Consider the following 144179-nt stretch of genomic DNA (forward strand, 5'->3'; position numbering starts at 1 on the left):
CTCTCCCTCCATTCCATCCATCAAAATAATTGTTTGGGTCCTAATAACCAACATTCTCGACACACCTTTCCTTCCTCCCTCCCTCCCTCTCTCCCTCCATTCCATCCATCAAAATAATTGTTTGGGTCCTAATAACCAACATTCTCGACACACCTTTCCTTCCTCCCTCCCTCCCTCTCTCCCTCCATTCCATCCATCAAAATAATTGTTTGGGTCCTAATAACCAACATTCTCGACACACCTTTCCTTCCTCCCTCCCTCCCTCTCTCCCTCCATCAAAAAATATTTTAATCCCCAAAATTCTTGACCCACCCACCCTTCCTTCCTTCCTTCCTTCTTCCCTCCCTCTCTCCCTCCATTCCATTCATCAAAAGAATTGTTTGGGTCCTAATAACAAACATTCTTGACACACCTTTCCTTCCTTCCTCCCTCCCTCCATTCCTCCATTCCATCCCTCAAAAAATATTTTAATCCCCAAAATTCTTGACCCACCCACCCACCCTTCCTTCCTTCCTTCCTTCCTTCCTTCCTTCTCTCCTTCTTCCTTCCTCCCTCCCTCCTTCCCTCTCTCCCTCCATTGCATCCATCAAAAGAATTGTTTGTGTCCTAATAACCAAAATTCTTGACACACCTTTCCTTCCTTTCTCCCTCCCTCCCTCCATTCCATCAAAAAAATATTTTAATCCCCAAAATTCTTGACCCACCCTTCCTTCCATCCATCCTTCCTCCCTCCCTCCATTCCATCCATCAAAAGAATTGTTTGGGTCTTAATAACCAAAATTCTTGACACACCTTTTCTTCCTTCCTTCCTTCCTTCCTTCCTTCCATTCTTCCATCCTTCCTCCCTCCATTCCATCCATCAAAAGAATTGTTTGGGTCCTAATAACCAACATTCCTGACACACCTTTCCTTCCTTCCTTCTTTCCTGTCCTGTCCTGTCCTTTCCCTCCCTTCCTTTTTTTTCTCTTTCTCAATCTGATGGCCTCATTTCAAAACCAAGCCCTGAGCTATGCTTTTTTAAAATTATTATTTGCACAGAATAGCACACGGGTCTGTGTCCAGAGAGCCATTATTGGAAATAAAGTTGGGCCCCAAAATCAGGGGGCTACAGAGGAAGAGGGTAGCAGCCCCCACCCCACCCTCGCACAACATCAGCCGCCAGGTCCTTAAGGGCCTTTTCAGTTATCATCACAGCCTATTTTATTGGTTTTTTTCGGTTGCAAACATCAACCGAGGTATCCCTTGCAGGGCTGCATACCTCTTTTTAAACCCTCCACCCTTCCCCTTTCTGCTTAGGATATAACATATGTCGATTTTGTATTTTATTTTAGTAATTAGGGGAAAACAACAGCAAAAAAAAAGGGGGGGGGGAATCAGCTTTTCCCTTCCACCCCTGCAGCGACTGCAGCTCTCTCTTTTTCTCCCCCCAAGCTGCTCCTTCCTCACCGGTAATTAAAACATGCCGGAGATTGAAGAAGGGAGGCTGGGGGTGGATGTTGAATGCCTTTAAAAAAAAAAAAAAACCTCTTTTTCTCTGCCTTCTCCACAAGAGGGAATCCCTGATTTATCAAGTGACGGGGAGGGGAAGGAAGGGGAAGCTTCAGAAGAACACTAATAATGGTCGTTTTTAGAGGGAGGGGAGGGGGGATCTTTCCCTTCCCCACCTCCCTTCCTTCGTCCTCCTCCACCATTTCTTCTTCACACTCCAGTGGCAAGTTTTAAATTGAATCCATAGGGGAGAGCGCTTCAACCCACCACCCCCACGCCCCACACCCCCAAGCCCATCCACTCCTCTCTTTCCCAAGCCAGAGAGGCAGCCCCCACCGCCCCCACCTTTACCCCTCCCTCCTCGCCCTTGCAAAAAGGCTCGCTCTCCCTGCGTCTGCCTTGCCTTGCCTTGCCTGCCTGCCTGCCTGCCTTTATGTGCAACCATCTTTAAAAAAAAAAAAAACCAGCAAGCCAGGCCTCTGGCTGCAAAGGCGCCTTTGGCGGGGTGGAGGAAAAAAGCCCTTTTAAACATGTCTGTCTGAAAAGCACTCTGGCAGGATCGGCCCCTCCCCGCGTGGCAGCACCCTGGCCTCTTGCCCAAAAGCTACTACCAGCAGCAGCAGGTCTGTTTGCATGTGGGGGTTGATGGAAGAGGTTGCATGCGAGGGTTTGGGGAAGCGGGGATCCTCAGGCGCTCTCGGGGCTCTCTTTGCAAAGGTACCATATTGCCCATCTCTCGTCTCTTCACTACTCGCCTCCGTCCACCCTCGCCGGGGCCTGGCTCTTTGCAGAGCCTACTACACACAGGGCTGGGTAGTGTGGTGGGGTGGGGGAGAGAGAGAGAGAGAGAGAGGCACACATCTTCCTTCTCCAGCCAGATTCCCTTTTCCCGGCTAATGGCTCATCGCCGAGCCCCGCAAAGGAACAACGAGGAGGAGCCGCCGCCGCGGTCGCCACTCGCTCCGCTCCGGGCCCGCCAGCTTTAGAGCCTTCCTCGCTGGACTCCAAGCGCCAGCGGCCTCCACAGGGGGAGAGGAAGAGAAGAAAAAAAAAAAGGACCGGGAAGCAGCTTGGGAAAAAGCCAGGCCAGGCCCTGTTGGTGCTCTCGCCGGCCGGAGGGAAAAAGCCAGCCCGGTTTGCAAGGCGGCGAAGATTAGGCCGGAGGCGCGGGCGGAGGCGCTGTGCCAGTTTTATTCAGAGGCGACTTCGGGCGGAGGACCGGCGACCCTGGGAGGCCTGGGGCTGCTGGAGCGTTTGGCTTGAGGGGTTTTTATTTTATTTTATGTTTTTGAACGCGCCCGCCTGGAAAGAGCCGTAAAGAGCTGGTTCGCAGCCGCAGAAATGGCTTGACTGAGCAAGGCCTCGGTTGGCGGCGCCTGGCAAAGAGGCGCCCAGCTCTTGCACACCGGACGGCCCGCTTCCCTTCTTCCCCGCAAAGCAGCAGTTGTTTTTTTTGGTCTGTTTTGTCTGCAAAGCCCAGCAGGGCCACCGGGAGCTTAAGGCATTGCTGGCAAGGGGGTATCCATGGGGGGACTTGTTCAGGCCCTCATCCTGCCCTCCCTAAGAGCGTCAGCCAAGCCTGGGCCCATTTCCTGGAGGCTCCAGTAAATTCACTGAGGATTTCTCTCAGGTAACGCTGGGTAGCTTTTTTGTTTTTTTGTGCCGGCCCTCTCAAGCCATCTTGGGAAGACATGAAGGTGGGAAGAGAGAGGATCAGGCAATATGGAGTTGGAGGGGGCTGCAGATGTGGAAGGCTTTACTCAACATGCAGGGAAAGCGGATGGTTTATGAGCGTAGTCTTAAACATTTCCCCCAAAATGGAGAACCCACATAGTACTCTATAGGTCGACCATAGAGGTGATCATTAAAGACGTTTTCCCCTGTATTTAAATCTAGATATAGCTACACCTTAACTTCCATTATTTCTGGCTGCGGTTCCTGGCCATCTGCCCTGTAAAACAGGGATTGTTTGTCAACCAAATAAGCTTTTATTTATTTATTTATTTAAAACATTGATATAGATGTTGGAAGTACATTTTGGACCTAAGGCAGGTAGGCCCCGAAATCAGATCTGGAAGAACACATGGAAGAGGTCACATCGTCTTTACATTGTTATATGCCCCACCGAACATGTCTATTATTTTTCACAAGACTTCTAGAAGGTGTCAGGTTGGGGAGTCATACTATCTCCCCCCAATGACAAAGCATGAACAAAGAGATACCATGATCTGGGTGCTTAGGGAATTGGGTGGTCTTGACCCATTTATTAGTTGCTTGGTGAATGTTATATGGTTGGTACTTGTTTCTGCGTATATAGAGATGCTTTTCTACCCCATTTTTGCTACTTGATTAACTTTTTATTTCCAAATATTGTTAACCACAGGACTGGAAACAGAAGTATTAAGATTCTAGGCGTGTGGCTTTGAATCATCTGAATTCTGAAATTAACATTTTTGGGTGGATAGAGCCTCACTCTTGACACGGAATGATTGAGATTGAAATCCACTTAGGTAGAAGAGTTTGAGCCAATCCTTATTTGTCACTGCCTGTTTCAGTTATTGAAGGGAAACTGTCTCTGTAGACATGAGTCCTTGGTTAGGAATATGAGATAACAAGGTAGTAAGTGGGTGTTGCCAGAGCCTCATTTCCAAGTGGTTATGGCTGCACGATGCAGAGATGGTGAATGCAGGTGCCAATGACAACATTGTTTTCCATGCTGTAATAGGGATGTAACAATAATGTGAGAGCCACGTATTTCACATAACTCCTAAGTCGGGTGTTTTTTCCTTTGATTACTACCGCCAACATAGACGGGTTGCTCTGCAAACAGCAGCTGAATATTTGCAAATATTCAAATAATTTCATTATTCCAGTCCAGCCAGCTTTTCAGTATGTTCACCAAGCCCTTCTTAAACTGATGGCTAACGTCCTCTAATTTCAATTCCCATGGAGGACACTAGTTCAGGAAACTTCATCTGCTCTGATCGTCAATGATCTCCCAGTTATTACAACAATGGTCTTTGCCATCATGTAACAGGAGATAACAGAGACTGAAACTGGTCCTTTTGCTTGTCTTCCACTACTCTATTTCCAATCATTGGTTATAGTTATCCAGCATAACAATGTCTATATAATTGTGAGGTGGGATATTTGAAAGGGGACAGAAGGACAGTGGTACATAAAAGGGTGCACCTTGTTGAAAAAATGATAATGGTAGAGAAAATATAATGGAGAAATGTATGTCTGATGTCACAGTTTGATGGAATCATTGCCATTGCAGAATTGTTCTTCTATGGTTGATACCCATTGTGCAGCAGAATCTACTTGTGAAGGAGTTGGTTGAATCCAAATGTAGAGTCAGAAGAAGATTAGCATGAGGTGAATCTGGGCTTTCTTGTGAAACAGATATCTGTATTATATTTAAGAATAGCCTGTAGATCCGGCCCAGGCCTCTCTAGCCATCATTCCATTTGTTGTAGTAGTTTATCAAATGATCTAAGAAGAGATGGGAGATCAGTGGAGCCCTCCTCTCCCATTGTTGGTGACCTGAACCTAATACTTAAAAGTTGCCGTATGCCCATTTATCAGAGCCAGAGAACATTGACTGAACTGTCCTTTAAAAGTATGTCTAATCTCCAATTGTGAAGCACATAAAATAATGGCCAGCATCAGATCTTGTAATAGTTTTGTCATGTTGATTACATGCTACATGAATAAATATTTCCTTTTATTGCTTTCAAATCTATTAATTTCCTTCATTGGGTGGCCTCTAGTTCTAGTACTGTGAGAGATGGAAAACTCCCCCAGGTTAGTCTTTCTTTACCATATATAATTTTTAAAAACTTAATTATAATTTTTGTATTTCTTTTTTCTCAATCATTCTATCTTGTCTTCAAGGCCCCTGATCAACTTGAGTGTCCTTTTTTGTATCGTCTTCAGTTCCATAATACCTTTCTTGAGATGTGGAGCCCAGAACGGTATACGAGATGTGACACACAATAGGAAAGGAAGGGTCCATTGAGGTCCTATTTGTGGGCTTCCTGAATGTATCTGGTGGACCACCATGTGAGGTGGAGTGCTATATATTTGATTGATGTACTGTTGAAGCCAACCACTAGGAGTTGCATTGGCATTCTTCTTACAGAGGCAGCCAGCAAATCAGCCCTGCCATTATAATATGACTGAGAAGTGAAGGGTAAGAGTTTACGGTAATTTATGCTTAAATTCTTATAGGGTGCATTTGTGTAATGATGACAGAGACTACTGGATAGCAACAGGCAGTTTTATCAAAATGGCGGCTTCTGTTCTTGTTTTGAATGGCGGTGATTGTCAGGGATTGGGAAACTCTGGCTTGTCAGATGTTAAAGTACAATAAACAACAGTCCCATCGGCATGATTAGTGGTGAGAGAAGTTGGGAGCTATATTTTTCAATATCCACTGGTCCAACATTCCCATAACAACCAGTAAATGACTGGAAAGCTGCCCAGAATGATTATGTGTAATCTGTAATTCTTGGAGGAGACAAACAGAATAAAGCTCTGTTTTCTAGCTTAGAATCTGCTGTTAAGGTTTTGAATGGTGGAACTAGGAGGTTTTAGTCTATGGAAATTATGGAATCTCACTGTTGTTGCTGCTGTATTTGGAAACCATTTTGGTAAGGAGAAGGAAGGAAGATATCTGAATGAAAATAGCAGTAAGTTAAAAGATGCAGGGCAGAGATAAAGAATTCCTTCCACAAGGAAGGAATTGTGATGAGGACTGGGGATTTTGAAAACTGCTGTTCCAACACATAAAAAACACCAATTTGGAAAATGGTGCCTTAGGAGCATCAGTATTTTAATATTGCAGAAGGATGAGTCAACTTCTCATGCCACCTTGCTTCAAGTTGCAGAAAAATAACATTTGCTGACACTTATCCAATGTTATAAGAGTAGAGATGAACTTCAGTGAGGGATATGGAACTTCTGCATGGCAGGGTGGGCATCTTGTGAGGAAGAGGTCTTGCTTAGGTGAAGAGAAGGCCTTGTAATTGTAACAACTATTGCTACGGTACGTGTATGTTACTAGTGACTTGGAAGTGAATAGGCAAGGTTGGCCATAAACCCTTTGTGAAGAGCAAGGACTCTTTTACAACCACTCCAAAGGTTCTACAGATGTGGGGTCTGAGAAGATGGAAATCCTGCTTGTAAATGCCCCAACATTTGAGAGCGCATAGGAAAGTATGTCACTCAACAGAAGCATCTCCCTCTCTTGGGGAACAGAAGTGGAAGTGGGGGGGTTTGCTTGCTCTTGTGGCCGAGTATCCTTCATGCAGCAAAGGAGATCCTGTGAGCATTTTTTTAAAAAAAAAAACCACCAACAACAACTGCGGTCTTTCTTTGTTAGCTTCAAGACATACACAGCTTTTCAGCCAGGTTTTGGGAGGTAAGTTGTGGACGGCAAAGGAAAAAAGCTAAAATGTCAAATGTTTCTGTCTCTATCTCTGTCTCTCTCTCTCTCAGTGCAAGGGGCTGTGATTGAAATTGCAGGGGGTGGGCTGGGGTGGTGGGGGGAGAGAAACCAGAACAAAATTACCTTCACACCAGAGAAGAAAACAACTGGACCACTCTGGTTTTCAGGATTTGTTGGCAACTCAGCGAGGGTTGCCATAGCTTTCTACGTAGGGTGACCAGAACCGGCTGAAACTGGTTTGAGGCAGTTCAGCTTCTGAACACAATGCAGTTATTGAGATGGCTTCCTCCCGCCCTCCCTTCATGGCACCAAAAGCAGAGGATCTTGCAGAACAGATACCGTCCCCTAACAATATGTGAATGCACACTTTAGACACACAGCTCTGGTATGTGGCTAATGTAACAGTCATAAAGGTTTCTGTGTATGTTATGTGCCTATTTGCAATGGCTGATAACTTTGGCTGGTTCATGCCTTTAGAAAATAATGATAATAATGGTAATGCTATAAAAGAATGGACCACAGCTGAAGTTTATCACCCTTTATTAAGAAGAAAGAAAGAAAATTGTTTCCTTTGCTAGGTGGGACACTGATATATCTTGGTGCTTGTTTTGTTTTTAAACAGCAAAATAAAATGGGTTGGCTTGCATTTCCCTTTTATGCATGTGGCTCAGGATTGCTACTTTGCGCTCTCTCTATCTCTCTCTTTCTCTTTTTAACTCTGGTTGTATTGTGGATTTCTTTTCAGGTGGAGGGGGGGGGAAACCTGAAACCTGTGTCTGTGTGTATCTGTGCAAAAGGCCAAAAAAACAGTGTTGTTGTAAAATTGCGCATGAAAGCCTTTGCAAAATAAGCTTTAAGAGGCATGCTCTTGTTTTCCTTTCAGGCCTATTGATTAGGGCTGCCTTTAACTCTTTCAGGTTTGCTGTGCTTGTGCAACGTTCCTCGGCATCATTGGCATTTAAAATATTGTCACAAGGCAAAATACACAAGGTGAGCTGCAGTGCTTGTTAAGGGTGTAACAATCTGAGCATGGGCATTACATGGTAACAAAGCCTGAACACAATGTGTGATTGCATACCGAGACACACTAGAGAATAACTGGTAATCTGAGTTAAGAGAGGAAATGCTATTTAACTGATTTCAGATGACCTAGGATTAGAACTACCTATTGTTTTATAAAGACTTAACCATAATTCGTCTTCGTTTGGTACACCTTACAGGAAGACATTTCCTTGCTACTGTTAAATCATAAAAGAAGAGGGCCCCATATGATAGTCATAAATTGGGGTCCATATGGCAGGAAGCTGTTTTGAATTACTTGCTCATTAATCTTTTAACATTTTTTCCTCCATCATATCAACACGATGACTTCTTATCCCTTCTCTTTCTCTCTGTCTCTCTCCGTCTCTCTGTCTCTCTCTTGTTGGCTCAAATGAGATAACCTCGCTTTGATCTGGAAGTCAAAGACATTTTTAAGACAGACTGTACGTTTTATACAAATTAGCATATGTACGTCGTCTTGTCCTTCTGTGAATTTTCTGGTAATTAAATAATTTTGCGCCGAACATTTTAGCAATCCAGAGGAGGGGATCTGTTTCAAAAAGGTTTGCAGAACTCCAGTGGATTACTAGTAGGCTACATTGTAATACCCTCACATTAATGACATTCAAATAGGAACCGGATGGACAGTGCATCAGCTGGTAAGCAATGTCTCCTCCTGACTCAAAAGCTTCACAGCCTTAGATTTTGGATAATAATTCGCTTTCCTTCTCTTAAAAAAAGATAGAGAAATGTATACCTAGATAAAGAGCAGACATTTTGCATCTTATGCTGAAGCTGGAAGCTCCAGGGAAAGGGAGTGGGGAAGTAAGATGAAGCAGTAATGAAATGGCAAAGGGAAGAACAAAGGCTCTTAAAGAAGGTACTGGAAGACTTTTATTTTTGTTTGCATTGGTGGCTATTTTGCTTGAAACAGTGACTTCCTAAAACAGGAAATCATCAGTAACCCTGGAATTTTATGTGCATTGTGAAGTTACAGCAATCCACCCTGTCGTGGCTGACAATTGGCATTATGAATGTACAGCCCTGGAAAATAATAACTAAGGATAGAAGGATAAAGAGTTGAAGGAAAGAAAAATGTGTTCTGATGGAGTTTAATATTTAGGGTGTCTGTTGTATTCAAGCGGAATAAAGTAGACAATCTTAAAAGCCCTGGGAGTCTTTTGATTGGGCAAGTTCCATGGAGGCTGATGACAGGCAGGACTCGCTACTTTAGAGGGTGACACAAGCATTAAGGAACCTCTTTATTTCCTGATTGTGCAGCAGATGACATAAGGTATTTAAGGAATAAATTGTAGTCTATTGAAAAATTGCATGTGATCTATTAAGCCTGAAAATATTTGGTCTGGTGTTTTAATGTACTGTGCTTCTCCATTCTGACAGGGCATTGAATAGCTTGCATGAAGGAGCCCAGGGTGCTGTGATACCATCTTTGTGTTAGTGTTTAATAATACCAATATACAATAGCTCTGTATTTAACTGTGGATGTCGGTCTTACAAACCACCAGTCCCTCTTACATGATGGGGGGGAAATAGAGGACTGTTCTGCACTGAGGCTTTTTCTAAGGGTCAGCTCCAATCCATGGGGTGGGAGCTGATGCTGACCTATATATATATATAGATAGATAGATAATTTTGGAGGCTTTTGCAAAATTGTGAGTAACAATGCTTTGTCTTGTGACAATTTCCTTCAGACAGCTTAGGTTTGGAAGCAGTATTGCACCATACATGCTTCGGGTTGTTTGCATGTTGCCTTCATTTGATCTTTCTTGCTGCAAATGTTTTTTTTCCTCCCCCTTTCATTCAAACATTATGCTGGAAATTCTTTCCTATCACAGTAGAAAACTGAACAGATACTGCTTATGTTTCTTTGGCTGTTTCTATTTAAATTGTACAAACATTGTAGAGAAGAAATTTAAGGGAGGGTGGGTTTTTTTTTACAGCCATGTAGGCCATTCTTTTAAGCAGAAAATGCAGATTAATGTCTAAGGACTGGCCTTTTGCCTTCTCCCAGTAGCTGATTCTGAGCAAGGCACAATAATTTAATGACAGCGTGGGGAGAATCTGGCCTGCAGGCCCAATTTAGGCAGGTTTTATGTCTTTTTCTGAAATGAAATAGTTTTGCTTCCTTTTCACTAAATACATTCATCAAAGGTAGAAGATTGGCACGTATGTTTCTTTGTCTTAGCAGGTTTGAATGTATTCATCAAAATTATACGGCCTACATCTTTATATATTTCAGGATTTTTGGGATGGGGGGTGAGGTAGTTACCAGGACTTGCCTTCTTATAGAAAACATTGTCTATGGCATTTGCTCTGTTTTGCTTTAGCAGAGAAAATAAACCAAAAGGAAACCACAACAGAATATTTCTTGGTTTGTCTTGTGTTCTTAACTAAAGATCTAAATCATTTCAAAGCACTCAGGGTGATATTAAGTACACTTACGGCATTGCAGGCCATTCCAGAACATTCCCTGCGTTTCAAGGTGTGGCTGACTAAGCTAGAAAGGACTCTGTGCCAAACCAAGTTTGGCAAATAGGCAAAATAGGAGACAACATCTAACTGACACCAACTGATCTAGCAATCTAAGCAGCTCAGCCTTGGCTAGTACTTGGAAGGGGAACCAATAGGACTGTACCGTAGTTAGACTGGAAAGTCGAGAAAACATCGTAAAAGAAAGCAATGGAAAAATCACTTGTGGTATTCTGCCAAGGTGACTTTCTGTATATTTTTAAAGGCAAAAAAAAAAAAAAATAGCTGCAATTTCTGCTCAGGACTTTGAACAGCTGATCCAAGAATGCCTGCCTGTATGATATAAGAGGCCATAACTTGATTGTACAAAACATTTGTTTCTCTCTTATCATAGATTACTGTTTCCATAGGAGAAAAAAAAATCCCAAATGCACATTAAAGCAATATACGTAGGTCAAGTGGAAGAGTTAAACAAGGACAAAATCCAAAGCAGTACCATAGAACTATACGATTTTGGTAATACAGATCATTTATTTATGATCTTACTTCTTTCCTTTCCCTGCCCACTTTGTATGCATTTATTTAGCTACCAGATTCTCAGAGCTACTTATTATTCCTTAATTTTAGTGTTTCACTTAGGCTGTGAGTAAAGACTGAGGCGATTCTGCATTCAACAGTAGTTTATTCAGTAACAACACAGTTACAACAGAACAGTAACGCTCGGGTTGACAGCTATTTATATGGTAGCTGACAACCCGTTAACCAATTAGAACCTTGCCATTCTCCTGCCAGAACGCCTCCGTGCGGGAACCAATAACAATAACCTGCTGGCTTGATAGACAGCGGCTGGTCATAACTCGAGTACACAACACCTCTTTCCCCTGAGTTCACGCAAGCATAGTTGGAGAGATAGGCGGGTCGGCGCCTAATCCTTCCTGAATGTTGCAGTTCTTGCGCCGGCGCTATCGGACAAGGAAGAAGTGTGGGTTTCCCTTCTGCAGTGGTATGTTGGTCATCGGATGGTCCTCGAGACCCCCCCCCCCCCGGGCTGCTGCCGTAGCTCCACAGGTAAGTCAGCCGGCGAGAGCGTGTCGGGAGTGCTTTGGGAAAGAAGGGTGCCGCAGGATGGTTTGGCCGGCAGGCGGCGGTGGTGCTTTCATTGTCAGGCTGGTTCTCCCCGTCGACCCGGTCTTCCGAAGTGTTGCGGCTGTGCAGATGATCAATGTGGCACCGCCACATACGGCCGTCATTCAAAAGGACCCTGTAAGAATAGGGTCCTGTCATTTCAGTTATGGTGCCTGGAACCCATTTAGGTGTTCCAGCAAAGTTGTGTGCAAAAACACGGTCACCCCTCTTTAATATCCTAGTGTTGGGAGACCCTAATGGACCTTGGGAAATGCCATACTTTGGATGGAGTCTGTCTAATGTGATCCGGAGCTTCCTGCCCATTAATAACTTGGCAGGGCTCCGATTGATTATTGGGCAGGGGGTAGAATGCTGGAACAGCAAATACGAGTTATCTTGTCTTGCAAAGTCCCTGAGCCCATTTTTCCCAGGGCCTACTTGGCCGAGCGGACGGCCCGTTATGTTAGGCCATTACTCGCAAGGTGGTAGGGGGCTGTTAGAGCCTGGTGGATACCCAAAGCAGCGAGCAATGTTTGGAAAATGGCCGCTGTCCACTGCGGGCCGTTGTCCGACACATCTACATCAGGCAAGCCATGGCAAGCAAATAATCTCTGCAGGGCTCTAATGGAGGCCTCAGCAGTGGTGGTTGCCATGGGTATAAATTCAACCCATTTAGAAAAGGCGTCCACCACAATCACAATGTAAGTCTCCTGCATAGGCCCAGCAAAATCGAGGAGCAACCTCGACCAAGGAGCCGATGGTTTGTCCCATTCCCTAGGTAATGCTGTGGGTGGGGCTGGTCTAGACGATTGACAAGCTTCACATTGTCCCACCCATTGTTTGATAGCCTCATCCAACCCCGACCATCAAACGCAGCTGCGCCCAAGGGCCTTCATGTGGCATATGCCTAGATGGCCCTCATGCAACCTTTGCAATATCTGATAATGGAGAGCTGTAGGAACCACGACTCGACTGCCCCACAGCACACAACCATGTACAGCAGACATGTTCTCCGCCGGTTATAGGGCACAAAATCCTCTGATAGTGGCCCCACCGGCCACCCCCTAAGAGCCCATTCTAAGACTTGGAGGGTACCTTATCCTTGCGTGTGTGTATTGCTATATCAGCGGCATTGAGTGGCAACTCCAAATCCTCTACCGAGGGTCATTGAAGTACTTGGAGATTTATCTGTGTCCTCAGGGTCACCTGAGTAGTGCTTAATGGTTCCTATAGTCTGCAGTTTTTCTGGAAATCTGCTCATACTCCCACACCATTTGAAGGGTGTTCATCCCAACTTGCATAGCTAAAAGTCTGTAGAAATTCTCAGTCATCCAGGTCATGGTTGTCCCAAAGGTGCTTTTTCAGGAGGCAACTGGAGTTTCTTGTTTTTTCTTTGAAGACGTTTTGCTTCTTTCAAATGATCAGCTGTCTGCAAGGAATATAAATCCTTCCATTCCCCACCATCCAGTCAGAATTGAAGAAGCTTCTTGGATGAGAAGCAAAACATCTTCAAAGAAAAAACAAGGAAGTCCAGTTGCCTCCTGAAAATTGGGACAACCATGTCCTGGATGACTGAGAATCTCTGTAGACTTTTCTATTGAAGGTTGCATTCAGCGGAGATCCCCTATTTTTGCCAATAAATAGTAACAATGCTATTGGTCTACCATCTAATTCCGAATTTGGTTGATATTATATCCTGCCAGCTCCTAAGGGAAGGTTAGAAGCCTACTCTTAAGGCAAGCCTGGTACCCAATCTCAACTCAGATTGTACTATTGTAATCATAAATTAGCATATCAAAATAAAATAAAACTAAAAAGATAAAAGTAGAATTCTTGATATGACTCCGCCCTGGCAGATGTTTTCATATTTGCAGCCATAAAAATACTTGTTTATTGAGTTGATCTGCCCTTTATCTAGGATGCTTTTTTAAAGTGGCAAGAGGACCTTCTAATTCTCTTGGCAAGAGAACAGAAGTACTTTCCTTATTTTTATTTTCCCAGTCTCTCTTGCATACCTGGGTAGGTATGTCCAGTGTTCTTCCATCTAGCTACACCCAACCCAATTCTGCCTACCTTCCAAACCAGGAGAAAGTCTTATGGCATTGCCATCTGCTGAGACATTCCATCACGTTAAAAAAAAACAGCTTTGAATATTGAAGATGTATTTGAGTGGCCTTGCTAATAATCACTATAAACCTGGCTGCATGTAGCTAACGTCTCAGCTTTTCAAGGCATCCAACCTATGGCTGCTGCTATGATATAACCCTTCGTTTCTCCATCATGATTGTATTTTATTTCTATCTATATCCAGCTGTTTATTACAACTGAGTTAGGGGACCTATGATGATTGTGACTTTCTTCTGCTTGTGGTTAAAATGGTAGGATTGATGATAGAATGTGCATTTAACAGGCCGCAGACTGCTATTGGTTTCCGGTTCCGGGGGTTGGGAACTCCTCCTGTAAATATAGTGGCCAGTAAGGTTAGCATTGTGGAAAACTCCGTGAGTATTATGCACATCCTGGAGGATTTAAAACACCCTTCCCCTGTTGGATGTCCTCTAGATTTAGAGGCAAGAATTCTGGGGATTATTATTATTACAACACGTAAATAGATTATGGAAAAACTAGAATGACAATCTCAAAATTGAACTAAATTTAAATTTAAATTGAGCTAAACCCTAAATTTTATTTTGTGAATTTATTTTGTTAACGCAAAACATTTATATTACTGCCTCTTGCAGTGCCTTTCCAAGCAACGTACAGAATTAAATAATACATTTAAACTCAACACCTAAAATAGAGTAAAAATGTGTGCACATCAGGAGGTAAGTAAGCACCCCTGGTGGGGTAACAAGCAACTCAGAGGAGGATCATGATTTTTGTTTTAAAAGAACTTAATTAGATTTGTGAAAGGAAGTGGAAACATTGTCAAAATTCACTCTGGGCTTTTCTTCCTGTTCTGTCTGTTCATGTTTACAGCAGGCAGTTGCAGGCCTGCAAAATTTAATATAAAAATTAAAATATAATCATTAAACATAAGTGGTGAATTTATTTGTAACCCCAGTGAAAGCATGTTTATTCGGTGAGGGGGGGATGTCTCACATTCATTTATCAGCTGCCCCATCATGAAATGCTGAACTGAATAAAATCATTTCCAGTCTGTGTCTAGTTTAATAGCAAAATTGTGCATGCTATTTCTAGGGGGAAAGCATTCTAATCAATGGGAATTGCATTGAGAAGCCATTATTTATAAATGCATTAAATGCCTGCATTTTATTTTTAGAAATGCAAAGGATAGTCAGTGATCAACACTGTTGCTATGGGTGGGGAAAAACAACTGGTTTGCCTTCAAACAGTTGGAAATAGGATGCAGAAAGGTATGATGTGAAGGGAGAAGCAGATGAGGAAGGAGACCGTAGCTACAAGCACAGACTGGAGATCAATACAGCAGAAAAAGGAAAGGAAGCCAAATATTAATCAGATGTAATACGTAATATTGTGATTAGTTTGGTGTTTGCTTAACAATAGTGTGTGGATCTGGCCAATATACTTGTAAACCACAGCATATAGCTTAGAGGTACCTGCGAATTAATTAATAAGGCAAGGTTAAACAAATTATGGTTTAATTTAATGTTCGTTGTGCAGCTTGGTGTATGAGTAAAAAGGTAAAAGTTTCCCTGTCCATTAATGTCTGACTCTAGGGCATGGTGCTCATCTCTGTTTCCTGGACGAGAGAGCCAGCATTGTCCGAAGACATTTTCCTTGGTCATGTAGCCAAGATGAGATAACCTTTCTTGTCATTCTTTTACTGCGGACACACTGGCACACATTAAAAAATGAAATTCTGTTGCCTGGTCTCAAAAATGTACACATACATAACATACATATAGACATGCCCTAAACCCTGACTGCTTTTTAGAAGGCCAGATCCTGAAGCTGAAACTCAAGTACTTTGGCCACCTAATGAGAAGGAAGGACTCACTGGAGAAGAGCCTGATGCTGGGAAAGATTGAGGGCAAAAGAAGAAGGGGACGACAGAGAATGAGGTGGCTGGATGGAGTCATCGAAGCAGTAGGCATGAGTTTAAATGGACTCCAGAGGATGGTAGAGGACAGGAAGGCCTGGAGGAACGTTGTCCATGGGGTCGTGAAGTGTCGGACATGACTTCGCAACTAACAACGTATGTATATACCTGCATCCTAATATATAAATACATATAAATATTAATCACCCTCCATCTTGAATAAATAGAGGAAAGAAGAAGCTTGAGAGTTCACAAGGTTGATACTATATGGAACAAAACGGTGACTGAATCTGGATGTTCTGCTTCGGATACCACCAAGCTGACACGCTCAGTATCTTTCACCACTGAGCCATTACTTCCCTTCATGTATGAGTACCAATAGTGAAATTCAATGTGGAGTCTTCTCCGATCTATGGTTTGCCTCTACAGGTAGTCCTCGACTTACAACCACAATTGATCCCAAAATTTCTGTTGCTAGCAAGACAATTGTTAAGGGAGTTCTGGTCCCATTTTACGACCTTTTTCGACACAGTTATGGGAATCGCTGCAGTTGATAAGTTACCAACATGGTTGTTAAGTGAATTCGGCTTCCCTATTGACTTTGCTTGTCAGAAGGTTGCAAAAAGTGATCGCATGACCCCAGGACACTGCAACCGTCATAAATATGAGCCAGTTGCCAAGTCTTCAAATTTTAATCACATGACCATGGGGATGCTGCAATGGTCATAAGTTAGAAAACAGTCATATGTCACTGCCATTGTAACTTTTAATGGTCACTAAAAGAATGGTAGTAAATTGAGGACTATCGGTATACAATTGAAAACGGTATTTTGATTGAATAACACACGGCCCCTTTTAAGACTCCTTGCCTTAGTATTCAACAACTTTGCCTACAGGGCTTATTGGTAAACTGAGTTACCTAATCACAACCCTTGAATAAATGTTTTATGAGCTCCAGGAACTGGGGAGAAGACACTGAAGAAGAAAGGGGGAAATGCTAGTTAGACTGCCTTTTATCTTTTTCATTAAGTATGCATTTGTTTAGTTGCAACTTCTGCTGGTTTGTGCTTTGATCAGTAATAATGTTATGATGAGTGTTCTTGATATTTTCTCCCCCCCCCCCTCAAAACTATTCATTGGGTTGAAGTCAGGAAGCAAAATGAAGCCATCCTGTTTCATTTGTTGGGCAAATGAAAGGTAAATAAGATGTGGGTAAATAATCTGTCAAATTCAAGATTGGTCTTTGCCAACACACACAAAAATCACATCACTTAGCTCTTCATGGACTCAGTAACATCTGCATATGAGGTGAAATAGATCAATCAATAAGCAGTGAATTCCGATTTAACAGATTAGCATAGTTGGAAGGGACCTTATAGGTCATCTAGTCCAACCCCCTGCTCAAGCAGGAGACCCTACACCATTTCTGACAGATGGCAGTCCAATCTCTTCTTGAAGGTCTCAAGTGATGAAGCTCCCACAACTTCTGAGGGAAAGCTGTTCTATTGGTTGATTGTTCTACTGTCAGAAAGTTCCTCTTTATTTCTAGGTTGAAACTCCTTGGTTAGTTTGCATCCATTATTCCTTGTCTGGTCTTCAGGTGCTTTGAAAAATGGCAGTTGGTCTTACCTGAACTGCTATTTTCGGGAGGCTCACGCCCATTCGGCCATGAGACTGGGATGAAGCTGAAGACACGCCTCTGTGCTCCACCCTTTCTTCTCCAGTTCATCGAAGTGAGCTCCCCCCAGACCTGAAAACAAGGCACAAAGGAGAACTCCCACCACCCCAGCTAGCCTACTACCTAGGGCGGAAACTGGAGCCTCCTGGAGCCCCAAAAATAGCAGTTCAGGTAAGACCAGCTGCCATTTTCCGGAGCGAGGGACAGGAGGCGCCAGTGGATGGGACCTACCAAAGCTAAGTCCCATGGGCGGGGAACTCATGCTCTGCAATAACCTGCTGTAGCACCCTGCACCCAAATGTCGCATCAGCCGATGCGAAAGCATCCAACCTGTAATGTCGGATAAACAGCAATGGGGATGCCCATGTAGCCGCTCTGCAAATGTCGTCTATCGGGGCCTGGGAGGCCCAAGCCGCCAAGGTGGCAGCACTCCTCGTCAAGTGTGCCGTGATGTCAGCTGGCACCGGCAACCTCTGGGATTCGTATGCTAGGGAGATGGCTAAACAGATCCACCAGCTAATGGTGGAAGACATTACCCTCTTACCCAGAAACGAAGGTTGGAAGGATAGGAAGAGTGCCTCTGACCTCCAGAAGGAGGCCATCCGCTTCAAGTAAATATGCAGGGCCCATCGAACGTCCAACCGGTACCACTGCTGTTCCCGTTCCCTAGCCGGATTAGGGTAGAAATAGGAGAAAACAAGTTCCTGGGAACTGTGGAATATGGAATTCACCTTAGGAAGGAAGGCTGGGTCTAACCTCAACACGACCCTGTTATTGTGAAACATGCACAAGTCCTCCCTGGAGGAAAGTGCTCCTAGCTGATGTGATAGCAACTAGGAATACCACCTTAAGGGTTAGGTGCTTCAAGCTAACTGTTCTCAGCGGCTCAAAGTGCAGGTTGGAGACCCCCCGAAGGAACCTCTTCACAACGGGTAGTTGGGTGAGAGGGACCAGGCCCTCGCCCGGGAGGATCGTGCAAGGGCAGCTAGTTGCCTGCGCACAGTACCCCGGGCGAGACCCTTGTCTAGGCTGTCCTGGATGAATTCCAGGACTTGCGGGACTGAGGCCCTGGTGGGCTCAACCCGTTTTGCCTGACACCAGGAAACGAAGGCAACCCATGTAGAGTCATAGATCCTTGAGGTGGAATTTCTGCGAGGCCCCTATGGTTCTAATCACCCGAAGAGAAAATTGAGCTCCTTTTAGGCGCTCCTGCTCAATCTCCACATGGCTAGTTGCAGCCAGTGTGGTTCCGGGTGCATTAGCTTCCCTTGGTGTAGCTCTATTTCCCCATCCGGAATCTGCCATGGAGGCCAGTAAGGAGCCACCAGGATCAGCTCTGGCTGCTCCCTGACTAGCTTCTGAACCACTCCGGGAAGGAGGGGAGGAAAGACGTACAGTAGCCCCCTTGGCCATCTTGTGCAAGGGCGTCGACCCCTTCCGTTCCCCTAGCTGGGAACAGAGAGAAGAACCGTGGAAGCTGGGTAATTGAGTAATGAAGAGGTCCACTACTGGCCGTCCGAACCTGCGGCAGATGTTCTGGAACAGCTCCTGGGACAGGCTCCACTCTCCATTGTCCACCGTCTCTCGACTGAGCCAGTCGGCCTGATGGTTGTCGATCCCTGTGATGTGCTCCGCCCGGATTGACCGCAGGTATCTCTCTGCCCAGCTGCCCAGCGACATCACTTCGGTGTGCAGTGCCCTGGAACGTGTGCTGTCCTGCCGATTGATGTGGGCCTTGGCCACCACGGCGGTGAGGACCAGGACATGATGATCCTCGACAGCGGTCCGGAAATGTCAAAGCGCCAGATGGATCACCTGGAGCTCCAGCCAGTTGATGTTGTGTCAGAGCTCCTGCCAGGACCACTGGTCCTGCGCCAACTGGAACCCCAGGGTCGCCTCCCAGCCGAACAGGCTGGCGTCTGTGGTGAGAACGAGGTGCTCCTGGTCCCTGATCTCGCACCCCTTGAGCAAGGCTGGGGACAGCCACCACTTGAGGGAAATCAGTACCTGAGGGGTGGCCTCGACCTTGGCCGGCGAGCTGCTGGTGTTGGCCTTCTGGAACGGTAGGAGTTGCCATTGCAGAGTCCTGGCGTGCAACCGTGCCCACGGCACTACCTCGATGCAGGATATGAGTTTCCCCAACAAGCTGGATAGAAGGGCTATGGGAACATAACGGTCCCCACGGGCCTGCTTAACCATCTTAACCAAACTGGCCCTGCGGTCCAGGGAGAGAAAAATCTTCCCTGCACGGGAGTCTATAACCGCCCCTAAATGGAGAATTCTAGTTGACGGGGTGAGGGAACTCTTTTCAAAGTTGACGGAGAACCTGGTTCTTTTGCGGCAATGTCAAACAGATGCTTAATGGCCTGACGCATCCACCTGTGCTTATCTAGGTTTTGCGCCAGGGGAAATGTGTGAAAGTGGTTAGGGGGAATGGAGAGGAACTCTAGCCGAAGCCCGTGTGAAAATATTTTGACCCTCTCCTCTCTGGCAGTCCCTCAAATATTGGAACACTGCTATTATGTCTCCTCTGGTCCTTCTCTTCACTAGATTAATCATGCCCAGTTCCTGTAACCGTTTTAGTCTCCAGTCCTCTAATCATCCTGGTTGATCTCCTCTGCACTTTTTCTAGAGTCTCCACATCTTTTTTTATAGTGTGGTGACCAAAACTGGATGCAGTATTCTAGGTGTGGCCTTATTAGGGCTTTATTGAGTGGTATTAACACTTCACGTGATCTTGATTCTATCGCTCTGTTTAGGCAGCCTAGAACTGTGTTGGCTTTTTTTGGTAGCTGCTGCACACTGCCTTGTGACTCACTACATTATTGTTTATGATAAAAAATTTGTTCGGTACTCATTGTTTTAGGTACTCATCATGCCTTCTGAATCCAGTTAACTATGAGTACCAAAGTACCACTGTATTCTTGAAATCTGCAGTCTCTGGTAGATATCTGTTTCATTACTTAAGATTTTTAAAGTGAAGAATTTAATTTGGAATCCTTCCACTGACTAAATTTTAATTTTACCATTCAATATCTTGACCTGTGGAGTTGGGAACATCACTGAGGGACCACTAATGAAAGAGATATTGAAAACATAACAGATAAAGTGGTGTGTTAGACAGAGGACATGGATCAGACGACTGAAGGGGAAATAGAAATGTTTCATCTCCTATCGATAATATGGAGAGACCAAGGATAGAAAGGAAGAAGATGAAATGCACAAATATGGCCATGCTCAGCTTCTTCAGGCCAGTACTTCTAGATGTTCCAAATTTACAGAACTGCCATAGTCCCATACCAAAATTATGGATGTAGAGACATAACAACTTTATCAGGATTGGGGAGAATGAACTAAGGATACAAATCCTCCACAGTGAGAAAAACACTTGGCTTATGCTACCATTGCACTTTTTGAAACAGACATCCACAGGGTCCAATGTGTTGATCAAAATGACAAAAGCAGTGTGATATCATTGTCATATGAGCTTCGCCCCTTTCGTACATGCTTGTGATGTTATGATGGCTGTAGAAAAGGAGTGTGGCCTGCATCCAGATGGTGAAAATGGTGCTGCTGTCATTTGACAGCCCCTCCTGCAAGTGCTGAAAAAATACAATTATAATACTACAATAACAGAGTTGAAGAGAGCTTGGAGGTCTTCTAGTCCAACCCACGCCTTCTGGAGGCAAGTCATTCCACTGATTAATTGTTCTAACTGTCAGGAAATTTCTCCTTGGTTCTAGATTAGTTTTCTCCTTGATTAGTTTCCATCTATCGCTTCTTGTCCTACCTTCAGGTGCTTTGGATAATAGGTTGACCCCCCTGTTCTTTGGGCAGTCCCTTAGATATTAGAACACTGCTTTCATGTCTCTGCTATCTTATCAATAGATCCTGGCTTGTTTTGATTAGATCCATAACCCAGTTAGGAAGTTCAGATACCTGAAGAAATTAGATTAACATTTCAAAAAGGTGGATTTAAGTATTGTTTTGACATCACTGTTGCAGGAACCTATCGGGCTTAGAACCATTTCATATCTTATGTCCAGCCATCTTCAATTTCTTGGTGTGTTGGAACTCTTAATTCTTAGAACAGGTGAATATGCTGAAGCAGAAACCAAGGTAGGAGGTATGCCTACCCTTAGTATCTCAAGGAATTTGGCAAATAGAAATAGTCTTTGACTTACACAATTGGGATCAAAACTTCCTATTGCTAAGTAATGTGGTCGTTAAGTGAGTTGTACCCTTTTAATCTGGTCATTAAGTGAGTCATGTAGTTAAGCTTAATCTGCCTTCCCCCTTTACTTAGTTTGTTGGAAATATGCCAATGGTGATCACATGACCCCAGGACACCGCAATCATGAATACATGGCAGTTGTCAAATTTTGATCACATGACTGTGGGGGGTACTGAATTTTGATCACATGACTGTGGGGGGTACTGTCATAAGTGCAAGAACCAGTTGTAAGTCACTTTGAAGAATTGTTAATCAAATGTTTAGAAGTTAGGACTACCTTTATTTTGAATACCCCTCTATTCTGTGTCAAATTCTGCCTCAAGAAGTATATTAAGATTTGATAGATCCTTACAGTTTAAGAAAGATTCAGAGAAACTGGAACAAATAGAAGATCAATGAAGATGATAAGGGAGAAATTGAGGGAAACAGGCTTGAAGAAAGACTGGGAAGCAGACTTATAAATCACTTTTCAAGAACCCGAAGAAGTGTTGCATAGAAGAAAATTTTCTTTACTTAAAAAAAAACCTTTCTATTGTTATATACTGCAAGAAACAGATTCAGTTAGAACATGGTTTGCCAATGTTGGTGATTTTAAGATGTTCCCCATGGCTTGCTGGGGAATTCTGGGAGTTGAAGTCCACACATCTTAAAATCACCAACATTGGGAAAGCCTAAGTTAGAGGAGGAGATTCATTTAGTTAAATGTTAAGAAAAACTTTTGGAAATGGGAAGAGCAGGTTGACAGTGGAACTAATTGTTGTGGGAGTTGATCGGCTTCTTTCTATGGGGACATGTTTTTAAAGCAGGAACTGGATAGCCATCTGTCACAGATGCTTTCATTTGAATTTCTCCCTGAACAGAAGGGTGACTCCTTCCAATATTATGATTCTAGTGTTCAAACTTAAACCTCATGGTTATTGCTTAAGATTTGTATTGCAAAGGCAGCCTTAGACATCTAGTTAAGGTATGATGTATTAGCTGATATGAAAGTAATTATGAACCACATTTACATGAAGTGTATCCTGCTGTTCAGAAAACGGATGGTGTATACTGACTCAATATGCTATGGAAAACAATACATTAAAAGGTTGCAAATGATCATCAAATCCCTAGAGTTAGAATAGACTATTTAGGGCATCAAATCTAACCTCCTGCTTAGTGTTGATTTCTAAATTTAAAGCGTCCCTCACAAATATCTTTCCAAGTAACTAGATCACAGTTGATTTATTTTTATCCCTTTGAAAATTAAAGCAATTTCAGGTTAGTTATTGATGTTCCCTTTTTTAAATAAATAAACAATTGTATTTTTTAAAAAATAAAATTCTGCTTTTGGTTAATTCAATATTTCTTTTAAAACAGTTAATGTTTTCATATTCAGTTGCATTAGTACATAATTAAATTAATTCCTATAATTTCAGATTTTCCATTGAATAACATTGATCAGTTGGATCAGTTGCATTTGAAAATAAGGGAAAATTAACATTGCCTTTTTGAAAAAATATATATTTAAGGATATTTAATGCCATTTCTTAGGTATATTAGTAAAGAAAAAAATTCATCTGTAAACATGCCATCTTAAATAATAAAGAAGCATATTTTCCTAAAAGAAACTTGATTTTGCTTTTAAATAGCTTTTTAAAATACAGAACTGGAAAGTACAGTTTAGGCCATTATCTGACTCTTCCTTCACAAACTTTGCTGTTCTTTCACTTTTAAAAATAATAATCTAAGTAACACAAAAACATATCAATAAAATGATAGTATTACAATTTGATTACTTAGTTTTTAAAGGAAAGACAAATATCTTTTCATTGCTTATATTCAGCTGCAATAGTTTACTTTGGAGAAAAATCACAAATAATGATTTTAACTGGAGGAAGATTCTCCCCAAGGTATAATTTGAATGCTGAAATCAAAGTTCTCAATAACTCTTCTGCTTAATTTTGATTTATCACATACTATGTTCTCTTATTTTCTTTGCATTTTTTTCTTGTTTTCTTGTTAAGTTAAGCAGTGAGCCATAGACATTTCTGAAGCTGGGTTTATACCTTTGCTTAAGTCATAATTTATTTTATCCATGATTTTACAAATAAGCTACAGTGACTGAATTCAAACAGTGTGCTAAACCAAAACCAAATAAACCTCATCCTGGTTTAGTCTGTTATGCGATTTCATCTGCTTATCCAGTTGTGTATTTTCTAATCTTCTTTTACAAATAAAAAATTTGGTAGCATTTCATGTAGTGTTATGACATGTATAGTACTCTCCTGTCAAGATCCCTAGTTGGACGCATTACATGAGAATAACCCAAAATTCATGCATTAGTACCGCATTGCAGGATCTTACAACTTCTTAAGATAGAATAGCATCTATTATTAAGTGCATTGGCCAGCCTGAGCTACCAGACCCTAATTTTTAGTTCCATGACAGTGCTAGATACCTCCTTGGAATATGTTCATTAGCAACCCTTTCTTTCAAGCTAAAAATGAAACTGCCAACTAGAGGGGGCATTGCTCAACTCCGTTTTAAAGCCATTGAGCCGGTGCTGTCCAAATATATGTCCATAGTGATGTGGCCAGCATCACGTCATGGAGTGCTGTTAGCTTCCCACAAAAGTGGTACCTATTTGTCTACTTGCATTTGAATGGTTTCAAACTGCTAAGTTGGCAGGAACCGGGACAAAGATGGGAGCTCACCCCATTGTGTGGCACTCGGCTGCCAGCTTCCCAGCCAACAAGAGCACCGTCAACATTTATAATAAAGCTGTAAATCAACATGAATGTTGTACCCCTGACAGTCTTTGCAGTATGAATCCCACTGTCTGGGTCCTTTTTCTGACCAACACATTTTATTAAAAGCCAGACGCATTTGTAGCTGCCGCTCCCTTCATCAGATGTACGGAGCAGTGAGACAGATTTAGGATTTACGTTGGGAGGAACTGTGGGGAAGGGAAAGAGAAGACAGGTTGATGATTCAGATGCAGGTTATGTGTGAGATAGGTAACAAGGACATTATCAATTAACAATTGTAGGATGTTGAAAACCTATTGTGGCAGTTGCAGCATGTGTAGATTGTCTTAAACATTTTGCACTTCAGTAGCCTCCCAATTGTTAAAGCCTAATTTTTTTCCAAAACCTTGAGGTTTGCCACACAGTAACTGGGAAACTTGAGTACTCTTATATTCCTTTGTTTTTTATTCATTGCAATAAAACTCTACAATTTGACTTTTTCTGATTAGTTTTTCTGATCACAGCAATTTATCAGAAGCCTAGCCGCTATTCTGTCATGTCTTCTGAAGAAAGATACTGGCTGATATCTTGGCTAAGGTTTATCTTTTTCCAGGTCAGGTGGGCACACTTGCAAGCAAACCCTTTTTGTTTTCTAAAAAAAATATTGTAATATCATTAAATTGATATTAGGCTAGGAGGGCATTCTTGTAAATAAGGCTCCTAGAAGATCATACTTGTCTACTTAGTATGCTGGCTTCCTATTTATTTATTTTTAATGAATTTATTTAAGTCAAATAAAAAATAAAAAGGCAAGTGGACAGGAAGACTGGTAGGCACCAAGAGAGGCCAAATGGCACCCCGGATGCCATATGAAGGAAATCCCAGATTCCTTATTTTTAAACTCTGTTTCTTCAAACAAAGAAGAGAAAAACAGTGGTTGAAATGGATCACTCTGTTCATTTTAAAGCATACTTAAAAATTCTCTGTATGTGTGTATTATTGCAATCTGACCTCGTCGTGCTTTGAAGCAACCAAGAACAGTAGATCTTGCTTACTTTGAGTAAGATATATTGCTCTGTTCTGTGACATATTTCCTATTTTGTAAGCTCAGAGAAGGCGAGACTGAAGGGAAATACTTGGTTGCAGAAGGCATGAGACTTTGCCGGAGAAAATACATAGTCTCTACTGAGGTTCTAAATGAAAACAAATCTGTTTAAAAATGTTTTTAAATCATTTGATAAGATCTTCTGAAGTATCGGCTGTTTTGAATTGAATATCTATTTAATGTAAAACAAAAAGAAAACTATTTGTGACGTGACACAAAGTCTCTCAGAGGTGTCCACTGTTTGTAATTGAATATCACACTAGAAAGAAGAGCATTCTTAGAGGATCATTTTGTTTCTCTAAAAGCAATTCTCACTCCATTCCGGTTGCTTATTTTCAGGCCAGTGTTGGCAATTCTGGTTGTTTCTTGCCCTCTTCACCAACAATTTTAAAACAATGATTGGGGAAGATAGGTGCAATAGTAGAAAAATGTTGCGGGATTACAAAGTTATTACCATATTATCTGGATTCTCAAAAATTCCATAAAGGAAGCAGAGCAATTATACAATAAAATCTCACATAGAAATGGTTTTACTGAGGCCAGGAAATTAAACACTATTGTCCCAGCTATGAACAATGTAAGAAAGGTTTGGTAGGGCTTAATGTACAAGATAAGAAGCTATTCTATACTGATCTCTCATGGTTTCCTACAGCAGAGGTGTTGGAAGTTATGCTCTGGAGTTAACAGAGCATATTTCCACATTGGAAGAATGGGACTACAAAGCAAATTAGGTTGCTTAAGGTCTGTTGCCTAAGCAACTCTTATTTGCCAATGTGACAAAGCTTCCGTCTTTTCCCAAGTTGTAGAAGATATAATTGAGGAAGAATTGTAGAATTAGGTCTGTACATTGCTAATGCATTTCAGACCATATTGTTTTTATGGGAGAAAAAAGAAAGCATTTATTTACTTTTCCCTGTTAAATTGAGTACAGATGGTCCTCGATGTACAACAGTTTGTTTAGTCACCGTTCAAAGTTACAGCCGCACTGAAAAAAGTGATTTACAAATGCTTTTCACGCTTACAACCGTTGCAGCATCCCCATGGTCATGTGATCAAAATTCAGACGCTTGGCCACTGATCCATATTTATGACCATTGCAGTATCCCAGGGTCACGTGATCCATTTTTTGTGACCTTCTGACAAGCAAAGTGAATGGGGAAGTCAAGATTCACTTAACAGCGCTGTTACTAACTTAACAACTGCACTGATTCACTTAACGAATGTGGCAAGAATGGTTGTAAAATGGGGCAAAACTCATTTTTTAAATCAGTTTGTGGTTGTTTTTTAATTTGTTGATCTTTCTTCCTTTCTTTTTTGCTTTCCTGCTCCCCCCCCCCCTTTTCCTCTTGCCGATTATACTACAAATCCCATACGGAGTAGTATTCAGATTCTTCTTTCTCTTTTAATTCTTTTGTGAGCCTATCCATCTTTACACATTCCAATATTTTTATTGCATTTTCTTCTGTTGATGTGTTATTATTTTTCCAGTTTTGTGTGAATGTAATTCTCGCTGCCGTGATTGTGTATAGAATTAAGTATCTAACATTTTTTTCATAATTTCCTTTTATAATTCCTAACAGAAATAATTCCGGTGTTTAGTTCAATTTGGTGTGTGGTAATCTCCTCCAGCCAATCTTTTATTTTTATTTTTCCGATATAAGTCACTTTTTTCAGTGATGTTGCAACTTTGAAAGGTCACTTAACGAACCGTTGTAAGACGAGGACTATCTGTCCAGTGTTTTGGATTTGATTCAGAAAAAGCGATTCATCAAGATAGAATGCGTCTGAAATTCTTCAAATGAGTCGGGCTCATGAGTGCCCTTTGCAGCCATTGGTACAATTTTTGGAATTGATTCTAAACTGCTGCACTGCTTTAATATACAGGCATGCAAATGACTAGCGTGTGGGTATATAAAAGGATTTTATTTGATGGACTATTTTATCTTTTTGGCATTTATACTGTGATCATCCTTCAACAAATGTAATTATGATAATCTCTGTTTTGCAATAATATTTGGAGAGAAGCGAGTTACCCATTCCAGCAGTGCAAACTAAGGAGTCCTTTTTCAGTTTTTCAAGATTACCAATTGGTTTTGTCAGTTTACCTAATTTGGGGAGAGCAAATCCAATAAAAGGCAAAAATATTGAAGGAAATATTTTTGTTGTTAGATACTGTAATGGTAAATTTGGACGAAGCAAGGAGGGGTGGTGGATAAATAGAGCCTCATAATTTGCTGTTAATAGGATTTTTGAGTCACCTGGTATGTAAGCTGTTCACTCCATTCCAACTCTTCATTTTGCCTATGATATTCAGATGTTTATACCTCAGATCTAAATAGGCTGCTCAAATAATTTTGCCAAGCCAATTTAAAATTTCACTGATTTACTAGCAAATTGATTTCCACAGTAGGTGTTTTCAGAGCATATATAAACTCTAATTTATAAAGATGAAAGAGAAAGAGAGGAGAGGAGATAAACTGGTTGTTTATATGTCTTCCCTCTTCCTTACCCGCTATCTTTGCTTCTAATTTGATTTAGCATTATACTGACCTTTGTGATTAAGATGGATTGCAGTTAGTTTGACACATTTTTTTTTAATTTGAAAAAATAGAAACAAAACTTAAAATGTGCCTGATGTTTTAGAAAGGGATGTTTTGAAACACCAGTATTTTTCTTGATTTGTTCCCATCTCCAAACACCATTTATTCCCTCTGGTTTACAGCAGAGATCATCAAGTAGAGGTACTCACAATGCATGATCACATCTGTGGAACTCCCAAATTAAATATAAACTATTTGTGGCTCAGTGGCTAAGACGCAGAGCTTGTCTATCAGAAAGGTCGGCAGTTCGAATCCTAGCACCACGTAACGGAGTGAGCTCTTGTTACTTGTCCCAGCTTCTGCCAACCCAGCAGTTCGAAAGCACATTAAAAAAATGCAGTAGGCATACAAAATGTCCCATCGTTGAATGTTTTTACCCCAAAATAAATTGTTTCAACTTTGGAATAAATTACTGTATTCCAGGTGCAGGAAGTGCTCATCTTACAACCAATTGTTTACCAAACATTCAAAGTTAACAGCGACACTGAAAAAAGTTACTTACTTTGGTTTGCTCATCATTTCCAACCTTCCAAGCCAGCTTCCAACGAGCAGAGTCGGGGGGGGGGGGGGAGCCAGATTCACTTAACATCTGCAATGATTCACTTAACAGTGAGGCATGACTCACTTAACAATTGCCTTCCTTAGCAATTAAAATTCTGGTCCCAGTCATAGTCATATGTTGAGGATTATCTATATTACCAAAGGGGTCAGATCCAGTGGTGGGTTCCTACCAGTTTGGACTGGTTCAGGCGAATTGGTAGTGGTTTGGCGGCCTGGGTCACTGGAACCGGCAGCAACCCAGGCCTGCCACGCCCCCAAACCAGTTCCCTGGGCAGCGGCGCCATCTTGTTTTTCAGTTCAATTTTAATTGCAATGCGCATGCGCGCGTAGCTGACATCAAGCACGCGCAGCACACACATGAGGGAACCGGCAGTAGTGCCTGCCGGAACCCACCCCTGGTCAGATCTCAAAATCAACCAATCCATGGGTCAGCACCTTCGTGAAACACTCAGATTGGCTCATTCCCTGATTGGAATAGTCCATTCTAGGATTGGAACATTGCATGATATTTTACATGTCCCTACTTAATACCTAGCAGTTCAAAAGCATATAAGCGTGAGTAGATTGATAGTTAATTAATAGGTACCACCTTGGTGGGAAGGTGAGAGCATTCTGTGTGCCTTTGGTGTATAACCATCCTTGCCACATTACCACAGAAATTGTCTTTGGACAATTGTGCCTCCCTTGGCCCAAACATTAGAGATGAACACTGCACCCCAGAATTGGACATGACTGGACAAGGAAATCTTTTCCTTTTTACTTAACACATTGCTGCCCACTACTAAGATTGACTTTTGAAATTGGCCGTATAATCCTAAAATTAAATTAGAACTGGATGCATGGTGCTTTTTTACATGTGCATGTATTAAGTTATTCCAGATAAGCTTCTTATTTGATTAGCTAGCTAGCTACATTTTATTTTTAAGTCATCAGAATGAAAAATTGTGGGTTTTTTTCATAGTGGACATGGTATAATTTGAATGCATCCATATTTAAACATAATAATTTCCAGTTTTGTATGTCGTGTAGGGAGAATTAGGTACATGCAAATTAATCCCTTTCCTTCTTCATCTAACAGAGGAAAATCTTTAAAAAAATTCTTGTCCCATTTCTGGAACATATTTACATCGTCATTCTTTCTTTGGTATTCATTGGACCCTGAATATACTTATTTAGAATTATTATTTTAATTTCTGTTAAGAATTTTTCTTCTGAAACTTTTTCCTGTACAGATCAAACATTATAATTATGATTCTCCAACAGGTGTTTTCTTGTCTCCTATCCCTAGCGAGGGACACAGAGTTCTTTTTTGTGTTAGAATGCTGAACAAATTGAGCTACATTGAGTACCGAGATTGAGTTAAATGTTTTAATGGAACTTTTGTGATACTATTTTACAATATTAAGCTTAGTAAAGAACATGGAGAAGAATTTTTCAGTGAAATGCATACAGTAATTTTTTTCAGATACTCTATGCTAATTATCTTTTTCATTCAATGCAATGTGGTGAACTCATTAAATAGAGCTAAAATTAGTAGTTTCGATAATTTTGACGATGTTGTGCTGATATGTTTTAACTGTATATTATATTAAATATTTCTGGTATGATTAGTCAAAATTGTAACCGTTTCCATATTTGCACCAAAGACAAATTCCTTGTGTGTCCAATCACACTTGACCAATAAAGAATTCTGTTCTGTTCTATTCTATTTATGAATTTTCAACATAAATTAGAGACAAAGGACTGGAAGAATAGCCAGTAAAAAATAACAACATAAGCTTTATTTCCACTGATGGGTTTCATGATTATTTTTTAAATCAGAAGGGTGTTGGTTGAAACGTATAGATAGCGTTTTGAAAGAACAAAAGGTGCTGACATAAAATTTGTTCTGTTTTGCAGATTGACACCTAAAAAGCTAACGTGACCATGGGAGATATGAAGACTCCAGACTTCGATGATCTGCTTGCCGCCTTTGACATACCAGATATGGTTGACCCAAAAGCGGCTATTGAATCTGGCCACGAGGATCATGACAGCCATATAAAGCAGAATGTCCATCCGGAGGATGATTCCCACGCACCCTCCTCATCTGACGTGGGTGTAAGTGTCATTGTGAAAAATGTGCGGACAATTGATTCCTCTGAAGGAGCAGAGAAAGACAACCACCATTCCACAGGCAATGGGTTGCACAACGGTTTCTTAACGGTATCCGCTCTAGAAAGTTTTAATAAAGAGGAAGGCAAATCGCTCAAAGACGAGGGCGCCGTCTCGGAAAATACACTGAAAGAGTCTGCCTTTAACCAATTTAGTCCCATCTCAAGTGCTGAAGAGTTTGACGATGATGAAAAAATCGAGGTGGACGATCCCCCAGATAAAGAGGACATGCGTGGAAACTTCAGAACAAACGTATTAACAAGGTCTGTCTCCCAACAGGACTATGAGAAGTTAAAAGTACTTGGAGGAGAAAACCTAATGAAACACGGAGTTGCAGGTTCAGGTAATTCTGATAAACCCAAGGTGTCTAAAAGAGACTCAGAAACAAACCCATCACCTTTAGGTCACTATGAACCCTTTAAAGCTAGGAAGATAGATGACAAGCTGCTTAAAGAAAACTCCGAGAAGCTCCTTGAAAACAGAGCAGTCGATGGGAAAATAAATACAGAGAAAGGAGACGCAACCCTTACCAGTCTTTCCCAGGCTAAAGCAAAATCCTCAGCAAAACTCTCTTCCTGTATTGCCGCAATTGCAGCTCTAAGTGCTAAAAAAGCAGCCACGGACACTAGCAAAGACCCACAATCCAATTCAAGGGGATCCTCTCCCTTGCAGAAAGATACCAGTGAAAGCCCCCGTGCTGTGGACAAATCCCCCGAGTCTCAGAGTCTCATTGACTGTGCAAAAAAGCCCCCTGTCAAACAACCCGACAGTCCCAGGAGCATATCAAGTGAAAACAGCAGCAAAGGTTCCCCACCATCGCCTGCAGGCTCGACGCCAGCTATCCCCAAAGTGCGCATCAAAACCATCAAGACGTCCTCGGGGGAGATCAAGAGAACGGTCACGCGTGTGTTGCCCGAAGTTGATTTGGACAGCGGTAGGAAACCAGAGCAAGCAGCTTCCATGGTGGCTTCTGTGACGTCGTTGCTGTCTTCCCCGACTTCTGCTGCAGTTCTTTCTTCTCCCCCCAGGGCACCTCTCCAATCAACAGTGGTCACGAACGCGGTGGCTTCTGCAGAGCTCACTCCCAAACAAGTCACCATTAAGCCTGTGGCAACTGCTTTCCTTCCCGTTTCGGCTGTCAAGACGGCAGGGTCACAGGTGATCAATCTGAAACTTGCAAACAACACCACGGTGAAAGCCACCGTCATATCCGCTGCTTCGGTGCAAAGCGCCAGCAGCGCCATCATCAAAGCCGCCAACGCTATACAGCAGCAAACAGTTGTGGTGCCCGCCTCAAGCCTTGCCAGCGCAAAACTTGTGCCAAAGACGGTCCATCTTGCCAACCTTAACCTACTGCCTCAAAGTGCTCAGGCCACCTCCGAACTCCGCCAAGTGCTCACGAAACCTCAGCAACAGATTAAGCAGGCAATAATTTCTGCAGCCGCGTCTCAGCCTTCGAAAAAAGTGTCTCGGGTTCAGGTGGTGTCCTCTCTCCAGAGCTCTGTCGTTGAAGCTTTCAACAAGGTGCTCAGCAGTGTTAACCCCGTCCCGGTTTATATCCCGAACCTTAGCCCTCCTATAAATGCGGGCATTGCTTTACCGACACGCGGTTACAAGTGTTTGGAATGCGGCGACTCCTTCGCCCTTGAAAAAAGCCTGGCCCAGCACTACGACCGGAGGAGCGTGCGGATCGAAGTCACCTGTAACCACTGCACAAAAAACCTGGTTTTCTATAACAAATGCAGCCTCCTTTCTCATGCACGGGGTCACAAAGAGAAAGGGGTGGTGATGCAGTGTTCCCATTTGATTCTGAAGCCGGTTCCTGCCGATCAGATGATAGCTTCTCCCACAAGCAATAGTTCTGTTACGTCGTCCATTCTTCCGAATCCGACCGGAGTGAGCACCCACACCATAACAAAGATCCAGTCCGGCATAACTGGGACAGTCATATCGGCTCCTTCAAGTACGCCTGTTCCACCAGCCATGCCTCTAGATGAAGATTCTTCGAAGTTGTGCAGGCATAGTCTGAAGTGTTTGGAATGTAATGAAGTTTTCCAAGATGAAACGTCTCTAGCCACCCACTTCCAGCAGGCTGCAGATTCAAGTGGACAAGTACAGTATCTTATGTTTACATTCCATATTTTTGCCGTGTGCAAAAAAACTTTTGGATGGGGGCTTTTTCCTAGCTTTCTTATAAGCGTAAGCTATCTTTATAGCAAAGCAGTGGAAGGGTGATTTTAAATTGGGAGGAATTGTTTAGAAATTGGTTACTGCTTTGAAAGGACAAAAGGGGCTTGGAATTCCTACTTAGTCCTTTATTCAATTAGAATACAAGGATATAGTTATCTCTTTAGATCTATGCTGAAAAGTCAGAATTGAGTTATCATAGCCCAGAAAACAAAAGGTAAAGTCAACTGTAAAACAGTAAAACGGTGTGTCTTAACTCTAGCCACTTTAAGAACTGAGGACTTCAGCTCCCAGAATTCTGGGAGTTGAAGTCCACACATCTTAAAGTGACCCAGTTGGGAAACACTGCAGTAAAACATTTCTGCAGGGTTAGTGCAGAATCTGCTAATGAAGGTTATAGACTAAATCCATAACTATGGAACTAGCTCATTTTCCTTGTCTCTCTGACTTTTGTTGGGATCTGGAAATGGAGTGAATTAGAAAAAAGATGCTACCTTTCTCTCCACACCCTTTTCTGCCTTTCTACAGATTGTTCTTGTGGTTCCAAGCAACTTTTTTTTAAAGGATAACAATGGTAGGAATAAGCATTATGTAAATTACAGCTCAGGCCCCATTATATGATTATCGGTTTACATATATCGTTCTTCAGCATGATGATTGTAGATATCAGGTGCAAATTGCGGTGTGGTCTAGTGGTTAAGGCACCAACCTAGAAAATGGAAAGCACTGAATTCTAGTCTCTTCTTAGGCATGAAAGCTACCTTGGTTACTTTAGGCCTGTAATGGTGAACCTATGGCACCTGTGCCCGAAGTGGCACGCAGAGCCATGTTGCCTGGCACATGCGCTGTCGCCCATTCATTTTCCTGCTTTCCGGCACGGATGCGCGCATGATGATCGGCTGGCCTTTGTGCTACAGCAGTGCCGGAAAGTGGAAGAGCTGATCTTCTGTTTTCCGGCATGAGCATGCGCACTAGCCAGTTGGTCATCGCGCACGCATGCGCACCAGTGAACAAGTCTAGCTGGCTGGTGCACATGCACCCACTGGAAACTGGAAGTGCATTTTCCAGTGTGCGCATGCCCCCTGGCTGACGCACATGCTCGTCTTCCGGGTCGCATCCCAGACAAGTGGGCATGCGGGCTCCCTTTTCAGCACTCGGTGCTGAAAAGATTCACCATCACTGCTTTAGGCCAATCACCAGGAGACTGTGAGTTATAGTCCCAGTTTAGGCATGAAGACCAGTTCAATGACTTTGAGCCAGTCACTCTCCTTCAGCCCAACCTACCTCCACTCGGTTGTGGTTATTGAGAAAACAGGAGGAAAATGGAGTAATAGATAAGTTTACCACCTTGTGTTATTTATAAAAATAACAAAAGGAATATATAACTAAAAACAAAAGTGCAGAAGGCAACAATTCCTATAAATCTTAAGACACACAATAGAAAGAAGCTGTTTGAGAAATAGCTGTGTTAGAGGTTTTGTTGGCATCGTTACTGAATATTCCATGTTGGACATTTTCAACATGAATAAATATGAGGGAATGAAAAGCAAAGTGGCAGCAAAAGACCGTTCATTCTTTGCTGAGATTTAAAGAGTTTTTTCATGTGACATTTGGTTTTGACAATCAAGAGTTACTTAACACATTTTCTGTTTTTATAAGTGCTTGAATTTATGCTAAGCAAATTTTGCTATTTACTCAATTTGCATAATGCAACCTTATTTATGGGAACTTTCCAGTTCATCAATCAACTGATGTAACCATTTCCTTTTTTAAAAATCTCAGTTAAGCTTTTTCTATATAGTTTCCTTATTCTGGCCTTTAGTCTTTTCAGCAATATTTTTGCATGAAGTCCATGTAACAATATGTCTGCTGTGATATATAGGCCTCTCACTTTTGTGTGTGTGTGTGAAGTTGGCAATTAATAGTCCTTGTTTCCTTTTACATGGCAGATTTTGTGCTTGGCTCAACAACTTCTATGCTAAATGGGTTTTAATGGGATAGATGGAATAACTCTATATCCTCTGCCAAAATGGATTTTGCATTAAGGATTTACAGTGGTGGCAACAATACAAACGAAACATCCCAAATGCTAATAGATGTTCTTCCAAATAATTGACATTTTCCTACTTACTGACAACAAAAGAAGAAATAAGCCCAGCTATCTATCTTTACTTCATTTCTTTAAACCTTCTCTGGCAATTGACTGTCCAAGTAAAAAATGTGGCACAAGTTTTAAAAAGAGAAAATACTGTAAATGGTTGTACGTTGTATGCAGAGTGAGGAAAAACTATCCAAGGCCTCTTGTATGCCTCAGAGGCATTCATGTTTCTTCTGGTGAAGAAAAAGAATAAATATAGATTCTCAGTCTGAATAGTTTTTATTTCAGCTTGTGATAGATGTGGAGGAATAAGAACAATTCCATTTAAAATAGGTTTACCTGCAATTTTTCCCTAGCAGCCCTTGATTTCATATTTATTTATTTAAAACATTTATACAGGTAGACCTATGACCTCAGTTATGACCCCAACTTTTCTGTTGTTAAGCAAGACATTTGTTAAGTGAATTTTTCTCCCATTTTATAACCCTTCTTGCCCCAGTTGATAAGTGAATTACTGCAGTTGTTAAGTTAGTAACATGCTTTCTTAAGTGAATCTGGTTTTCTCATTGACTTTGCTTACCAGAAGATCTCAAAAGCTGATCACATGTGACCCCCAGGCAGTGGTGGGTTGCAGGCGGTACGCCCCGGTACGGGCGTACCGGAGCACCGGGTACCGTTCCGGTACGGTGCTCCAGAGGGCCTACCTGCCCACCCGAGCTCCTTACCTGTCCTTTAAGCCTTTGGCGCTTCCATACATGCGCATGGATGAATAAACATTAATTGCTCTCAAAGTCACTGAATTTTTTTTAGTACTTTTGATTTCTTTTTGTCTCAGTAGATGTAATGGAATGTTTGGCATTGGGAAACAGGGAAGAGATGCTATCTAGAAAACAGGTAGACAAAGAGAAGCAGGAGCCCCCAGGGACTTATTACTCAGAGAAAGAAAATTAGGGGAACCCCCCTCCCCCCAATGAAATAAGCCGTTGAAAATGGCGTCATCAGAAAGTTTGTAGATTCAGACTTGCAAGAGTCTGCTAATGTAGACTCACAATAAAATAGAATCAGTTCATTTTCTCCTGTTTCCTGTTTGATTTAGCTATGAGGGCTGACTCAATCTTGCAAGTCTCCTACTCTTTTCCCAAGAGAGGAATTTCAAGAATGGTGTCCAATCCTCAAGGAACCCTTCTAACCGCTGAGTGTCTGGCAGCCGTGTTTTTAAAACACCAACAGCAAATAGATGTACAGATGACTACCTTATGGAATTCCATGATAACAACTAACACAGTAACTGGAGAACACTTTGCCTCGACCCACAGCATCACAACAGTGCCGTAGAATCTTGGAGAGGACCAGGATCAAGTCCATATTTTGGTTCCTGGTGTGAGATGTCATTGTCAGGCAGACCAGTGGAATTTCCCGCTGATCACACCAAAATAACTTTTGCGTTGAGCTTGCTGAGGGAAGCAGCAGCCAAGTGGACAATGCTGTTGATTGAGACAAAGAGTAAGGAAATATATTTCAGACTTTAATTTATTTGTTGATGATGTGGGGTGGAATGAATTAGCCCTGACGATCAGTTCAGAGAAGGGCTGACTGATGACCTGAGAGATGAAACTGGTGAGGTAAAGCACCACAAATATCCTGGAAGAGCTCTGTCAATGTGGTATAATTATAGGTGCCCAACTGAAGGATTTGAGGCAGAGGAGAAACAGGAAGGAGAAATGAACCTGCAGCCTATCTTCCCACATTGGGTCATTCCTCCCAATGATGTCAGAATGCAGCGTGGAAAGCCCAGGCAAATTGGACTAACTGATAATCCTGTGGTTGGGAGAGAAGGAAAAGAAAAGATCAAGGACTATGTTTTTAAAGTGAGACACTTGGACACCTAGCCAGATCGTGCCTAGTAAAAGTGCCAACCACAACAATAAGATGCAGAACTTGTAGAGCAATGGAGCACGAAGTCAGAAAATCCCCAGCTTGATCCCGGACAGCATCTCAGGGAAACTTCACCAGCTCTCACTCCTTGAAGCTTTCTCTCAATTTGACATTTACATCTCATGTGTCCCACAACAAGCTTCCAGACCCTCTCTCACACAAGTCAGAAGATGAATGTCCTTAATCTCCCCCTCCCTCCCTCCCTCCCTCCCTCCCTCACTCTCTCTCTCTCTCACACACACACACCAGCAACAATCCTGCAACCAAGCAACATTGAGTTTCACCCTAAGGCAAATCAACACAAAAGGCTGGGAGCAGTAAGGCAAGTTGTTGATTTCTGAGTGAATTAAGATACAGCAGAAGCAGGATGCATACTACAGAGCCCAGGTAAATGAACTCAAGGAAGCCCAGCAAGGTACTGTTTCACTTTTTCACAATGGCAAAAGGGTGTTCTAACCTAAGCTTCCTGAGACAGTAAAAAGCACACACTTAGTCCCAAAAATCCTCTTCTTATTTCAATGGCTGTGAATTATGTTCATTCACAGCCCGTAATGAGTCACAAATAGTTTGTAAAGAGTCCAACAGAAGTCTGCCAAAGTCTTTCGAGATAAGGCTGATAAGCACCCACCTTTATCTCCCTTGAAATGCTGCCAAAGACCTAATTGCCAATTAGCTTTGCAAGGCCACACAGAGCACAGAGTCCAAATGGAGCTTCAGAATTGAAACCGACCAGAACGAACAAAGTTGCTTCTTGCAAAGGCTCATGTTCCTTTGCTCCTCCTTTATGGCTTATGGGAGAGGCCAATCGTCTCCAAGCTTTACTCCCGAATCACCCCTTTTGTCTTAATTGTTCTTGCCTTCTGGCAGCTTTGCACATGCATGCACTGGGAAGAGGCTCCCCCTGTTCCTCTGCCTTGCTGACGTCTGACTGGGGGCTCTGGAGGGAGCACATAACTCCAAGATGATCCTGGCCCACTCTCTGCCTCTGATGCAGAGCCCTCGTCTGAGCCTTCCCCAGACTCCAGGACAGCCTCATTTTCCTCCCAAACCTCCTCACTGTCCAACTCTGCTGCCAGCTCCGCCGGCCACCGGCAGACCACAACAAAGGGCAGGTATTGCACAATAGGCGTTTATATACTGTATGCCTCTTCCTCCAGGGGAGGAACTACCTGTGACACAACAACAAACAGCAGAACATGGGGATATTCAAAACCCAACAAAGAGCCCTCAGAGAATGTTGGTGGTCCCGCATCCATGGAGATAGAAGGGATCAGGTTTCCTTTTGTCATGTACGCCAAAGAGCAAAGCCAATCCCTGGTAAGTCAGCAAGATTGTTTTCAATTGCTAAATACACCAAGGAAGATTGTGTTTCTAGATTTCTTCACTGATCTTCCTCTGATGCGGAATTATATTACCTTATTTATTATAGTGGATTTGTTTACCAAATTGGCCCATTTCATTCCTTGCAAAGGTCTTCCAATGGCCCCCAAAATAACTCGGTTTTTTAAAATGTCTTTAGATACAAAGGATTAGTCAATCATGTCATAACTAAACTGTAGTCAATTTACTTCCAAATTTTGGAAGACCCTTGCAATTGTTAAATATTAAAATTCATCTTCTGGCTTTCAACAGAGAAACTAAAAAGATTAACCAGCTCCAAATATTGGAGCAATATTTAAAATGTGACATTTCTTACCAGACAATCGGACTGCTTACAACAATGCTGCATACTCTATTGGTGTGTCTTCATTCCAGGCAACACATGAATTCTACCTGTTTTACCAACATCCAGGAAAGAAAGTGATGTTCCTCACACAGCACAGATTTCTTTTGGAGAAGCAAGAAGTCCAAGAAGAACAGGTCAAACTGACAAAGATACGTACAAAAAAGCAGCAGTTGCACATAGACATAAGAAGACTAAAATTGCTGAAGGAGATTTAATATGCCTTTCTTCAAAATGTTTAAATTCTGAGAGACCTTCCAAGAAATTAGACTCAAAATGCATTGGTCCCTTTCCAGTGACTAAAGAAAGCAACCCAGATCAGGATTGTATGACACCTGTCATCCCAATTCGGGCAGATGCTTTACAGGACACCTGGTGTGCTTGTGGAGAGTTGCCAGAAGACAGAAGTGATAACAGTTATGTTATGTTCTCACAACCCACAACCTATTTCTCCTGGGGATTTGGGAGAGGAGGATGTGTCGAAAGGTGAAAGTAATGTAAATGTGCGTATTGCCTTTGGGTATGAGGGGAAGAGATATTGCCTAGGGAACAACCAGACGAGAGATAGGAGCCCCCAGTGGCATAACAACCTGAGAATTTTTTTTTTAGAAAAGACCATCCCTAATGGATCAAGGACCTGTTCCCAAATTATGTCAAAAATGGAAGTCTTCCAGGAGTGAAAAACTACCGGTTCGGGCCGGTTCACCCCAACCAGTAGTTTAAAAATGCTACCGGTTCAGGTGTAGCGGTAGTTCCAACGATCAGCTGTGGAACAACCAGTTGTGCCGCGCGATTTAGATTCACTAGAAAGGAGGAAATCCTGCTTTCTAGTGAATTTAAATCGTGCGGCACAGGTGTTCCCCCCTCCTCGCTGTTCTATTTACTTTTGCAGACTCAGAAAAGGCTTCTTAGTGCATGCGGTGCACATGTGCGTGAAGCGAATGAGTAGCAGACTTCAGAGTATTTCACCCCTGAGGTCTTCATGCAGTGAACTCAGTATATCAAATCAAGAATGGCCGCCTTCCCTGTGTAGCATTTATTTGTAACCATTGCCACTGTTCCTGCTATCTTACAGAGTGACCAGGTAGTATGGATTTAAGGTTTTGGCCCTTCAAGCTTCCTGGCTCTGCTGCTGTTGTTCGGTCTTGCTGTCCTCTTCTGAGGAAAGAGGCAGCGATGGGTTCAAGGAGTGTGTGTGTGAGAGAGATGGATGACATCCGCTATCCTCTTCTGGATTGCTTTGTGAAGAGTGGCCTCTTTTGCACAGTACATTTCATGCAGTCAACCACTACCTGAGTCAGAGCTACTTATTACCGTTTCTGGTAGCATTTAGCTATGGGTTGGATGAATGTTTTGATAAATATGTCTCTGCTTAGTCCAGAAGGCACCTAGTATCTCCTAAGACCATGATGGTGAACCTATAGCACATGTGCCAGAAGTGGCATGCAGAGCCATCTCTCTGGGCACGCCAGCTGTTGCATGTTGCTGTTCCAGGTTCTGGCGTGCACATGCATGCTGGCCATCTGGTCTTCATGCATGCATGCGTGCCAGAAACCAGAAGACCAGGTAACTGGTCACATGCACATGCCAGAAACTGGAAGGTCAGCTTCCTGCCACATGCATATGCACCGGGGAACTGCTCTTCCGGTTTCCAGCACTCCCGCACATGCACACCAGGGAGCTGCTCTTCCAGTTTCCAGTGCTCACTCAGTGCCGAAAAGATTCGCCAACACTCTCCTAAGACCTTTCCTGAGAAAGCAGACAAACTCCATGGTATCATTAGCTCCCCATTGCCTAAGCATGGACAGTGGCACCAGATTTGGTGTTATAACAAACAGTTTTGTGGTTGCCAGGACTTTGCCAGCAAGTTGTGTAATGAAACTTTTTTTATTAAGTTTTTTTATTTTAAATTTTCAAAACAAACACAACACAAAGAATCCTCCTTCTTTACATACTGTAGAAGTGTATCATTTGGTTACAAAAAGCTTTCGTGAGTCTCTTCCACTGTCATCACAAAATTCGTATTAACTCAAGTATTTTAAATCAGATATTTTTATACATATTACCATCATCATACCTCCATTTTCATTTGACTATAATTGTTTAAACGTCCTTCATCATAAAATGTACCAAGATTTAAAATCTGACCACATACTGGCATTTGTTATTTCTAATATTCTCCAATAAGACTATATCCTATTCTGACTAAACATCAGTAATATTTAGTAACAAAAATTTCTAATCCTCCTTTCCAAATCATTGCTTACAATTTACATCCAATTTCCTTATGTTGTACCCATACATATATATGCATTATCATTATCCCTCCTTCATTTAACTCTATCCATTATCATAGCATTTCCCCACCCTAATAGCCAAAACTTAGCTAAATTCAACAGTTCTTTTTTATTAACCTTTATATATAACCAAATAATTTCTAATCTTCCTTTCATAGGTACCATTCAATATTCATATCCAATTACTACTTCTCATACCAATACATATGTATACATTATTATCATTATCAGTTGTTTATTTAACCATATCTATTGTCACTAAATTTCACTAAATTTAACTAGTTTTAGAATATACACTTTCATCTATCAATCTGTACCTTTCCAGTAGCAAAACAATCTCATGTCTTCTGCCATTTGTGGTATCAGTCCCCTAATCATCTCCTTAATCAAATTTGCATGGACTCCTCTTTGCAACTCATTGCTTATTGAGTCTCTCATGTAATTTTGATGCCCTTCTTCTGTTTCCTTAATCAGCTTATCTTTAATTGTCAGTGGTGGTATCAATGATGTTGCTAATAAATTTTCTCTCTTTAAATCCATAAATTCTTTTGTTTTTTCTTCTTCTGTATCTTGCCATCTGGGGTAGAGTTCCCCTCCATTTAATTCCTCTTTCCGTATTCCACTCTTTCCATTTCCAGACACAAACCAATCACCATAAATATCGACGGATTTGATTTCTTTGAGGTCATTTTTCTCTTCGGTTTTTAGGACTTTAACCTCCACTTTTTCCACTTGATAAACATCTCCAACTTCTTCATCATATTTTACTGTTAAGATGCTCTAGATTTTCCAACTTCTTCTCCGTCCTCTCAAATGTGTTTGATAATTTCTGAATTTCAAACATTATCTTTTGCAAACTTAAAGCTGCTTTCTGCTGTTGAAGTTGTGCCATAATTTCCAGCTGACAAATACTGCTGCTCTGGCTTGAAGGATTTTTACAAGGTTAAACATAAATTCACAGTAAAATCTTCTTTTCACTTTCTCTGGTTAGAGATATAGTTCAAAAGGACACCTGTGTAAACAATTTGTCCTTTGGTTCTTATCACTCTCTATAAACAAACTGTGAGACTTTGAATTGCCAAGCCAGACTGTTCAGTGAGGAAAGTGAAAGTGCTTTGTTCCCAATACACAAGCCTCCAGCCTCCGAGCAGCAGCACTAACTTTCCCTCTGTTGTTAGAATTCTCTTTGTTTCCTTCTTTTTTTTATATATTCCAAGTTAAAAAAATCAAAATCAAAATCTTGAGTAAAATAGAGGAGAAAAAGAGGAAAACACACGTAGTAATGAGGAAGGAGAATTTTAGTCCATAAGTTGCAAAAATAATTTTTAAAAAAGATAGAAGAAGAGCAAGATAACACACTGACCAAAACCATTCCAAGCTTATTTCTTCTGTTCTCGGATTTAAATTAATTTTAAGTTTTTTGTAGGCAGTCTCTTTTAAAACGGTAAAAATTCCTCACCAGCTGTAAACACTTTTTCTTTCCATTTCCTTCCATTCGGAGCCATCCCAACTTCATCAGCCATGGGGCTGTGCTTTTATTGCCAGCTAAAAGAACTTCTCCTGGGTCGATCAGGGACTTTGCGATGTCCCTGAGATCAGCAGGACATATTCTTCCCGTTCGCCATCTCTGTGGGATGGTTTAGGTCCAATTGGACCACCCAGCGATAAAAGTTTCAGCAGCGATCTCAGAGCATTGAGATTGCATGTCCGTCTCGTAGCGATGTTGGCTCCTCCTCTGTAATGAAACTTTTTTAAAGTACTCTCCTGCTTAGAGTGATTTAGTTGGGATTTTAAAACTCATTTGCTTATGGCTTGGACAACATGACTGACCCCAATCAAACCCAGGGCTGCTTTGGATTGAAATTAACTTTCCTGGCCAGGGCTCTCTGGGTTTTGATGTTCACATATTATTAGTCCACGTTAGTTCAGTGAAAGTTTTTGTTTGCCATCCTAGCCGTTAAGCAACTATACCAGGGATATTGACATGAGTGCCTATCTCTGATAAAGACAGCCTGGGTAATATTCATTCTCCTTTTTGTTGCTAGACCTTTCTAAATAAAAGACTCAAGTCTGGAGAGTTGACTGGTTAAGAAGGATAGGAGACGACAATCCTTTTTTCTCCCCAGAAAATTTTTGTTGTGCGTCTTCAGAAAGAAGACAAAACCTGCAAGAGGATGTGGAACTTCATGATGCAACTGTCACCTCTTTTTGTGTGCATTGACATGGAATGCATGTTAAAAGGATGTAGGACTAGCATTGTGATACTCCAGCCATCATCTTGCCCATTTTATTCCCTTCCTTCCTTCCCTCCCTCCTCTGCAGAAATTGCTGCATCAAGTGTTTCGCCCAACTGGAAAAGTTTTACAAACTCTTTTTGGTTTGGTTAAAAAAAAATTCAAGGCAGAAACTACCAAATGCCTTTTCACTGTTAGTAAATGTTGACCTAGAAGCCAACTAGCTAGGTAGCTAAGGCACGTTAACAGTTCTGGTGTAAGATGGGAAATGAATGGAAAATTAGGGGAATGTGCATGACGTCCACCCCCACTGCGTCATAATTTCTGAATCCTCCAAAATTGAATAATGATGGCAAATCCAAACAGAAAGAACCACTTTTGAAATACAGACACGCATTATCTGTAAACTAACATTGCTGTTCTGGGTACTTTTTATTATTGCCCAGGGACCTCCACCTGTTAGCTATTTTATACTCTCCTTCTGGGCAAGATTGTCCCCTCTGGTCCTGTGTAGTGCAATCCAGCAATGGACTCTCTGTACTAGATCAGCACCATTCTTTCTTTTATAGATGACATAGAATCATGTCATTAATATTTGTTTTTTTGGGGGGAAAACCTAACAGACATATCTGTAAGTCATTTTTATCAGTTGGATTGGTACATCAGTTGGGGACTGTTCTAAAAAAAATGACCCAGAAACATTTTAAATGGATAAAATAACAACAGCTATACCGGTACAAGAACAAAAAAAAAAGCTTCCTGTATGTTGTATCTCATTTGACTGAGAATTTTGTTCTGCTTCACCCCTAGCCATAGAAGCAAGTTGAAGAAGGCAGGGTATGCATCTTGTTTTGTCATTAAATCATCAATAGCCTCTATATTTTCATCAATCCTGGATTTCCTCTGGTTGTAATGAAATATTGATGTGATTTCTATCTATAGGGTGGACTAGAAGACCTCAAAGATACCTTTTGACTATGTTATTCTGTCAGGTCCCATAGCCTAGGGCCATGATGGTGAACCTATAGCACATGTGCTGGAAGTGGCACGGAGATCCATCTCTCTGGGCACGCCAGCTATTGCCTGTTGCTCTTCCGGGTTCCGGCGCGCACATCCACACCAGCCAGGTGGTCTTCACGTATGCATGCGTGCCAAAAACCAGGTGACTGGCACACATGGGCATGCTGGAAACTGGAAGCTCAGCTTCCCGGCACGTGCATGCATGTCGGGAAACTGTTCTTCCGGTTTCCGGCGCTCCCGCACATGCCCTTTCAATTTCCAACGCTCCTGTTTCGGCACTCGTTGCCAAAACGGTTCACCAACACTGGTCTAGAGTTTTCTTTGTGTTGACCTCCTAAATTGTGGAGTTTCTTGCAATAGTATTGTAATTAGTCACTGGTATGCCTTTGAAACTAGATTGTTGATCTCTAATAGGAGCATAGAATTATCGTCAGCTTGCGGCAAATTTCCTCTCTGGATATTTTATTGGAAGATTTAATTGTTATACCAGAATTGCAGTATTTTTCATTGGACTGAACATGATCTTGGTTTTTGAGAAGGAATCAGAGTGCTTGAAATCAATGCCATCCTGATAAGTTCTATCTAAACCAACTTAGAAGGATATAACTCTGTCTTGGGAAAATTGAGATGGTTTTGCTTTTATTTCTGACAAGATGGGAATCAAACTGTTGAGTCCTTGGTGCTTTCTGAGCTTGGACGTTTGCTTGCAATGTTTAATTACCTGACTAAGTAATATAATCAGTGCAGGAGTGGTGTATACTTACCTTCCCTACCAGTTCACAAATGTCAGCACACTCACACGTACCACCTCCACGCATGCGCAGATCCTTCCGTGCATGCGCTTTTGGTGAAAAAGGGGCCTAAATGGGATGCTATAGAACAGGGTGCGGGTGGGCGGAGCCTCCCTCTATTTCTGCAATCATTTCAGGAGATCCGGGCCGAACCGGTAGAATACCACCTCTGCATCAGTGGTAGTGAGTGTTTGCTTCATTTTTATAATGGTTGTTTGACCTGCAAGGGTGTGTGTGCTTTTTCCCTTGGTTTTACACACCATTCTAAAGAGACAATTTAAAAAAGCTAAGAAGGGGAGGGGGGAGACCAGAACACATCCATTCCAGGAACCAACAGCCAGATAAGCAGGGTAACCCCAGACAAACAGTCAAACAGAAAACAATGCTATAATCAACGGTACCAAGGAGAAAAACCACACCCCACCAACACCGGCAGCGCAGATACTTTATATAAATAGGGAGCAAACCCCCCTCACACACAACCACTAATGATGTTATCTAATTGCATAATGAAACATCTGCAAACTATCAAGGTCAGAGCACCAAAGATTCCACAGCTCAATCCTGAGCTACATATATTATCTTCTATCGAAATAAGATTATTTGAGCCTTGAGAGAAGATGCAGCAGCATGTTGAGAATACTGATTTAAATAATCACAGAGGAAGGTCTACTCTGCGCCTCTGTGATGGCCAAAAATCAGAGAGCTCCTTTTCAGTAAATTTTATTAAAAAGCATAAGCATTTGTGAGCTACAATCTCTTGCGATAGGCTAGTTTACGCCACACATATTATTCCTGTGGAAGAATGTAAAATAAAAGGGGCCATGCCAGATATCTGAAGTAGTTCAATTACGCACAGTTTGCGGGATCGTATCCTGCCCCATACATCCCTTCGGCCGATTCGCTCTCACAGGGAGGGACTCCTCCGGGTGCCGTCCACTAGGCAATGCCAGCGGGCGACGCCCAGGAGTAGGGCCTTCTTTGTGATGGGCCCGACCCTCTGGAATGACCTACCCCTGGACATCAGAACTATCACCGACCTCCGCTCCTTCCGTAAGAAGCTTAAAACCCACCTGTTCAATTTAGCCGGCCTGGCCTAATCCCAATTTTAGTCCCTCAAGTCTGCATTTTTAAATTTTTAGGGGTACGTTTTTTAGCTGGTTTTAACTTTTACTATTCTGTACAGCTGAATTTAGGTTTAATTCGCTTTTAAGGGTACTTAAGGGTATTTATCTTTTGTATTTGTTTTTAATGAGATGCCTGTACACCGCCCCGAGTCCCTTCGGGGAGAGGGGGCGGTCTATAAATTTTGAAAATAATAAATAAATAAGTTTATTTATCAAAAAAAAAAAATGATCGGAATGGTCTATCATATCTAGAGTGTAGTAAATTCAAATGGTTGAATGCGAAGAAGTTTGGAGCTGAAGGTGAGAGAAACTAACGGACAAGAAATAATTGACTAGCTGAAATCATTTCAGTGGCTGAGGGAGAGCTTGAATCTGGACTTCAGATTAATCTAACCCTTTAACCCTTCAGTCGAATTGGCTCTTCATTCTGTGTTGACTTAAAGCCTCTGTTCTGATCATAAAACATTGGCCTAATATGGCAAGTTGGCTGGGGGAGAGTGAAAGGCGTTTTCTTTTTAAAATACAAGGATCTTCATTAAAATGTAGAATTCAAATCCCATTTCCCACCTAGATAGGAGGAAAACCTGGAACAAATTGTTTTTATTAATGTAAAGGACACTAATATGGTTTAGATCAGCGGTCCCTAACCTTTTTGCCTCGGCAGACTGACAGGAGTGGTAGCAGAGGGAGAGGACATAGTTTCATGTGCTTTCCAGGGGTGGGCTGCTGGGGGGGGGCGGGCAATCCTCTAGCTGGGGTTCTGCCTGGTTTGGTGAACCACCAAATACCACCCCTGGCTGGCTCCGCCTACCATGCCCCTCCCACCTGCCCCACCCCTCCTAGGAGTCGCCACGCAGCCCGTTAATCATGCAATGTAAATGCGGAGGCCGTGTGGAGACTCAGGGAAGGTGAAAAACAGGCCTACCAGAGGTTCTGGCAGTCCAGAAACGGGCCTGTTACCGACCTCTGGAGGGCCTCCAGAGCCCAGGGGAAGCAGTTTTTGCCCTCCAGGGGGCTCGAAAAAAGCCTCTGGAACCTGGGGAGGGCAAAAAAATGGGCCTTCTGGAAGTTCGGGAACAGCACGTTTCCGGCCTCCAGAGCTTGGGAGAGGCCGTTTTCGCTCTCCCGGAGGCTCAAGGAAAGCCTCCGGAGCTTGGGGAGGGTGAAACACCCCGCCACCGCCATGGTGCAGGAGGCCGACCATGGCCGCACCCACCCAGCAACAGGGCAGCGAATCCGTTGCTGGAACTTTTGAGGCCCATCCCTGGTGGGTTTTGCTTTTACAAAACACAACTATGTGCACACGTTCTCACTTACCACTTCCACAGGCCGGCTCCAAACGGGTTGCAGCCCAGCACCGGGCCAGGGACCACGACTGGGGACCCCTGGTTTAGATTATCAGATTCTCCTTGTTTTAGAGATGGAGTTTAAACAAACACACGTAAAGGAGTTGTGGAAAGAATAAGAGATTGAAGGGAATAAGCCAGGGGATCTAAAAATATAATGGAAGTTTCAGTTTTCCAATGTATCATTAATTATCTATGAATAGTTGAATATATTATATCATTTAAAAAGATTAAAAAACTTTCGGAGATGGTTAAATTTTGAGCTGAAAATAAGTGGTCAGTATAGTATAAATCACAGATTGATACACTATATTGCCAAAAGTATTCACTCACAACTGATTCTGATTATGTGGATGGGTGAGCGAATACTTTTGGCAATATAGTGTATAAGCTATAATGAATTGATATTGAGAATCTATTCTCATTTAAATATCTCATGAAACTAAAATACAGACTGTGTACACGGAGAACCCCACATTTTGGATGAGGTACAAAATCCATGTATTAAGTTACACTCTAGAAATGGTTTCTATTTTGAAATTGAATTCTAGGTCAGCTTTATTTTTAAGGTGCGAAGTTATTCTAGTCCTTCACTCTTACTCCCACAACTTCATTAACTCTTCTTCTAAGGAGGAAATCAAACAATCTTTCCAGTCTAAATCACACTGGAATTTCAGTATGAAACATGCTAATTCAGTATGCTTTGATGGGATGTATAGTTTAGTAAAAGTTCAATTAAAAAAAGAGGGCAAATTGAAATCGGAATTCAGGCTTCATCATTAGTTTCATTGTAGTTTGGATCATTTTTCAGAATTGTTCAGCTTTTCAACATTGCTGCCAATTATGGCAAATGATTCAAAAGTTTCTAAACTGATTTTTAAAAAATATACAGTACTATAAATCCATAGAGGAATTTACTTTTTCCCTAAGAAGTCTATTTTCTTTTTTCTAAACCAAGTATTAGCAAGCTGTATGTCATCCCTTTGAGGCAGTACAGCAGAAAACCAAAACCATGTATTCTAACACTACCTTTATTGTAAGGTTAGAGTACTGTAACAGTATATTGCAAAAAGCACTTTCCCCCTCCCTGCCTTTACTTTCCAGAAAAGTTAGTCTTTTCTGAAGCCAGTTACTATCTATTTGCCTAACAAAGATTATTGTGAATTGAAATAGTAGAATGAACACCAAACATTTTGAAAGTATCTGATGCTGTCTCTCACTATTTCTTATATGGACTGATATAAGAAATATCTAATATGTCTTGTCTGACTCTTTTGTCTAGCAGGGGTCTCCAAACTTGGCAACTTTCAAGACTTGTGGACTTCAACTCACAGGATTTTTCAGCCAGCCATGGCTGACTGAGGAGTTGTGGGAGTTGACAAGTACAGGTAGTCCTCAGCTTACAACCATGATAGAGCCCAAAATTTGTGTTGTTAAGTGAGAAATTTGCTAAGTGAGTTTTGCCCCATTTTACTACTTTCTTCCCACTGTTATTAAGTAAATCATTGCAGTTGTTAAATCAGTAATATTGTTGTTAAGTGAATCTGGCTTTCCCATTGACTTTGCTTATCAGAAGGTTGTGAAATATGATCACGTGACCCTGGGACACTGCAATCGCCATAAATATGAACAAGTTGCCCATCATCTGAATTTTGATCATATGACCATGGGGATGCTGCAATGGTTGTAAGTGTGAAAAATCGTCATAAATCACTTTTTTCAGTGCCGTTGTAACTTCAAACAGTCACTAGATGAATTGTTGTAGGTCAAGGACTACCTGTATTAACGTTGCCAAGTTTGGAAACCCCTGTTCTAGGCTGGAGTCCTCTTCCCTCTGTCTCCCAAGGTTATCCTCACAGCCCTTTACACAATATGATACTGTTGCTAAAATAAAGCAAACACAGCGTTACTAGAAACATAAATTTTAAAACTTGAAGAATAGTCATATTCTGTTCTGCTTTGGTAAACACCAAACATTGAGAAAATTTCAGACAAACCTGAATAGCTTCAGGATCTGAGGATGATCAGGAGACCAGAAACTGTTAAGAGTTTATTGCATAAATTCAAATCGAGAAGCACACACAGATAACTGATGCAGCAGGATTCATTAACTTATTTATATACATAAAAATAGATGAATAAATGTACAATACCAACAGGTGATTCTTCCAAGTAAACACAAGGCAGGAGAGTTACAGGCAAACACAAGCAGTTAGTTTCATTTCAGCAGACAAGCCCAGGCAGACTGTTAGTTTACTTCTCAGAGCAGCAGACTGCTTAAGTTTCTGTTTCAATTCTTTGCACAGACTCAGATCTGCTTAAGCTCCCATTGGCTGACTTTGTTGCTATGCCTATTTGGCCGACCTTGTTCCCATGTCTCTCCTTGTTCCCATGTCCCTCCTATGAAGAGAGATTCAAGGAGCCATGTAGTCTTTGTATCAAGAGAAGATAACTATCGAGGGAAATTATAGGGCTGCTCAAATGTCTAAAAGAAGAAATTCAAGAAATGTTTTCTGTAGTTCCACAGTGAGGGATGCAGAATAATGGATTTTCCTTAGAAGAAGGCAGATTCTCCTTGAATGTTAGAAAAAGAATTATTGACAGTAAGACGTAAGAACTAAACCCTCAGAGCAGTAGGTAGCATTTTATTGGTTACAATCAAAGGGAAGCAATTTATACAGGAGAAGAGATATCTGTTCCTAGGAATTTACAATCTAATTTCATCTTAATGGAAGAGAGAAGAAGGTAGAAAAGGAAAGGGTAAGAAGTGAAGACAAGTGAATAAACACTTGTACATACCTTACTGATTGTAATGTACAAGTTGTTCTTAATCTGGATGTATGAAAGGATAAAGACTCGGTCAGTTACAAGCCATGGTAGCTAATGGCCATTTTATTGTTATTTTATTTTGAATGCTATGATTTCATAATGTGATTTTCTTTCAAAGGTTTGTGGCAGGTCGTAACCGACTCTGTACTGTGGAGTATTTGTGCCTATGTTCAACGGCTGATTGTCGCAATTTTTTCAATTCTGTAGAAGACCTGCAGTATCTGCCAGATGTTGCTTCCAAATTTGTGCAGTTTTGCATCACATCAGAGGATACATCAGCATAAATCTCCATATACATGTCCTGAATGTGGGGCCATTTGCAGATCAGTCCACTTCCAAACTCATGTCACAAAGAATTGCCTGCATTATACAAGAAGAGTTGGATTCCGGTTAGTATGAATGACAATGATTTAAAACTATTCAAATATATACAAAAATCACACTCCATTGGGACCGGAAAGGAAGTATTCCTCTCCTTCGTCACTATCTTGATCCTCTCTTATCTTGCTGATTAAGAGGGTAGGAGCATCATGAGGGATTTTTCTCATCATAAAAAATATTTTTTAACTTCCAGATCAAACTAACTGCTGTCTCACAGAGGATCAGGTTTCACAGGTAGTCCTCGACTTACAACAGTTCATTTAGTGACCGTTCAAAGTTACAACGGCATTGAAAAAAGTGACTTAAGGTTGTTTTTCAGAGTTACAACCTTTGCAGCATCCCATGATCATACGATCAAAATTCAGATGCTTGGCAACTGGTTCATATTTATGACCGTTGCAGGGTCCCAGGATCATGTGATCACCTTTGGTGACCTGATCAGCAAGGCAATGAGGAAGTAGATTAGTCACTTATGAACTGCAGTGATTCACTTAACAACAGTGGCAAGTAAGACTGTCAAACTCACTTAACAAATGTCTCATTTAACAACAGAAATTTTGGGCTCAATTGTCATAAGTCGAGGATTATCTGTACCTATAACTTTCATTTTTGCTTGTTAAATAGTGATTTTGGAAGGGGGAGAGGTGTTTCCTCAATCAGTTTCTTGGAACAGCCCCAAGGGCTGCTTATTTGATCACAGCCTTGGACTCTTCCTTCTGTTCTTCAGGACCATTCCTATGCCCTCTATACTTATACAAACGTACCATTATACAGCATTTTACACACTGCTTAAGATTTAAGGTGATGATTGTACATAATGGTAGCATCACAGTTCTCCAACTGAGCTAAAGTATCACAAGTCAGTGCCCAAAATTTTCTGGGGAAAATTTTGGCGTTCAGTGCCATCTTCAATGCAATAAAAATATTGCCCTCTGCATCTCAAGAGGGCAAAGTATTCCATAGTGTAGAGCAATGTTTTTCAAAAACAACTTTAAGAGGGTTGGGCATGCTGGCTAGAATTGAAGTCCACCTATCTTAAAAAGTTGCCTAATTTGAAAACACTGACGTAGGAGGAACAAATGGTTTTCACTTCCTCACTTTACACAGGATGGACTAAATGTTCAGCAACTTTCTATGTGTCACGGGGGCTGATCTTGCCAAGAAAGTTTGGTTCAAAATGCCATTCTATGAAAGCTGGTTTGTTTTTGCTTGATCATCACGTAGAACTTATAAAATATGGTGATGCTTTCATTGTCTCATACTGCATCCTGAGAACAGGGAATACATACACTATATTGCCAAAAGTATTCGCTCACAACTGAGTCTGATTTATGCGGATGGGTGAGCGAATACTTTTGGCAATATAGTGTAACTTGCATAGTTTGAATCTAAGCCAATCGTAACATTGAATCTAAGCCAATTGTAACATCTATCCCGTTGCAATTCTATAGCTACATATTGCTGACACTTAATTTTGCTATACCCTAAATTTAAAAAAAAATCTCAGCCATAGTTTAATATCACGTGGGAATAGCTCAGCTCTGGACAAGAAGTTTCCTGATAGGGAAGGAAAGATGTACTGTCTTATTATTATTATTCCCTCCTCCTTTTAAATTCTACTATATTTATTTTCAACCAGCTGATAACACAGCGTTGTCTGGGTATTTATTTATAGGGGGAAAATATCCGGACCAAACGTAATTTCTAAATGTTGGATTTCCCCCCTTACCAGAGGGAGCCCCCTTGGGTAATACTGTGAAGGTGTTACCATGGTAACTCCACTGCACTGTACAGTAGAAGCCATTTGAAGGCACAACAGGCTGTATCGTAACAGAACACACCTTCCAAGGGGTGTTAGGGGTGTCTTACCCCCACAGTATTTGTTTCCAGACAGTAAGTCATCTGTGTACCAAGTTTTGTTGAAATTGCTCAAGGCGTTCCAGAATTATGCTGGAACACACACACACACACACACACAGATATATATAGATATATGAATGATATTGTATTTAAGTTGTAACCATTTTTATCAGCTGTGCCAAAGTCAAATTGTAATATTTAAAACCAACAGAGCACATATCCTCCGAGGCCTGAGGCGTGACTTTTCCTTACTGCTACGGATTCTCTCAGCAAGCTTCTGATCACGCCTGGCTTCCCTCACCCAGCTGTGTCTTTACATCCTGCACAAGGAATGTTAGGGATCATCTTCTCCCACGTCATACAGCTGCCAAAGAGCAGATGCCTTGGCTGTCTCTTCTTTTGTACTGCTGGAAAGACAATTGTAGATCTTTTTTTAAAAAATGAGTAATGGTTGCGGATTTGTTTCACTTCCACGATGTCTCCCTACTCAGAACTGTGTTTCATGGTGGCTTGTTATTTTAGGAAGGTAAAAACTCTTGCCCTATTCGTCTCTGGAGATTCTCAGTCATCCAAATCATGGTTGTCCCAAAGGTGTTTTTTTTTTCCAAGAAGCAACTGGACTTTCTTTGTTTCTCCTTGGATGTTCCATTTCTCATCCAAGAACCTGCTTCAGTTGTGAAGAAGCAAAGAGGCTTCTTGGGCGAGAAGAGAAATGTCTTCAAGGAAAAACAAACTCCATTTGCCTCTTGGAAAAAAAAAACACTTTTGAGTTTTGCCATCTCATTGCTTTCCTTTCAGCTACAATGAGAATCTTTCCAGTCTTGATTGAGGAATTCATGCTTTCTTTTCTATTTCTTTTTAACGTGCCCAGTTAGAAATCTGGGTAGACAAATTTTGCAATATCATTTATAACCTCCGTCCTGGAGGGGGAAAAAACTGGCCAGTGCATCCAGCAAGGCTCTTAACTCTCTTATCTTTCTTACAGCTGTGTCCATTGCAACGTGGTGTATTCTGACGTGGCTGCACTCAAGTCTCATATTCAAGGTTCTCATTGTGAAATCTTCTACAAGTGTCCTATTTGCCCAATGGCATTCAAATCAGCACCCAGCACCCATTCCCATGCCTATACCCAACATCCTGGAATCAAAATAGGAGAGCCCAAGTAAGTGTCCTTCTTGTCAAATTCCAGAAATTATTGAAATTATCAAATGACATTCTGTGTGCTTATTCTCTTTAAGAAGTATATCCTAGATAATAGTAGGGCTCCCCCACACACAGGCCATTTGAGAGGCAGGAAAAGGCACTTAGTATAGGTAGTCCTTGACTTACAATCATAATTGAACCCGAAGTTTCTCTTACTAAGTGAGCCAGTTGTTAAGTGAGTTTTGCTCCACTTGATGACCTTCCTTACCATAGTTGTTAAGCGAATCACCACAGTTGGTAAGTTACTAATGTGGCTGTTAAGTGAATCTGTTTTCCCCATTGACTTTGCTTGTCAGAAGGTCGCAAAAAGTGATCACATGACCTTGGGAGACAGCAGCGGTCATAAATATGAGTCAGTTGCCAAGCGTCTGAATTTTAATCACATAGGGATGATACAAAGGTCCTAAGTGTGAAAAACAGTGATAAGGCACTGTTTTGGGGGGGCTGTTGTAACTTAGAATGGTTACTAAATGAACTAAATGTACTTAGTAAAAGGTTACTAAGTCGAAGAAAATCTGTAATTCATATTGCTAGAGCTGAAGGGGGCGTGCTGTGCCTTTTAGACAATGCAATTGTGAGATAAGATGTATAAAATGTGTATAAGACATTTCAGGTTGAAAATAAGCTCTTGCAAGGTTGAAGCAATCTACCTCTAGCTTAAAAATAAATTGAATTTGCATTGTGAATTGGAAGGTTTTTCTCCCTCTATTTAGATACTACAAATGGGAAAGGTTGAAAATTATTTTGGATGGAAAATAACCAATTTTGGGGAGTTGCACTAAGACTGTTCTTCGATTCTGGTTCAGGGCAAGGCATATAAAACTAATTATTTTGAGAAAATTTCTGTTAAATCAGAATTGTTACTTCCTTTTCAGTTGTGTATGGGTGGCCTTTTAAAATTTGACATTTGGCTCTGACCTATTGAGTAATGTTTCCATCATAATGCTTTGTGTGGGAGTTAACTTCCAATGAACCATTTTGTATCCTGCTGAATCAGTTAAGGGAGTGTTTACCCTCGTTCCCCACTTCCCATCCCTGGCTTAGCTATTAGCTGCAGTTGTAATTGGAGAGTAGGCAGAAAGACGGAAATTCTGTTATGGCCAAATCACTGGACCGAAGAGAAAGATAATCCTGCATTACACAGGTGGCAACAACCGAACCGAAGGACAGGAAACTGCTGTGCCTGGAGGACAAATGACATTCTTTAGAGCACGGGTGTCCAACTTTAAGACTTCCCAAAAGTGTTTTTTTTTTTCAGGAGGCAACTAGACTTTCTTGTTTTTTCTTTTGAAGACGTTTCACTTCTCATCCAAGAAGCTTCTTCAGCTCTGACAGGATAGTGGGGAATAGAACCTTAAAGACTCGTGGAACTTCAACTCCCAGAATTCTCCAGCCAGCCATTTTTATACACATAAAAAACACACAGCTCACAGTGGGAGTTATCACTATAGAATTCAATACAATACAATACAATACAATACAATACAATAGCAGAGTTGGAAGGGACCTTGGAGGTCTTCTAGTCCAACCCCCTGCCTAGGCAGGAAACCCTATACCAGGGATGGCGAACAAGTTCGACAAAAAGAGCCAAAATTTTAAACTGTGAGAGTCAGAGAGCCACACCACGCAGTGACCTGCCAAAACAGACCCGGAAGCAATGTTCCCTCTAATTTTTTTTCGATGTGAGCAGAAAAGTATAGTGTTTGAGCGGCACATTTTCATGCCTGAGCACCCGAATTTTTTTCACAGATGTCACCTAAGACAACAACGAAATCAGTATTATTTGAAACTCAAAGTTATGTTTCTTCAAGGTACCCGCTTAATTCAAAGTGTTATATAATATCAGTATCACTTAACAACGCTCCTGCTTAGCAACCAAAATGTTGGCTCAGAAACTCTGGCATTTGAAGCACGCAACTCTTAAAGCTGTCAAGTTACAAGACCCTTGCACCCCTAACCCTTTAGGGAAAAAAACCCCCAGGGGTCTTCAAACCTGACAGCTTTAACACTTGTGGACTTCAACTCCCAGAATTCCTCCTCCAGTCATGTTGCAGCGACGTCATCTGCGTGGATCTGCTCCATCTTTGCTTTCTTCATTGTGGGCAGGGCTTCTGCTGAAGATGCCGACGAGTACGAGTTGCCACCAGAATAACTGCTGCTACCTCCTCCTCCTCCAACAGAATCACCAGATTTGCTCCTGAGCTCAGCGCTGGGTTACCTCTGCCCCCTCCCCCTCCTCCATGCTTTTGAGGAGCCATGAGGCTTTTTTTCCCCTGCTCCCCCCCCCCCCCGCCTTCCTACTGGCTCCTGCAGCCTCATGGCTCCTCAAAAGCACGGCGGAGGAGGAGGAGGGGGCAGGGGTAACCCAGCGCTGACTGAGCTCAGCTGCTCCAAGCGGAGGGGAGGCGCCGCTGCCACGCGCGCAGATGCCGGCTGGAGCTTTGGCGGCTTCATCTCAGCCGCAGCGCCGGGCGGCAAATCCAGCAGTGCTGCCTGTTAGAGGAGGAGGAGGAGGAGGTGGCAGCAGTTCTTCCGGTGGCGGTGGGGGCTTTGGGGCTTCACAACTAGCCTCAGTCACCCCGTGCTCCTCAAAGCAAGTCTGGGGAAGTCCTTTGCAGGCGGCCCGTTCTAGCTGCCTGCAAAGGACCTCCCCAGCTTCTGAAAGGGAGCGCGCGATCCGAGCCACAGTATACTAAATAATGATAAGAGGCAAAGAGCCTCATTTATTTTGGCCGGGAGCCGCATGCGGCTCGCGAGCCGCGTGTTCGCCACCCCTGCCCTATACTGTTCCTGACAAATGGCTATCCAACATCTTAAAAACTTCCAATGTTGGAGGATTCACAATTTCTGGAGGCAAGTTGTTCCACTGATTAATTATTCTGTCAGGAAATTTCTCCTCAGTTCTAAGTTGCTTCTCTCCTTGATTAGTTTCCACCCATTGCTTCTTGTCCTACCCTCAGGTGCTTTGGAGACTAGTTGGACTCCCTCTTCTTTGTGGCAGCCCCTGAGATATTGGAACACTGCTATCATGTCTCCCCTAGTCCTTCTTTTCATTAACTAGACACACCCAGTTCCTGCAACGGTTCTTCATGTTTTAGCCTCCAGTCCCCTAATCATCTTTGTTGCTCTTCTCTGCACTCTCTCCAGAGTCTCTACATCTTTTCTACATCATGGTGACCAAAACTGAATGGAGTATTCCAAGTGTGGCCTTACCAAGGCAATGTAAAGTGGTATTAACACTTTACATGAACTTGATTCTATCCCTCTATGCAGCCTAGAACTGTGTTGGCTTTTTTGGCTGCACACTGCTGACTCATATTTAAATGGTTGTCCACTAGGACTCCAAGATCCCTCTCACAGTTACTACTATTGAGCAAGATATTGAGGAGGCAAGGTTTTGCATGTTGCCTGCATCCCACAGATGGGGCTTCCCTTGTTTGAACGGTCCAGTTTCTGGCATGCCATGGACCAATCCCAGCCACGGACCAGGGGTTGGGGACCCCTGACTTAGAGCGCTTTTTAATTTAAAAAAGGGGGTTGCAAAAGAAACCTAAAAATGTTTGCTGGTATCCTCACAATCATTTTTGATAGCTCTTGACCTTGCAGAAGGAGCGATGCCTGCTTCAGATGTCGTTTCAAGCAAAATATCAGTATGCACCCTAATGGTAAATGGCTGATGACACCTCCTGATTAACAGCAAAACAAGTTTGTGCTTTGTTGCCTCTGGCAATCTAGAGGCTCTTTGAATGTCATGGAAACTTCCTTAGAATGAATTTATAATGCAGGGAATGGGTCACACTCATTAGCCTCATGACGAATATCACTGTGTCCTTCCGGATATGTTCCTGGCCTTTGTATATGAGTTGAAAGACCTGTAAGGAATGTATGTCAGACTACAGCTGTGTATCTATGGAGCTAATATTGAGCCTTGGTAGCGCAATGGTTAAAGTGCATTATTGCAGACAAACGTGAATTTGATCCTGATGGGCTCAATGTTGACTCAGCCTTCCATCCTTCTTAAAATGAGGAGCCAGATTGTTGGGGGCAATATGCAAATAATGCTTCTAATATCACCTAATTAAAAGTAAAAGTTTGTCACTTTCTCAAAGCAATCAGTCATGTAGTCCAATCAAAATACTGTACAGTTGCTAGGTGACTTCAGTCCCATCCTGAGCACCTGCAGGAATGTCCTTGGTTCCCAAGAGAAAGTATTTGTTTTGACTACAACATCCCAACTATTTCCATTCCCCTGTCACTCTTCTCCAGTGTGTCAGCACTGGTCTCAGAATGGCCTCAGGCCAGCTTCAGGGTTGACAGGAGCCAGCCAGACCTTACTAAGCCATCCCAGAGCTCATCCATCCACGTGCCCAGGCGAGGAGCGCCGAGGTTATCGATTGAAAAGCTGGCGTCTGTGCTGTTGGCGGCGTGGCTTTTTGCTTGGCGATGTTGCTTTTTCTTTTGTTTTGGTTTTTTGGTATGGCCTTTCTTTTACCCGGCATATAAGACGACCCCTGATTTTTGAAATAATTTTTTGGTGTTAAAAAGTCTACTTACTGGAAAATACGGTAAGCCTAAAATGTTATTACTAACATACAGAAGTTAGGGTCCATACTGAGGCAGGACTGAAAGGTGGAGTTCCATTTTTCCTCCTTAAATTTCTCCAAATCTGGAGGCCAAGTGAATTTCTGTCAGCGTGAATCCTAATGTAAAAAGCCACGAGTGAGAACATTTCAGTCATGTCCATATATTCCATACGCATCTCTTACTTGGAGAAATGCATCTGAACAAATTGTAATACATTGATGTGGGGGCAAAGAATATACAATGTTGAAAGTGTCTTTTGTTGTTGTTGCAAGTAGCCCTTTCGCTTAGTCATGCTGTGAGCTAAAGGACTGCAGTGAACAGTCATGACTTCTTCAACTCTCTTTGGTTTTTAGAATAATATACAAATGTTCCATGTGCGACACAGTGTTTACCCTGCAGCCGTTGCTGTATCGTCACTTTGACCAGCACATTGAAAACCAGAAGGTATCTGTCTTCAAGTGTCCGGACTGCTCGCTTTTGTATGCACAGAAACAACTCATGATGGATCATATCAAGGTACCAAGTTGTCCAATTTTACTTGGAAGCAGCCCTATTGCATAAAACAATAAGGGGTGATAATTAATAATAGGGAAGTTATCAAGAGTAGATGTCAGGAGGCGGAAGGTACTCAACAAACACCTGAATTTAGCAGTGCATTTAGATCAGGAGTGTGTAAGGGTTCCAAATAGCATACAAACGTAAATCAGAGTCCAAGGCAAAGTATTGCTCAAAATTCCAATTTATTAAGAAAGCCATGTTGGCACATCTGGGAAAACCCGAATCTGAAAGCTTCCCGGGTTTCCCTACCCAGTTGAAAATTCAAGATCTTGCCCCCACACCTACAAGTCCATCACATGGTCCAATCTTTCACTGCCATGCTGGCAGTTTCACCCATCCATTTCCGGTCAGGTGCAGAGACAAAGGGTGACCTTGGCTTTCTAGAAAGAATTTTGTTATGACTACATAGCATCTAACTCCGTGCAATTCCCCCTCCCATTTTCCCACAATAGAAAATGCATAGCAGAATAATAGAAAGTGTGGCAGGCCAAAGATCCAAAAGAAAAAATGGCTGCAGGCCTGACAGTGTGTTGATTTCATTGAGGGCCGCATCAGGGTTGTGTTTGACCCCGGGGGCCAGGGTGGGCATGGCCAGCTTGACGTTACCCGTGTCGGGGGTGTCTGGTGGCCCAAGCGCTCTGTCAGCGAAAATGGTCTCCCGAGCTCCGTTTTCAGCCGCAACAGGCTCCTGCAGCCCTCTGCCCATGAAAACAGAGCTTGGAGGGGGGGCATGCACTCCCTCCCCCCTGAGCTCCATTTTTGCTGGCAAAGGGCAGCAGGAGGCTGTTGCAGCCAAAGATGGAGCCTGGGAGCTCCATTTTCACTGGCAGAGGCACTGCGGGCCAGTCTTTTGCTGTTTCTAGGGCGGCCCCATGGGCCAGATCTAAGCACCTGTGGGCAGATCCAGCCCCTGAGCCTTGGGTTTGACACCCCTGATTTAAATAAAAAGGATGAGGGTCCCTCTTCATTACTATGTCAACCATTAATTCACTGTTCCAGAACAGTACTGAAATTTGTGGTTCTTTTTCAAGCTCTGAATGCCTTCAACTTCAAACATTCAAATGGCGTGACACCTCGGGGACAATGTAGTTTCACGGTTTTGATGATCCTGTGCCATGATATTAGAAGACCTTATGCAAAGACACCAAAATCTTGTCTAAGATTTCAGTATTCTCACACAAAGTCTCACGCGATTGATTGTCACATGAGATTGATTGAAGGCCCAACTATTTGCACACAAGCCCATCATAAAAAATAAAAAAAACCTCGCTTGAATCTTGAATGTTCCATCCCCTCTAAATAGCAGATATACAATCTAATGGCCTTCTTTTCCTCCTCCCACAGTCCATGCACGGGACGCTGAAAAGCGTCGAAGGGCCACCGAACCTCGGTATCAATTTGCCGTTGAGTACGAAGCCTTCCATCCAGAACTCAGTCAGCCACAATAAAGAGGACTCGAAATCCATCAACGGGACGGAAAAAGCAGAGAAGAATCCCCCCACCTCTGTGAAGAAGGCAGAGCCCAAAAAAGGGTCTCACCCTGGCTGGACATGCTGGGAATGTGATCGGCTATTTACCCAGAGAGATGTTTATATATCCCACATGAGGAAAGAGCACGGAAAAGTAAGTTGTTGAGGGGTCCTGGGCGCTCTCTGAGCTTGCTTGATTTCTTGCAGACCTTTCGTTACCCAAACTGGGTAACATCATCAGTGCTAATAAGTTGTTGCTGTGAGCTTTCAAGGGACGTGGTGGCTCAGTGGCTAAGACACTGAGCTTGTCGATTAGATGTTGGATAGCCATCTGTCTGAAACGGTATAGGGTTTCCTGCCTAGGCAGGGGGTTGGACTAGAAGACCTCCAAGGTCCCTTCCAACTCTACTATTGTATTGTATTGTATTGTATTGATTAGAAGGTCGGCAGTTCGGTGGTTTGAAACTCCAGCACCGCGTAATGGAGTGAGCTCCCATTACTTGTTCTAGCTTCTGCCAACCTAGCAGTTCGAAAGCGCGTAAAAATGCAAGTAGAAAAATAGGAACCACCTTTGATGGGAAGGTAACAGCGCTCCGTGCGCCTTCAGCGTTGAGTCATGCCGGCCACATGACCACAGACACGTCTTCGGACAGCGCTGGCTCTTCGGCTTTGAAACAGAGATGAGCACCGCCCCCTAGAGTCGGAAACGAATAGCACATATGTGCGAGGGGAACCTTCACCTTTACCTATATGTGAGCTCTACAGGTAGTCTCGACTTAACAACAGATCATTTAGTGACGGTTTGAAGTTACAACAGTATGGAAAAGTGGCTTATGACCATTTTTCTCACTTACGACCGTTGTAGCATCCCCATGGTCAGGTGATCAAAATTTGGACACTTTGAAAACTGCCATGTATTTATGACGGCTGCATGGTCCCGGGGTCATGTGATCACCTTTGGGGACCTTCTGACAAGCCAAGTCAATGGAGAAGACAGATTTCCCTTAACAACTGCATTACAGGTAGTCCTCAAGTTATGCCCACAATTGAGCCCAAAATTTATGTTGTTAAGTAAGATATTTGTTGAGTGAGTTATTTTCTTGCCACAGTCGTTAAGGGAATCACTGAGGTTGTTCAGTTAGTGACACAGTTGTTAAATGAAACTGGCTTCCTCCATTGAATTTTCTTGTCAGAAGGTCGTAAAAGGGGAATCACCTGACCCCGGGATACTGCAGTCGACATAAATAAGAATCAGTTGCCAAGGATCCAAATTTGGATTGTGACCATGGGGATGCTGCAATGGTCATAAGTATGAAAAATAGACATAAGCCACTATTTCCATTGTAACTTTGAACGGCCACTAAACAGACTGTTGTTAAGTCGAGGATTTCCTCTACTAATTTAACTACAATGATTCACTTAACAACTGTGGCAAGAAAGGTTGTCAAAAGGGACAGACTCACTTAGTCTCACTTAGCAACAGAAATTTTGGGTTCAATTGTGATTGTAAATTGAGGACTACCTATATTTCATGACATGCTTAACAGAGTGGTGGGGCAGGATACATGTGTCATGAAAAATCTCCAGTCTGCACAGATGAAATGTTTACCCAATCCAGAAAAGATTAGATTTAACCCCAATGTTGTGGCCTGCCAGCAGAGCTGGCAGCAGATTCAGACAGTGAGGAGGTTGGGGAGGAACATGGGCCAGTCCTGGAGTCTGGGGAAGACTCTGATGAGGGCTCTGTCTTGGAGGCAGAGAGGCAGCCAGAGCCGTATGCCAGTTATCAGCTGCTTTCAGAGTCAGACATCAGTGAGGCTGATGAACAGCTGGAGCCTGTTCCCAGTGTGTGCATGTGCAGAGTTGCCAGATGAAGGGAACAGCTAAAGAACAGGGGTCGACTTGGGAGTAAGGCCACAGGGAGTAAGGACTGTGAATGGCCCCTCCCAGATAAATAAAAGAGGAGCGAAAGGGGAGTGGAGTTTGCAGGAGACAATTAGTTTGCTTAATTGGTTCTCTCCGAGACTCCTTGCCAAGGTTTGCAGTTATTGGCCTGGCAGCTCTCTACACCAGATAAGGTCTGTGACTGTAAATCCTCCCTTGAAAGACTTTGGTGGATGTGAATGAGCAAAATTCACAGTAAATTAATAAAAGGGGTTTTTGTCGGGACAAGGAGTTTTGCTTCATGCTCTAGGGAAGCCTGGGTTAGAACACCCAAATCTTTGACCTTATTTTGACTAAACTAACCCTTCCAATCAACTAAATCTCTCCATATGAAGGAAGTGACTTATCTGAATACTATTTGGCTTCTCTGAGATTACAAGAGCCCAGCAAGAATATTTTTGTGGGGGGGGGGGGTACTCCCATCTGTGTCTTATGTTTCACCCTCTCCCTTTAGGCAGAGAGGAGCCGGGGGGGGAGGGGTGGGGGGGGGGAGACCTCCTGAAAATGTCTGAGCAGTGCTGACCACAATCATACCATTGCATTTTAAAATCTCTTTGGTGGGGAAAAACATGAAAAGACAGGAAGTGAAAAGGCAAGTACAACTTCCTCTGTAGCAGTTGTAAGAACTAAAAGAAAAATAAATGCTGTGTGATAGATCCAGACACCTGTGTTGCCAAAGCTTTAGAAATCGACTCTTTTGACAGCATTGAACAAAGTGTGAAAACCTACCATTCAGTAAATGAAATTAATTGTTGGTTAAAAACAAGTTTTGCCTGTGCATTTTTCTCTTGCATTCCTTATTTAGTGTAACGCACAAGTAATAAAATAGCTTCAGAGATAAGTTTGCAGTTAACCAGCCTTTCACAGTTTTTAAGAATCTTAGGCTACAAGTTCCATTACATTAAATTATATTAAGATACATTAAATTATATTAAATTACAGAATATCTCTCCAGCATACTAAGTGGGATTTTGTAGGGATGCATTTATTTATTTATCCAAGGAGATGAGAGATTAAGAAATATGTATGTATGAATGAATGAATATTTGTTACAGAAAGCCCATTTGCTCTAGTGCAGGGGTGTCCAAACTTGGGAACTTTAAGACTTGTGGACTTCAACTCCCAAAATTCCCCAGCCAGCATGGCTGGCTGGGGAATTCTGGGAGTTGAAGTCCACAAGTCTTAAAGTTCCCAAGTTTGGACACCCCTGCTCTAGTGGCTAAGATACCAGGCTAAAAACCAGGATGCTGTTCTAGTCCACCTTAGGTATGAAAGCTGGTTGCATGATTTTGTGATCCTGCACTTATGGGGGGGAAATCATTATTTTTATTCCTATGGCCACCCATCTTCAACAAATAGCGGGTTGGCAAACAGCAGAAAAACAGATAGTGATAGCTGGATAGGTAAGTAGGTGCAAAGATGGATGGATAATGGATGGATGAAAGGAGAGACCCACCCAACCAGGGTAAACAAAACAAGATACAATTAAAAATTATCATTAATAAAATAATCACGGCATCTCAAGAATTCACAACACCAAATGCATGCATGGGGTTAAATAATATTCTGGCCCTAATACCCGAAGGAAAACTGGGTATTCACAACCATACACATACACACACACACAATTATTATTATTAAAATATATATGCCACATGGCTCTAAGCACAACGGAAAAAAAGAAGAGTTACAGTTAAAACAACACCCACAGGGCACTCAGTGATTAAAAGTAGCTGCTGTTCTGTTAATGAAGAAAACCTGCTGTACTTGTTGACATCAAATATTAGTCATTGAGAATGCAGATCTGTTCTCTTTGCTCAGTAAAACAGCTTCATAGAACAGTGGATCAGTTCTAATGTATCGTCTGCATGATCCAGGTTCTGGGTTTTATAAACATCACAACCCAAGTCCTAGCTCTTGTGTAACCTGAGTGCTACGACACAACGCATGCACGAAAGGGCAAGGTTTCCATCCCAATACAGCTAGTTCTCGGTGAATGACCCTAATTGGGACTGGAACTCTGCTGCTAAGCAATGCAGTTGTAACATGACAAATCATGCGACCGCATTGACTTGGGATGACCGTTCTGGCAGTTTTCTAGTTGCAATCACACCCGGTTGTTGATGTCACACAACCGCAACTTGTGATTTCCTCCCGGCTTCTCCTTTGATTTTGCTTGTTGGGAGATAGCAATGAAGGTGACAAGCACCTGAGTAACAATCATACGAACAAGGAGTCATTACGACGGCCACAAGTTGGAAGAGCGTCACAAATCTTCATGTTCAGCATTCTTGTAACTTCGTGTGCTTGCTGAGCAAGTGGTCGCTGAGCAAGGACTACCTGTAATGTCACATTGCCCCCCACGTCCCTATCTATGAGATTAAAACCACACCTTTATGCCTGCATAACATTTTCTCAGGTGTCCGTTCATTATATTGTTGAGGGGTGGGAGCTTCCAGAATACAATACGGGTACTCTTCGACTTACGACCACAATTGAGCCCAAAATTTCCATTGTTAAGTGAGACATTTGTTAGGTGAATTTTGTCCCGTTTTACATCCCTTCTTCCCACAGTCGTTAAGTGAATCACTGCAGTTGTTTAATTAGAAACCTGGTTGTTAAGTGAATCTGGCTTCCCCATTAACTTTGCTTGTCAGAAGGTCAGAAAAAGGAATCCCAAGATCCCGGGACTCTGCAGCCATCATAAATACGAACAGTCGCAAAGCATCTGAATTTTGATCACGTGACCACAGGGCGTCACTATGAAAAACGGTCATCAATCACTTTTTTCAGTGTCGCCGTAACTTGAACGGTCACTTAAATGAACTGTTGTAAGTCGAGGACTACCTGTAAAACTTAAAGGTTTCCCTGTCCAGTTGTTTTCGACTCTAGGATACAGTGCTCACCTCTGGTTTTGGGCCGAGGGAGCCGACATTGTCTGAAGACATTTTCAGTGGTCATGAGGCCAGCGTGGCTATATACCAAAGGCTAGGTGGGCAGGAGTTGGGGCAAGGAACGGGAGCTCACTTTGTTGCGTGGTGCTCAGGTCTTGAACCCGGGCTGAGTAGTTTCCAGCGGAGAGTAGAAAGAATTAACAAGGCAGGTTCCTTGCCATCTATGGAAATCCAATTGCACTTCTCCATTGTGAAAGCTTATGCAGATGATACCACTCTTAATGGCAGAAAGTGAAGAGGAACTAAAGAGCCTCTTGGTGCGGCTGAAGGAGGAGAGTGCAAAAGTTGGCTTGAAACTCAACATTAAGAAAACTAAGATCATGGCATCGGGCCCTCTCAATTCCTGGCAAATAGATGGGGAAGAAATGGAGGGAGTGACTGATTTTATTTTCCTGAGCTCTAAAATCACCGCACATGGGGACTGCAGCCAAGAAATTAAAAGTCGCTTGCTCCTGGGGAGGAAAGCTATGGCAAATCTAGACAGCATACTAAAAAGCAGAGACACCACCCTGCCAACAAAAGTGTGTATAGTCAAGGCTATGGTTTTCCCAGTTGCAATGGATGGGTGTGAAAGTTGGACCATAAGGAAGGCTGAGCGCCAAAGAATGGAGGCCTTTGAACTCTGGTGCTGGAGAAGACTCCTGTGAGTTCCTTGAAGGGACTCAAATACTTTGGCCACCTAATGGGAAGGAAGGACTCACAGGAGAAGAGCCTAATGCTGGGAAAGATTGAGGGCAAAAGAAGAAGGGGACGACAGAGAATGAGGTGGCTGGGTGGAGTCACCGAAGCAGTCGGTGTGAGCTTAAATGGACTCCAGAGGATGATAGAGGACAGGAAGGCCTGGAGGAATGTTGTCCATCGGTCGGACACGACTTCGCAACTAACAATTGTCAATGCTAGGGTGGACTACGCATGTGCAAGGATTAAGGAATATTTGCTGGGTGCTGGAAGAAGGTCATGGGAGGTGATAGAATGGCCAGGTATAGAGCAAATCCATTTGAAAGATGTATGATTCAAATACTGAATGGGAGTAGCAAATTATTTTCCCCTTTTCCCGAGCAAGCGGGGTGTGGGGAAGCTGACTCATCATTTTTTGTGTCTGATACTCAGTGAAAAGCCCTAGGCAGAGTAAACCTAATAAAAATAACGCCAGTTTTGCTGTCTAAGTGGGTTGAGGAGGAATGGGAAGAAGAAGGCAGCAGATGAACTCGTGGGAAATCTTGTGAAAATGAAATTGGCTCCAAGAAGTTAGCAAGCAACAAAAGCAGGCTTCCTACAGACCTGAGTCGCGAGGGGGGAGAGGCTGCAATGCAGCCTTTCTCAAACTCAAAATGCAAACTTCCTCAAAGAGGGAGTCAAACTATTCTCCAAGGCACCTGAGCGTAGAACAAGAAGCAATGGGTGGAAACTAATCAAGGAGAGAAGCATCTTAGAACTGAGGAGAAATTTCCTGACAGTGAAAACAATTAATCAGTGGAAGAGAAGTTGCCTCCAGAAGTTGTGAATGCCCCAACACTGGAAGTCTTTAAGAAGATGTTGGATAGCCATTTGTCAGGAACGGTATAGGGTTTCCTGCCTAGGCAGGGGGTTGGACTAGAAGACCTCCAAGGTCCCTTCCAACTCTGCTATTGTATTCTATTCTAAATTCCATGTACGTTGGATTCCTCATCTTCAGCTAGTACACCTTTGCCGATCAGGCCAGGTCATTATCAGAATCACTGTCCAACTACCCAGAATAATTGGTTGGTATAATAAAATGCTGGTTTAGTTTCTTTCCAAAGCTGTGAGTGAAAAGGGTTACACAAGAAGATGTTGGATAGCTATTTGTCTGAAGTAATGTAGGGTTTCCTGCCTAGGCAGGGGGTTGGACTAGAAGACCCCCCAAGGTCCCTTCCAACTCTACTATTGTATTATTGCATTATTGTATCTGAAGCAAGCAAATCCATCTTCCTCCACAAGCTCAAGCAACCTATGTAGCAGTGATGGCTAACCTTTTTGTCGCCATGTGCCAAAAGTGTGCGGGCGTTTTGTGCCTAGCAGGCCTCCCTGTAGCCTCCTGGGACCAAAAACGGGCTGCGGGAGGGGGGGGAGGCACCACATCATCCATTTTGGGCCTAGCAGGCCTCCCTGCAGCTTCCTGGGATCACAAATGGCCCACAGGGGGCCGCCACTCCCCCCTCGACCCCCGTGCATGGACACACATATCTCCCACATGAGCCCCGCCCCAGCGCATGTGCGGCAGAGAGACGAAAATCAGCTGGCTGGCTGGAGGCACGCACCCATGCTGAGTGGTGCGGTGGAGCTGAGCTGGGGCGATGGCTCAAGTGCCCACAGAGAGGAGTCTGCGTACCACCTGTGTCACGCGTGCCATAGGTTTGCCATCACATATATATATATATAGTATTCCTCCATTTCTCAAAAAACCAGTCCTGGAGGTAGGCTGAGCAAGACAGAGTGGGACTGAAGTCCTCCATTGAGTTTCTGCGATTGAGTGTGGTTATGAACCTGAATCTCTGTCTTCAGATTATACTAGTGCATATGTGCAAGGGGAACCTTTACCTTTACGACCCTTATTTGCCTTGGACTCATGTATATTTATTTCCGAAGAAGGAGGTCTATATCTGTAGGGTTTCAGATTTGATTGTAGAAAGATGCTTTGAACTCCCCACGGACAGCCAGATAGTATCTTTCAGCGCCCAATCAAGACTCAACATTAAACCACTTGCTTCCAGACTTATCGTGGCTTCCTTGATCACCTAATGGATGTTAGGACTTGACGGATGTCTCATATTCCCATTTTGGCCACACAAATCCAGAAACGGACTCTACAGGAAGACTGTAGAATAAAGAAGCATTGAAATAAGCCATATAGCAGAAGTCTGACAGCACGTTTCCTGGTTCCCAGTTTCCTTTTTCACCCCTACAGCTGGAGAGGGGGGGACCTGGAAAAGGATGCAGCTGTTTCAGGAGTTACCGAGAAAAGCATTGCATGTGTTCAGAAGTATCTTTTTGCCTTTGAATTTAAAGCACTGTGCCTGTAAGCCTAAGACAGGGGTGTCCAAACTTGGCAACTTTAAGACTTGTGGACTTCAACTCCCAGAATTCCCCAGCCAGCCATGCTGGCTGGGGAATTCTGGGAGTTGAAGTCCACAAGTCTTAAAGTTGCCAAGTTTGGACACCCCTGGCCTAAGACAATTGGTTACAGGACTCTGGGACAAACGACTCTGGCAAAAAATCTGACTGCAAAGAATGGGGAAAGGATGGCTTTGGCCTGTATTTAACAAGTGGGAATCATGTTTATGTGTTCATTCCTCTGCTTTTGGGCATCTGGTCTATATTAATGTTACTTCTCAGGGATGGTATTAAATTACTGTATTTTTCAGAGTATAAGATGCACCTTTTTCCCTCAAAAAAAGAGGCTGAAAATCTGGGTGCGTCTTATAAACTGAATACAGCATTTTTTGCCTCCCAAAGCCCCGCCCCCTTCACAAAAATGGCCGTGCAGAGCCTTTAGGAAGCTTTCAGAGAGGTCCTGGGGGCTGGGGAAGGCAGAAATGAGTGAAAAATGGGCCGTTTTTTGCTCAATTTTGCCCTCCCCCCCCAGTCCCTAAGAGTACTCTATAAGCCTCCTAAAGGCTATGAATGCAATTTTTTGGCAAAAAATGGACCCATTTTTGTGAAAAATGAGCCATTTTTTGCTCATTTGGGGGGGGCACCCCCCAGGAACACACTGCAAGCCTCCTAAAGGCTATCCATGTCTTTTGGGGAGGGGGGAAACAGGCACATTTTTGCGAAAAACTGGCCATTTTTGGGAGGTTTGCAGAGTGCGAAAACATTTTTTAAATTTGCCTCTTCAAAACCTTGGTGTGTCTTATACTCCAGTGCGTCTTATACTCTGAAAAATACGGCACCTTCCCTACCGGCTAACAAATGTGAGTGCTTGCGCCTGCTTGGCTCTCACGTGCCACATTCGCACATGCGCTCTGCCTTTTTTGCATGCGCTTTGCCTTTTAAAAGGGCTTAAATGGGATGCCATAGAGATGGGGCGGGTGGGCGTGGCCACCTGCGATTTCCGCTACCGGTTCAGAATACCACCTCTGTAACCTCTCCCTGACTTTGATGGGCCTGGGGAAGCAGTTGGGAATTGGGCAGTTGGTCGCCCCTGTCATTAAACAAAAGCTGCAGTTGTTAAGCAAATGCCGTAGTTCTTAAGTGAATCCATTGTCTGCAATGGACTCTTTTTTTTTTTGCCGGAAAACAGAAGTAAAAACCGTTTTCTATCGAAAACACCCCACGTAAATTGTACTTATGTGACTGCAGGACACTTACAAACAATTATAAATGTGAGCCACTTGCTGAGTGCCCAAAATGCTGTTATGTGACCTTGGAGATGGCCATCAGAATTTTGAATTTGGGTCTTAGGTAGCCCTGGGGAGGTCCGTCATAAGTTCAACTCGTCACTTGGCGTAAATCGAAGACTCTCTGTAGGTTATTATAGGTAAGGGAGAAGTTACGATTTTCAAAAACTATCTGGATGCGTCTCCCTCTAGTGGACATGGTAGGATCAGACACAGAAATGGCTAATTTCCCTCCCGTTTCTTTCAGAAGTTTTGTGTTAAGTTTGCAGAACTTCAATTCTGCACACAAATTGATTGCTTTGTAACTGGTGTCAGCCTAGCGCTGCTAAATTGGTTCCAAGAGCCGCTGGTGTTCAGAATGCTCTTTTTAAAGCTGCAGTCTGAATCCCTCAGTTGATGTTGAAAGGTTACCTGCTTCTTCTTCAATGTTTTCTCTCCTTTTGTTAAAGCAAATGAAGAAACATCCTTGTCGACAGTGTGACAAATCATTCAGCTCATCGCACAGCCTTTGCCGTCACAACCGTATCAAGCACAAAGGCATCAGGAAAGTTTACACCTGCTCGTAAGTTCTGCTTTTGAAAGTTTTCGTTTACGTAAAGCAGACAAATATTCAGCAGTGCCACATAGTAGCAGGCCAGATTTCCCATAGACCTTCAGATTTGCAAAGTCTTTGAATAATCATTGCTGCCCCCCAGTGAGTCTATCAGATCTTTATCTATCCAGGCCTACTTCAAAGTAATGGAGAAGGAGAGCTTTCATCTTTCGCGCATCTTGGCTAGGTATTGATTGCCTGTCCATCTTTGAATATCATTTGGATAATTCTGCACATTTGAAGCTCTCCGTTCATAGCCGGCTCTACGTTTTCTTCAGGCACTGCCCGGATTCCAGAAGAACTTTTACTAAGAGATTAATGCTAGAAAAACATATTCAGCTGATGCACGGCATTAAAGAACCCGACGTGAAAGAAATGGCAGAATCAACGAACATGGGAGAAAGTTCAGTCAAGGAAGACACAAAGGTGAGCTATCGCGTTTCTCATTGATGGGGGGTCATACGTCTGTGGAAGCATGTATCTTCTCCCCCCCCCCCCTTTTCTAGCAGCATCCACAGGAAGACAATAATCAAAACATTAGTCGTAGCAGTGCACCCCTTTTGTAAGTAGATCATAAAGACAAACTCTGCAGAAGGAAACCTTTATGGAAGATAAAGGATAACCAAAGGATCGTGTCAAACTCAAGCCCCGCGGTCCCGATGCAGCCCGTGGTGTGGTTGGATCCGGCCCGCACGGCTGTCCTGGAAACGGTAAGGGGCCAGCCTGTGTCGCTTCACCCCAGCCCATGGGATCCCAGCAGGCAGGCATGTGCACAGGAGGAGGCGAGCGCATGCGTACACAGGCCCAGTCCACCCCATCATGGCAGACACATGTGCGCATGCTAGGATAGGGTGGGCCGGGCCTGTGCACTTGTGTGCCCATCAGCTCCTGTGCACAGGCATGCCTGCTGGGATGGCATGGGTCAGACCTGTGCACACGTCCACTAGCTGCCTCCTGCACACATGCACGCCCGATAGGATGGGATGCGCCGGGCCAAAGCAACGCCAGCTGGCCCCTTACTGTTTTCTGGATAGTCGCGTTTCCTGGCCTTTCAATGTGTGTGGGGGGGAGGTGTCCAGCAGCAGGGGCTCCACATCTGGCCTTCCAAGAAGCAGACACGGCAGCGGCACTGGCTGCAGGCAGGCGGGGGGGGGGAGACACGTGATGCATACCAGGGACATGCCTGCCCCATTCCATGTGGCTGGGAGAGGGCCGGTGGTTGCCCGGTGCATCCATCCACGTGCCTCTCCCCTGCGCCTCTGCATCTGGCTACTGGCGCCATCGCGGGCCAAGACAAGGTGAGGAGGGTGTGGCTCTATCAACTTTAGGTTCTTATTTGTTGCTTCATTATCTATGATTTGACTTTGGAACTGAGCCCCATGGATTTAAAAGGTCCATGGTTCCCCTCCAAGCAAAATATATCAAGCACAGAACTGGCCCTTGGGACTTTATGGCTTTTTCAGATTATTCAATCTGCTAAAAAGCAGATTGAAATCATACAGTCTGCAGATGGGGTTTCCTATTCAGTATCCATTAGATATAGTTGTTCACTGTCTGCATGATGGAACATTTGCCATCTTTCCTGCCTCTTTTCCATTTTTCTGGAAACGGGCCAGAGGCAAGCTGTGCTTTGAGAACTAGCTTCGCTAGAAACAGATGTCCCTCAAGTCTACGCCACAGGTACAGGCCCCTGAGGTTTAAAAAAGGTTGTCCTTTAGGTCCATCAAAGTCCATGTAGTTTCCATCTCTCTACAACAGTGTTTCTCAAACTTGGCGACTTTAAGTCCTGTGGACTTCAACTCCCAGAATTCCCCAGCCAGCTATGCTGGCTGGGGGATTCTGGAAGTTGAAGTCCACAGGACTTAAAGTCGCCAAGTTTGAGAAACACTGCTCTACAACCTGAAGTGTATACCTTGGCCTCAAAGCTTTTGGTACAGCCCAAAGAATTCTTTCAAAATGTTTCCACTGAATTTTTATCTTCGGGGGCAGCAAATAATAATAATAATTAAGTCCATAGGGAATGATCATATGAACTGCATATAATTAAAATTAAATCAAATGTAGCTTTATTCCTGGCCCCTTCTATTTGTGTTTGTCCTGATCTAGCAGACTTGTGGACTGAGAAAAATGTTGCCCCTCCCTATTTTATCCATTTATAATCGGGGCCCAGAGGTTCCGGCCTCACCCTACTGTTTGTCTGGTATCATGTGTTTATTACCCTTGTAAAGGATACAACCAGGGATGGGTTGTTAGGGGTTTGCAGGGGTTCAGGAGAACCTCTAGCTAAGATTCTGTATAGTTCAGAAAACCCCCAAATCTCACTCCTGGCTGGCCCCGCCCACCCTTCCCTGGAGTCCCCACGCAGCCCGTTTTGGATGCGGGTAAGGGCAGGGTGTTCGCAGAGGCTCCAGGAGGGTGAAAAACGGGCCTACCAGAAGTTCGGGAAGGCCGGAAACAGGCACGTTTCCAGTCTACAGAGGGCCTCCGGCACCTGGGGAGGACATTTTTGCCCTCCCGGAGGCTTTAGGAAAGCCTCCTGAGCCCGGGGAGGGCAAAAAGCCCCTCCCCCTGTAGTGCAGGAGGCTGACTAGGCCACACCTACCATGGCCACACCCAGCCAGCAACCAGGCAGAGAACCCCTTCTTAAAACTTTTGATTTGGATATGGATACATAGGGATGCAACATATAGATACAACCACATGTTGTAAAGATAGGAATAGACGTTATTGTGTCTAACAATTGGCGAAATTCCTATCCTCCTAATCAACTATGACTTCCTCCTTAAAGTCATCCATAACATAAGAAAGCACATTTATTTATTTAGCGTATGACAAATGCGTGGACTTACATTCAGGCACATTGTGATGGATATTTTGTCCTTTGGGCCTGAAAAGGCCCGTTTCTGTTGCCATGTATGTAGAGAGCTAGGAGTCCTACAAGGATGCCTGGCTACCGGCTGTTGCTAACTGCCAATTCTTCAATATAGTCGGGCTGCCAGTTGATTCATAGGCGCTCGATTCACACTCCCATACTATCCAGGGTGCACCGCGGGGGAGGCGAACAAGCATTGCACCCCACGAAAGCACATCCTATGCATTACACTGCGGAATTGAACCTCTGTCACCAATTTCATTTCACTGACAAGAACTCTGCGTGAAAGTGACTGGCCGTGTTTGTACTTCATTTCTTTAACGGACGTGTTTAATGTTGTTCTCAACTTCTTCAGGTTCCCAGTCCAAAGCGTAAATTAGAGGAGCCCCTGTTGGAATTCAGGCCCCCTCGAGGGGCCATCACCCAGCCGCTGAAGAAGTTGAAAATCAACGTTTTCAAAGTCCACAAGTGCGCCGTCTGTGGCTTCACCACCGAGAACCTGCTACAGTTCCACGAACACATTCCCCAGCACAAATCTGACGGCTCCTCCTATCAGTGCAGGGAATGCGGTCTTTGTTATACGTCCCATGTCTCTTTGTCTAGGCATCTCTTCATTGTCCATAAGCTGAAAGAACCCCAGCCTGTCTCCAAACAGAATGGCTCTGGAGAAGACAGCCAGCAGGAGAACAAGCCCAGCCACGAGGAGGAATCCACGGATCGATCCGCCTCTGACAGGAAGTGCAAAGTGTGCGCAAAGACCTTCGAAACGGAAGCTGCCTTAAACACCCACATGAGGACCCACGGGATGGCTTTTATCAAATCTAAACGAATGAGTTCGGCTGAAAAATGACCCCTTCCTTTCTTTCACCCCATGAGCATCTTCCAAAAGCAGGAGGGAAAAAAAAGAAAAGAAAAGAAATCAACCTTTCTACTTCAGGATAGAGTTGACTTTTTTTTTCTTTTGGAGGGAGGGGGATATAAAAGATTTACCATACCGTAAATTTAACAATTCTCCCCCCTCTGGCTGTTGCAATAGATTCTACTCTATTCTATGTCAATTTATCTTCCTCACCTCATATCACTGTAGAGATTTATAAGTAGCCATTCGTCATTCACTCCCCCTGAAAGACAGCATTAAAAAAAATAGCAGTATTTGAGTCTAAAAGAATTTGTATATATTTAAACAAAGGAATTTCATAGTCTTTGTTACATGTTTGTATTTGTAGTTAGTGGGATTTTTTTTTTCTCCTGTTTTTGTTTGTCTTTCTTGCTTACGTCTTTTCTAACCGATGGATTGTTTCGAAGCAGAATTCTTAAAAGTTGGAGCAATACTTTAGATTTATTAAGCTGTTTCAGATGGGTTCCTTTTCTGAGATTGTCTGAGTAGCTTTGTAAAAAATCCCCGTGTTTCGCTCTTGTAGTCCCTGGGAAGAAGAACCCCAATGAAATAGTTCCTTCCCGACCAGCATTACCCCTCCAGAAAACTAGATCATGCTAACCCCGGAAAAGACAGCCCCGGGGTATACATATCCTTGGATTCCATTTAACCAGAAATGTTTGATATTGCCAACATTGTGCTGAAAAAGCAGCTCACACATTTCTGAACAGTATTGGAAGGGAAAGGTTTTTTAAAAAGCAAATAGTTTTTTTTGGTTGCAACTCAAGGAGCCGTTGTAGTTGGACCCACAAATGGGTAGCCCAATTCTTATGACTTAAGGGGTGTCCAAACTTGGGAACTTTAAGACTTGTGGACTTCAACTCCCAGAATTCCCCAGCCAGCTCTGCTGTTGAAGTCCACAAGTCTTAAAGTTCCCAAGTTTGGACACCCCTGTCTTAAGAGGATTAAGGATCATTTAATATGATCTCTTGCTTAAATATTTCAGGTGTTTGGGGAAAAATCTACTCAATTTGAGAATTTCTCTCTAGAGAAAATGCCCATGAGGGTTAATCTCTATTGGAACGAAGAGGTGTTGAATCAAAGGAATGGTAATTTTTTCCCCCAGTGGTGCTGGCAGAAAAGAAAAGCCTTGGAGGACTTTGTTGTGTGTTATTTTAATCATTGTCTTGTCTTCTCAGTCCTCTACTGAGCTTTGAGAGATTTCATTGAATGTTGCAGGACCTTTTAAGGGCCACTTGAAGAGGCTTTTCAGTATTTTAAGTTTGTCTTTTGTCTGTATGTAAGAGGCAGAATAATTATTTTAAATGTGTGGTATCTACAATCGAGTTACAGTTGAGGGATAAAAGAAGGGCATGTGCCAAGTCAGTCTTGAGCAGCAGTTTTTATAGGATGTCAAGCATTCTCTCAATCATAGATATGAATTGAATCATAGGCATTTCAACACAAGAAAACAACAGCCAATCACCGGCCATCAAGCACGCCAATCAACCAATAGGAAGGCACCGCATAAATATAAATGCCTAGAATAGCCCAAAGCACACATTCGGGTAGAGAGAAGTTTCCTGAGGATGGGCTCCAGCAGAAGTCAGTGATCGACCCCGATTGGATCTTGCATAGAGATTTGAGTTGGGAATCATCTGCATGCAATGCTACTGATTAAATCTCATAGAGATTTAATTTAATTGCTTATTAAAACATGCATTCATGATTGGACGCCATAATGATGAAAAATCTGTCCTGAGAGAAAAATATGTACTGCCATTGGCCTTCAACGGCTCTCAGACCCTCTGAAGGACAAGTCCAGTTGGCCACAAATGGGAAACAGAAGGAATGTAATTGTGTGTGTGTGTGTGTGTGTGTATGGCATGCACACACACACACATGCATACACACATACATATACACACACCGTTCTTCGAGTTAACAAATACTCATCGCAGCTGCAAGATCACTAAACGATAAAATGTCTTGTAATTTTAAGCAAGTTTCTTCCTCTCATAAGAAGTGCTGAATGTTAAGATCAGAGGACCATGAGCCGCAGCATGACTTTCAGATTTCCTAGAATTCAGCTTATAAAATCAGAGTCATGTGACCTTCGTGGCAAATATTTGGCAAATATATCCTGTAAGGCAGAGGTCCCCAGGCCACGGCTCAATACTGGGCTGTTTCCACGGAGGTTAACTTTTTGGATAAAACTAACCCTGGCTGAAAATGTCTTCCAGTTTCCTGAAAGTGTTATTCCCCCACCGCAGTATTTCTGCTTTATTCTTAGGCTGATTTGCCATTTCTTTTGATGGTGTTTTTGAGCCTGCGTTAAAATTGCAAAGTGGCAGAAGTTGCCATGACATTTCTTCTCCAGTCTTCTGACCTCCCGTTGGAGAAATGTCCTCCGGAGATCTTCTCTTGGCTTTTATTGCAGCAAGTGTAGGAAGTAAGATAGCTTAAAGACGCTTATAAGAACAGTTGCAGAAGGACAGCAGGGAAGCTCACCCCAACTATTTTGATCAGGATGATGGTAAGGATCCTTGTTTCTTTTTCATCAAGTTTAATGAGAACAGCGGAGGGAAATGCAGTAGAAATGTTCAGCGTGGCACTAATTACAAAGAAGGTCATCCAAGACCTTTGAGCATCTCAACTGAGTCTCCCCTTACGTGTGAACAAGGCAGAGATTTATGCACATTTTAAGGAATGGCTAAAGTCTGAAAGAAGTTGTGTGATTGCCAAGGTGATGGATGAAACGTTTGCTATTTTAGAATAATGAATTTGTCAGGATATACATTAAATAAACATTAGTCATAGGATTGTGTGATGCAGGCATCCTATTGCATCGGAGAAAGAAGTAAGAACCACAAAAACACTTGAAATATAAACGTTGTTATATAAATAATGATAAATAAATAGTCCTAGCCATCCGGTGGCCTCTGAATTTGGAAAGATGTTATAAATTCTTTTTTTAAAAAGACATTCCAATGTACAGTTTTATATATATATATATATATATATATATACATCATATAGATTAAGATTCTAGATAATATTAGGAATTATAAAGTACTTTAGATTATTCCAAATGCTTCGTATATATTATCTCAATATTTCTTGCATTCCTATTAGAGATGAGAGTGGTTATTCCTATTACCCCATTGAGGTGGGGAGCATTGAGCCAGAATCTTGCCTACGGAGCCAGGAATTCAGAGTCAAGCTTACATTCGAATCCGGGATTTCTCAGTTCTTCCATCATTACTGTCAAAGCGGATTCGGATTGTATCCCTCAGATTCACATCACATCCTTTACCAATTCATGCTCCGGATCTCATGATGCATTCCCGCTTCACAATCAGGAGGCTGTGAGTTTGATCCTAGGTAGAGGCAGGCATTTCTCTGTACCTGGGCACAATGAGAATATATCTGCTGAACAAAGCTCCACATTGGCGGCAGGATAGGTATCCGGCCATTAAACGCTCCGTTAGCTCCATTCAGTAACCCAGACTCCATCCCACAAGGGATTATGTGGTCATTAAATCATGATGATGATAATCTCATGGGATGTATAATGCAAAGATAATCCTTCTCCCCCCCCCCCCCCAAAAAAAAAGGTGTAACCTGCCTTTCAGACAGTTCCCATGCAGGAATTCAGTTCCTAAATATGGTACAGTATGTGGTGGACTACAATGTTCAGACCAATTAAGGTCACTCTTCTAGATTCTTTTTCTTCCTAGTGTTTTCCCACAAGGGCAGAGTCTGCTTTAGTTTACGACCAAGTGTTCATCCAATTGATTGACCCGCTTGTCACTCAAACCTGACACCTTAGGCTAAGAAAATCACCCAGCTGGCTTTTATGCCTAACTTGAGGCTAGAACTCACAATCTCCTGAGCCTGGTGCCTTAACACTAGATCAAACTAGCTCTCTTCTGCATTGTGATTCTGTTGGTTATGAGACTACTTATAACCCACAGGTATAAGATGAAGGTAGCTGAAGCAATGATCTGAAACCCTATTTTTCACATTTAAGGCCTTTTAGACATCAGGCTGAATCAGAAATCAGAATAGAAATCAGTTCGAATCAGGTCCATTCAACTAGAGATTACAGAATAATAAGAGTTGGAAGGGACCTTGCAGATCTTCTAATGCAACCCCTGCTCAAGCAGGAGACCCCTATAGTAGTGATGGTGAACCTTTTTGGCACCGAGTACAAAAACATTCACGCGGAAATATTGCATGCATGCATGCGCACTCATCAGGCCCACGCCCTGGAAAAGCTGAACTTCTGGGTTCTAGCGTGCATGTTTGCCTGTCAAATCAGCTGGCCGATGCTTTTCGTCACTGCCACGGACTGCTCTCCGGAAAAGCTGAACTTCTGGGTTCTGCCGCGCATTCGCACCCGACAATCAGCTGGCCGGTGTGCATGTGCACACTGTTTTTAGCACTGCTGCGTGCATGAAGGACAGCTGATTGTCGTGCGCTCATGCACACCAGAAACCCAGAAGTTAAACAGGCAAGATCATGCATGCTGGGCGACATGGCTTTGAGTGCCACTTTGGACACACGCGTGCCATAGGTTCGCCATCACGGCCCTATATCATTTTAGACTAATGCTTGTCCGATACCTTCTAAAAAGCCTCCAGTGTTGGAGTACCCACAACTTCTGAAGGCAAGTTGTTCCATTGGTTGATTGTTCTTACTGTTGGGAAATTTCTCCTTGTTCAGTTTCTATCCATTGCTTTTTTTGTTTGTTTTCTCTTCTGGTGCTGTGGAGAATAGGTTGAGACCCTCTCTTTTTTTGTGGCAGCCCCTCAAATATTGGAACGCTAGTTCTTCTTTTCACTAGGCCAGACATACGCAATTCCTGCGACTGTTCTTCATATGTTTTCGCCTTCAGCCCAAGCAATCATCTTTGTCGCTCTTCTTTGCACTCTTTCCAGAATCTCAACATCTCTTTTTATATTGTGGTGACCAAAATTGGATAACTGCAAAGCATTAAAAAAATTAAAATAAGAACAGGTGGTGAGTCTGGCCAGGATATTTTCAGAGATCAGATATCCAGACAGGGTTTCTCTGAGAGATAGCACCGAATTGTCTCTGAAGGAAGCCGCCTCTGAATTGCGAAGGGAAACGTATTTAAGATGCTTGTGGGTATGTTCATGCAGTGGTGGGATTCAGCCAGTCCGCACCTATTCGCGAGAACCGATTGTTAACTTTCTAAGCACTTCGGAGAACTGGTTGTTGGAAGAAATCTCATTTTGTTTTTTTCCACTTTACAGGACTAATCCCTGTAAGGAAGGCAGGAAGGAAACATTCTGGTGCTGTTTCTAGCCTAATTTTTATTGCCCTCTTTACAGAAACTGCCTCTCCAGTTAACCCTTATTACATTGTCACAGCTAAGGCGAAGCGCCCATCGATGTGAGTGATGTTGAGTTGGCCACGCCCACCCAGCTGATCATTAGGGCAGAGAATCGGTTGTCAAATTACTTGAATCCCACCACTGTGTACATGTCAGTATTACCATTTACACCAAAGCTATTGAAAGACACTGAAGACTTTTTAAAAAAATTGTGAAGGTTTTGAGGTTGCAGAATCATCACTTCTGCACTGTGTAGTTGTTTACCCATATTCTTCTGGCAGGAACTTATTAATTTAGAAGCATTTAATTCTTAAATTCTTCCAAACCTTCTCCACCCTCTTCTGGTGCTTTATATTTGTAGGGGGGGGGGGGGAGGAAACAACATTTCAGGTCGCACCCATTATTGTTGGAGAAGAATTTCAGAAAGGACAGGAAAGGTACGGCTTGTTATCCCTTATACACCTTCTTCTCAAAAAAAAAAATATGTCTTCATTTTGTCGTGTTGTTTTGTCTTTTTTGCTTTTCCCACATCTGTATCCCCTTTACCGATTTTGTACTTTTTTAAAACGCAGAAAACAAACGTTCTATCTAATGTATGTAATGTATGTAAATATGTACAGCTCAGAGAGAAGGATACTTGCATGACTTTGGCATAGTAAATGTTCTCTTTTTTAAGCAAAAAAAAATCAAGGGAAAGGTGTTGACATTCTTGAACAGTGCCCATTTTGTCCATAGTTACTGTATTAAAACACATTTCGGATGTAAATAAATGTGGGGCCTTTTTTTTTTTTTTTTTTTTGCTGCTTTGCCCCTAAAGAATTATGAAAACCTGTTATTTATTGATGAACTGTTTGACAACGTTAAACACGCAGGAGCAGAGTACTTCCTCTGAGGTGAATTATCCCCAACTTATGAGTCTCCGTGTGGGTTGGGGATTGAGGAAAACCGTTCGGGATCACCATTTGTATTCACCCAGGGTTGGGCGGATCCAAAGAGCTTCTGGATTCTGAAAGCTGCAGTAAAGTTTTGCAGACACCTATTACTCTTCTGTCAGTGATGTATAAAAGCTTATCACTGCCTTTTTAAAGGGGGGGGGGGAACCTTGCGTACCTCTCAAAGCCTCATGTTTGTTGATGTGCACTTTTTCAACATAACAAATGAGTTGTCGCCGTGCGGTAATGATAGGGAGGTTGTACAGTGTGAATGAATAATAAAGTTACCTTTTTATTACAGGATATTTTTTTTTGATTGGTTGTCATTTTCTGTGTAATTGTATGGCCTTGTTGTGCTTGCAAGGTCAAATGCCAAAGCATTTGATATCTGCACCTAAGCCAGTAATGGCAAACCTTTTCAGCAATGAGTGACCAACCTGTTTTGTGGCCGTTTTGGGGGCCATTTTCAGGCTGTTTTCAAGCGTTCCAGTGCCCACAAAGACCAGCCAGCCTGCATGCATGTGCGCCAGAAACCAGAAGGGTAGCTGTCGACGGTGTATGTACCCACAGAGCAGTGATGGGTTTCAAAAAATTTTTAGAACGTCTTCTGTAGGTGTGGCCTGCTTTGTGGGTGTGGCTTGCCAGCCATGTGACCGGGTGGGAGTGGCTTGGCAGTCATGTGACTGGGAGGGTGTGGCCAACTAGTAAAATGTGGTGAAATTCACTTAATAACGCTCTTAGCAACCAAAATGTTGGCTCAGAAACTCTGGCATTTGAAACACGCAAGTCTTAAAGCTGTCAAGTTACAAGACCCTTGCACCCCTAACCCTTTAGAAAAAAAATACCCAGGGGTGTTCAAACTTGACAGCTTTAAGACTTGTGGACTTCAATTCCCAGAATTCCTCCTCCAGTCATGTTGGCTCAGCAACTCTGGCATTTGAAACACGCAAGTCTTAAAGCTGTCACGTTACAAGACCCTTGCACCCCTAACCCTTTAGAAAAAGAAACCCCAGGGGTGTTCAAACCTGACAGCTTTAAGACTTGTGGACTTCAACTCCCAGAATTCCTCCTCTCTTCATCTTGATGTGTGGACGGATGGGGAGAGGGAGCTGGAACCGGTTCCAAACGGCACTGTAGATTTGTGGAACCTCTTCTATAGAAGAGGTTACAACTGTCAGGAACCCACCCCTGCCACAGAGAGGGCTCTGTGTGCCATCTCTAGCACGTGTGGCATAGGTACACTATCACAGACCTAGGGAATTTTTGGAAACAAACATCTTGCAATGTAGTTGTCTCAAAATGGTCCTTAGCTGGAGCTGGGAATGCAGTTTAACCCTACTGTAGGCTCCTACTGGCTTTTTTTCACACATTAGTAAAGTATGCAATTAAAGAAAGGAAGAAAAGATCTAGAACAGAATTTCTTACCCCTTTTTGGCATTGTTTTTGTAGCTATCTGAAATTATGATACTATACAAGTAGTCCTTGACATATGACAGTGGTGGGTTGCAGGCGATACGCCGGGTACAGGGTACTGGTGCCTGCCAGGAGCACCGGGTACCGTTCCGGTACGGTGCTTCACAGGGCCTGTCCTCCCGCCGTCCTTGCCTGTACTTGAGCTCTTCGGCGCTTCAGCATACGGCGTCTGCGCGATGCTCCACCGAGCAGCTGGAGCGTCGTAGGAGATAAGGATGCATGCGTACGTGCTATGTGGTGCACCGTACTGGTTGCAATGGGATACGGAGTCTACCACTGATGTATGACCCCAATTGAGCCCCAAAATTTTGTGGTTAAGCAAGACATTTTGTCAGGAAAATTTTGCCCCATCTTGCCACAATTGAATCACTGCAGTTGATAAGTTAGTAACCCAGTTGTTAAGTGAATCTGGCTTCCAAGGTTGAGTGCTTGTCAGAAGATCTCAAAAGGGGATCCCATGATCCCGAGACACTGCAACTGTCATAAATATAAACCTGTTGCCAAGCGCCTGAATTTTGATCACGTGATCATGGGTATGCTACAAAAGTCGTAAGTATGAAAAATAGTCATAAGTAACTTTATTTCAGTGCTGTTGCAACTTTGAACAATCACTAAATGAACTTGCAAGGACTATTTGTATTTTTTATTAGTAACCATACTTGATCACTTGGTCTTGGTCTTTGTTTAAGGCTATATTGTTAGATTCCATAAGCATCTTTATGATGTTAGGATATCAGTCAGATATCCTAACATCATAAGAACTTGATAGGTGGATAAAAGTGCCAAATCCAGGCTAAACATCTGGTATATGACCTTTATTTCAGAAAGTTGTCCTTTAGCTTTATTTTTTCAAAAAGTTCACTTTTGTTCTTTATGTCCGTCATTTAACTTTTATCATCGAAATGGTACTATTTAATACACAGTCTTTCATATTTCTGTGAAAAATAAGGAAATTGAATTGTCTTTAATACCAAGTCACCACATTTATTTTAGCTTGTAGTGTTGGGAGCACCGAAGTGCTTCCAGTTTGAAAGGATTAAATGGTGATATCACTGTTTCCCGGGGCACCTCTAGTTGGGGGCTCCTTTCACATCCCTGTTAAATTAACATATTTTTCAGAGTATAAGATGCACCTTTTTCCCTCAAAAAAGAGGCTGAAAATCTGGGTGCGTCTTATACGCTGAATACAGCATATTTTTTGCCTCCCAAAACCCCATCCCCTTCACCAAAATGGCCGTGCAGAGCTTTTGGGAGCCTTGCAGAGTGCTCCTGGGGGCTGGGGAGGGCAGAAATGATTTCCCCCCCCCCCAGTTCCTAGGAGCACTCTGCAAGGCTTCTAAAAGCTCTGCATGCCCTTTTTTTAACAAAAAAGGAGCACTTTTTGGTTATTTTGAGGGGGCCTCAACCCCCCCCCCCGGAGCACTGTACAAGCCTCCTAAAGGCTATTCATGCCCTTTTTTTGAAAAAAAAAAAGCCAGGCCCATTTTCACAAAAAACCAAACCATTTTTGAGAGGTCTGCAGAGTGCAAAAACTTTTTTTTTTTAATTTGCCTCTTCAAAACCTTGGTGCATCTTATACTCCGAAAAATACGGTACCCAGCATTTTGATGCTTCAGTATTGCCACACTGGAGCTGAGGGATAGGGAGGGGGGAATAGAGATCGCTGGGGTTTTATAGCCAAAATAAAATATTTTCTCCTGGGAACCAAGGACATTCTAACACCTGGTCAGAGTGTGGAGGAGCAACGTTACCAAGCAACCGGACGACACCCTGATTGGATCCTGTGACTGATTGTTTGGGGAGGGGGAAAAACTTTTAATTAGGAGAAAACCGTGGGAAACTTCAGGGTCGGTTTTCACCAGAATTGTGCCAATATGATATATCCAATAAAACTATACTTTGAGGAGTCGAGCTGGCTGAGTTTTTTCTGCTATGGGTGTATTACTTGGAACCTTGATATGGTACCCATTTATCTACTTGTGGTCACCCACTTTCAAACTGCTGGGTCACTGAGAACTGCAGTGTGTGATGGAAACTCACACCATCCTGCGGCAGAAACTGGGTCTCAAATGGGAGCCTGTACATCATTAGCCCAGTGTCCTAACCTCATGAGCCACTGCGCTCCCGTTTGTAGAGTTAACATACCTGGGGTGGAAGTGGAGTTTTATAACAAAACCACAATAAATCTACCTTAAAATTAATAATAGCTTGAAGGTGAACTTCCAGTTGATCCTGCCTTGCAGGCAGTTGTATATAATGTTGGCATTCTTCTGCTTCACCGAAATGGAGATCCTGCTTTGTTCATTTTGCCTTGAAAACAGAGATTTCCGAAGGAACAAAACATCTAAATAATACAAAGAACTGAAATAAAAATTGAAGTATAACTATTCAAATCCTGAGTGGTGAGTTCATCTGTTTTTCTTAAAGTACTTAGGAATTTATGGACAGTCTACAATATGAAGTAATTTAAAACCATGGTCTGAAAAGCTTTAATTCTTTCTGTAGAAGCTCCAACAAAAATGTTCTTCCATCAGTCCCCGGACTCTCTCTTCTGCTTCTGCTGTCAGGTTCCAAATAATGCATCCATCACAAATTGAACTCTGAGGCATTCCTTTTCTCAAAGTACAAATTTATTGGGATACACCATATTGGCACTAACTGGTGAAAAGCCAAGGAGGATTAAGGAGGAATATCAGTAAAGTTTCATGAAGATACGAAGGGCAAAATGGACAAAGCCCCTACATTTCACACATTCCCATCTCAATTTCATACAAACCTACTTTACAAGTAGGAGGGGCATAGAAAGAAATATGAGGCAGCAGAGACAGAAAGCAATAAAGTTCTGAACAGCTGCAAAACCAGCTTTTCCCCAGTAACACTGGTCAAACCATTGACTACAAGGTGGACAGTGCTAGAGTCAGTCAAAATCATGAAAATGACAGCATATGTTGTAACTGTGAACCTTCCACATGAATGCCAGCCTTGCCCTTCCCAAATTAAAAGTAGCATTTCCACTTTGATGGGCACGCTAAGTAAGTATCTTCCTTACACTAGCTATTGCTCCCTAGGTGAAACCACCTGTCCTTGGCTTCAGAGGCAATGCTGCAAAACTGCAATCTTTGGAGCAGCAACTAAGCTAATTAACATCTGAAGCAGTGGTGGGTTCTGGCCGGTACGCCCCGGTACGAGCGTACTGGTGCCCACTGGGAGCAGCAGGTACCGTAATGGAATGGTGCTTTGGAGAGCCCACCTGCCTGCCCACGTTCCTTACCTATATTTGAGCCAACGGGGCCATTTGCGCATGCAGTGTACGGTGCCTGCGCGACACTCCGCTGAGCAGCTGGAGCATTGCAGGGTGGTGGGTGTGCATGCGTGCACGGCGCGTGTGCATGTGGTGGACGCCTGGCCCTGTGCAGCGTACTGGTTGCGACGGGATCCGGAACCCACCATTGATCTGAAGTACTAAAGTTCCCAGAGTTTTCACCAGTTAGTGCCAATCAATTTGTACTTTGAGAAACGGAATGCCACACTTAGTCTCATTCATCATTTGGCCGTTAGTACATTTAAGCGCAAAAGAACTCAGTTGCACACAATTATCCCAGAATATCCTGACAGAACAACCTTTTCCATAAACCGACTCTCAAAAGGAACACATGTATACAAAGCTGCAATGGAGACACCATCAAAAGGGCAAACAACAATCAGCTTGATCTCTGGAACGAATGGCAGCAGGTGGCTGAAGAGAAAATGGGCCAAACATACAAAGCAAGACAATCCTGGAGCAGAAATAGGTTTTTCACGCTGATACAATTTCCATTGTGCTGCTGGTGTTTTCAAAGAGCACCGAGCATTTCTAATTATCTGGTGGAGATTAGGTTGTCTTTCTACCCCCAAAGCAAGTGCTTACAATGCAGCCCTTAAGAACCGTTTGCCACACATCCAAAAGGCAGAAGGGACCTAGAGATAAACATGAGGAGCGGACAAATGGTGACCTACCTCCTCAAACTCTTCCTGTTTTCTTTCCTGATTTCAACTTCTCCTGCAATAAACATAACTCATGAATGTTGGGAAGACGTCACTGAATTCCTCTCTGACCTGAATGCAGAAAAACCCAAACCATATGCAATCAAAAGTAAGTAGAAGTAATAATAAGTTTACAATGTTCGACTTAGACTATTTGTTGGCTTGAAATATTTATCCATTACCGACAGAACAAAACTCTTCCAGTGTCTTGCAATTAATGTTAAGGTTAGAGTTTAGAGTCTCTCACCAGGCGACCCATGAGATATTACAAACTTCCTTTCCGAAGATAAATCGAACGGCTGCAGAGGACAGAAATATTATTCTCAGCTTTTCCAGGTTCTTTGAATATCTGGCAAATCTTTGGAGAAAAATCCCCGCCAAAGATGTTAGCATTTTTAATGTCACAAGTTTTCTATTGATAAAAGTTTTAAAAATACCAAAAAGGTTGCTTCAAATAATTGCGGTTTGCGGTTACTTCAAATAATTGAGGTTTCCCTACACACCCAAATTAATTTTGAATTACCTTGATGTGGAGACCATTTCTCTCCGGTCTTCCTTACACTATGAAGATGGGTTTGCCCTTATTAGTGCTAAATTTTTATCAGTTTTTAAAAAATATTTTTTTTATTTTCAGACAAACACAAACACACAGCACATATAACATAAAAGCCTCTTCAACTACACACAGTGTGTCGATTGGTTACAAAGTCTGTGTCCTTTCCGTAGTCCTTACTTGAATTTTATCAAAATTCACATATTGACAATCAAGATATCTTTGTATACATTGTTATTATGCTTCCTCCTATTCTAAGTCATTCAATCATTTTAGCATTGATAACATTCTCTAATAATTTTCGATTCCATGTTTTTTCCCCATTATTAGTATCATCAATCTAATATACATGTATACAAATTGTTATAATTGTTAAACATCCATTAAGCCTAGCTATTATTACATCCTTTCAACATAAGGCATATTAAATTTGAAGTAACTTTATATTATGACATTTTATTACATCATCCTGAAATCATCCAATGATGTTACATCTTTATATTCTATTCTGTATAGAATTGTTTAACTTTTATAAAAAGGCTTTTCAAAATCATCTCAATTTTTATCAGTTTTGTAATGGATTTTGCGTTATTCTAATGTTACAGTATTTTTAATAAATGAAGTATTATTTATTTGCAATAATTAGAGATGGACTAAATTGCATATTAGCAAATCAGTGAGTAAGGGTCTCAATACTTATTCAGTATATTATTAAACATTATGAGATGAGACAAATTGAACTAAAGATTCTTTTTCATGTTTACTGGACACCTCAGAGAAGAATTTTGAAAGGTTAGCTTTGAGTGTTACTATATTGTAAGGAGACGCACATAATTGTGAGTTTGTCCTACTGTTATTGCCCTATTTTAGGTCAAAATCTATATGCTTGATAATATGGTCTTAGAAACATCGATATTGCTTAACAATGTGGATGTACTTTTGAATTTTTATTCCGAAAGGTGGAAAGTTGAAACATATCGCTAAATAAAGACTTATGCATTTATGAAGCACCAAGTTTCAAATCATGTTTACTGTTCAAATTTGGAAAGATAGTGCAATCAAAGATTCAGTCATTTGATTGTAAATATGTATGTATTTGTTAAATGTTTATGAGAGGGCCCAACCGAAAGGTGCATTTTCAAATGGCAACTGGAGTTTGTTTTTCCTTGAAGATATTTTGTTTCTCCTCCAAGAAGCTTCTTCCGTTCAGAACTGAAGAAACTTCTTAGATGAGAAGCAAAATGTCTTCAAGAGAAAACAAAGTCCAGTTGCCTTTTGGAAAAGCACCTTTTTTCAGTTCAGAACGGAAGAAGCTTTTGAATGAGAAGTGAAATGTCTTCAAAGAAAAACAATATGAAGACTGGCAAAAATGTTTAGCAATCTGTCTACAAAATGATGGAAATGCAATCAGTCCCCAGGCACATACTACCACATGTGGTGGACATGCAACAAAGCAAGAAAATATTGGGAGAAACCACATAATTGGCTGGAAGAGATAACTAAACATAATATAGATTCGAAGCCGGAATTATATCTGTTGGGAATAATACCAGAGGGTTATGATAAAGCAGGGGTGTCCAAACTTGGGAACTTTAAGACTTGTGGACTTCAACTCCCAGAGTTCCCCAGCCAGCATGGCTGGCTGGGGAATTCTGGGAGTTGAAGTCCACAAGTCTTAAAGTTCCCAAGTTTGGACACCCCTGTGATAAAGGGACCACATATTTAGACTTACATATACTGACAGCAGCAAGGATTATATGTGCCAAATACTGGAAAAATGAAAACACACCGCCAGACGAGGAAGTAGTTCAGAAAATTTTAGAATGTGCCGAAATGGATAGGCTAACTTTTGAAACTAAAGACAAAGAAGACTCGGAATACTACCAGATATGGAACAGTTTTTATGAATGGCTAGAGACATTGGGTAGGAATTAGAGGAAAAAAGACTACGAATGTCTGTATTAAAAGAGAGATGGTTTTCAAATGTAAGTATGATAATCTACAAAATGTAAACCGAAAGGTGTCTTTTCAAAAGGCAACTGGACTTTGTTTTTCCCTGAAGATGTTTTCTTTCTCATCCAAGAAGCTTCTTCAGTTCAGAACTGAAGAAACTTCTTGGATAAGAAGCAAAACGTCTTCAAGGGAAAACAAAGTCCAGTTGCCTTCTGACCTGGATGACTGAGAATCTCCAGAGACAAGTTGGCCCAAGTATTCCTGCATTGGTGATTGGTTATGGCCTTCCATCTTAGATTATTTGGAGGAACAAGCAGCCGCTTAGAATATAAAAGTTAACCTTTTCTGCTCAAGTCAGTTTGAGGGTAGAGATGTTCTATAATTCAGCCTCTTTGCTTTGATAACGCAGTGTATGATTCAGTTGGGAAATACAGCAGCAACATCCTAAATGGAAATGTGGACAGGTTGGGATCTTACACGGAATGCATTTCTGCAGAGGCTCCTTCCGGAAAATTCCGTGGACAATATTGCAAACTTCAATTGCAACAGGTGAGTTTGGCCTGAACGTATAATAAAAATTATGCCATATTTGATGATGCTAGTGCAAACTCCATCGAGCTAGAAGACATGGAGATCATGTCCTGCCTTAGGCATCGTCAATTGGATGATCTTGGACCATTATTCTCTCTCAGCTCTAGGAAGCAGGCAAGGCAGATGGGGAAGGTTAAAACGTCCTCCCCCACCATCCCACTGGCCCTCAGGAGGCTGGAAACGGCCTGTTTTCCAACTTTCAGGTTGCCTGTAAGGCCGTTTTTCACCCTCCGGAGGCTTCAAGAGGTTTCCCTGAAGCCTCTGGAGGGCGAACAACGGCCAAAAATGAAGGCCGAAATCAGCTGGCCAGCACGCACATGCGTGCTGGAGCTGACAGGGCAATACCTTGCGCGCCCTAAGAAATGGTTCTGCTTGCCAACTGTGGCACGCATGCCATAGGTTCGCCATCACAGACCTATAGCATATGGTCTCTTGTCTGTTGCTCTAACTCAGGTGTGTTAAACTCGGTTTCATGGAGGGCTGCATCAGGATTGTATTTTACCTCAGGGGGCTGGGTGGGTGTGGCCAGGGTGGGCATGGCCATCTTGAGGAGCCTGTTGTGGCCCGAGCGTTCTGCCAGCAAAAACAGTCTCCCGAGCACCGTTTTCGGCTGCCACGGCCTCCTGCAACCCTCTGCCAGTCGAAATGGAGCTCGGGAGGGCTGCCTGTGCCCCTCCGTGGGCAGGTTCTTTGCATTTTACAGGGCGGCCCCGCGGGCCAGATCTAAGTACCCCGTGGGCCAGATCCTGCCCCCAGGCCTTGAGTTTGACACCCCTTCTCTAACGCGAGCCATTTTATGTCTCCAAAATCTCATCCCCTTGCATTAATCTGATGTCTCCTTTGATAGACTTATAAACATAGGATTTCTCATTGGGCCCCGTTGAAGTCAGTGCATTTTGAGTATCCCCTTAATTTGACTGTTTTTGCCAGATCCTTCAATAACGGGGTTAAAACCATTATTCTTCTAGGGCAGAATTGACTTCTATAATGGAATCTGTGTTCCTGATTCCTGCCAAGAAGAAGAAATTACAGCATTAGCCACTTTGGGTAAATGGATTATATTTATTTTGGTCCTTGGTATTTATATACATCTTTCAGAGGAGAAAATAATTCTTGAAGGACTATTCTGTGCTCATTTTCTACACATACACGCATTGGTAGCTTACTACAGGTGGTCCTTGACTTACAACAGTTCTCGACTTAGTGTCCATTTTGGAGTTACAACAGCACTGAAAAAAAGTGACTTATGGCCGTTTTTCATACTTACGACCGTTGCCGCATCCCCATGATCATGTGATTTACATTCAGATGCTTGGCAATTTGGCAACTCACATTTGCGACAATCGCAGTGCCCAGAGGTCATGTGATCCCTTTTTGCAAACTTCTGACAAGCAAAATCCATGGGGAAACCTGATTCACTTAACAACTGTGTTGCTAATTTAACAACTGCAGTGATTCACTTAACACAGGGATGTCCAAGCTTGGGAACTTTAAGACTTGTGGACTTCAAATAAATAAATAAAATAAAAAATTAAGTTAGTTTACTCAGTCTCAAACTCTCTCCTCCTTTCCTAATTTTTGAATTGTATTTTCCTAATTTTTGAATTGTGGCTTAAAAAGAACAGTAAAAACAATAGGAAGTCACTGGGGAAAATATGAATTTCTTTATTTGCTCATTTCATTCATTCTGAAAATATACCCTGCCCCATTTATTACTAACCAACAAATTATTTACAATTAACACAAGGGGCTTGGCATTGGGCAATAAAGGCTGTGCCCCTGTACAAACACAGTACATTAAACATTGCAGATTAAATCAGTTATATGTCCCAGGAAAACCTGTTGCAAAAATAAAAATCAAATATTACATCAACGGCTTTTCATTTTGATCCTTTCATCCTCCCAACATAACATTATCTCTTTTATCCAAGCCCCTACCTTTTCACCAACTGATTATAGTTCATCTTAAATCACCTAATAATTTATTAAAACACAGAATATTCATTACTATGGGGTATCATGTTAACCATGTTTAATTCATTAATTAAATGTAAATGTAAATTCAATGTTGTTTGTGCCTTACTTCACTAATTTGTTTCTCTGGGCCTTGCCAGGATAGTTGGGGATGTTTGCCACACAAAAGGCAAATGTAGTCCTTTTAAAGAGTTTAGTATGGTCTCCCCCGCCCCCACTCCCAAGCCTCTGGAGCTTGGGAGAAATAAATTAGATCTTCTTCTGCCAAAGCTAACAAGAATGCCAAAATGATACTGAGTATTTTTCATTTTAAAAGGGACAGATGCATACCTAATGCTATGAAGCTTTTTAAGTGCTATATGATACAGAGGTCAACATCAATTAAGTTGTGTCCAACTCTTTGCAAGGTCCCCTGTCCTCCACTGTCTCTTGGACTTTCCCCAAATTCATATTTATTGCATTGGTCTCCTTCTCCTTTTGCCTTCGATCTTTCAGGGTCTTTTCCAAAGTGTCCTCTCTCCTCGTTTAGGTGGCCAAAGGATTTGAGCTTCAGCTTCAATATTGGTCTTTTCAAAGGACAGTCAGGATTGATTTCGTTTAGGATTGTTTGGTTTGATTTGCTTGCAGTCCAAGGGTTTCAAGAGTCTCTTCCAGCCCCACAATTCGAAAGCATCAATTCTTTGGCCTTATGTCCCAGCGCCCACAGCCATGCACTACTATTTAAATATGAGCCAGCAGTGTGCAGCAGCTGCCAAAAAAGCCAACACAGTTCTAGGCTGCATCAACAGAGGGATAGAATCAAGATCACGTGAAGTGTTAATACCACTTTATAATGCCTTGGTAAGGCCACACTTGGAATACTGCATTCAGTTCTGGTCGCCACGATGTAAAAAAGATGTGGAGACTCTAGAAAGAGTGCAGAGAAGAGCAACAAAGATGATTAGGGGACTGGAGACTAAAACATATGAAGAACGGTTGCAGGAACTAGGTATGTCTAGCTTAAGAGAAAGAAGGACTAGGGGAGACATGATAGCAGTGTTCCAATATCTCAGGGGTTGCCACAAAGAAGAGGGAGTCAAACTATTCTCCAAGGCACCTGAGGGTAGAACAAGAAGTAATGGGTGTAAACTAATCAAGGAGAGAAACAACTTAGAACTGAGGAGAAACTTCCTGACAGTTAGAACAATTAATCAGTGGAACAGCTTGCCTCCAGAAGTTGTGAATGCCCCAACACTGGAAGTCTTTAAGAAGATGTTGGATAGCCATTTGTCTGAAATGGTATAGGGTTTCCTGCCTAGGCAGGGGGTTGGACTAGAAGACCTCCAAGGTCCCTTCCAACTCTACTATTGTATTGTATTGTACTGTACTACTGGGAAAACCATAGCTTTGACTGTCTCCAAGGTGCTTTTTCAGGAGGCAACTGGAGTTCCTTATTTTTTCTTTTGAAGACGTTTTGCTTCTCATCCCAAAAGCTTCTTCAGCTCTGATAGGATAGTGTGGAATGGAAAGATCTATATCTCCATTATGGCAAACCTATGGCACGCATGGCCGAAGTGGCACACAGAGCCATGTTGCCTGGTATGCGCGGCATCGCCCATTCCACTTCCGGATTTCTTGAGCACATGCACGCTTGACGATCAGCTGGCTGTGCCAGAAACAGGAAGAGCTCGTCTTACGGTTCCCAGCTTGTGGATGTGCGCCCACCAGCTGATCGTCACGCATGCATGCGCCCCAGTAACCAGAAGACTAGCTGGCCGGCGAGCATGCACATGCTGGAAACTGGAAGTTTATTTCCCGGCATGCGCATGCCCACTCGGCAGCTTCTCTTCTGGGTTGCACGTCGTACTCCCTTTTCGGCACTCGGTGCTGAAAAGCTTCGCCATCCCTGATCTATCCTGTCAAAGCTGAAGAAGCAACTGCCAACCTAGCGGTTTGAAAGCATGCAAAATATGAATAGATAAATAGAGTTTGTCAAGGAAGCTTACTGCATTCTATGTTTTTATGCTGGCCACATGATGACAAAAGTGGCTCTCAAAAAATACAGTCTCCCTCGGCTGAGAATCAGAACTGAACACTGCCCCCTTGAGTCAACCATGACTGGACAGGGGAAACCTTCAAACTTTTAAATAGGCCATCTCTCTCATGTATCCCGACACACAACACACAGTGGATGCCCTCGGGTTGGGAGCTTGTGAGAATTGAAGCACAATAAAACTGGAGGGCAGTAGGCTGTTTCTCTTTTTCCTCTCCCTGAAACGGGTGATTAAAAACAGGAGAAAAAAGTGAGTGATTCTTTTATCTAAAAAAAAAAAGACTGAGTGTTCCACTTTTCAAATAGAAATGCAATTAAAACTCTCTGTATGAGACACAAGTACTCTTTGTACTCCGAGAAAGCAAATGTTTCCATGTCTGTTATTTCAGAAGTAATGAAAATTTTGAAGTACAACATGCTCTCTTCTCCTGATCTGACATTATTACTGCTGTTCTTTCTTGACAGGTATATTTAAATTCAAGTCCACCTCCTTCCTGCTGCCTTTCCCGTCCCTCTTTGCTCTCAACGCAACCATTTCATTTAACACGGTGGCCAGATGTGCCAAAGACCTTTCTACCATTGATGCATTCGCAGGGGTCTGCTTGTAAGTACTGGGTGTCCAGATGTAAACATGTGTCGAAAAGGATATTCCAGCCATTGCCTCAAGGCATCAAGACTTCCACAGTAATGAACTTCTGTTTTCCCTAGGTTTATTAGTGTTTTATTCATCATTCTGCCAGTTGCTGGAACTATTTACAATTCGGATCTCTGGAGGAAAGCTAAGGGCAGCAAACAGCCTTCAGATGCAAATTATGGCAGCACGTCTTCAATGCAAAAACATACTAGTACATCAAAAACAGAGACGACACAGACTGACGAATCCCTACCAGGGATATTGCCACTGGTAGAAGGTTCAAAGCAAAGTAGGTGTCTTAATATATATTGTTAAAAATTATATATATTCAAGAACAATGTGCATAAGGCATTATGTGTGAACTCCAAAAAGGTAGCCATGGTTTAGCTCATTGTCTCCATGTTATGAGCAGCTAGGTTTTTGTACTTTGAAATAAAAATGACAAAATGTCAAGTATGATTTAAGGACCATAAATCTTCCAACTTTATGGACTATGCCCGAGATGGCGAACCTATGGCACGCGTTTCCCAGGTGGCACGCGGAACCATTTGTTAGGGCACGCGAGGCGTTGCCTGGTCAGCTGGCCAGTGTGCATGCGCGCGCTGGCAAGCTGAGTTCAGCCTTTTTTTAAAGTCATTTTTCACCCTCCCCAGGCTTCAGAGGCTTTATAGCAGCCTTGGGAGGGCAAAAACAGCCTCCCCCGGCCCCTCCGGAGCCCAAAAAACCCGGCCTTATGGGCAAACCGGAACTTTAGAAACAACTTCTGGTTTGCTTGTAGGGCCAGTTTAATCCCTCTGGAACCTTCAGGGGCCTTCTGGAGGCTTCCCTGAAGGCTCTGGAGGATGAAAAATGACCCTACAAATTTGCTCGTAGGGCTGTTTTTAGTCCTCCAGAGCCTTCAGACCTCCTGAAGATCCTTGAAGGCTCCGGAGGATTAAAAACGGGCCTATGAGCAAACCAGAAGTCACTTCTGGTTTGCTCATAGGGTAGTTTTTTGTCCTCCAGAGCCTTCAGGGAAGCCTCCTGAGGCTCCTGAACACTACAGAGGGCAACCCAGATGTGACTACTGGTTTGCTCGTAGGGTCTTTTTTTGCCCTCTGGAGACTGCAGGAAAGCTCCTGAAGCCTCCAGAGGGCCTCCGGGGGGCTGTTTTCGCCCTTCCCAGGCTCCTATAAAGCCTCTGTAGCCTGGGGAGGGCGAAAAAAGCATGCAAAAATGGGGGGGAGCACCTGGCATGAGCGTGGGGGGGGGAATGCATTGCATTATGGGTGCGGCATGCCCATGCACGACCCCCCTGCACTCCTCCCGCTTATGGCACGCGAGCCAAAAAAGGTTCGCCATCGCTGGATTATGCCCTCTGAGTTGATTCTCTATCTTGTTTCCTACTTGCCCTACTCAAGGTCATTGACCTTCAACTCTTAAGCTTTAGGCCATAAAATATGACAATAGCATAGATAGTAATAGTAATAATAGTAGTAGTAGTCTGGCCATGTACTACATATGTTGATAATTTCCGAGCTGGATTATTGCAGCATATTACACATGATATTGCCCTGGGAGACAATTCCATAGCTTCAGTTGATGCAGAATTCAGCTGTCTGAATTTTTCTGAAATAGTCGTCTTTCTTGCTCCAATTTCAATAGAATAATGCTGGTTGCCTATTTGTTTCTTGGTCAATTTAAGATGTATTTATTTATCTTATTCTCTTACAATCAAGCTTATCTTTAAAGCTCTTGGTGGGTTGGGAGTATCATATCAGAAAGACCAGCTCTGCAAAATAGCATTTGTGTGTGCCTAAAAGTTGTTTTCCTTAGGGGAAGTTCATTGCTGGGGAATTTTGAGAGTTGAAGTTCACCCATCTTAAAGTTGCCAAGTTTGAAAAACATTGATCTACTTGAAGCACCTGAGGACATTCTCCCAAAGAATAATTTTGTTCTGAATTTTGATACTTTGTTATATTTGCACTGGCATGTTTAAATAGAATAAATTTAAACAGAATAAAATAGAATTCTTTATTGGCCAAGTGTGATTGGACACGCAAGGAATTTGTCTTTGGTGCTCTCAGTGTACATAAGGAGAATAAAATACATTCTTCGTGCAACACTTAGTGGTAGTCAAGGGTACTAATAAGCTATCAAATCGTGCTAGGAAACAAATAAAAACAATATAAATTGAAAGATACAAGCAACATGGTTATAGTCATAAGTGGGGAGACATACTGGTAGATACTAGGAAGGAATAGAAGAATAATAGTAATACAGTAATACAGTTTATTCATTTAAGTTTATTCATGCTTTCATACATTGCAGAGGAATGGATACAACCTCTGCTACAATTAATATTTTGTGTTTTGGTATTTTAGGTACCTTGGATTGCATTATGAAGTGTTTTTCCCTGCAAAAAAATCTTCCAGCTATTTGGATGACCCAATCTTCTCAGGAGGTCTCCTTGGCTCTAAATGGCCTTAGATCATTAAGTCTTTTGTGGATAATTTCTGGACATACAAGCCAAATGACAGCATGGCAGAATTTAGGTATGATGCCAAAGCAAATCTAGTTCTCATTTAAAGGAAATTCAATCCCCCTGTGGTAGTAAGCAAGGGGCATTAATAAACATTCAAGGAAGATGCTGAGGGCTATGAAGTAACTGTGTTACATCACGTACAGGCAGAGGTGGGTTCCTACCGGTTCGGACTGCTTCAGCCAAGTAGGTAGTAACTTGGCCACCCACACCCTCGAACCGGTTCTATCGGCAGTGCCATAGGCGGCGCCATCTTATTTTTTGCTTCTGCGCATTTTTTCACTACTGTGCATGTGTAGCGCATATCGAGCATGCATGCGCCCGAAGCACATCCCTGAGCGAACCGGCAGTAAAAGAATCCGGAACCCACCCCTGCATACAGGTGAAGCTGGGCTTTGGACATTGCTGCTTTAAGACCTATAGGAGTGATAGTGAACCTTTTTGGTCTTGGACATGGGTATCAAACTCAAGGCCTGCAAACCGGATCTGGTTTGTGGGGTGCTTAAATCTGGCCTGCGGGGGTGGCCTGGAAATATCAAAGGGCTGCCAGGGCCTCTGCACGCCTGTTTTGTGCCGGCAGAGTGGTTCTGGAGGCCTGGGAGGCTAAAAATGGGCCCTGCGTAGGCCTCGTGGGGTGTCCACACAGCCCATTTTTGGCCAGCAGAGTGCTTCTGGAGGCCGGGGAGTACTGCGGAAAGAAAGAAGATAAGGGGAAAAGTGCATGTTGAGCCTATGTCAAAGGGCCGCCATGTCCATGCCCACCATTACCACGTCCACCATGATCACACCCCTCATTTTAACCCTGGGTTACAAATATTCTCTTTAATTGCTGTTTTATTTCATAGTTAATATTCTGGATTGTAGTTGATAGGATGTGATTTGTTGGTTAATGGTCTTAAGGTGCCTCCGGCACAGCGGTTCTCAACCTGTGGATCGTGACCCCTTTGGGGGTTGAATGACCCTTTCACAGGGGTCGCCTAAGACCTCTAGGGCCTAGAGCAGTGATGGCGAACCTATGGCACGCGTGCCACAGATGGCACGCAGAGCCATTTGTCAGGGCACGCGAGGCGCTGCCCTGTCAGCTGGCCAGCGCGCATGTCCGTGCTGACCAGCTGAATTCACCCTTTTTTAAAGCCATTTTTTGCCCTCGCCAGGCTCCAGAGGCTTTATAGGAGCCTGGGGAGGGCGAAAAGAGCCTCCCCCGCCTCCCCCGAAGGCCCTCCAGAGGCTTCATGAACTTCCCTGAAGCCTCCGGAGTGCAAAAAACCAGCCCTATGGGCAAACCGGAAGTTCGGGAACGGACTTCCGGTTTGCTCGGAGGTTCATTTTGACTGCTCTGGAGGCTTCAGGGAAGCGTCCTGAAGGTCCCTCAAGCCTCCGGAGGGCTTCCGGGAGGGCGGGGGAGGCTGTTTTCGCCATCCCCATGCTCCTATAAAGCCTCTGGAGCCTGGGAAGGTCAAAAAAGTATGCAAAAAATGGGGGGAGCGCCTGTAGTGTGTGCATGCGCACTGGGGGGTCAGGCATTGCATTATGGGTGCGGCATGCCCCCACACTACCTCCCTGCGCTCCTCCCACTTATGGCACGTGAGCCAAAAAAGGTTTGCCATCGCTGGCCTAGAGTCAATAACTGGAGAGGGGAATTAATTCGCCTGATGTTAGTCAACAGAAGCATTCTCCAACCTCGGTGTGGAAAGGGTGGCGTTTTGCAGCGACAGCCTCCGCACCGTAAACAGTTGGTTTCTGGTGCTTTCTGAGAAGTGTGGTCTTAAAGCACTCCTTTCGCCTGCCAAGATGCCGCCAGCTCCAGGATTAGTCGGTCACGTGTTGCCTGCCCAGCTCTACAGAGGCGGCCCTCGGTGTAGTAGACATATGGCGGTGGGGAGCTTGAAGAAGCAGGTCCGTTTTGCCCGGTTGGAAGAAGAGGAGGGAGCGCGAGAAGAAGCGGAAGCCCTCGGGGACGCCGCTGGGGAGGATGCGGCCCACCGGAGATTCGCCGCCTGGAAACTCGGCGCCGCTTGCCCTTCAGCTGGTAGTAAAGGTGGGCGATGGCAGCGGGCAAAGAAGCCGGGCAGGTGGCGGCCTTGGCGTGGGAAAGCTGGCAGTGGCGGCTTCCTGCCGGGCACTGAAGTGGTGTATTTCAGCTGCTCTTTGCGCCACTTTCCCGGGCCTAGTAAGGAGACGGGAAAGCCAGGCAGGCGAACGAGCTGGGCAGCGCGTTGAGTGACAGCTGGCTTTGCTCTCTGACAACCCCGCAGGTGCCTTGCCCTTATGGCCCATCCCGCAGCTTCCTGGGAGCAACAAAGGAAGTCCGGGATTGGGCGCTGCCCTCTGACACCCTTGAAAGTGCGAGAGTCAGCAGATTCGATTGAGCTGCCCCACTGCTGAGAGATCCGGCGGGGATCTCTCTGACATCCTTAAAAAGCAAACGTTGCCCTGCTGGAATAGGGACAAATGTTCAAGCCTAACATACAGGTAGTCCTCGATTTACCAGCCCACACTTGAGCCCAACATTTATGTTGCTAAGTGAGTTGTGGGTTTTGCCCTGTTTTACCATTTTTCTTGCCACATCTGTCGAGTGAATCACTGCAAGTTAAGTTAGTAACACTGTTGTTAAGTGGATCAGGCTTAACAATTCATAACAGTAGCAAAATTACAGTTATGAAGTAGCAACGAAAATGATTTTATGGTTGGGGGTCACCACAACATGAGGAACTATATTAAAGGGTCGCGGCATTGGGAAGGTTGAGACCCACTGCTCTAGGAGATCTTTTAACATATCAACAGAGTTTATCAGCATAATTTTGTAGAACATCCAAATGTTCTTTTCACATATCAACAGAGTTTTTAACAGCATAATTTCATGGAACATCCAGATGAGACTGCAGTCTATCTGTAAAGCCATCCTTTAAAATGGAAACATAGGGTTATTGGGTGGGATTTTATTCTTAGCAAGAATTTTCAGGATAGCTTGGATTTTAAGTTACAGCCAGTCCTCAACATAATGACCTCAACTGAGCGCAAACTTTCTGTTGCTAAGCGAGACTTTTGTTAAGTGAGTTTTGCCCCTTTCTACGACCTTTTTGCCACAGTTGTTAAGTGAATCACTGCAATCGTTCAGTTAGTAACATGGGTTGTTAAGTGAATCTGGCTTCCCCGTTGACTTTGCTTGTCAGAAGGTCAAAAAAGAGAATCACATGACCCCACTGTCACTTGTCATGAGTCAGTTATCAAGCGCCTGGATTTTGATCACATGACCATGGGAATGCGGCCGTGTGAAAAAATGGTCATGCCCCTTTTTTTCAATGATGTTGTAACTTTGAACGGTCACTAAATGAACTGTTGTAAATTGAGGACTACTTGTAGTAGGATTCCTTCCATATTTCTCGAGCATACGTTGCACTTTGCACCATGAACATATATTTTTAAAAATATATTCCGAAGAAGGACGCAGCAGCTCAGTGGCTAAGACGCTGAGCTTGTTGAGCAGAAAGGTCGGCAGTTCAGCAGTTCGAATCCCTAGCGCCGCATAACGGAGTGAGCTCCCGTTACTTGTCCCACTTCTGCCAACCTAGCAGTTCAAAAGCATATAAAAAATGCAAGTAGAAAAATAGGAACCACCTTTGGTAGGAAGGGAACAGTGTTCCGTGCGCCTTCGGTGTTTAGTCATGCCGGCCACATGACCACGGAGACATCTTCGGACAGCGCTGGCTCTTTGGCTTTGAAACGGAGATGGGCACCGCCCTCTAGAGTCGGGAATGACTAGCAAATATGTGCGAGGGGAAACTTTACCTTTAAGAAGATTTATATCAGAATTTCAAAATAATACAGCTGAACCATACCTCTACCTTTTTTTGAAAAAAAAAATACAGGGCAGACTCGAATGATTTATTTGGCTATGTGGAAGTGGTCGTACCAATTTCAATGTAGCCACCATTTCCGTGTACTCTTAAAAACTGCTCCAGTCCCCCCCCCAAAAAAGGGACAACAAGAAGAAGAACACAACGTTCAAAAAGTGCTGTTATATGAGACAATTTCAGCTCAGGTGACGCTGGATGAGAGTTTGTGCTTGGGATTTTATAAACAGCAGTAAACAGGCAGTTCCAGGATTTCTCTTTTTAAGCTATAGATTGGATTTATCACTAAACGTCAATCTTTTACGAACAGACATACCTCTGAAAAAGTGGAATGGCGTGCCTTCAAAAGTTGTGGATGCTCCATCACTGGACGTTTTTAAGGAGAGATTGTACAGGTTGTCTGGAATGGTATAGGGCTGTGATGGTGAACCTATGGCATACGTGCCAGAAGGGGCAAGCAAAGCCATATCGCTGGGCACATGAGCCGTTGCCTGTTGCTCTTCTGGGTTCCAGTGCACCAGCCAGCTGCTCTTCATGCACCTGGGAGGGCCAGAAACCAGAACAGAAGCAGCCCGGTGTGCATTCATGTGCTGGGAAGATAATCTTCTGGTTTCCGGCATGCATACCGGCCAGGTGGTATTCGTGCACGCATGCGTGCCAGAAACCAGAAGACCTGGTGGCCACCATGCATGCGTGTGCCAGAAACTGGAAAATCATCTTCCTGGCGCATGCATGCACATCGGTTGGCTGCTCTTCCGGTGCCCGTGCGCCCCCCCCATTTCGGCACTCAGTGCCGAAAAGGTTCATCAACACTGGTGTAGGGTTTCCTGCTTCAGTAGCGGGTTGGACTAGAAGACCTCCAAGGTCCCCTCCAGCCCTATTATTCTACGTTCCTATTTCTCAAAGGGGCCATTAAGCTCCAGAAAAAGAATTCCATCCAACGTTGGCTTCTTTTCCAAGCAGACACAGCTGCTTAAAGATAGATAACATCTGACATTTTTAAAATGCTTAAAATAAATAGTATTTTTTTTATTTTAAATGATTACACCTGATGTTGCGAAAATGGTTATGGTTAGCTCTACAAGTCCCTGTAAGTTTAAAAATAAAAAGGCTTTGATAAACGTCTGTCCCAAAATCCCCACCTGTACTTTATTTTTATGTGTGTTGCTACAGATAACACACTGGAATGGGAGGCTAAAGTACTAAAAAATCCTATCTACATATATTCTCGAAGTGGTCCATTTTATTTAGGCGTTGACACATTTTTCATCATTAGGTAAGTCAAATATTAGTAGCAATTTCCACCCTTCCACACACCTACGCCTACCTATTTATGACACATTTCAGTTTCCCGTGTGGATATGTTTGCCTTCAGTGTCCTAGTAACTCATAACAAGATAACTTGCATTGTGTGCAAAGAAATACATATCAGTACCCATGGTCCCATTGATTAAATGATACAACTTAATCATGAATTCGTAGAATAGGGGAAAAAAGAAAGAACCTCTTATCAAATTTCCACAAGGTTTATGTTCAGTTTTCTGGTATATTAATGACTTCAATTGTCCACCTTTTTAATATACTTATGCAGTTTCATTATTTAAAATATCAGTTCATTAGTTATTGAAATCAGATATATCTCTGAACATAATTTGGCCAGGAGTATCCATAGGATAAGGGACGTGATGGCACAGTGGCTAAAATGCTGAGCTTGTCGATCAGAACAGTCAGCAGTTTGGAAGTTCGAATCCCTAGTGCCGCGTAACAGAGTGAGCTCCCGTTACTTGTCCCAGCTTTTGCCAACCTAGCAGTTTGAAAGCATGTAAAAAAATGCAAGTAGAAAAATAGGGACCACCTTTGGTGGGAAGCAGGGGTGGGTTACTGCTGGTTCGGCACGCAAAAAACAGAAATTCCCACAAATACCCTGCTTCTATTGTGGTCGACCTATTCTTGCAGTAAATGAAGATAAAAAGAAATATCACAAAGGTGTTTGTTTTTTTGAAGAGGCAACTGGACTTTCTGGTTTTTCTTTGAAGACATTTCGCTTCTCATCCAAAAAGCTGCTTCAGCTCTGGATGAGAAGCAAAATACCTTCAAAAGAAACCCATCACTCTGGAGCTGAAGGAGGTAGATCTTTGTTATGTAGAATAGACTGGCCCAGGCCTTAATGGCCCATTGACAAAGGTGGGGGAGGCTGAGTTTCTGTCTCTTTTAGGGAAATATTTTGTCCTTTTAATATTTCCTAAAAAATCTCATTTTCCTAGGAGAGGGGTGGGTGCTAACTTCCTACAGTAGCACAATTTCCCAATTGTTAGGCAGCAAATATTCTTGTTATAGGACAGCGAACTTCACTTTTCAATGAAGGGAAAGAGAAACTGGCATTATGAAGTCAGAATATTTGCTTTTCAAGCAAGAGGATCTTTCTGATAGCACGTGACTAATTTCGTGTCATTTTCATCAACTATACAGTTATATAAGAAAGCATGAGGAAGAAACAAGCTTTGAAAAATAAAGTGGTAAATTTAATATGATTTTCTTTCCTTCTAGTGGCTTATTAAGCTCCTGGTCATTTCTGAAGATGGTAAATTGCTCAGGAAAAGGCATTAACTTTTACATTGCCTTGAAGTATTTATGGAATCGATTTCTCCGGTACAAGCTAAAAAATTTTTCTTTTGAAATGGTTTGTTGAAGTGGGGGGATTTTCCACCTAACGAAGTGGACATGGAGTCATTTTTTTTTTCCCATTTGCATGCTGTGCTGATGGTGCACATGATTTGGCGATGTTAAAAAAAAGGAAGCACAAGTGCATTAGCATGTCCATTTGGAAAATTCTGGGGAGAACAATTTTCATTTGCAAACTATAATTGAAAAGATAGTAAAAAAGGAGGAGGTTGAAATACCGTGGGGTTTCTGAATATATACTGATAAAGTTCTAGCTCATAAGAGATGTATCTGTGGTTGAAAGGAGAAAGTGTAATTAATTGATACAGCAATACTAGGGGATAGTAGAATAGAAGGCAAACAATTGAAGTTCACAAAATATCAAGATCTAGTTCCAGTAGTTATCGGCTCACTGGATGCCACCCCCCAAAAATTTGGACAGTACTTAGAAAAATGACCAAATTTCCATCAACACTGCTTGAATCCATACATATATTACAACGATACATTATGGGATACTAGGCCACCCTCCTCCCAACTTAGAAATTCTAAATCTAAAAAGTTAAATTAATAAAAGCACTTTGCTATATGGAGATAAGTTAAAGCCATGGTGGCACAATGGTTAGAGGGCAGTACTGCAGGCTACTTCTGCTGATTGCCGTCTGCCTGCAATTTGGCAGTTCGAATCTCACCAGGATCAAGGTTGACTCAGCCTTCCATCCTTCCAAGGTGGGTAAAATGAGGACCCAGATTGTTGGGGGAAATAGGCTGACCCTGTAAAACTGTTTAGAGAGGGCTGCAAAGCACTGTGAAGTGGTATATACTGTAAATCTAAGTGCTATTGCTATTGCTAAAGAGGGTTGAAAACGTTGAAAGAGTGGTTGAAAAAAAGTCAAAATAGCAGTCCCAGTGGTGCAGTTTGATGTTCACCTGGTTTTATGCGGTGGCAGGATTCAGCCAGTTCGCACTTATTCAGGAGCACTGGTTGTTAACTTTCTAAGCAGTTCAGAGAACCGGTTGTTGGAAGAAATCTTTTTTTCCACTTTACAGGGCTAATCCTGTAAGGAAGGCAGGAAAGAAACATTCTGATGTTGTTTCTAGCCTAATCTTTATTTCCTTGCTTACAGAAACTGCCTCTCCAGTTAACCCTTATTACATTGTAACAGCTAAGGCGAAGCGCCCGTCAACCTGAGTGACATTGAGTTGGCCACGCCCACCCAGTCACATGACCACCGAGCCACGCCTAACCAGCTGGTCATTAGGGCAGAGAACTGGTTGTTAAATTATTTGAATCCCACTGGGTTTATGTTCTTTTGCAATGCCCATAAAAATACACACCAGGCTTCTTGACTTTTGTCAATCATACCCCACAGGTACCTCTCAAAAGGGGAATCAGCTATAGAGCTCACAATGCTTGATACATTGACTCTTTTTATTGTCATTGCATTTGTAGACTTCAACCTCTCCATATGTATTCCGTGTGTCTTTTGGTTGGGTTGTATTCCGTTACTCCGTGGGAATCACTGTGGGAGTTCTTGAAACTTGAAGTGGAGAATTGTAGAAGAATGTGGTGGACCAACTTATTGTTGATAAACAACTTCATTGCTGGACCCAAGTTGGTATGTTTTCGACAATGGAATGCTGACAATTTGTCCTGGTTTCCATGAACTTCTTCTCCTGTCCTCTTGATTGTAGTTGTGGGCAGAAAAGAGAAGAAATTGTGAGTGACTCATCAGCTATTGGCACAATACTCATACATATAGGATGGTCAGGAGCTGAACAGATGACTACAGCTTTTATATAATGTAAATCTAGGTCATAGAATTAGCCCTGAATGTGTCCATCATGTCTAATGCCTCAAGATGCATAGCGAAATATGCTTTAGAAATTAACTGGGGGATGTTTTTTAAATAAATCTATTGAATGTTGATTATGTGCACAGCGAAAAGTTTTTTGTAATGAATCAAGCTGAAGAAAAATTGGGTGGCTCAATCTGTACTTTAAACTACAGTATTAAGAAATATTGCTTAATCTTTGCAAGAAAAACAAATAATTTAAATCCTCTTTTTAAACAAATAATGAAATCATCTGTTAAGGCAGGTGTGTCTAACCTTGGCAACTTTAAGACCTGTGGCCTTTAGCTCCCAGAATTCCCCATGCTGGCTGGAGAATTCTGGGAATTGAGGCCTACAAATCTTAAAGTTGCCAAGGTTGGACATCCCTGTGTTAAGGAAAAGGGCTGCCAAAGAATAGGTTATCCTTTATAGATAGACTTAGACTGATAGACTTAGGATCTAGCAACCTTTCTTCTGAAGAATAAAAATGGAAGAGTTATAAGGATATCCCTTGATTCTCATCATAATCCTGGAAAATGAACAACTGTACCATACAGCAACTTAAAACATAGAAACAAAAATGTCCTTTGTGCATATAGTCTGTATTTATATAGCTGCCTATTTTTCAAATGTATGTTGTCTATGTGCTTTTCAGTGTACTGGATGGACATGGTATCTTGCAAATGATTTCCAGTTTTATTTCATGACACCCCTGCTAGTCTTTCTTTCCAGCAGGTGAGTATCTTGTGAAAACCTGTCACTGTCCATAATACTGAAATAAATGTATATAGATAAATATATAAATATGTGGTTGTCTTATTCTTTAGAAACAAGAATAAGACAACCCCCCTGGGGGGGGGGGGATGGCAGCCCCTCAAAGTAATAATTCCCCAATCAAGGAACTGCAAAACAAGCTAACAGCCCAACCCAACAACCCCCAAAACCATTCCCACCAACAGGGCAAGCTACTAGAATATAAAGTGAGAGAAAAACCCCATTCCTTAGTAGTACTGATGATGTTACCTAGTTTGGTAATGAAACGTTTGTAAGAAACCAACCAAGTTCAAAGAGCACTAAGGACACCTCAAGTTAACTCTGTTGGTGGGTAGGAAATCCCCACCCTATTTACTGCAAATGGTTAAGAGTGAAGGTCCTATGTGATTTTCTATGCATCTGTCTTAGAACAAATGAACTTTTTGTCTGTGGAGATTCTCAATCATCTAAGTCATGGTTGTCCCAAAGGTGATTTTTCCAAAAGGAAAACTGGACTTTCTTAGTAGAGATCATTTAGTTTAAAGTGAATTCCTCTCCAGCAAAGTCCCGGCCAACAGCCTTTCAAAAGATTTTACAACTACAGACCTTTATCAGGCTTGGAGAGCTGCCAGGCCACTCAGTAGCAGACAATACTTGGCAAGAAGTCAGGAACAGATCTTAACTCCAATGGAGTGAATTAATTGTCTCTTGCAAACTCCACTCCCATTTTGCTCCTCTTTATTCCCTATAGGAGGGGCCATTCGCCATCCACCTGTGGCTTTACTCCTGAGCTGAGCCTTGTTCCTTAACTGTTCCCTTCTCCTGGCAGCTCTGCACATGCGCACATTGGGAACAGGCTCCAGCTGTTCTTCTGCACCACTGATGTCTGACTCCAAAGGCAGCTGATAACTGTCAGATGGCCCTGGCCCCATCTCTGCCTCTGACGCAGAGCCTTCGTCAGAGCCTTCCCCAGACTCCAAGCCTGGCCCATGTTCCTCCCCAACCTCCTCACTGTCTGCCACCAACTTTGCTGGCCGTTGGCAACCCACAACCACCATCTTTGGGACAAATGAACATTTCATTAACCAGGCCTTATTTGGGTCCATATTCTCTGCATTGCAAAACTAGTGTACACACTCACTCTATTCACAGCAGAAACATGAATAATCCTGTTTCTCTGGATGAAGAGCCACCCTCAAAAAGCATGAAAGTAGGCCTCTAGGTCCATAGATGAAACCATTTCCACCTGTTGCTTCTGTTTCTTTTTATTTTGGCAGAAGGAAATGCTGGCTTGTCATCTCAGGGACTTTTCTCTTCCTGGCAACGTTTACAGCTACAGCTCTGCTTTCATTCTTCTACCGGCTTCCTGTAGCAAACCCACATGATATGAGGTAAGGCGCTTAAAATGGTTTCCTTCAGAGGTGGGTTGCTCCCGGTTCGGCTGAACTGGTAGTGGCGGTGGGGGGAGGCTCTGCCCACCCACCCGGACACTTCTGCGCATAGAAGCGGAGAGAGAGAGGGGGGGGGGAGAGAGAGACAGAGAGAGAGAGAGAGAGAGAGAGAGAGAGAGAGAGAGAGAGAGAGAGAGAGAGAGAGAGAGAGAGAGAGAGAGAGAGAGAGAGAGAGAGAGAGAGAGAGAGAGAGAGAGAGAGAGAGCGCACCAGCAAACCGGTAGTAAAACCAGTGCAAACCCACCACTGGTTTCCTTCATAGTTGCTCACTTACAGATAGGCTGAGAAGAATCCAAAATTCGTTTGTGAACTTGAGTTGAATCTTTCCTGGAATATGGAAAAGGAGAAAGCTGGTAGGAAGAAATAGGGACATAGACAATAAAGAAAGTGCTGCTATTAAAAGACATTCTTGACCCTGGAAAAAAGTTAACATTATAAAAAGTCAGAAGTTTGGTTAGGACTGAATATCATTAGAGCAAAAATTGAAATAATGCAAAATAGGCACAAATACTCTTGTTTGCTCTCTCTCTCTCTAACTCTCACTCATAAACTAAGGTATTCATGACCTCTGAGATTAAATGTAGACCCCCAATTAGGAATTTGGAAGACAATTGACTTGAACTGCGTCCAACTAAGGTGCCCCCATCTGATTTGCATTCAAATCTAAAGGGAGATTTGGAGACCCAAAAGTTCTACATCCCCAATTCAAGAATATGGAACTGTTTGTAACATCATTATTTTTTAACACAATTGGATGTTATTTGCAAGAATACTAAAACTTTGTGAGGAGATGAAATTGACTCACGGATGAGGCAATTAGTCTAAATTATCCTCTTCCAAAGTGTTTATTTAATCTTAGAAGAGGCAATAACCAAACATTCACTACCATTAGTAATGATTAAAGTTAATATCTAAGAACCAAAAACTGTTAAAATATTCCTGATTGGGAAAGACATGGGAACAAGGTCAGCCAATGAATAGGCATAGAAACTAAGTCAGCCAATGGGAGCTTAAACAGATCTGAGGCTGTGCAAAGAATTGAAACCAAAACTTAAGCAGTCTGCTGCTCTGAAAAGTAAACAAGCAGTCTGTCCGGGCTTGTCTACTAAAATGAAGCTAACTGTTTGTGTTTGCCTGTAACTCTCCTGCCTTGTGTTTACTTGGAAGAATCACCTGTTGGTATTGTACATTTATTCATCTATTTTTATGTATATAAAGAAGTTAATGAATCCTGCTGCATCAGTTATCTGTGTGTGTTTCTGGATTTGAATTTATGCAACAAACTCTGACAAAAACCATGAAATGCTTGGATAGTTCCTAAGAAAAAGAAAAGAAAAAAAATATTTAGGAGAGCCTTACATCCTTTGATCCTTGCTAAGAAAGAAAGTTTTCTAGGAAAGTTAGTTGTTCGGTCTGAACTAATCCTTCCGATTTTTTTTAAAACAAAAATTGGCATCTCTGGAAGAAATAGCCTGCATGAAGATTTCTCCCAGTTAATTCACAGTTGACTGAGATCCTTTTCTCTTAATTAATTACCTTTCTAAAAGACAAAAAAATGTGAATGTTGCACAGCAAATAAAGAGGTGTTATTGTTTTTTTTATTTCAATCTAAATCTCTAAAAGTATACCTTGTCAAGTCTTTCTATTCACAACAGTATTTACCAATTTGTGAGTTAACCTCAATAATATTAATTCAATTTGTTTATTGTTATTTAGTTCCAAGCAATTTCAACGGGTCATTGACCAAACAAGCTTTGCTTCATAATCAAGTTTTTTTGTCCATTCAGGTTTCACTAAAATAATTTTTACTCTCCTTTCAGGAAAATGTCCACTGTGATGTATTTTCTAGAGTATTACTCAAAACCTTACTGCCGATACGGTCCATTTCTAGTTGGTGTATTTCTTGGACTGTTCATGAATCATCACCAACCATCAATCCTAAGAACCAAGGTAAATGGAAGTTCTGCTTCACAAAGCAATTAAAAATGGATTTATACTGATTTCACTGGCATGGCTCTATTCCTGAAATCAAATGCAAATCTTGAGTGGACCAGATTAGAAAAGAACGAGCAGGACAATTTGAAATTGGATTGGGAATTACCGTGTTTCCCTGAAAATAAAACAGGGATTATTTTATTTTATTTTGACCCCCGAAATAAGCGTTTGGTCTTATTTTCAGGGTGGTCTTATGGGAAAGCTACGAACAACAAGTGCAATCTGCAATAAAATATATGGAATATTTTCTTGCAAGGTATTATCTAGGCTATAAAATTTCCGTGGTCTTGTCTCATCTTTCCATTATTCCACCATGCAATCGTCAAATAGCATTCCATGCCCTCTAAGCATTGACTGTTTTCATGGAATCATTTCCAATTATTTTTCTTTCTCTGGAATGCTCCTTGTATTTCTACAAGCTGCGCAGTTCTCTTGGGTCTATCTCACTTCAGTGCAAAACAAAGGAAGGATGAGTCAGATGTATAGAAGTTTACTGGCATGAACTACTAATTAAAGATGCCTGGAGGACTCTATTTTGGCTCTTACTAGAGCACTTTTGATTCCTGGTATTGGAGTCATTTAAAATGATAGGCGAATCTTTACCTTCGGCAAAGTATTCTTGATCTCATAAAGATGTGTTGCAGGCATGTTATGAATTAGGAGGAGTTTGAAAAGAAAAATAGCCCAGATCAATCTGGGGAGTGGAACCATCAGGAGAAAGGATGGTCATAAAAACTAAGATCTAAGCAGCGTTTGAAGGGGATGCAGTGGCTCAGTGGCTAAGATGCTGAGCTTGTTGATCAGAAAGGTCGTCAGTTCAGCGGTTCAAATCCCTAGCACCACGTAACAGAGTGAACTCCCGTTACTTGTCCCAGCTTCTGCCAACCTGTCAGTTTGAAATCATGTAAAATGCAAGTAGAAAAATAGGAACCACCTTTGATGGGAAGGTAACAGTGTTCTGTTCACCTTCGGCATTTAGTCATGCCGGCCACATGACCACGAAGACATCTTCGGACAGCACTGGCTCTTTGGTTTCGAAACAGAGATGGGCACCGCCCCCTAGAGTCAGGAACGACTAGCACATATGTGCAAGGAGAATCTTTACCTTTACCTTAAGCAGCATTTGAAGCAGGGATCTGTAGCTTTTATTACAATATTATCTTTCCATCCATCTTTTCCAGCATCAGAACTTTCTCCAGAGAACCGGGTATCACATAATGTGTCCAAATGAACATAATTTGAAACCGGTCATTTGTGCCTTGAGTGAGAACTCTAGGTTGATTTTCCCAAAGGTGCTTTTTCAAGAGGCAACTGGACTTTCTGGTTTTTCTTTGAAGATGTTTCACTTCTCATCCAAGAAACTTCTTCAGCTCTAGAAGCTTCTTGGATGAGAAGTGAAACATCTTCAAAGAAAAAACAGAAAGTCCAGTTGCCTCTTGAAAAAGCACCTTTGGGACAACCATGACCTGGATGCGTGGAATGTCAACACAGGGAGTTTACAACCAATTTAAATTAAAAATAAATTAATATTGTGTTTACGTATATGATTATTCCCCACATATCTGAGAATGTCTCCCTATTGTCACATTGAAATTTTAAATTCAGTGGCAATTTTTTGGAACATTTATAGGGAGTAACATCAAAAAGGAAGACATCTGTAGAGTCGAGGGTGGGAAGCAAAAAGGCTGACAAAATGGAGAGCAGAAGAAACTGTCTAAAGAGGAGAAGAATAGAATAGAATAGAATAGCAGAGTTGGAAGGGACCTTGGAGATCTTCTAGTCCAACCCCCTGCTTAGACAGGAAACCCTATGCCATTTCACACAAATGGTTACCCAATCTCTTCTTAAAAACTTCCAGGGTTGGAGCATTCATAACTTCTGGAGGCAAGCTGTTCCACTGATTAATTGTTCTAACTCTCAGGTAATTTCTCCTCAGTTCTAGGTTGCTTCTCTCCTTGATTAGTTTCCACCCATTGCTTCTTGTCCTGCCCTCAGGTGTTTTGGAGAATAGCTTGACTCCCTCTTCTTTGTGGCAGCCCCTGAGGTATTGAGACTGGCTCAACCTTCATTTGAAACAAAGGCATTGCAAGCCAATGTACATTCTCCTCATCTTCTCATCTTCCTGCAGGTTCAGGCTTGCATTGGTTGGCTTTGTGCCATGATCTCCATGTCGCTGGTGATTGCTTTGGCCTACACTTTAGAAGACTCCCACAGCTTCTATTCACCTGTCATTGCCGTTTATGAAGCCGTTCATCGGACGCTTTGGGCGATTGCTGTAGGATGGATCATTTTCGCATGTGAGGAAGGCTACGGAGGTAGGATATCCACGGAGAAAGGGGCCTTTTTGTTAAACAGGGAGCTATCAGTGGCATAGCAGTTAAAACTCTGGGCTATCGACCGGAAGGTGGGCAGTTCGAGACCCAAATACCATATGAAGGGATGAGCTCCCGTTCTTGCCTCAGTTCTCGTCCACCTAGCAGTTCGAAAGCATGCAAATGCAAGTAGATAAATAAATACAACTTCAGTGGGAAGGTAACAGGGTTCCGTGTGCTTTGGCATAGAGCAGTGATGGCTAACCTTTTTGTTGTTGTGTGCCGAAAGTGCACACATGCGCACCCATAATGCAATACAGGGCATGACCCCCCCAAAGCACCCTCGCCCCTGCACATGCATGCGCTCCCCCTCGCATGCATGTGTGACCCCCCACATTCCCCACCCCTTGTGCATGTGTTTGTGACTCCCCGCATGACCCCCACACTCCTGTGCATGCACACATATCCCCCCACACTCCCTCCACCTCCCGCATGCATGCACAACCCCCCCACACAACCTGCGCATGTGCGTGCATCTCCTGCATGCGTCCCATCCCCATGCATGCGAAGCAGAGATCCCAAAACCAGCTGGCTGGCGGGAGGTGCACGCGTATGCGCAGTGGAGCTGAGCTGGGGCGATGGCTTGCATGCCCGCAGAGAAGGCTCTGCATGCCACCTGTGGCACGCATGCCATAGGTTCGCCATTATGGGCATAGAGTGATGTTGGCAACATGACTACAGATGTGTCTTCAGACAATGCTGGCTCCCTTGGCTAGGAAACAGGGGTGAGCACTGCCCCCTAGAGTCAGGCATAACTGTGGACAGGGCAAACCTTTAATTTTTCCCTAAAGGTTGTTTAAGAACAACTTATGTTCTTTTTCTCCCCTGCCCCACTGAAACATGACTATAAGCAAGATTTATCTCGCTTGGTGCTGAGAATGAGAGCAGGTGCATTTATAGCCTTTCGCCTCTATGAGTATTTGAGCCTAGCGTGGGTTTCTTGAGGTTGAACCTTAGAAGTTGGCCTTCAGAACTGGAAAAATAAGGGCACAATTAAAATAATGGGATCCTCTTCTGGTATATTCTTCAAAAATACTTTCCAAGAGTCTCTTTTCTTTCTCTTGCATTTTTTGGTCTTCTCTTCAGTTACAAAGGTTCTTAGAATGACTTTCATGCTCTCAAAAAAAAATATCCCCTTTTTACAGTCTTGCATTGTAAAGGACATAAAGCACCAGAGGTAAGAGGAAAACATGTAGACTCGGCCATCAGTTGTTCAAATTACATTGTACGGTGATCTCTCTAAGTCCCAAATGAAAGGATCTATTTATTTTACCATGAGATGTTTAGCTGAGGACATTTACAAGGACACCTTGAAAACAAGTTGTTCTTTAAGAGCTTAAGAGCCACAAACATAGGCCACAGGTAGGTTTCATTCCATATTCCCTGTCATCCTATGGCCAAACGGGTACATTTAGGAAGCTCACAAACCAGTGGTAGGTTCCGGACCCTGTTGCAACTGGTATCATGCAACGGGGCCCAGCGTCCACCACATGAACATGCACAGCACATGTGCACGCGCACGCATGCATCCTTGTCTCCTGCGATGCTCCGCAACGCTCCACGATGCTTCCACAATGCTCTAGCTGCTTGGCGGAGCGTTGCGCAGGCGGCGTGCGCAGAAGCACCAAAGAGCTCAAATACAGGTAAGTACCAGAACGGTACCCGGTGCTCCCGGCAGGCACAGGTACGCCCGCACGCGGCGTACCGCTTGCAACCCACCACTGTCACAAACCAGAAGTGAGGGGCAAGAACCATTCCACCATTATTGCTACCTGCAACAACTATTTAAAATATCCTCCCTAGAACGGAGGATAACCATCAATATTAGGGGAGCACTCAATTCTCTTCCCATTCCTGTTTAACATTTATGTCACAGTTTCTTAAACTAGACAGCTTTAAAATATGTAGACACCAATTCCCAGAATTCCCCAGCTAGCCAAAAAACAATTATTTTACTCTTTGAGGAAAACAACAAACTGTTCAAGTCAGAGGTGGTATTCAGCCAGTTCTGACAGGTTCTGGCGAAGTGGTAGCAGAAATTTTGAGTAGTTCGGAGAACCGGCAAATAGGCGGGCCCCGCCCCTGCTGCCTCCCAGCTGATCTTCTTTTGTTGCCCTGAACAGGAGAACGGAGCTGGAAAGCAGGTTAGTCGGGTGGGAAGGGAATGGGGATTTTGCAGCATCCTTCCCCTGCCACGCCCACAAAGCCACGCCCACAGAACCAGTAGTAAAAAATGGGGAATCCCACCACTGGTTCAAGTCAGTGTTCCAAGTAACACTCCCAATGAAAGAAGACTCGGAGGGTTGAGTTTCCTTAACTTTTATTAGAGATGTCATATTGGCACATCTGGGAAAACCTCAATCTGAAAGCTTTTCCCCCACCCAGTTGAAAGTTCAAGACCCTGAACTTTGACCCTGCCCAGCACCCACATGTCCATCACGTGTTCCAATCAGACCCCGCTCCAAACTGGAGATGTTTCTCAAGCACACACCCATCCACGTGCAGGGCAAGATGTCCTTGGCTTCCTGAGAAAGGAATGTTATTTTGACTACATATCACCCATACTCCATACAATTTCCCCCTTCCCATTTTCCCACGGTAGAAAATGTGGCAAGCTTGAAAGGCCAATGTAAAGATGTCTTCCAGACCTGACACTTGTTGCTTACAGATTTGTGTTGCCTTCCCCTGGCAGGATTCATCAACACAATACTCTCGTGGCATGTTTGGACTGTGGTTGCGAGAATTAGCTATGCTTGCTATTTGGTGCATCCAATGATGATCCTGTTATATAATGGACTTCAAGAAACTTTGATACATTACTCAGACCTCAATCTGGTGAGTGTGCAACAATATGGCGTGTGAAGGAAAGCACCAGCTTCCAGCATCATATTGATCTGCCCAAAAGCTTTGAGGCTCCCCAGAGGTCTAGTTGGAGGGTAAAGAACATTTTTTTGAGATAGTTTGCCTTCTGATAAATTGATGTTTTGGGGATTGGCTGTGCCCATTATGGCATCCGTTTTGTGGACAAATGTACGTATTTCCCATGGTAGCCATTTTGGTACAACTTAAGACCATTTGTTAAGCAATAGTTTGAAATTACGACACAGCTGAGAAAATGGACTTATGACTCCTTCGAAGTCATAATAACTTTGAACTAAATGAACTGTTGTAAGTCGAGGACTACCTTACGAGAAGACAAGAATATCAGGGAGGAGGGTTATCAGGGCCAAAAATGTTTGCAGGGCCTGTGGCCTATGTCAAAATGGCAGGCATGATTGTGTCAGTGTTTGGTAACTTAAAAAATGGGTAAACTTCAACTTCCAGAATTCCCTACACAGCGTTGCTACTGGACTTTTGGTGTTTCTTTGAAGATGTTTCGCTTCTAGTCCAAGACGTTTCTTCGACTCTGAAGAAGGCATGTCTTCAAAGAAAAAAACAGAAACTCCAGTTGTCTCTTGAAAAAAAAAAAAGGTCCATCTTAAAATTGCCAAGGTTGAGAAATACTGGATGGGGTGATTGAAGTCTTTACATCTGTATGATTTCTCTGAAGGAACTCAGTACATGTTGACTTTCCAAGGGGTAGCTTTCATAGGTTCAATTCCTCTTTTCAATCTGTTTGCATTCTTTCTTGAAGTGTGTGTGTGTGTGTAATATACACTATATTGCCAAAAGTATTCGCTCACCCATCCACATAATCAGACTCAGTTGTGAGCGAATACTTTTGGCAATATAGTGTATATATTGTGTGTATATAGTGTGTGTGTATATATGTGAGTGTGTGTATGTATGTATGTATGTATGTATGTATGTATGTATGTATGTGGGTGCGCGGACACACACAAACACAACCCAACTTACCTCAAGGCAACTATTTAATTAAAGCTTTCCTTCCAATGGCTAAACATTGAGAACCGCTGTACCTTACTGTACCAAACAGCTTCTATTTTGTTTGTGCTTTTCCGTTTAGTTCTACTTGTTCCTTGGACATTGCCTGATGACATTCATGGTAGGACTGGCATTAACAGTGATGGTTGAGACTCCTCTTCAAAAGCTAAGGACGTCTTTGGGTTCCATGCACCAACATGGATCAAGGGTTTAGAAAAGCAAGATGGAAAGATGGGGTATCGTGCAGACCTCCTCTGCAATTTCTGAATCTATCCAAATTTGGGGGGGGTCTTGTGGGGGGATTGTGCTTCCAAATGTTGAATTTCAACACACTGGATTCTGCTATACACATGATAAAAGCTGGAAACTGTAATATTCATATGTAAGCATGCATTATTTTGCAGTAAATAAAATTAAGACAGTTGCATAACATCATTACAATATATGATCCGTATACAGTAAAAGATGATATATTCCCTTTACCCTATATCAGATATGATTAAAGGTAAAGGTTCCCCTCGGACGTAAGTGCTAGTCGTTTCTGACTCTAGGGGGCGGTGCTCATCTCCGTTTCAAAGCCGAAGAGCCAGCGCTGTCCGAAGACGTCTCCATGGTCATGTGACCGGCATGACTAAACGCCGAAGGCGCACAGAACGCTGTTACCTTCCCGCCGAAGGTGGTCCCTATTTTTCTACTTGCATTTTTTACATGCTTTCAAACTGCTAGGTTGGCAGAAGCTGGGAGCTCACTCCGTTACGCAGTGCTAGGGATTCGAACCGCCGAACTGCTGACCTTTCTGATCGACAAGCTCAACGTCTTAGCCACTGAGCTAACCTTGGGTATCTTACACAACATTAGGAAAAAAACCAGTCAACCAAAACCCCCAGAACAATCAAGGGACTGTCTACTACAAATACATTATTAGAACAATGTCTTGAAGTATAGTTGCACATTATGGGTAGTTCTTGAGTTATAACCATAATGGAGCTTGCAACTACTGCAACAACATTGCCTCTATGTCCTGATGTGCAATATTCAGCCTTTCTCAACTTCCTTCTTCTTTGCACTGAATCCATTTTGTTGCAGTTCTGTACACAATTGGCACTACATTTGTGTATGTGTGTGCGCATGCACGTGTGTATATCCAGGGGTGGGCTTCAAAAATAGTACCAATGGGTTCCCGTTGCTGGGTGGGTGTGGTCATGGTGGACGTGGCCTGGTCAGCCTCCTGTACCATGGCGGGGGAGGGTGTGGCTTTTTTCACCTTCCCCAGGTTCTGGAGGCTTTCTCGAGCCTCTGGGAAGGCAAAAACTGCTTCCCCTGGGCTCCGGAGGCCCTCTGGAGGTCGGGAACAGGCCTGTTTCTGGACTTCCGGAATCTCCGGTAGACCCGTTCCCCCGCCCTCCCCGAGCCTCCGCACGGGCCCTGTACTTACCTGGCATGATGAATGGGCCGCGTGGAGACTCCTGGGAGGGGAGGAGCCAGCCAGGTGTGGGAGGGGCCAGCCAAGGGTGAGGGGGTCCAGCCAGGGGTGGCATTTGGGGGTTTGTCAAATTTCGGCAGAGTCCTAGCTAGAGGATTGCTCGAACCCGTGCGAACCCACAGCAACCCACAGCCGTGTATATCACATGATCACCAAGCAGCACATATTTTCATTTGCAGAGTAATTCAAAAGTAGACTTAACATAGATACCCCAAATTTCTCTCGGCTGGGCTCCTTCTCTCTATCCAGAAAATTTCTGTAGCACCCTTTGGTATTCTTTGGCACATAACTCTGTCCCTGAAAACTCCAGATTTTAATGATGTCTCTCAGAAGTTTTCCTCCAACTTTAATTAAGTCCCATGGATAAAAAATTTGATCCCTTCTCAGTGTAGCATGGCAGAGAATAACTGTGTAGCCAAGTATGTCCCTGGGGGCAAAGAAATGATACTTTCAGAGAATCCTCATTTGCAATTCAGACGGGCAATCTGTTACTTTCATCTCACTATCTGGATGAATATTTCTGTGGTTACTCCTATCCAATATGATAAAACAGGACAGCTGCTTGTAACATATAATATACTGAACATAGTATATGCAACATCCATGGTACACAATATGTATGGTAACAATTGTGTACAGAAATCGACTGTAAGTTAGATGGGGAAAGTAATACATCAGAAAAGATGACAGGAGACCATCTGATGCCTTTCTTAAACTTATTTCTGCCTACAATTTTCCATAGAAGAGAGGAAAGAAGATTTAGCAGAAAAAAAGTTCTTCCAGGATCTATGTCAGTGATGGCGAACCTTTTTTGGCTTGCGTGCCACAAGTGGGGGGAGCGCAGGGGGGTCGAGTGCGGGCGTGCCGCACCCATAATGCAACGCGCGACCCCCCCAGTGCGCATGCGCGCAAAACGCGTGACCCTCCCCCCATTTTTACATGTTTTTTTTTGCCCTCCCCAGGCTCCAGGGGCTTTATAGGAGCCTGGGGAGGGCGAAAAGAGCTTCTTTTGTGACTTCCAGGTTGCTCAGAGGGTCGTTTTAATAATAATAATAATAATAATAATATATTTATTTCTAAGCCGCGCCCTCTCCCGAAGGACTCGGGGCGGCGTACAACAAAACATTCGAAATAAATATGCAAACAAAACAAACATATAACAAGGTACACTAAAACATACATACATATATATAAGGAGGAGATCGATTAATAAAAACAATTAAAATACTGTATCTAAAACCCCTAGAAATTAAATGTAATTAAAATACCCAGTTAAAAACCCGTCAGGAGCGATATGGCTAAATCAAAGTTGAGCCAGGCCAGCTGCTTGGAATAGGTGGGTCTTAAGCTTAATACGGAAGGAGCGGAGGTCGGAGGTATTCCTAATATCCGGAGGGAGGTCATTCCACAGGGCTGGGCCCGCCACAGAGAAGGCTCTACTCCTAGGCGCCGCCCCACGACATTGTCTAGCGGACGGCACCTGGAGGAGCCCCTCTCTGTGCGAGCGAATTGGTCACTTCCGGTTTGCTCGGAGGGTGGTTTTAAGCGTTCCGAAGGCTTCAGGGACGGTCCCTGAAGCCTCCGGGGGGGGCGGGGGAGGCTCTTTTCGCCCTCCCCAGGCTCCTATAAAGCCTCTGGAGCCTGGGGAAGGCGAAAAATAGCTTTTAAAAAGGTGAACTCAGCTGGCCAGCGCGCGCAGTGCCTCACGTGCCCTGACAAATGGCTCCACATCACGGATCTATGTTAAAACGTTTTTTTAAATTGACATCATCCCTACTTTTTAAAAAAATGGTGAAGCCCTTAATCTGAGATTCTTAAATCATTTTTGTGATACCTTCGGCATATATATTGGGCATATGTTAGAAAAGTTGCTGAACAATATATAACAAAAGACTAAAATAAAATAGATCGGAAAACCATTTGACTGGGATGGTATAAGGCTCCTGCCGTAAGCAGAGGTTGGACTAGAAGGCGTCCAAGGTCCCTTCCAGCCCTATGATTTTATGATTCAATAATGACATTAACCTATTTTTTGACAAAGCTATTATATCAATGTCCAACAAAGTCTGAATTTCCTTTGGCCATTCTGTATGCTCACAGATAAACTACTTACTACTTACAGGTATAACATCTGTTCTATATTACAGATAAACAAACTCTCTTAACTTATTTTTTATGCATAATCATCATAGATGGATTCATAAATCATGCTAATACAAAAATAATTTTAAAATGTAATTTAGTGTGATGGAAGAATCTGATTTTATGACATCATCAATAACTAAGAAAAGAAGCAAAGGAAAAATTCTGCTCACTCTGCTTTTAGAAAATCTACAATATTGACCTATGAATTCATAACCGCTGCAGGATATATCCTGGCCCTGAATACATTTAAGATGATCTTGAATGAGTTTTAGAAGTGGTGCATTTTGCAGCACATAATTACTAGCTGAGCATTAAAGTCACATTGAGTTGGATTGCCTCGTAAGTCTAGTATGTAAATAACATTTATTCCACAAAGTAGGGAAAAGTTCTCTGTTTTGTAAGTAAACAGAAGTATGCCTTTCACACATACAGATAGTCCTCGACTTATGAACATAGTGAAGCTTGCCCAAAAGTGGTAAATCATGACTTTCGTAAAGCAGGTCATCATGAGACCAACCTGAATTTATGACATTTTTTTGTGGTGGTCACTAAGAAATAGAAACTTCAGTGTTTCCTTTGCAATCCTTTATTTCCTGGCTCTCATCATTCTTTTTGTAGTTCTCAACTGATCTTGAACTGGAAGAGATAGACTTCATACCCACATTCTCAGATTTAAAGTTCAACAGCTATTGAAGTTAATGGGATAGGAGAGTTTAACTTTAGTTGCTTGGAACAATGAGATAACAATAGTTTCTGACTCACCTATCATGGCATTTAGCTAGCCATGATTGTCAAACAATAGACTAGCTGTCCTATGTCTTTGAAGTCTGGTATAGCCACAAGCAATAGATATACTGAATAGGACCAAATGACATCAAAAGACATAAGGACAGTCAAGCAGGTATATGAAATTAATTGACATAGATTGGAAAAGTCAATCATACTGAAGAAAATCAAAGTATATTAGCATAATCTATTAATGAAGGGTAGATCAGTTTATATTGGCTAGTCATGGTACACCTAGCAAATGTTCAGGACCATGGACAGCTACTTAAAAGAACTACAGAAAATAGCTCCAGTAGAAGACTAATCTGCAACTTTAATAAAGTTTGCACGGCCTTATATTCATGGGATTCTATTCTCCACTTTCTATCCCAGAAAGTTTCTCAGAGTTTTAAGGGACCCTTTGCTGATTCTGTGGCCATATGGACCTATGTTGCTATGCAGAAGAGAATTATGTGTAGAGGGGGTGATAGGAATTAGTTTAGATGCCAAGGATTGTCTTCTGAATAGGATGGCCTGGTGATCCCCTGTATTAGTTAGATTGGTACCATCCAGATGGATTCCTCTTATATTCTTAGCAGATGCCTCTACTGGAATTTCTGTGATTTGATTCATTGGAGATGGAGGTCAAAAGAAGCAGAGGCACATGAGAAAGCAAATGAAGATTATTGAAAGGCAAAAACCAAATGAAATGTCCACAAAGTCTTGTAAAGGCTATTGGGGGGGGGGGAGGTTAATCCAATTTTCCTTTGTGACATATTGAAGGTGTTTACAAAATACAGTTAATCTGGTTATGAATTAATCAACATTGTGAGTTTGCATAATACATTGAACCATAAACTAATTGGACTGCATTCACAAAGCATATCGAACCCAGGCACATTCCAAAACCTACATATATTCAGAGTAAACAAGTTTAGCATGCTAGATCTTTCACTGACTTAGTTAAGCGTATTGTCTGAATCTGGTAACTTTGTTAATTTATGGTCAACTTACTTATGTTGTGAAAGGCACAGAATCTACTTTTACTATCTGTAATGAGTCCAGTTGAAGAGTTAAAGTATTAATCTATAGCCTGATCCATAGAGATATGTATAAAAAGGTAAAGGTTCCCCCCCCCCAAAGAGCCAGTGCTGTCCAAAGACATCTCCGTGGTCATGTGGCCAGCATGACTAAATGCCAAAGGCGCACGGAATGCTATTACCTTCCCACCAAAGATGGTTCCTATTTTTCTGCTTGCATTTTTACATGCTTTTGAACTGCTAGATTGGCAGAAGGGAGGACAAGTAACAGGAGCTCACTCCGTTACGCAGCGCTAGGGATTCAAACCACTGAACTGCTGACCTTCTGATCGACAAGCTCAGCATCTTAGCCACTGAGCCACTGCGTCCCTCCAGAGATATGTATACCATTAGTTTACATATTAAATATTTTAAAAACTGAATGGTATAGAGATATGTATATCATTAGTTTTTTATTTGAAAGACATTTACTGACATAGAGTAAACTTCTCCAGAGGCCCCATGTTGCCAGTTTTAAAACTACAGGCATGATGTCAGCTGGGGATCTGATTTGCCACGGCATATTTAGTTTTGAAAAAAGTATTTCTTATAATTTTCTGACCTTTTCATTCTGTTAATATTATTTCCCTATGAGCACTCAAACACACACACTTAGATTCCAGACCAATAACGCGGCGTTTTAAAAGCTGGTTTGTTAAAAAAAAAATCTTTCACAAATATTGCAATGTGCGAGGAGTGGATTTTACTCTATTTGAATTTCAGATTACTATTAAAAGGTTATCTGCCTTAGCTCCCTTAAGAAAAGAGGAAGAAGCACCACAAGATGAAAAAGAGCAAGAATCTGTTCTAGCAAACTTTCTGTGCCAATTAAACTCCGCACTTCTGCTTTTCAATCATATCACCAGATCAGTGGTGGGATTCAATTTTTTTTACTGCCAGTTCTATGGGCGTGGCTTGGTGGATGTGGCATGGCTTAGTGGATGTGGCTTGGTGGGCATGGCAGGGGAAGGATATGGCAAAATCCCATTTCCTCCCCACTCCAGGGGAAGATTGCTGCAAAATCCCCATTTCCTCCCGATCAGCTGGGACTCTGAAGGCAGAGAATAGATGGAGGTGGGGCCAGTCAGAGGTGGCATTTACTGGTTCTCCAAACTACTTAAAATTTCTGCTACTGGTTCTCCAGAACTGGTCAGAACCTGCTGAATACCACCTCTGCACCAGATGCAGGTTGTGTTGAGCGCACAACTGTTAAACAGTCTTCCCTTAATGGTTAACCTTTTTCTCAAACAGAAACCAAGATTTTTTGGTCGCAATATAGGAGTCATGCATCATATAATATGAATCCATACTGCAATCTGTCTGCAAGCTGCGCTGTAGAAATCCAGCTTTTATTTGACCTGGGGCTACATGTATGAGAATTGATTCCTTAGTGCAGGAATGCTCATGTCATATTTAATTGCTGTTTCGCTGACACTGGCTAAATTCACACAACGCGTTTAACCAATTACAGGCAGTCCTCAACTTTTACAACCGCTTGTTAAGAGACTATTTGAAGTTACAACAGCATTGAAAAAAGGGACTTGTCACCGATTTTCACACTTATGACCAATGCAAGTTCATGTGAACAACGCTTGGCAATTGTCATAACATTTATGACAGTTACACTCCTAGGATCTTGTTTTCACCATTGGTAACTTTCCCAGCCGACTTCCAATAAGCAAAGTCAATGGGTAATCCAGATTCACTTAATGATTGAAAGATTCACCTAATAACCATGGCGAGAAACATCGTAAAGGATGGCAAACTCATTTAACATTTGTCTTACTTAGCAATTTTGGTTGTAAATCAAGGATTACCTGTAGTTAAGAATTAGCAGCATTGCTAATTACCAAAGACTTTTTTTGATTTACAAGACGATTTGAAATTAAAAGATGTTTGGAGGACGCAACATCTAAATGAGATGGATTTTTCTTTCTATTCAGATAGACATAAATCCTTTTCAAGGATTGATTTCTTTTTGTTAACACCGGATCTACTTCCTAAAGCCAAGAAATCCAAGATTTTCGCCAGGACACTTAGCGATCATAGTCCGGTGTGGTTACAAATTGAATTAGGGATGAGGCCAAGAAGGTCTTGGAGAGTAAATGAAAATTTATTTAGATATGAAAAAAATGTTGATGAACTTAAAAAACACATGAAGGAATTTTTCAGTTTTAATATGAATAGGGGCACTCCCATTGAAATAGTTTGGGATGCAAGTAAAGCTTATATGCGTGGGGTCCTGATACATATGAACTTTAAACTCTACATGGGGCTTCCCTTGAAATGCACCCGGAGGCTACAGTTGGTCCAGAACGCAGCCGCGCGGGTAATTATGGGGAGTACTAGGTACTCCCACGTGACACCATTCCTGCGCGAGCTGCACTGGCTTCCTGTGGTCTATCGGGTGCGTTTCAAGGTTTTGATAACAATCTTTAAAGCGCTCCATGGCTCAGGACCTAGTTACTTGCGGGATCGTATTCTGCCCCATACATCCCTGCGACCAATCCGCTCGCACAGAGAGGGCCTCCTCCAGGTGCCGTCCACTAGACAGTGTCGGGGGGCGGTGCCTAGGAGTAGAGCCTTCTCTGTGGCGGGCCCAGCCCTGTGGAATGACCTCCCTCCGGATATTAGGAATACCTCTGACCTCCGCTCCTTTCGTATTAAGCTTAAGACCCACCTATTCCAAGTAGCTGGCCTGGCTCAACTTTGATCTAACCATATCGCTCCTGACGGGTTTTTAATTGGGTATTTTAATTATATTTAATTATTTAGGGTTTTTTTAATCACTGTATTCTAATTGTTTTTTATTCATCAGCTGACCTCCTCCTTGTGTATGTCTCGGTATATGTCTCTGTTATATGTTTGTTTTGTCCACATATTTATTTCATATGTTTCATTGTACGCCGCCCCGAGTCCTTCGGGAGAGGGTGCGGCTAAGAAATAAATATTTATTTATTTATTTATTTATAAACACAAACAAATTAGACAGAAAAGGAGAATGGAATTGGAAGATGAAATAAAACGCAAAGAACAGCTGCTTATAATAAACCCGAATGACCAGGCGCTCCAGATGGCGCTAAAGCTGTTGAAAGATCAATTTCAGATGCTTATAGCAGAACAAACAGCAACCAATTTGCAATTTGCTAAACATAACACCTTTGCCAACGCTAATAAACCTGGTAGATGGTTAGCATATACTTTGAGAAGGAATATGAATGACAGAATTATTGATAAAATTGAGTTTCGAGGGAAGATGGTATATCAACAAGAGTTGATTAAAAAATCATTTGTGGACTATTATACTAAGCTATATGTACAGGATAATATACAGAACAAGTTAATAGATGATTTTTTGGAAGGAAAAAGGGTTGCAAAAATTTCTGTGCTTCAAAAGGCAAATTTGGAACGTCTTATAACCGCTGATGAGATCACTTTAGTTATAAATCAACTTAAATTAGCTAAGGCTCCAGGGACTGATGGTTTGACTGCAATGTACTATAAAACTTTACAACTGGAAATGATTGAATATCTTACACAACTATTTTGTAATATACAACAAGGAGGTAAAATACCTCCCTCATGGAAAGCGGCTTTTATCTCATTGATACCTAAAGATAAAGAGGGCCCTAAGAAACCAGAGGATTATAGGCCGATATCTCTTCTGAACACAGATTATAAAATATTTGCTAAGGTACTAGCCAACAGATTGATGCCGGTTATTCAAGAGATTATTCATCATGATCAAGCAGGATTTATTGAAGGCAGACATATGAAGGAGAATGTAAGGCAACTCATAGATTTAATTGACTATCTTGATAAGAATAAGCAGATCTCTGCAGTGCTGGTTTTCTTGGATGCAGAGAAGGCCTTCGATCGAGTGAATTGGAACTTTCTAACCAAGACTTTGGAAAAGATGGATATGGGACCACGATTGCGGCAGGCGATTGGAGCAATTTATCAGCAACAAAATGCACAACTTATTATTAATGGAAATTTGTCAACAACTTTCGAGATACAAAAAGGCACAAGACAAGGTTGCCCATTATCCCCATTGTTATTTATTTTAACTTTGGAAGTCTTGTTGAACGCAATTCAGGCCTCAAAATCCTTAGATGGCATAGCTATCAGGCAAAAGGAATACAGAACTAGAGCATTCGCCGATGATCTGGTTGTTACCCTTTCACATCCTTTGAAATCAATAATCCAGATGAAAAATATCATAATAGAATTGTCACGATGTTAAAAAGTTTGCTAGGCCTGAACTGCCTGAATTGACACTCAAGAGTTAAAACTAAGAAAGCTTTATTGCGCAGGTCATAAAACAAAAAAGGGTTCTTATCTGAAAGTGATTTATTGCGCACGCGTTACACTTTCCAAATTCCTCTCTTCTTTGTTCGGCAGCCAACTTTGGCAAACGTAGCTTTCATTATCAAAATGTAACCAATTAGTTACTTCTGTTTTCATTTACTTTTATTATTTTATTATTAAAGTTTGTTTATTAATTAGAATATTTTAAAAGACTTATTTTTCTCAATATCTCAAAAGATATGCGGAAGGGAATCAGCCACGGTCCATTGATCTCCAACAGGGTGTTTTTTCCCCTGACAACTTGGTAGCAGAGTTTTGGCTTTTGATGATACAAGCTGAGATGACTACAATTTATGGCTGTATTTTCTCTTCGCGCTATCTTAAGATAACCGACTAAGCCTAATTAGCCATGTCGAAGAAGAGAAAGAAAAAGAAAGATGGGGCGAACACAGATGAATCAGCTTCCTCTGACAAAGAGGCTCCCTCGGACACAGAGGAGCAAGATTCTTCAGGTGCCGAGCCAGAAATGGGGGAAGGAGTTACAGAAGGCAAGATCTACGGACTGAGGTCAGTAAATGTCCCTCATTATCAAGATACAATTAATGAACGGCAAAAGTCTAAACGGCAACTGCCGGCAGAGGAAAAATCCTCCCACGCAGAAAGCAAAGTTTATGAAATTCCCCCAGATGGTGAGCAAGAAATGCAAAGCTATCTTGATCGATTAGAACGTTTTGAAAAATATGTTAGGGAGGCGAGAGTGTGTTTTAACGAAATAAAGCGAAGTAGGAGAAGCTCCCCCACTCCCAAAATGTCTGAGGACGCCATCTTGTCTTCTTCAAAACAACAGCCTAAGACACACCCCACAGAGTTCACTGGTCAATTAGAACAAAGAGACATGTACACGTCACCGAGGTCACGTGGTCCCTTTGAGTCAATTGAACTTCAGGCCATGTATAGAGGGCTGCAGTCAAGAAGTGAAGCTGCACTGCCATCTGCTGGCAGAGAAAAATCATTACAGCAAAAGGTGATGAGTTTTAAAGAATTAGCTATGAGTCCTTTAGAAGCCAAAACTTTGTCTCCAAAGGTTAAGTCTTCAACACCCCCTGGCGGTGTGGAATTCTCCCTAGATGGAAAAAGGCAAAGCCAAAGGCGAATTCGAGGAAGCCAATTTGATGTTGCCACGCAAAGGCCAATGATGCAACCCCAGCATCCCCTGGTTCAACAACCAGCTTTGCAACCAGAGCAACAAATTGTTCCTCAGCAGGTATTCACAGTCACCCCCTTGACTGGTGAGTCCAAATTAAAGGAGTCAGGAGAGAATTATAAAGCCTGGGTCAGTGAAATTGCGCTCTTGCTTCGAAGAGAAGGCACATATTCCATGGTTTTTAATCCTCCTCCTCCACCGTGGACGCCTGCAATAAGAAACCTCGAAAACAGAGCAATCACGACTTTACTCATGTCAATGGAAATTGAGATCCAAGGTATCTTTCCACCTGATGCAACTGCCCAAGAAATATGGGCTATTTTGGAAGATTGCTACAGGCCCGTTTCAATTGAATCCTCATGTTTGCTCATGTCTGAGTTCCATGGTTCGAAGTTGAAACCTGGTGAACGAATTGGTGGACATTTGACCAAACTGAAAAGAATGAGAAGTGAATTGAGACAAAATGGCCATGTAATCGATGATATCCAAATGATTAGCATCATCATTAACTCATTGAATTATGAATGGAAAGATGCTGTTGCAAAGATTAACTACGTGCCTATTGCTCAACGCACAGTTAACCACGTTTGCAGACTTTTAGTGGAAGACGAAGCTATCAGGTTAGCTACCCCACATCTGCAACGGCCTCCAGCATCAAAGGCTCCAGCCAGACGTCCCTTCCGAGGAAGAGGCTACGCTCCAAGGATGCCAAAATGCTACACCTGCAACCGTGTGGGACATGACACCAGGGATTGTCCCCAACGAATTCCAGCTCCCGTCACGTACCAGCCCAGAGGAACAGATTCCAGAGGCAGAGGTAGAGGCGGAAGACAAGGTCGTCGTAGTCCAAGGCGTGATTCACAAGCTCCACTTGCAACACTGGCCATAACCAACGTTCCACAACCTGATCCAAAGTTCGACAGACGTCTTTTGTGGACTTTAGATAGTGGAGCAGCTGTGCACGTTACCCACAGAAGGGAACTTTTCACAGAGATGGGCGAACCAGAGCCCGAGTATCGAGAACTGTATTCCTTCACCAACCACACTTGCAAGGTTATGGGAAAAGGAACTGTTTACATTGAAGAGCTCGATACATACATCCCTGATGTTTATTACATACCTTCAGCAACCAGTAATTTGCTTAGTCAAAGTCACTTGTCTAGAGATTTAAAATTCCAGGTGTATTCACAAGTGGCACAGAAGATTGGGGCATGCCAGTTTCCGTGTTCTTAGAAAGATGCCGGAGTTCGCAAAAGGTTTGGATCTAAAGGGGTGTAAGGTGTTTTTGGATTGTGCGGTTTGCAAAAAGGCTAAATCCAAGGCGGCTGCAATTCCCAAACACGCTACACGCCGGTCAACACGCATTTTTGATTTGGTACACACTGACATAGTGGGTCCTTTCCCACCAACACTTGGTGGCAGAAAGTATTTTTTAACAATTGTAGATAATCATTCTAGATATGGATTTGTATATCCTATGAGAGAGAAATCTGAGACCTTTCAGATCTTTAAAGACTTTGCAGCGTTTGTTTCTACACAATACCAAGTTCGCATCGCCAGAATCCAGAGTGACCGTGGTGCAGAATTCATGTCTCAGCGTTTCCAGGACTGGATGCGTAAGAATGGAATTCTTCATCAGACATCTGCTCCATATACACCGGCTCATAACGGAGTCGTAGAAAGAAGACAAGGGGTTCTACAAACCATGATGCGTTGTCTTCTAGAAGATGCCAATCTCAGTAACGCATACTGGGGTGAAGCAATCAAGTATGCAAATTACATTGTCAACCGTACTTGGAGCAGTGTAATCAATCAAACACCTTTCTACATGCTGTATGGCTACAAGCCCGATCTCAAGAACCTCCATATTTTTGGTTCATATGCTATGGTGTACACTCCCTTAAGTCAAAGAAGAGAGGGAGGTACAGTAGCAAAGAGACTGAGATTTATGGGTATTGATGATAATTCAAAATGGTACAAATTCATTGATACTAAACATGTGATTGTCATTTCACAATCTGCTAATTTTGAGGAAGACATTGACTGGTCCAGGATTCATTCCAATGATCCTGAAGTTTATTTTCCTAGAGATGGTGTTCCAGATGCCACGCAGCCTGATGACAATTTGCAGGCAGATGTTCCTTCTACCAGTTCTTCACAACCTGATGTTCCGTCTTCGCAACCCGCGGATGCTGATGCTAGCGACGAACGTGAGGACGAGGATGATGATGATGAAGAAGAAGAAGACTGGTCTGTTGTTCCTAGACGCTCCAAGAGGGCCACAAAAGGAATCCCTCCACAACGTTATTCATGGCAACTGACAAAAACACCAGTACCTTTGATTTGCAACGTTACTCTTCCTCCAGAGACATTCACACAAATCAAACAGCTTCCTGATTCAGAACAAGACAAGTGGTATGATGCAATGCAGGATGAAATGGACAGTTTGAAGAAACTTAATGTATTCACACCTGCAAAACCTCCAGCAAACAAGAAAGTCATTGGCACCCGATGGGTCTACAGAATCAAGAAGAAACCAAATGGTGAGTCTTTATACAAAGCCAGACTGGTAGCTCAGGGTTTCGCTCAACGTTATCCTGAGGACTACACAAACACTTACTCACCAACAGTCAGAACTGAAAGTGTAAAAATTGCTTTAACCACTGCAACTATTCTTGGTTTAGAAGTTTTCCAATTTGATGTGGACACGGCTTATCTACATGCAGACCTAGATGAAGAGATCTACGTGAGAAGCCCTCCAGGATTCCGAAAGCAAGAAGGGGATACCTGGTTCCTGAACAAAAGTCTTTATGGTCTGAAACAGTCAGGTTTAATGTGGTATTTATGTCTTACTGACAAACTAAATTCAATGGGCTTTATTAAGTCCGAAACTGATGAATGCGTGTTCACAAAAAGATCTAACAATGCATATGAGATAATTCTTGTTTATGTTGATGATATTGTTTATATTGGTCCAAATAAGAAAATGAGTGAGATTTTTGCTAAAAGTTTGCAGAGATACTTCACACTAAAATCTTTAGGACACATTAGCACTTATTTAGGTGTTCAAATTGAAAAGACACAGAAGGGGTTTAGTCTTTCACAAGAGGAGAAAATTGACCACATTCTACATCATTGCAACATGAAAGATGCTAGCACAACAAAGACACCCATGCAAACAGATTTTCACAACTTAACACATGAACCAAGTCCTGAGTTCGAGGATCAAACACTTTATCGTTCAGTCATTGGTTCACTATTATACATTAGTAGTTGGACCAGACCTGACATCGCACTTAGTGTTAATCTTTTATCACGACACGTAGGTAAGGCAACACAATTTCATTGGTCATGCATTAAGAAGTTGTTGAAATACCTGAAACACACTAAGCACATGAAGTTATTGCTAGAACCAACACACACTGATCAACCAAAGCTGATTTGTTTTGTTGATTCCGACTGGGCGAGCGACAAGAAGTCACGCAAAAGCACTTCTGGTTACATGATGTTCCTAAATGGTTGTCCTGTTTACTGGCAAGTGAGAAAACAGAGTTTTGTTTCATGTTCATCTACTGAAGCTGAATATGCTTGTGTTTCAGATGCTTGTAATTCTCTAACGTGGTTTGATGCTTTGATCACAGATATCTGGACACGTCCGATTCGACCAATCACCGTGATGGAAGATAATGTATCTGTTGTTTATATTTCTGAGTCACATTTTACAGGTTCTAGGTCCAGACACATTGACATTCGTTATCAAAACACAAAGCAATTAGTTAAGCAAGGTTTTGTTAAATTGCAATATGTTTCTACACATGATCAGATCGCAGACATGCTTAACAAACCACTTGCCGCAAATCAACACGAGTATCTGCGAAAGAAGATGTGCCTTAATTGATGATTTGATGACGTCAGCCCAGACTAGCAAAAGAAGGGGTGTCACGATGTTAAAAAGTTTGCTAGGCCTGAACTGCCTGAATTGACACTCAAGAGTTAAAACTAAGAAAGCTTTATTGCGCAGGTCATAAAACAAAAAAGGGTTCTTATCTGAAAGTGATTTATTGCGCACGCGTTACACTTTCCAAATTCCTCTCTTCTTTGTTCGGCAGCCAACTTTGGCAAACGTAGCTTTCATTATCAAAATGTAACCAATTAGTTACTTCTGTTTTCATTTACTTTTATTATTTTATTATTAAAGTTTGTTTATTAATTAGAATATTTTAAAAGACTTATTTTTCTCAATATCTCAAAAGATATGCGGAAGGGAATCAGCCACGGTCCATTGATCTCCAACAGGGTGTTTTTTCCCCTGACAAGAATTTGGCATGGTGTCTGGGTTTAGACTAAATCAAAACAAAACGAAAATGATGGTTAAAAACATGACAGAGACTCAAAGAAAGAGACTTGTAAGTTTAGCAGGTTTTGAAATAGTTTCTAAAGTTAAATATTTAGGAATACAAATTTCAGAATCAAACACAAAACTTTTCTCAAATAACTATGAAGTGTTGTGGCAAAAGATACAGAAAGATCTTGAAGCGTGGAAAAAGTTACAATTGTCTTTGCTTGGAAGGATCTCAGCAATTAAAATGAACATTCTACCTAGATTTATCTTTCTATTCCAGATGATTCCGGTGCTTAAGTCAGATAAAACCTTGTTAAATTGGCAAACAACATTAAATAAATTTGTTTGGAAGGAGAAAAAACCGAGAGTAAAGATGAAGATTATGCAAGATACACATGAAAGAGGCGGCCTCAGACTCCCAAACCTTCGATTGTATTATGAAGCTGCAGTATTAACGCATGTAGCAGACTGGTTCGGGAAAACAAAAATGGAATTGCTCAATATAGAAGGCCATTATCTTGTTCTGGGATGGCATGCATATCTTTTTTATGAAGACAGGGTGGATAAAGTGTTCAACAACCATGTTCTCCGTAGTGCCTTGATGAGAATATGGAAGAAGCACCGGCCCAATTGGGATTATAAAATACCGCTTTGGTTGGATCTTGCAGACACCATGGGGATTATGAATATTAAGTCACTCGGGGGTTGTTTATATAAAGATGTGCTTATTGCTGATGGGGGCGAATGGAAGTTAAAAACTTTGGAACAGCTGTTGGAAGAAGGAATTACTTTAAATTGGTTACATTACATACAGCTTCAGAAGAGATGGGAAGAAGATCGCAGGGTCGGCTTTATGGATAAAGAAGTGGAACTGATTAAGCAGATAAAAGAGACTGGTCCAAAACAAGTTAAAAGAATATATAATGTACTGTTAGAAAGAGACTCAGAAAGTGAATTGGTTAAGGATTGTATGATTAAATGGGCTCAGAATTTTGGTGAAGTGGTTATGTTGGAAACGTGGGAAAAAATATGGGTTCAGAATGTTAAATTTACACAGTCACAGAATTTAAGGGAGAATTTCTATAAAATGTTTTACAGATGGTATTTAGATCCTAAAAAAATATCATGCATGTACCCAAATGTTCAACCAAAACGTTGGAGATGCGGGTGTCTAGATGCTACCTTTTTTCATGTATGGTGGACTTGTAACAAGGTTAAAGCTTTTTGGATAAAAATATGGTGGGTTATGCAGAATGTATTTAAGAAAAGAATACAATTCACTCCACAAATGTTTTTATTGGGTATAGTTAAGGATTTTACCAAAGGGGAAACAAAATTGGCCTTGTATATGGTTACAGCAGCTAGGTTGTTGATTGCGCAACATTGGAAAAAAGATTTTTTGCCGACAATTGATCAATGGATTCAGAAGGTGGCAGGGTTCGCTGAAATGGCAAAAATTTCAGCTTTCTTAAAAGCTCAGAAACAGGAGGATTACACACAGGAATGGGCAAAATGGATTGATTATATACAGAATAAATACCAGATTAGGAGTTATTATCTAGCCTTTAGGTAAGAATGTTTAGACCGATAGATGATCAGAGTAAATAGTATATGGGATGTTTGGAATTGTTAGAGTGGTATACAGCGGAAGTCAGGGGGGTGGGTTTGTGTGGGAGGTGGGGGAGGGTTAGGGTGGAGGGTGGGGCAATATATATGTATGAATAAATTAGAAGATGGGACTAATGAAACATTGTTAGGCTAGGAGAAATTTATATTAAGAGTTATAGATGTTAAATTAGCTTAGAAAATGATCAATGTGTTATTATTAATTTAAGAGAAATTTATATAGTGTTTGTTGGGAGGAGAGGGGTTATGAGTAATCTATTTTAAGATGGGGGGAGGGGAGGGGGTAAAGTGTTTGGTATAATATTTGAATGTGAATTTTTGCGGGGGGGTTGGGGGGGTATAGCATTTGTATGAGATTTATATTGTGTGGAGGGGGGGGTGAAAAGGGGGAAAATTTGTTTGTACAAAACTCTTTTAATAAAGAAGTGAAGAAAATAGAAAAAAAAAAAGAATTATCAGCATTGTGTGAACCTGCTAATCCAGGCCGAACTGAGATACAAGACAACCTAACTTTACTTAAGAAGTGTATAAGAGCAATTGTGAGCCAAATTAATATCTCCCAGCTCAGTCAACTAAAAAACGAAATGAACTTTTGAGCAGTGGCCAAGCCTACCCAGTTCTCAGTAAATTGAGATGGAGATATAGCCCAGCTGAAAGTGCAAGGTTCACCAATACCATCAGGCCTATCAGAAAGAATGTCCTCGACACCCATTGGCTGCCGCACCCAAGCTTACCCAATGCTGATTGGTTGACCAATAAGGAAGACTACACTGATGTGATAACCATTTGCCAGTGCCTTCCTGCCACGAGGATTCATGGGTTACCAGCAGAGGTGGGGTCCTACCTATTCGGTCCGGTTTGGTCAAATAGGTAGTAACTCTGGTGGACACGTGACTATACCGGTTCTCTGATCGGTGGCGCCATCTTGATTTTCTGTTTTGCACATGCGCAGAACAATCTCCGTTTTAAAAATGTAATTTTTATTGGTTTTTTAATGTTGCACGCATGCACAGATCGTTTTAAATGAAAATGTGCACTGGCATCTGGGCACGCACAAACCTTTTTACTACCAAACCGGGAGTAATGGTGGCTGGAACCCACCCCTGGTTACCAGAAAGGAGTGATGGAAGTACAGGCAATCTTTTGACTTACAACCATTTGTTTAATGGCCATTGAAAGATATGAAGGGGGCTGAAAAAAGTGACTTACAACCAGCCCTCACATTTAATGACTGTCAGAGAGTCTCTGCAGTCATGTGATTGAAATAGTTGCTTGGCAACCATCAGGTATTTCCAACAGCTGCAGCATCCTGAGGTCATGTGATCATTATCTACAACCTTCCCCGACAGCTTCCAAGAAGCAAAGTCAATGGGTTTCCTTAACGACCACCGTGATCTGCTTAACAACTGTGGCAAAAATGGTCATAAAACTGCGTGCAATTTCTTAACCTCTGGAATGACCTCCCTCCCGATATTAGAACTACTAATGACCTCGGCTCCTTCCGACAGAAGCTCAAGACTCACCTGTTCCGACTAGCTGGCTTAGCCGATTGATAGTTCCATCTTCCACCTCCTGGCAAACATTTTATTGGGGAATTTTTAAAGGGAATTTTAATTGTATTTGTATTTTAACTAAGAATTGTACAGTATATTTTTTACCTCCTCCGTCTACGTCTATGTCTACGTCTACGTTCATGTCTATGTATTTGTATATGGTTTTAACATGACTGTACACCGCCCCGAGTCCTGCCTAGGAAAGGGTGCGGTCTAGAAATAAAAGTTGATTATTATTATTTTTATTATTATTATTATTATTATTATTATTATTATTATTATTATTATTATTATTATTATTATTATTATTATTATTATTATTATTATTATTATTAACGCCCATCTTGCTTAGCAATGGAAGTCCCAATTGTGGCCACAAGTTAAGGACTACCTGTAAATGGGGAGCCTGCATTCCCCCAAATAACAGCATAACAGAGTTGGAAGGCAGCCTAATACCCCAACATTGAGATTTTCACAACATTCAACAGGACAACTCCACACGCAGGCAAATTTAACAATCTAAAATCCGCCACTTTGTTGAGACGTAAATCCTGCTTAAGTCTAGGGCAGTCAATTTCCAGAGAAATATGTTTGCCATCTCGGGGGAGTTTATAAAGGACCGGTCAGTTAAATTGTTGTGAATCACCTAATTTCCTAGTGTTCTTTTGATGCTATTTTCCTTATATAAAAGATTTTGAGTGATCACGCGCTTGACTAACTTGAATTTTGTGTCCATAAATGGGTTTCCTTAATGTAATTTTATAGAGCCTTTACCCAGTTTGCCATGATTATATCTCTCAGCCTGCTGTCTTTACTGACTCTGGTATTGTTCAGCTGATAAAGATGCTCTTAACACATTAGCTGCAGATTTGGGCTCAAACTTCTGCTGAATTACTTGTAAACCAGGGCAGCCTGCAGAGCTGGCAGCAGAGTCGGACAGTGAGGAGGTTGGGGAGGAACATGGGCCAGTCCTGGAGTCTGGGGAAGGCTCTGATGAGGGCTCTGCATCAGAGGCAGAGAGGGGGCCAGAGCCATCTGGTAGTTATGTGCTGCCTGCAGAGCCTCCGGAGTCTGACATCAGCAAGGCAGAAGAAGAGTGTGAGCCTGTTCCCAGTGTGCACATGCGCAGGGCTCCCAGAAGGCAAGAACAATTAAGGAAAAAAGGGTGACTTGGGAGTAAGGCTTGGAGATGATTGGCCCCTCCCATAAGACATAAGGGAGGAGCAAATTGACTTTGCAGGAAGCAATTAGTTCATATAGTCGGTTCAAGCTCTGAGAAGTCCTGTTTGACTCTGGGCTACGTTTGGCCTTGCAAAACTAATTGGCAATTAGGTCTCTGGCAGGGTTTCAAGAGAGATAAAGGTGGGTGCTTATCAACATTACCCTGAAAGACTGTGGCAACTCGAGCAGACATCTGTCGGAATCTTCACAGACTGTTTGTGAATCATTACAGGCTGTGAATGACCATAAATCACAGCTGTCTAAATAAAAGATGGTTTGGGGGACTAAGATTGTGATTTATGCTTTCTTAGGAAGCCTAGGTCAGAACAGCAATATACTTCCATAATGGGAAGACAGAGTTTCCCTTCATGCATTGTTGGCCCTCTGCATATATCCCACTGGTCTTTGGGGAAATTACTGCTATTCTTGTTTAAAATAAGACAATCTTAGCCAACAGTTTGACTGGAGGGCATTTTCCACACTAGAAAAGTCTATTCTTTTTTTTTTCAGACTTGTTTGGAGATATTTTTGCAAACTTGGAGGAAGCCGCAAAGCATCAGTGTGTATCCCACATCCCTAACATGGTTGGGGAGAATGATGGAATTAGAAATGGAGCTACACAACCATTCGTTCAGTGAGCATTTGAAGGTACAACAATACTGAAAGAAGTGACTTATGACAACTTTTCACGCTTACAACTGTTGCAGCATTCCCATGGTCACGTGATCAATATTTAGGTACTTGGTAATTGGCATGTGTATATTAGTGTCCTCTATGATCTGCCACCTGCTGAGAAGCAAACTCAATGGGGCAGCCAGATTCGCTGAATCACCATGTTACCAATTTAACAATTGCAGTGATTCACTTAACAACTGTGGCAAGGAAGGCCATCAAAAGAGAGAAAACTCACTTAACAGCTATCTTGCTTAGCGATGGAAATTTTGAGCTCAATTGTGGTCATAAGTCAAGGACTATCCATGTCCCTTTCCTGGCATCTTCCAAGACCTACAGTACACTAAGAGGGAAGCCATGCCACTGTCTCAGCAGACAGCTTCTTCTAGGGCACAACCTAGAGTGAGTCAAGCTACCCCTTTCCAATTAACCATGTCTGCCTATCCAGGGTAGCCATTTAATTGGAGATGTGATCTCCAAATGCCAAACTCTCTAGACTAGAGTAGTATGTCTCAGCCTTGGAACTTTTAAGGTAGGTGGACTTCAACTCCCAGAATGCTCCAGCCAACATACTATTTGCAAGCTTTCCTATTGGTAATTTGCTATGGGATGATTGCAACAAAAGGCAGGTGTGTGTGGAGAAGTAGACATAAAAACATAAAAGCTATGTTGTTGTTAGTAGCGAAGTAGTGTCCAACCCATCACAACCCCATGGACAACATTCCTCCAGGCCTTCCTGTCCTCTACCATCCTCTGGAGTCCATTTAAGCTCACGCCGACTGCTTCGGAGACTCCATCCAGCCACCTCATTCTCTGTCCTCCCCTTCTTCTTTTGCCCTCAATCTTTCCCAGCATTAGGCTCTTCTCCAGGGAGTCCTTCCTTCTCATTAGGTGGCCAAAGTATTTGAGTTTCGTCTTCAGGATCTGGCCTTCTAAAGAGCAGTCAGGGTTGATCTCCTCTAGGACTGACTGGTTTTTTTTTTGTAATAAAAGGTTTTTTTTAATTTTTAGACCAACAAAGACAAACAAAACATGAAACATAAAGCCATCATCAATTACATATACATATAGTATGTCATTTGGTTACGAGCATTTGTGCATCATCGCTTTCAATTATATATAAAAATAACAACAGAAGGCAGTTAGAAACAAGAATAAAACAATTAAAATTTAAAAAGGCAGGGGAAGGGCTTTAGGTGCTAACCAACCTTATGGCTGCACGCTCCTCTGGGGGCCCTATATATCAAATTTGTACAGCTGCCCATCCCACCTGGAGTTGAAATTGTTATCAAATATCCTGGGAAACGTCAAACCCTTCGGTTCCCCTTGATACCAGATGAGTAATAATAGAAAAAAAAATGTGAAAGCAACTTTTTCGCAAGCCCTGTAAAATGTGTGAGCCAAGCAAACCATGAAATGTGACCGTTCCTGGGACTGCAACATGCCAACAAAATTACATTTCTGGGCTCCTAAGTGGGCTGAAGGAATTGTGTTAGCTAAGACCTGAAGGCAGGTAATGACAGACAGACTCATCACCTGGAAAACAAACACTCATAAATGTGGGATAAAGACATTGGGATAGGAGCTTCATTTATCTCTGGTGTGAAGGAAACAAAAATGCAAATGGATTTTCCAGGGGTGGTAAGAAGCTCCGAAAATTCACTTTTCCACCTTTTGTCTAAGATCAAGGGTACATGGTTTGCAACTGTGCATGGCAGCATTACCATATTTTTCGGAATATAGGACGCACCAGAGTATAAGATGCACCATAATTTTGAAGAGGTAAATTTTAAAAAATAAGTTTTTTCACTCTGCAGGCCTCCCAAACCCTCTGCACACCTCGTTTTTTGCACAAAAAAGGGGGGGGCATGCAGAACTTTGGGAGGCTTGTAGAGTGCTCCTGGGGGCTGGAGGGGGGCAAAAACGAGCAAAAACAGCCTGTTTTTTGCTCGTTTTTGCCCTCCCCAGTCCCTAGGAGCACATTTCAAGCCTCCCAAACCCTCTGCACATCCATTTTTTGCAAAAAGGGGTGGGGTTTCGGTAGGCCAAAAATGCTGTATTCAGCGTATACGATGCACCCAGATTTTTACCCTCTTTTTTGGGGGGAAAAGGTGCATCTTATACTCTGAAAAATACAGTACTTTGTGGACAACATTGTACAATTAACATGATATGTGTTCCCCAAAAGGTGGAAGGGAAAGTACTAGAAAATATTAGAAAATATTAGCTATCTGAAAGTATCAAATAGGAGGTGTATAAGTTAAAATCCTACTTCCTTAAGTAATAAGGCTTTGGCCTTAAAATGCACATCCTACCCTATTCATAGGCAGGTCGTCTTTAACTTAACAACAATTGAGCTCAAAATTTATGTTGCTAAATGAGTCATTTGTTAAGTGAGTTTTGCCCCATTTTACTACCTTTCTTGTTAAATGAATCACTGTAGTTCTAAGTTAGTAAAACGATTGTGAAGTGAATCTGGATTCTTCATTGGCTTTGCTTGTCAGACGATCACAAACGTTGTTCACACGACCCCAGGACACGGCAACCACCCTAAGTACGGATCAGGTGCAGGTGGGATTCACTTAGGTCAGGGGTGTCCAAACTTGGGAACTTTAAGACTTGTGGACTTCAACTCCCAGAATTCCCCAGCCGGCTGGCTGGGGAATTCTGGGAGTTGAAGTCCACAAGTCTTAAAGTTCCCAAGTTTGGACACCCCTGACTTAGGTTTACCAACGGTTCACAACTTGAGCACGCACACATGCATGAACGCATGCACACACGCTTGCATGTCATGTGTGTGCACCTTCTGCGCATGTGTGCTGCCAACCACGCATGTGCTTTGCTCATGCATGTGATATGCACGCATGCACGCATCATCAAAAAATGAGGATACATAGGACATTTTGGAGCCGGGGTGGGTGCGAACCGGTCCAAACCAGCTGAATCCCACTTCTGATCAGATACCAAGTGTCCGAATTTTGATCATGTGATCATGGGGATGCTGCAACGGTCTTAATAAAGCCCAGGCTGGTATAAAACCCAGGTACATCTCCTCCTTTTTTTCCCCTTCACCCAACATCTTCAAGGTATGTGATCCTGTCTACCATTAAAGCCATCTTTTCAAGCAACGGTCTTAAGTGTGGGAAATGGTCATAAGTCACTTTTTGGAGTGCTGTTGTAACTTTGGAAGGTGACACAGTGAAGTTGAAGCTCAAATACTTTGGCCAGCAAATGAGAAGAGAGGACTCATTGGAAAAGACCCTGATGCTGGGAAAGACTAAAGGCAAAAGGAGAAGGAGATGGCAGAGGGTGAGACAGTTAGATGGTGCCATCGCCGCAATGGGCATGAATTTAGGCAGACTCCAGAACATAGTGCAGCACAGGGGGCCTTGGCATGCTATGGTTCAGTGGTGGCTAACCTTTTTGTTGTGTGCCAAAAGCGCCCACGCGTGCAACAGCACACATGCACGCCGGCCAGGACCTATGATGCAATGCGCCTCCCACCCACCAGTGCATGTGTGTGCAACCCTTCCCTGGGCCCCGTTTTGGACCTAGCAGGCCTCGCTGCAGCCTCCTGGAACCAAAAACAGGTCACGGGGGGAGGTGCTGCACCCCCTGCGTTCCCCCCCAACCATGTGCATGCATGCGCAAAGCCCCCTGTGCATGTCACCAGATGCACCTCGCTCCCCACATATGCGCGGCAGAGACCCAAAAACCAGCTGGTTGTCGGGAGGTGTGCGCGCATGCACGGTGGAGCTGAGCTGGGACGACAGCTCGCGTGCCCACAGAGAGGGCTCTGTGTGCCACCTGTGGCACGCATGTCAAATCTTCGCCATCATGGCTACAGTTCATAGGGTCGCAAACAGTCTGAAGAACAACAACTGGTGTCAAAGAGATTTCTTCCCATTGGAAACAGCATTTTTTGAAGGAGCAACTTTCCTCTGGATTACAGTAATAAAATGTTCCATGTGGAGGCTTCTGCAGAATTGTAGTCTTTGGTCAAAATGACAAAATGAGCATTGCAACAATGTGATGCATGCTCCATCATATAATGCATGCAACCTCATGAAATGTCTATAAAGAAACAGGCCTTCCCCCGGTGACATCAGAGTGTTGTTTTCCTCTTCTGTTCCCATGCTCTGCCCCACAAACACCCATATCACCATTCCCTACTTGCTGCAGACCTTATCGCTGTCATCGCTTCAAGCATGTTTACTTTGTCTTATTTGGCAGGAACTGTTGAGATTGAACCATCCTAGTTAGGGAAAATGAAGAAACTACTCGTTAGCCAGGAAGAAAACCTGATGGGGACTATTGAGTCTTCTACCTCTTTTATTCCTGGCCTGAACCTTTCCTTCTAGTCCAGTCGGCTCATTCTTAAAGTCAACGTGTCCTAGGAATTAAATACAACAATAATAAAAGTGGTGTGTAATTACTTGACATAATTGCAGTAAGTCCTCTTAAGGGTTGGATTGAGAACGGAAGGTGTAAGAAGAGTTTGGACTACAATGGAGTATCATTTGTCTGGAATAGTATAGTATAGGGCAGTGTTGGCGAAACCTTTGGGCACCAAGTGCCGAAACAGGAGCTTGCACGCATGTCCGTGTGCCAGAAACCAGAAGAGCAGCTTCCAGGCGTGCATGTACCTTCCCAGGAAGATGATCTTCCAGTTTCTGCTATGTGTATGCGCACTGACCACCTGATCTTCCAGTTTCTGGTGTTCACGAAGAGCAGTTGGGTGGTGCGCGTGCACATGGTGGAAACCGGAAGAGAAGTGGCCCGGCGGCCACTCTTCCGGTTTCCAGCACTCCCACATGCGTGAAAACCAGCTGGCCAGTGCGCTGCAACGCGGAGAAGCAATGGGCAAAAGCTCATGTGCCCAGAAAAATGGCTCTGTGTGCCACTTCTGGCACGCATGCCATAGGTTTGCCATCACGGGTATAGGATCTCCTGTTATGGTTAGGGAGTTGGACTAGAAGATCTCCAAGGTCCCTTCCAACCCTATTATTCTGTGTTCTATGATTTAAGTTTAATACATGATGATCTCTCTCACACACACACCCCTAAACTTTTCTCCTGCTTAAAGGCCACGAGAACAGGCTGGAGAATTGTGGCCATCTTGTTACCAAGGCTAAGAAGAATTTGCATCCTCCCTTTCGTTTTCGATTTATACACCTCTATCAGCAGTTACCAAGGCAGGACAATGGGGCAGACATGAAAATGCTCTCTACAATGTTCTCTCTGTAATCATGGACATTTCTCCCCCCTACTCTTTCTTTCTTCACTTCAGCTACAAAATGTAATAAGTAGTGTTTGCATAGCTTGTCTTTCAAGCTTTTTCTTTCTTTCTTTCCAGCTAAGCAGTTGCTGGCTGTTGAAAACCAAACAGTGTTTAGGAAGGCAAACAGCCTGGACATAAACATTACTTACTGATATTACTAACTGTCCAGATCTATGAAGACCACAGAGGAGCTAGAACTTCAGGCACTGCGTGTTTACATTTATCCACCCTTCCTCTCTACCCTCCAGTGGCTTGTGTAGATTAAAACGTAGGAGGAAGGCTTGGCTAAAACTAGTAGTGGGATTCAAATAATTTTCTCTGCCCTAATGATTTCTTCCAACAACCAGTTCACAAACTGCTCAGAAAGTTAACAACCGGTTCTCCCAAACTGCTGTGAACTGGCTGAATCCCACCACTTTGCTAAAACATATGAAGAAGAGTTTCAGGAACTGGGTATGTCTAGTTTAATGAAAAGAAGGACTAGGAGTAGCATGATAGCAGCATTTAAAGGGCTGCCACAGAGAAGAGGGGGAGGGGGGGGTCAATCTATCAGTGGCTTTTCTCCATTGTTTAACAGAACAAAAGAGTTGGATGGGACCTTGGAGGTCTTCTATCCCAACCCCCTGTTCAGACAGGAAATCCCATTATCATTTCAAAAATGGTTGTCCAACATCTTCCTAAAAACTTCCAGTGTTGGAGCATTCACAATTTCTGGAGGCAAGTTGTTCCACTGATTAATTGTTCAAATTGTAAGAAGGTTTCTCTTTAGTTCTAGGTTGGTTCTCTCCTGAATTAGTTTCCCTACGTTGTTTCTTGTCCTGCCTTCATGAGCTTTGGAGAAGAATATATTAATATTCTTATAGAATATAAAGTGATCGATGACACAGAGTCAGATGTTGGGCCTCTCAGGTTAGATGGTGTTCAACATGGTACTGAGGAAAAGCTGAGGATCATTCAGAATACTAATGGCTAGATTAAAGTCTTTGGGATGTCTTCCTTTCTCATCCAGTCAGTCAGAAGCTTCTTGGATGAGAGGCGAAACATTTTCCACCCCCTTTTGAAAAAGCAGCTTTGAGATGCTTAGTTGCTGATGTTGCCCTAGAGCAGTGTTTCTCAAACTTGGCGACTTTAAGTCCTGTGGACTTCAACTCCCAGAATCCCCCAGCCAGCATAGCTGGCTGGGGGATTCTGGGAGTTGAAGTCCACAGGACTTAAAGTCGCCAAGTTTGAGAAACACTGCCCTAGAGGGAACATTGATGATCCAACCATGGGTGCAGAAGGAGAGTAGGAGTTTTATGATCAAATTTAATTTGAAATTGACGGGACCTACAGGCAAGATGTGTAAGGCAGAACATGATGAAACAGATTGGTTCCAAGTTGGCAAAACAGGGAAATATGGCTTTATACCAGTGCTCTCAACCTGTGGGTCGGGACCCCTTTGGGGGTCGAACGACCCTTTCACAGGGGTCGCCTAAGACCATCGGAAAACATATATTTTCAATGGTCTTAGGAACCGAGACACAAATTTTATGGTTGGGGGTCACCACAACATGAGGGACTGTATTAAAGGGTCGCGACATTGGGAAGGTTGAGAACCACTGCTTTATACCATAATGGTTAACCTTTTTGCCCTTGTGTGCTAAAAACTACACCCATAATGCAATACGTGCACAGCATCCCCCTCCCGCACTCCCCCCACATATACATGTGACCCCTGCGGTGCCTCTTGGGACCAAAAACGGGCCAGGGGGGCACCGCTCCCCCCCCTGCGCCCAGTTTTGGGCCTAGCAGGCCTCCCTGAAGCCTCCTGGGACCAAAAATGGGCCAGGCGGGGACACCACACACCCAGTGCCCTGTTTTGGGCCCAGCAGGCCTCCTTGCAGCCTCCTGGGACCAAAAACGGGCCATGGGGTGCTGCACCCCCTATGCGACCCCCCACCCCCCCACATACCGCACGTCTCCCGTATGTGCAGCAGAGACCTGAAAATCAGCTGGCCAGTGGGAGGTGCATGCACATGCGTGATGGAGCTGAGCTGGGCGATGGCCCGCATGCCCACAGAGATAGCTCCGCATGGCATCTGTGACACGCATGCCATAGATTCGCCATCACGGCTTTACACTTTCTCCACATTTTCAATTTATACCGAGGAAGGGTGGATTGGAAGAATATGATCTTTAGGTGGTTTTAAAATTGGGTGGTTTTAAAAACTATCAAGGTAGTGGAATAACACTACCTTGATAGCTGAAAAAGGAAAGAATCCACAATAATAGTAATACAATTCAAGAAACACACTGAAAAAAAGGTGCGTGTGTAAAATTCAGTACACAGAAGACTAAACAGCAGTTTTAAGTACAACAACGAGCCTTAAAACTGATAATGGAGATGTTGAAGTGGTAGCAGGGACGTGCGGTCAGGGGAGGCAGAGCCTCACCGCTCTCATCATGAAAAGAAAAAAAAAGGGAAAAGGGAAAAGGCGCTGAGGAGCCTCGGGGAATGGGACCACATGTGCAGGAGGGAGGGGCAGGAGGCTCCTCTAGCCTCAGCCTCCCTCCTGCACACGTGGCCACATTCCCCGCCTTCCTGAGTCAACATGAAGGGCAGTCCCCTTCATGTTGACTCAGGAAGGCGGGGAATGGGACTACGTGTGCAGGAGGGAGGTGCAGGAGCCTCCCTCTTGCACACGTGGTCCCCTTCCCTGCCTTCCTGAGTCAACATGAAGGGGACTACGGCTCGCGGTTCCCTTCATGTTGACTCAGGAAGGCGGGGAATGGGACCAGGTGTGCAGGACAGAGGGAGGTGCAGGAGGCTCCTCTAGCCTCAGCCTCCTTCCTGCACACGTGGTCCCATTCCCCGCCTTCTGTCGGGTTCTGACACCGGAGCTCATGGTTCCAGGGCGAATGCGCATGCGCGAGCAGCTCCCGTCCCCGCACTGAGCAACAGCGAGATTACGGGAAGTTGCTCATGAAAGCGGAAAGTGCGACGGACTTTTCGGACTGGCGGCTACCGTTTCCCTGCCAGCTCGCTCGTGAAAGGACCCTGGAAACCGAGTCGTGGCCAGCGCCTTGTTAAGAATTGCACTGCTGAAAGAGACAGAGAGAAAAAGCAGATGTATTTTTTTTTACAATTATTATTTTGTGATACGATATTGAATGTAGCGCTTAGAAGGCCATGGCTGATTCCAAGAAAACTAAGCGGGGTCAGATTTGATTAATCTTCAGTTAGGAAGGGGACCCAGGAAATCCTAGGCGGGGAATGGGACCACGTTCCCCCCCTTCCTGATGACATCACCAGCCTCACCAGCCATAAACCTCACTGCACGTCACTGAGTGGTAGGTAGCTTCTGCCCTTTAGAATCAGCCATCCACAGTGTAATGTGTGGCTGTGGGAGTTGGACCATAAGGAAGGCTGAGTGCTGAACACTTGATGCTTTCAAACTGTGGTGCTAGATCAGTCTATCCTAATCCTGACTGTTCTTTGAAAGGACAGTAATGTTCTGGATCTTTTTTTTAAGGAAGTATATTATGTTTTTGTTTACTTCCTACCTCAAAATGAGAAGAAGTCCTTTTGTCTGCCAATTTTGGATTCTCATATCTCTACAACACAGAGAAATGCATGTTTCAAAGCCCCCAGAGACTTAAAATTGGAGTAGCAGGTGTTCTAGGACACAGGTGTCCAACTACCGTATGCATTTATTTTTGTATAATGCAATGAAGATGAAAATC

At 42.7% G+C, this 144179-nt stretch overlaps 2 protein-coding genes across 4 annotated transcripts; both read left to right on the forward strand.

Annotated features, from left to right (window-relative positions):
* The first annotated feature begins 1517 nt into the window (after window positions 1-1517).
* On the forward strand, window positions 1518-74644 carry ZNF532 (zinc finger protein 532). Of its 3 annotated transcripts, none has more exons than XM_081943618.1 (9): window positions 1518-2111; window positions 30427-32793; window positions 50476-50657; window positions 53495-53671; window positions 58650-58812; window positions 60199-60477; window positions 70029-70141; window positions 70450-70597; window positions 73399-74644. In XM_081943618.1, exons 2-9 carry the CDS (start codon window positions 30454-30456, stop codon window positions 73891-73893), a joined length of 3897 nt encoding a protein of 1298 aa, XP_081799744.1. In that variant the 5' UTR covers window positions 1518-2111; window positions 30427-30453; the 3' UTR covers window positions 73894-74644. The 3 variants fall into 3 exon arrangements, with proteins under 3 accessions (XP_081799744.1, XP_081799746.1, XP_081799745.1); XM_081943620.1 differs by having other exon boundaries at window positions 73647-73809; XM_081943619.1 differs by lacking the exon at window positions 1518-2111 and adding an exon at window positions 2341-3118.
* An 11012-nt stretch (window positions 74645-85656) lies between these two features.
* Window positions 85657-115034, forward strand: LOC309387705 (O-acyltransferase like protein-like; the record flags this gene model as incomplete). The annotated part of the gene is made up of 15 exons (XM_081944426.1): window positions 85657-85819; window positions 88626-88765; window positions 89776-89854; window positions 93279-93417; window positions 93522-93736; window positions 95811-95981; window positions 100996-101098; window positions 102370-102471; window positions 103937-104102; window positions 104974-105053; window positions 106349-106462; window positions 108343-108472; window positions 110646-110832; window positions 113582-113724; window positions 114857-115034. The coding sequence occupies 15 exons, from the start codon at window positions 85657-85659 to the stop codon at window positions 114986-114988; spliced, it is 2064 nt and encodes a 687-aa protein (XP_081800552.1). The 3' UTR covers window positions 114989-115034.
* Window positions 115035-144179: the final 29145 nt, after the last annotated feature.

The sequence above is a fragment of the Natrix helvetica genome (genome assembly GCF_964273705.1).
Source record: "Natrix helvetica genome assembly, chromosome: 2".
Classification (NCBI taxonomy): domain Eukaryota; kingdom Metazoa; phylum Chordata; class Lepidosauria; order Squamata; family Natricidae; genus Natrix; species Natrix helvetica.

What these genes read in the sequence shown, in the direction of transcription:
- ZNF532 (XM_081943618.1), top strand. Translation starts at nt 30,454, where the DNA reads ATGGGAGATATGAAGACTCCAGACTTCGATGATCTGCTTGCCGCCTTT. An exon ending in CTGCAGATTCAAGTGGACAA is followed by an intron (nt 32,794 to 50,475) that starts GTACAGTATCTT and finishes TCAATTCTGTAG; the next exon opens with AAGACCTGCAGTATCTGCCA. An exon ending in TGAGGAAAGAGCACGGAAAA is followed by an intron (nt 60,478 to 70,028) that starts GTAAGTTGTTGA and finishes CTTTTGTTAAAG; the next exon opens with CAAATGAAGAAACATCCTTG.